Below are 142063 nucleotides of genomic sequence, written 5' to 3' on the forward strand. Positions count from 1 at the left end.
GACACCCTGTGGGGTGGGTGAGGCTGAAAGAGCCCTGATATCACTGCTCGGTCAGAACAGCTTTATCAGTGCCGTGGCGAGCCCAAGGTCACCCAGCTGGATGCATGTGGGGGAGTGCAGAATCGAACCCGGCATGCCAGATTAGAAGTCCGTACTCCTAACCACTACACCAAACTGGCTCTCTCTCTCTCTAATGTATGCATCCCCAATGTTAGCAATTTGAAACTCCTGATATAGAATCATAGAATCATAGAGTTGGAAGGGGCCATACAGGCCATCTAGTCCAACCCCCTGCTCAACACAGGATCAGCCCTAAGCATCCTAAAGCATCCAAGAAAAGTGTGTATCCAACCTTTGCTTGAAGACTGCCAGTGAGGGGGATTTCACCATATCATTTGGCAATATTTATGAATACATCAGTCTATAACCCTGGCTAACCCCAATCTCAGAAGCTAAGCAGGATTGGCCCTGATCAGTGTTTGGGAGACCACCAGGAAATACAGGAACAGGCAATGGCAAACTAACTCTGAACTTCTTTTTCCTTAAAAACCCTATGGGGTCACCAGAAGTTAGCTGTGACTTGATGGCCAAAAAGCAAAACAGAACTGAGTACTTAGATATGAACGGGCAGCTATTAGATAGGCTGGATGACAATGAAAATAGAGCCCCGTGGGATCAAACAAATGGTCCGTCTAGTCTAGCATCCTTTCTCACATAGTGGTCAACCAGTTCTGCTGGACAGCCAAAAGCAGGGCATAGAGAGGGAAACTTTCCCAGGTGTTACCTCCTGGTTCTGGGATTCAAAGGATTAATGCCTCTGATAGTTGAGGTTTCCCTCTGTCACCATGGCTGGTAGCCAGCCACTGATAGACCTATCCTCCATGAATCTATCAAATTCCCCTTTCTTTAAAGCTGTTTATTTATGTGGCCATCACTAGATCCTTTGGCAGCAAATTCCACATTTTAATCACTCTCTGGTTAAAGAACTATTTCCTTTTGTCCATCAGCCTTATTGGACACCCTCAGATTCTAGCAGGAGAAGGAGAAAAATGTCTCTGTCAACTTTCCTGACCTCATGCATATTTTTTTAAACCCCATCATGTCCGCTCTTGGTCATCCCTTTCCTAAACTGAAAAGCGCCAGACTGTTCAGCCTTTCCTCATAGAGAAGGTGCTCCAACCCCCCCAAATCATCTTAGTTGCCCTCTTCTGTGCTTTTTCCAGCTCTGCTTTGTCTTTTTAAGTTAATGGTGACCAGAATGGTACACAGTATTTCAAATCAGGCTATACCATAGATCAGTAGTTCTCAATCTGGGGGTTGGGACCCCTTTGGGGGTCGAACAACCCTTTCACAGGGGTCGCAGCAGGGCAAGCAGCTTGGCCTGGGGGGGGGCGCTATCCACACAACAGCCTTGCGGGGTAGATCGAGATATAGCGTTCGTCTGTCTGGAGCAGCAGAAAAGAGCGAGATTGGCGTGATGGGACAAGAGGCATAACTGAACTGAGAAACCCTGGGAAATAACCAATTTATATGCAATCATGAACAATGGATCTTCATGCCATTGGTCAGTTTCGGTTTAATTTCTGTGAAAGAACATTGGGATAATTTTATGGTTGGGGTCACCACCACATGAGGAGCTGTATTAAAGGGTCACGGCATTAGGAAGGTTGAGAACCACTGCCATAGATCTATATGCAGAGGCATTATAACACAGGCCATTTTATTTTCAATTCCTTTCCTAATCATCCCTAGCAAACTGAGCTGACACTGAGTCCAAGTATATAATTTCTCAAATTTCTTACCACTGAGAAACCTTTGAGAACCCCCAGAAGTGGTGCACTTATGTAAAATACAGTCCCTGGCTGTTTTAAATGGTTACCTGTAGCCATTTTAGGGTTAAGAAGGGGGCCGTCTATGAACAAAGACAGACCTACCACCCAGGGCTTGTGCAAAAGAAGCATCAGTATGATGCTCATGTAAGAAAAACAGTGTGTTACAATAGAAGATGGATTTAGACTGCAGTTCTCATCCCTAGTTGGTCATAAAAGATACTAGGTGACATTGAGATAGGCTGAAAAATAGTGATTTACTTAATCTCTATGGGGTTTTGCAATGAAAAAAAATAGGAAGAACAGTTCTGCTTTGAACTCCTTGGAGGAAGGGTGGAATAAAAATCTAATGCATCTTTTTTCGGTATTGGCATGATTCATTAAAACTGCCTGTGAAGGGATTTTAGCAAGCAGGTACATTCACTGATGTGGCTCTCTAGAAAAATTAGAATTGGGAAATGTTTGGATTCCTGAAATAAAGCATGATCTGATTTAGCATATTTAAAGCATCAGTATGTTAATTTGATGTCCCAATAGCAACACAAGAATAAACAACTGTTTGATTCGGGGAGGGGGGGAGGATCAATTGAAGCTTAAATGTATAAACAAAGAATGTGACGCTTTATGTGAAAGTATTTGTATTGGAAAGATACAACAATTTAAAGAAAATATAGCATATACTTCCCTTACATTGTGTAGTTTTAAGGAGAAAAAACAGGAGTGAAAGCTGTTGACAAGCTAATTTTAGCACACCCAAAGAACAGCATTGTGTACTATGGATGTGGTTGTCAAGTCAACTTCTACATTTCAATATAACTTAGTGCTCATTCATATTGGAGAAGATGTATAAACAAGAATATTAGTATTGGTTTTGATATGACCTGCACAGCCAATCAGATGAATTCACAACTTGATTTTTTAATTTGTAGTATTATATCTAACTAAGGGCAAAGCCTGTTTTATCTAGGAATACAATGGGTGCTAGAGCATGGGGGTGGGAAAAGTAAATGGAGAGGTGTCCAGTCTGGAAGGTCATGTGGCTGCAGGGGTGTGTTGTGTGCATTGTGGTGCTGTTGGCAGGGAACACCGCTCAAAAGGAAAGCACAAGTATGCCCCCAGATCCTATGGGTTGCTCTTGGAAATGTCTCCCTTGCCTCAGTTAGGGGCTATTAGGGGCTTCTTTCACAGCAGGCCTGAAGTGGGGGAGAGTTAACTGTCAGAGTGGCTAATTCACTGGATGATGGACTCCAATGAACTGAAAGAACTGTGAGGTGAAAGAGCTGTAAGGAGACAGTCAGGGGCGGGGCATGCACATTGATTAGGCAGCTGCTAGGCGATGGCCAATCAGTCTGTAGGGGGACACAGCCAGGAACCATACAGGTGACCTAATTGGCCAGTAAGGGGTGAACCCCAACTCCTCCCATCACCCTTTTACCCTTTTATTTATATGGTACAGATTCTGAACTGGCCCTAGAGTGTTGTTCTAAAAAATTATAGAGAGGGTAAATTTTTGAACAAACTAGAGGGACTCCCTAGATTGGCAGAAAATTCTGGAATACAAAAAGAAACAAAAATTGAGATGGGTGTAAAAATGTTAAGATAACACAAGCAAAGTCTGTAGCTTTCAAAGATGCATGTCCACTGAGATGATGCCAGAGAATTTTCTGAGATCTCGGTGGCCATGGTTGAGGTTGGTAGGGAACCATGTCAGTATTTTCCAGCTTTGCAAGTCTTGCTTTTTGTTAGTCAAAGATTTAAAAGGGTAAAAAATGGAAGGGAAAGAAGGAAGCAGGAAAAGGCAGAAGAGAAGCAGATAGGAGAGAATAGAAAAAAGATGAGAGGGCTGGAAGAGAAAGTGGAGAGGCTGCCAGAGAGGAGGGAAAGCTAAAGATTAGACAGCAGATAAAGACAGATTGTTCAGTGAATAGCGGATAAGGAAGCAGAGAAATGAGGAAAGCTATAGTGTTGCCAGTAAAGATAGTGTGAGGTTTTTTATTCCTGTTGTGTCATTAATCTGCTGTATTCTTCCCCACCAAGCAGAGAGATGACATTGCAGCATTTGTGATGACCCTTAATACCCACTCATGCTAATATATTAAGTATTGTTGAACAGTTCCTTGGAAGAGCAGAGTTTTCCCATTATAGAATTCCCCTTCTGATTAGTTCCTTGTCTTTAGGGAGAGGAGCTAGTTGATAGAACATCTTGTTGGCATACAGAAGGTCCCAGGTTCAATCTCTTAGTGGCTTCTACAATTTAATATCATTACTGACCTACCTACAGAGCAGTTCTAAGGACTGAAATAATAAATCTCACACTGTTTAGATGCGATAAATAAAGGTAGCTGATGATGATTCTTCTGGTCATGTTTTCTCCGAAACAACTGATTTTCTCTATTTTCTTCTCTGGAGGGCCTAGGATTGCCAGGTCCCCCTGGCCACAGAGGAGGGGGAGGTAGGGTTGCCAGTCCCAGGTTGGGAAACTCTTGGAGATTGGGGCAGGGGGAGCCTGGGGAGGACAGGGCTCTCAGTGGGGTACAATGCTGTAGAGTCCATCCTCTAATGCAGGGGTAGTCAAACTGCGGCCCTTCAGATGTCCATGGACTACAATTCCCATGAGCCCCTGCCAGTGAATGCTGGCAGGGGCTCATGGGAATTGCAGTCCATGGACATCTGGAGGGCCACAGTTTGACTACCCCTGCTCTAATTGATCCATTTTCTTTGGGGAAATTGATCTCTGTAGTCAGGAGGTGAGCTGTAGTTCTTGGGGATCCCAAGGTCCCACCTGGAGGCTGGCATCCCTAGCATGGCCTGTACCCTCTAGGTTATTATGTTTTATTTGGCTTGGGTTAGTTGACTGTCTAGCACAGCCTTTCCAACCTTTTGACCATGGAGGAATCCCTGAAATAATTTTTCAGGCTACAAGGGGCCCTGGAAGTGATTTCAGCCAGCCACGCCCTTCCCGCCATGCTCCCTGGAAGGGAACAGACATCATACCCACATTAACAGGGAGACTCGAGGACAGAGAGGGTGGGAAATGAGGCGGTTAAAAGTGGAAGCAGGCATACAGGTGCAGAAACCCCGAGAGAAGTCACTCATGTTCAGGATGGGGGGGAAAGGTGAGCAATGGAAGCGGCCAGTTCACTAGCTTGTGTGGCTCAGTCCATTAAGGCAGGAGGGGAGAAGACATGTACCCCTAGTCTAGCATGAGGTTTCGAGCTATGAACCTTGGAGATGGAGTAGCCGCTAGTTTCATGGTGGATGGTCGCGTTCCTTTCACCAGAAAGTAGAAACCTTCTTTCCCAGTCCAACATTCAGCATGGACAATTGCTTGGTGATGATACCACATTCCTTACTAAATGGTGACACTGAACCTGTGACTGGTGGGAGACCGGTGGCCTTACAATCCATAAAGCTTGACCATGGATGGAAGAATTTTATTAGTGAGACCTTCATTGCACTTTCCCCTTTTATATGCTTAAAAAAGATGCACAGTCTAATATCAGTGGGAAAGTGGGTGGTAATGGACCATATGGATGCTCATAATGCCTGCATACTGCTGCTTACCGGCACTTGAGAACATCTGCTCAATGCTTGATTTTTCCCCCCTTGTCATGGAGAAGCCTTTCTTTGAGCTCACCGTCTCATTGGGAAGCCTAACACAATAATTATCACACTTTGAAATGCATGCCATTATCTACTGCCCCTTAAAAACTGTAATTATAATCCCACATCACTGGTATTTAGTATCCTCTTTTTAAGAATTGGTTAATGTACCATGTGTAATGTATGTGCATACCCCAGCACATTTATACTCGCACACAATGCACATTCACGCCTTTGTTTTTACTCTCAACTTACTAATTCTCGTTTTTCAAAAGTAATTCAGATGTTTACAAAGTCTAGAAGCAAACCTAGATTCTAGAGAACACTTATCTGGGGAGCCGAAAAAGAAATATTTTGTGTTGCTATAGAACAAGATTTTGGGTTGCATCTGATTTCCTTTTGCCACTTGCAATACAAATATTTGTGCTGCTCGATGTAAACATCCTTCCTTGAAATGGAATTTAGGCTTTTAAAAACATTTATTTTCTCCTAAATCTACTGAATAATTTATACTGTTGTCTCATAAGACCCCCCCTCTCCAGAGTGGAGGTGGTTGAGATCAGACCATGCCTATTTTCACACTAGTATCGTTTATTTTTAAAGGGATAATTTTTCTGTCTATTTCTGCACTGAAATTTGCCTCTTCAGGCACAGACCTGAATTGCCCCCTCACTTGCCCCACAGCAAAGAACTCCCCAGAATACTGTTTTTCATATTTAAAATGGGACTAACAGGGTCTAATTCAGGGCTGTCAAATACGTGCAAACGGGTTTTTCCCTGCGTCTGCCATTTTGAGTTGCTTAGGAATGCCCATTCCCTGGTCGCTGACCCCCCTCCCTCCCTCAGTTCCAAAAAATCTTCTTTTTTTGCACCTTTGTTTTCATTGTGCCCCTTAATCCCACCATTCTGCGCCATCGATTACCTCCCCCCTTGTCCCCAAGTGTCCAGAATGTAATTTTTTTAGAAAACGGAGTTTTTAAACTCAGAAAAAGCGTTGTAACACAATCACCACCTTTAAAAAAAGGGGTGATTGCGTTACAACGCTGTTTCTGTTTTTTAAAAAGCAGCCTTGCAGTCTTACGCGGTAGTGTTGTTATAACGTAATAACTCAGGCTTTAAAAAAAGAGGGTGATTGCATTGAAGCGCAATTAAGGGGAATAATGAGAACAAATATGCAAGCAGCAAAGTATGATGGGAGGCTGCCTCCGATGGACTCAGTTCTGAAAGCATGTCACAAAATTCAGCCTGGGAATTAAGGGGAGGAAAGGCCCAAATGTGGAAATGTTGACTTGCAGCATCCAAAGGAAATCCAAAGCGAGGCTAAAACAAGGTATGTCTCCTATTGTGGAAATGATCCAGAGTACTTGAATTCTGGGCTGCTCAAATGGCCAGTTGTAGCACCTGTAGAATTAAATTAATTACAGAAATTGGGAGAATTGGCTATAAAGTACACCATAAAAACGAAACCTTTGTAATGAAGGAGGAGGTGATCCCAGCTGAGTCCAAGGTTTATCAGTTTTAGATACAAGATGGGTTTGAGGAAACTTTTGGGTCGGTCAGTTTGCATTTTGAAATTCACAGTATGTAGTGTGAGCACCCCCAAGGAATAGCTGGAGATGCAAATAAACTATTGAGAAATCTAGCCCCCCAAATCTTTGCTTCTGTCTTTATGGGCTCAGAAGGCAAGTTACCTCACCTCACTCCCTTTATGTGCTGCTCTGCAAATCTTAGAAGTCTGTGCCTCAGAGAAAACAATAAGCTCACTCAGTCTTTGGGATTCTTGGGGAGGTGTTTGGGTTTTTTAATTTACAAAATATCATCTACATATATTCATGAAGAAAATGTATCATCGGCCTCTCCAGACAGCCTTCTTAAGGCAGCTCACCAAGTAAAATGATAAATAATAAAACATTCCAAATATTAAAATTCGCAAACTTAAAACACCAGGACAAAGTATGACTCCAGTGGCACCTTTTGAGGACACAGTAAGGAAATGTCATGCTTCAAGCTTAAACCCACCAAAAAAGTTTGTCCGTCTTAAAAGTGCCACCGGACTCAAACTTTATTCTGTTGTTTCAGATCAACACAGCTACCCGGCTATTAAAAACTCAGGCATTTTTTAAAAAATATATATAGCAAGTTTGTATGCCATTTTTTCTCTTGGAATGCAGGACTCAAAATTACTTACAAAGGTTAAAGACATTAGTTTTAAACTCAAGGTAGGTATAATCACTTAAGACCCTATTACATCAAAACATAACTTGCTCACACCCATATTAGTACAAAATTAATCCTGGCATTAAAAACAGTATTACTCATTTAGCATTCTAAAAATGAATCTCATGCAGAGCTGCCAGCCTGTAACCCATTTCATCTAGGTGTCCTGTATCCACTTTGTGGATAAAATCGATATTCTGCCATGACCTTCCACCAACTATTGATACAGTCAGGGAACTAGAGCAGTGGTCCCCAACCCATGGGCCGCGGCCCAGCGTCGGGCTGCAAAAGCCTCAGCGCCAGGCCGCGGCTCCTTCTTCCCTCCCCCCCCGAAGCGAGAAGCTCGCCAGGCCGCGAGCAAAGCAGCCGCCAAAGCGGCCGATTAGCTTGCAGCCCGGCAAGCTTCTCGCTTCGGGAGGGGAGGGAAGAGAAGCTTGCCCGAACTGCTTTAGCGGCCGATTTGCTCGCGACCCGGAGGGGCCAGGAGGGGAAGCTGCGGCCGCCGGCATGGGCGCAAATGCACATGCGTGGCAGTCCGCACATGCGCGTTTGCGCTGGGGCTGCCGCGCGTGTGTGGGCCCCCAGGCCGCCCTCTCCACCCACTACGCCGCAGCGGTCCGCAGCAAGCGGAAGCTTGCGGACCGCTGAACTAGAGGGCCCCTTAGCTGCCTTTGGAGGGCATATTGATGGCTTCCGACAGCTCACACTGACTGAAGCAGATAGGTTGCTAGCACCTGTGAGGCTGCCCACATACCCACTAGATCCCTGCCCCTCATAACTCCTTAAAACGAGCAATGAAAGGATAGGAGATCATCAACCTTTCCTTTTCAACAGGACAATTTCCAGAAGGAAATTATTCCCACCAGATCTGCTTAAAATGTGGGCACATTCCATATGTTTCCCACATGTTGGGAAGTAGCCAAGCCAATCTACACATTACAATAAACGCATGATGCAGTAGCTACATAATAGCTGTTTCAAGCAGCTCCTAAGTAATGCTTTGAGCATGTGAATTGGCCTGAAAATTATCTTTTTGGAGCCTAATTCCATCAGTGGGCATGACCACCAACAGAGGAGGCTAAAGGAACAGAATTCAGTTAGCCCAAGTTAGTTGAAGGCCCTCAAAGACAGCCACATGCTTCAACCTGCCAAATGACTTTCCATTTATGTTAATGCACTCATGACGCCAGTCAATAGGGGCACAGGGAAGTCTGAGTTCAGTAATAGGCACTCTACTATAGGCTAGACTTTCCCAAAATTTAAGCAAACTTGCCTAACAGATCATCCTAAACCCATCAACCAAGCCAGCACTGAAGCAAGACACCAGTCTGATGGCTGATACAATAACTAACTGCCAGCCTGCAGGTCATTTACTCCAGCAGTCAAGCTTTTATCTCCTTTTTTCTGCACCCACCTCAGCCAGAACTTGCCAAATGGTATTTAGGGTGTTTCAGCAAGATCTGCCTGACAGTCTGACTCAGGTATGTGGAACACATACCTGCTCTAGGGGTCATTGGTCAGGGCCCCCTCCCTTGCAAATACACATACACAGAGACTCCCTTCCCCTCACTCCCTTACTTGTTCGTTTCCCAACCTCCTCCTTGGTTTGTCCTCCTCCCTCTCTCGCAAACACACAGACGCACACACAGAAAGACTCTCTCCCCTTTTCCTCTCCCCCTTCCCATTTCCTCCTTACTCTTGGGTTGGGGGTGGAGCAGCCACTGCCTCTGCATCTGGGGAGCTGCCTCAGCGGAGCAGACACTGCCTCGGCCGCCACAGGTGGTGCGGCTGCTTGCTAGGCCCCCGGATGTGTTGGGGCCACTGCCTTCACCCTTGCTGGTATCGTGGCTCCTGACTAGGCCCCTAGGGGTGGCCTTGGCCCCTGCGGAGGGCTCAGCTGCTGACTAAGAGACTGGGGATGGCATAGCTGCTGCCTTGGCCTCTGGCAGTGGGGGGGGGGTTCCTGGCTGGGCCCCCAGGCGTGACACAGCTGCTGCTTTGGCCCCCGGGGGTGGTTCGGCTGCTGGCTGGGCCTCTGGGGGCACCATGGCTGCTGCCTTGGCCTCCAGCTGGGCCAGTCTTTTCCACCGCCGGCACAATCCTGACTCTGTGGGTGGCGTCCCTGAGGCTGGGCTAGCCTCCTCAGCTGCCAGCACTACCGCTGGCTGCCTCCGTGGCGGCTTCCACTCATCTGGTGCGCTTGGTGGGTGGGACTTATGGACCTACTTCCATTTCACCAAACATGGCAGATATGTTCCACATCAACAATCACCAGATTGGAGGCGATTGGCTGGCCGCTGGACAGACAGGCAAGCTGGTTGGAGGAGGAGGCACTCAGGGGTGGGACAGCTGCCCTGAATGGGTATTAAGCGCTGAGTGGCACTTAAGCCATGATGAGACACACTCCTCCAAGGCCTTACCAGAAATACTAAGTGGAACGGATGTTTAATAATTTGGTTCTTTGTATTTATTCTTTTACATTTCTTTCTAGATATCTCCCGTGTCTTTCTCTTTGTCCTATTGCTTTTTTCTTTTTCCATTTCTCAGTCTCTTTTTTATGTATTCAAAACTTTCAATAAAAGATTTATTTTTTTAAAAAGAACATTAGAACAGCCCTGCGGGATCACAGCAGTGGTCCATCTAGTCCAACACTGCAAGCAGCTGCACACCCACAGCCAGCCTTAGTTGTCTCTCTTCTAAAATGAAAAGTTTATTTGTTTATTATATTTATTTACCCCCTGCGGATCAGGGTGGTTGACATTGCAATTTGTGATGCAGTACAAGGAACGTCATCATTTTGAACATCTAATAATTGAGAACACCTAATACTTCTGATGGTAGAGTACATAACGATAAAATGTTCAACATTCAGCATTCAACATTTAACTGTAACAATCTGATTTCACAGCTCGCTATCTGATGTTATTTCAGCACTGTGGCTTGGCACACCTGTCTGGGAGATGTAGTTGGTGGTGGGAGGGAAGCCATTCAGTTAATGGCTTAGAAAGGTTTAGGAATGCCCCATAAATTCTATAACTTGGAGTACACAGGACTATTTTACAAAAGAAACAGAACTGGATTGTCATGACTTTCACTAGCCACAGTTTGAGCAGAGTTCAGGGAGGGGTCAAGGTTTTGGTTTTTATCTTTAAGGCCCTAAATGGCTGGAGGCCAGGGACCCTCACTTCACACACTGTCCAGCCCGCCCCTTATAACCAGCCTCTCAAGCTCTGCTCTTTGTGCTGCCATGACTCACAAAAGGTCACGCCCTGCCACAAACGGTGTTAGTTACTGAACTCATGCTCTTTTCTGTTGCCATTTAACAAAAAGTAATCCCTGTAAACACTTTCTAATTGGAAATAGGACCACAAAATCACTGAAAATTACACACATACACGCACATCAATGCCAAATCTACACTGTTTGAAAAACCTTACAGTTTGTTGTAATAATTAGTAATAAGTTTCAAACCTTTTCTATTTCTGGTAATTTAATGCAGAGTATTGGCTCAGGACATAGTGGCATTCTCTCTATAATACGCCAACCAAACATGGGAGAGAGAAAAACGGAAAACCCCATATCCCAGGGGGCCCAGGTAAGTGTCCGAGTTATCTCTTAGACTAAATTTGCAAGGAAACTTGAAAGGTCCCTGAATGGAATTAAATTATACCTCGCACGAAGCACCCACAACAAAGCTGGTTGAATGCAGCACACACACAATCACATCTACTGAGACCTGGAAGGAAAACACCCACGACAGTGATGACACTAAACGACACAGGCCTGGGTCTCCATGGCAACACAGACACCACCTGCATCACCTGGGGCAAACTAGGATGTTGCACAAAAGGGGGGGGGGGACCAGCATGCGTACCTACACAGTCGACAACATCAGACACTAGAGAATAGGGTAGAGATGTGTCCACAAGTATTTATATATGTCAGCGGCAGTCATCACAGACAAGACAGGGCAGTAGGGAGTGTTGGCCATTGTCTTCAGTTGATATTCCTTTGATTATATTTTCCTTAAGCAGGAGAATCTTTCAGAGCCTTTTTGCAAACATCTGGTTAGCCCATTAGTCACATCAGTGGTAGATTATGATTTCATGAATGAATAATGCAGGGAGGATTATTAGTTTGTTGTTGTTGCCGTTGCCATCAAGGTTTTGGCCCCTACCTGGTGGAATGAGCTCCCGGAGGAACAGAGAGCCCTGTGGGAGCTTCCGGTGTTCCACAGGGCCTGCAAAACAGAGCTCTTCCACCAGGTATATGGTTGAGGCTGGCGCGGCAAGGAAGATCTGATCCCCCCCTCCAGGATAGAGTGATGTGGATGGTGGCTGTGGGTTCCATCTGCCCCCCTCTTCCCAACTCCCTCTATGAGATTTTTTAATTGGGGGAATGGATAGTGTTTTGAGTTGTTTTTCCACCGTACCTCTTTTTTGTATTGTGATTACTGGATCTATGTGGTTTTATGTCTGGGGTTTTATTGGGGATTTTATTTAGACTATTGTAACCCGCCATGAGCCACTTGGGAGTAGGGTTGGGCACTTTGGCTGCTGAAGTGCCCAACCCTACTTGGGAGTGGTGGGTAATAAATTGAAATAATACATCAATAATAAGGGTAGAGCCTCTTATAATAATAAGAGAAGAGCCTCTTATGGTGCAGAGTGGTAAGGCAGCAGGCATGCAGTACGGAAGCTCTTCCCATGAGGCTGGGAGTTTGATCCAAGCAGCCGGCTCAAGGTTGACTCAGCCTTCCATCCTTCCGAGGTGGGTAAAATGAGTACTCAGCTTGCTGGGGGGTAAACGGTAATGACTGGGGAAGGCACTGGCAAACCACCCTTATTGAGTCTGCCATGAAAACGCTGGAGGGCATCACCCCAAGGGTCAGACATGACCCAGTGCTTGCACAGGGGATACCTTTACCTTTAATAAGGGTAACCACATGAAGGTAACAGACATTTCAAGGTGGCTTGTCATTGCTTGCCTCTACGTCAGGACCCTGGTACTCTTTGGAGGTTTCCTATCCAAATATTTATCCTGCAGACCCCGTTTACCTTCTGGAAACTGATGAGATCCAGTTAGCCTGGGCTATCTAGGTCAGGGCAATGATCTTGTCTCCAGGCGAAGATGTTCTGATGGGCAAACCGGAGGACTGCAAATTGGATTTTTGAATGGGTAGGCAGATAGGGAACGGGTTAGAAAACCGCACCCAAAGAGTAGTTGTCAATCGTATTTCATCAGACTGGAGGGAGGTGAGCAGTGGGGTGCCACGGGGCTTGGTACTTGGTCTGCTCCTATTCAACCTTTTTATCAGTGATCTGAATGAGGGGGTGGAGGGACTACTCATAACATTTTAAGATAACACCAAATTGGGAGGAGTGGCAAACACCCAATAAGAGATATTCAACGAGATCTTCAAAATCACAAGATGTCATAGTCCCATTGTATACGGCAGTGGTCCCCAACCTTTATTAGGCTGGGGACCGGCAGGGCATCGGGCCGCGCCCGCAGGGACCGCGCGGGCCACGCCCACGAGCCGCGCCCGGCCGCACCCGCGAGCCGCACCCGCGAATCGGGCCGCGCCCGTGAGCCGCGCCCGGCCGCGCCCGCGGGCCGCACCCGCGAATCGGGCCGGGCCCGCGAGCCACGCCCGGCCGCGCCCGCGGGCCGCACCCGCGAATCGGGCCGCGCCCGCGAGCCGCGCCCGGCCGCGCCCGCGGGCCGCACCCGTGGATCCGGCCGCGCGGTGCGCGGCCCTGATTCCCTCTCCCCGCCCTCCCCGCAGTAAGAAGCTTCCCGGGCCGCAAGCTTGCGGCCTGGGAAGTTTTTTACTGCGGGGGGGGGGTGGGGAGAGGGAGCCGCGGCCCGGCGCCATGGCCTTTGCGGCCCGGCGCCGGGCCGCGGCCCGCAGGTTGGGGACCACTGGTATACGGCACTGGTCAGACCACACCTGGAGTACTGTGTGCAGTTCTGGAGGCCTCACTTCAAGAAGGACGTCGATAAAATTGAAAGGGTACAGAGGAGAGCGACGAAGATGATCTGGGGCCAAGGGACCAAGCCCTATGAAGATAGGTTGAGGGACTTGGGAATGTTCAGCCTGGAGAAAAGGAGGTTGAGAGGGGACATGATAGCCCTCTTTAAGTATTTGAAAGGTTGTCACTTGGAGGAGGGCAGGATGCTGTTTCTGCTGGCTGCAGAGGAGAGGAGAGAGTAATGGGTTTAAACTTCAAGTACAACGATATAGGCTAGATATCAGGAAAAAGTTTTTCACAGTCAGAGTAGTTCAGCAGTGGAATAGGCTGCCTAAGGAGGTGGTGAGCTCCCCCTCACTGGAAGTCTTCAAGCAAAGGTTGGATACACACTTTTCTTGGATGCTTAGGGCTAATCCTGCGTTGAGCAGGGGGTTGGACCAGATGGCCTGGACTAGATGGCAGGGGGTTGGACTAGATGGCCCCTTCCAACTCTATGATTCTATGATTCTATGATCTGAATATGGGGGGAAAGTGGGCACTTGAGAAGAAGATGCAATTCAACAAGGTTAAGTGCCGAGTTCTACAACTAGATCAGGTGTAGTCAACCTGTGGTCCTCCAGATGTCCATGGACTGCAATCCCCATGAGCAAATGTTGACTACCCCTGATCTAGATCACAAAACTGAGAAGCCTGCAGACTGGGTGGGATAAACAGTGCTGGATAGCAGGGTGTGCGAAGGAGATTTTGGGGGTACTGGTGGGCTTTAAGGTAAAGAGGAGCAGACAGTGCGATGCGCCAGTAAAGAAGGCGAATGCAGTTTTGGCATCACAAAATGTCATGGTCCTGGTGTTTACCGTGCCTGGAGTACTGTGCGCAGAGTTCGGGGCCTCAATTTAAGGACATGGACAGAATGGAGAGGGGGCAGAGGAGAGCAATGAGATTGACCCAGGGGGCCTGGGGACCAAACCCTGTGAGGAAAGGCTGAGTGACTTGGGAATGTTCAGCTTGGAGAAGAGGAGGCTGAGACAGGACATGATTGCTGTCTTGAAGTATATGAAAAGTTGTCACTTGGAGGAGGGCAGGGAAAGGTTTCTGTTGGCAGCAGAGGAGAGGACACATAGTAATGGGTTTAAACTACGTGGAGAATGGTATGGGCTAGATATCGGGGGGGGGGGGGAGATTTCACAGTCCAAGTAGTTCAGTAGTGGAATAGGTTGCCTAAGGAAGTGGTGAGCAGCCCCTCACTGGCCATCTTCCAGCTGTGGCTGGACAGATGCTTCTCATGAATGCTTTAGACCAGGGGTAGTCAACCTGTGGTCCTCCAGATGTCCATGGACTACAATTCCCATGAGCCCCTGCCAGCAAATGCTGGCAAGGGCTCAAGGGAATTGTAGTCCATGGACATCTGGAGGACCACAGGTTGACTACCCCTGCTTTAGACTGATAACGCATTGAGTAGGGTGTTGGATCAGATGGCCTATATAGACTTCCAAATCTGATTCTATTCTAAGATCACCCACAAGGAATGTGCCTGCAGCAGGCCAGGAAACAGGGCTTTCTACTATTTCGTTTCCAAATGCAAAACCAGTAGCTGGCCAACATCAAGAGTTTTATTTCTTGAGGGAGAGCCTAGCTATCACTGCTTTGGGAATCTTAGGGATCCTGTCTCCATAATCTGAACTCTGCAGTCGAATTAAGATCACCAGGACACACTTAAGAGCTGTTTTGGTCTGAGTCATACAATGGGCAGAAATCATTGCTGGTTCCAGGGAACGTCAGTTTGCATTTTTTAAGCTTTCCAAGACCTGAAGCAATTCTGTTTAAGTATTACTTGAAAGATGAAATTATGGTAGAGATGAACATTTTCTCGGCTGTCAGCGCAGTCATTTAACAACAAAGACCTATGCCACAGTCTGCTCTTTGATACAAATCACCTGTCCCCTGTTTCATCTCCCTGTCCTTTCCAGTTGAGCCTCCTCAGCTCCCCTGTAAGCCCCAGAAACCTGGAATGACACAGTGGATGGAGACGATACTCAGTTGCTATATTGAAAATGACTAAACTGACATGTTCTCTCATTTAAGCTCAATATATTTGATACTTTCCCTAAAGAAGTCTCTTTGTTTCTGTGGCCTATAAAAGCAGACTACCAACCTAACTTGTCCATTGCCTCAGTGGGGATGTAGGTGGACAGGAATCCAAAATCTCACAAGATGACTATCTGGCCATGGCAGTGTTTCCTTGATACTCCTAACAACCAAAGCCCTAGTAAAACAATCTCAGATGGCTTGAGCACTTTCTGTCCCTGTTAAAGCCACCCAGAAGAAATTATTGTGATGACTCTGAAAACAACTCCAAGGCTCCATGTCCATGTTTTTTTGTATAGAAAGACCACATTATGTACGTACCTAATACGCTTGCAGCCCAACAGAACTTACTTTCTCATGTGTATCACTTCTGTGATCCAAGAGCCTTCTCTGTCCTGGCCACCACCTGGTGGAATGAGCTCCCTGAAAAGATTGGGGCCGTACCCGAACTCCCAGAATTCCACAGGGCCTGCAAAGGGGAGCTCCTCTACCAGGCATTGGACTGAGGTTAATCTGACCTAGAAACATCCAGCGGTCCCCCTTCAAATCCTACCCTCCATAATTTGAATGTTTCTGACCTCCTTAGGCACTTCATTAAAGTTGTTCTATTAAAATTGTTCCTGAGTTAATTATGGTAACCTGTTAAACTTATATTTACTGTTGGAATTGTTATCGACATATTGTTGTTACTGTTATTAATGTATAACGTTCTGTGTATCCCACAATGTTCCCATGTAAACCGCCCTGGGCCATGTGGGAGGGCGGTATAAAAATCTAAGGAAATAAATAAAGTTTGCATTTAATAGAATCATACCAGTGAGCCATCCTGTTTCTTGTTGTTGTTTTGTTTTATTTTTGCTTGATAATACCCTGCCTTCCTCTTCAGTGGGAATAAACCAGGCAAACGGCAGCCCGGCATGAGTTCAACAGAAAAGGCTCAGAGTTGTTTAACATCCGCCATTGAAATGAATGGCATTGTTGGCAGGCACATCCCTACCCTTCTCTAGGAAGGTTATGATGTCCTCATCCCACAGCATTACTGTTGCCATATTTTATGTCCTTTTTTCTTCCTGTAGCACCAAGGCGGACACCAATGGGTCTTCAGCGGGACCCTCCGGGTTTGTCACCGGTTGCTTCAGGCGGCCCCTTCCTGACCAAACAGCTTTTTGCAACAGGGCTATAGTTCTTGCTGCAGGGAGACCCCCCCCTCCTCCTCCTCCCCCCCAAGTCTTGTCTTCTTGCGGAAACTAGTGATCCCTTAGAATGCAAAAGGAACAGGGGCCGGGGGTCCTGTTGCAATGAGGGGAGACGGCTACCGGGGGACCCCCGCTGGATCTCCCCCCAACGCTCTCTCCAGACGCCTTTTTATGCCATTAATTTATGGAGACGCCATTTAATTCAATGTGATTAGCAAGGCGGCGGCGGGTGGTTTGCGGATATATATATATACATACATGCACACATATAAAATACATGTTATCATATTAATAATCATAATAAATGTATAAATTGCATGCATGCGCGTGAGCCGCCACCGCCGCCTGGCGAAGCGCCTTTCTGCAAGCCGGACCCTGAAGGGCATCCCGCCCCTTCGCTGTCGCGCGGCCGAGCTGGCAGCCCGGGCGTCGCGTCACGTGACGGCCGTCCGCCCACGCGCCCGTCTGCCTCCAGGGCGTCCCCGCCCCTCCTTGTTTTCTTGCCGCCTTCCCTCACCCTGACCTCCTTCCCCCCTCCCGCGCGCCCGCTCCTTCTCTCTCTCTCTCTCTAGCGCGCGCCCTCTGGCGCGAACTCCGCCTGGCGCGCCTGCGCGGCTCCGCCCCCCGTCCCTTCCCCCGTCTCTTTCTCTCACGGCCCCCCTTTAACTTCCCCCTCCGACGCCGCCGCTCCCCCCCCCACCCCCGCCGTCTGCCTCCGGCCTATAAAAGGCGCGGCCGGCCGGGCTTTCCTCTCAGAGTCCGCGGCGGAGGCGAGCGTGGCGGTCTCTGCGCAGAGGGGAACCAAACAGCACGCGTGAGGGAGGCGGACGGACAGGCGGAGGCCAGGCCCAAAGCGGAGCGGAGCGGCCCTCGCCGTCGTCCTTCTCTCAGCCGTCGCCTCGACTCCCCCGGGAGGCGCCGCCTGCCGAGCGGCTCCTTCTTCTTCTCCTCCGCCGCCGCCGCGCCCCTCCCCGGCGGCGCCATGAGTTCGGGGACGCCGTACATCGGGAGCAAGATCAGCCTCATCTCCAAGGCGCAGATCCGCTACGAGGGCATCCTCTACACCATCGACACCGACAACTCCACCGTCGCGCTCGCCAAGGGTAAGGCCGCGCGGCCGGGGGGGGAGGGGCAGTAGGCCTCGAGGAGGGAGGGGGGGGCCTCCCTCCCTCCCTCCCTCCCTCCCTCGGGGGCGGCGAGGCAGAAAGGAGCCCCCCCCCTCCGCGTCTCTCCCTTTAATGACGGGGGCGTGCGAAGGGGAAGCCACACACACACACGCCCCCCTCCCCGCGCCGTAATGGCCGCCCTTAATAACGAGCCTCGGGGAGGGGTCGAATGAGCGAGCGCTGGAGGGAGGAGGAGGAGGGGGGCGTCCGAGGCTCCGACCCCCCCCGCACTCCACCCTCCCGCAGCCATTGCGTTCGCGCCCCCCCCTCTCTCACTCCCCCCCCCCCCAATTGAGCGGAGAATTCCCGCGGGGCTCCCTTGTTGCTTTCCTCCGCCGTGCACCGTCGCGGCGGACCAGGCAGCAGGTCTAGGCCCCGGGGAAGCCTCGCCAGCGACCCGCCCGCCCTGCAAGCCCCCCCCTTTTTTTGGGATTGGGGGGGGGGCTAAGTCGTCTGCGGCTCGGCTCCCTCGGGCACGCCCAGCGGGGTTTCAGGGCGTCGAAGCTGCCTTTCTCCGGGCTGTGAGCGGCGGAGGCTGAAGTCCTGCACATCTCGCTGGTCTCTCGGGGGGGGGGGGCTGTTGTTCCTCTAGAGTAGGGGTAGTCCAACTGCGGCCCTCCAGATGTCCATGGACTACAATTCCCAGGAGCCCCTGGCAGGGGCTCATGGGAATTGTAGCCCATGGACATCTGGGGGGCCGCAGTTTGTGACTACCCCTGCTCTAGACATTGTGGTTCCCTGTCCCTCCCCCCCCCCCCTTTTTTTTTTTTTTTTTTTACTCATGGCCTTTCCTGGTCATCTGTGACTGCTTGCAGAGGGAAGAAGCGCTCCTTTAAAAAGCCTTTGAAGATACAAGGGTGCCTGCAGGGGAGTTGCTGCCCCCAGCAGCCGTTCTGCTTCCTCCTTGCTTTTTGGAGGCTGCCTTGTGCCCTTTCTTTCCTTGAATGGGGGCGGGGCACCTGGCCCACCTCCCCTCCATTCCGTAGAGGTTTTTTTCCAGGGAAAAGATAATGGTAAAGTCCAGGTGTAACTTTTCTGCACGCTTCTGGCCTTCTAGAAATGCACCGTGACTCCTAATACCCCACTTCCTTGACCATTTCTGCATCTTTTCTGTCGTCGCAACGGAGAAGGGTTGCTTGAACTTGGATATCCAGGAAAGGGGTCGCACCAGAAAGAAGGAAGGGAACCCACAGCCTTGTTTCACCACTTTGTACATATTGTCCCTGCTGTTCATGTAACACTGCCCAATAAAGAGCTTCTGCCCATCATGCTGTGATTTGTTAGCAAAGGGCTGAAGTAAGAGAAGAGACCTCTCTGGCATCTCGCCCTTCACGCTGACCCTGTAAGAGCCCAAGACTGTAAGGATGCCGCTTCCTCCAGCATGCTCCCCTTTCAGCTGGAAGGAGGAGCCTCCCTACTCTAAAAACTTGGGAGGGAGAAATAAGTAGGTCATGTTCATTTAACTCGCGTTGCTTTGAAAGCCAGGAAGATGGCTGCTGTGCTTTCCTTCTAATGGAGAGGATAATAGGTGCCCTAGAGCTGTGTTATGCAGGCCTCACAAATAGGCCTAGTATACTTTAGTCTTGTTCAAGGCCTTTGCCTTGATCATAGCAACATGGCCTAGGTTTCTGCAAGTCCTGTGCAGGCTCTGGAAGGGCTTTGCGCTTCACCCTTAAGCTTTGTCCTCTGCAGCTCCCCCTTCCACTTAAGCTTTGTCCTCTGCAGGAGACCCTCATTTCTGACAGTTTTAACCACGGAAGGGGCACCGTAAAGCACCGCAGATCCCCTGCCTGTTTGATCAGTGGTCTTTGGCTGGTGAGCCAGTCATGTGTCAGCTTACGGTGGCTTTTCTTAGCACCAGCCACCTTGTTTTGGGCTCATGCGCAAGGGAAAGATGGCATATCTGCTGTGTTTTTTTCAGGTTTGCGGGATAAGGTTAAAGGCCTGTGTGTGTGTGGGGGGGGTGCCTATGCTCTGGCTTCGGGTACAGCTTGGAGGTGTGACTGGACTGCCACCTGCCCGAGCTTTGCACTGAGGAGGGGAGAACAAAGCCTGTCTTGTAAGTGGGCAGGACTGCTTCAGCTCTGCCGCCGTAGCCTGCTGCTTTCATGAGTCAGCTTTTGATGTCTGACAGTGTGGAGCCAGAAGGGGTGGTTAGTCGCTTAGCAAGCTCTGGATGTGGAGCGGTGGAAATCCAGAGTGTCTTGAGAGTTTAATTGCTGGATATTCTAGCCCTGCGAAGGGTGGGGACGGTAAGCTATCTTGACGCTGCGAAGCACTCTTCAGTTTTTCCACCGGCTCCAGGGCACAGCATAGCCTTTTCATTAAGAAAAGATGGCAGAACCGTACGTCGGCGTTGTGATTCCTGCATAAGAGTAGAGAAATGCTCAGATCAGGAATAAAGCGCAGTAGCCAGGCAACAGAATTGCACAGGGAGCGGGGAGTTGTTTGGTGCAGCCTGTTCTTGCTATCTTATCTTGTTCTCCCTGACCCAGAAGGGAGATAGTAGCAACCAGCAGTTCATTTGTATGGCTCTGTGTCTCCCTCAGTTGCTTTACCTTGTGGGCAGCTTCGATTCTGCCCCACCCACCCCACCCCTCTGCTGGCATTAGTGTCAAAGGGGTGCTGTCTCCTTGCCTCATAGCAGCTTACTGCAAGAAGTGCAGTTGTTTTCTTGTTTTGTCCGATGTGCAAGGCTAAAAAACAAGTTGCTGTTTTTGGGTTGTCAGCTTGCAGCCGACTAGCGGTGACCCTGTAGGGTTTGCAAGACAGGAGACCAGGCGTTAACCAAATAGGCAGTTTTCTAATTAATTGGGGGAAGCTAGCTTTAAAGGAGACAAAGCAAGAGAGAGTAACTGGGATTCCCCACCAATGCTCACAGGGATTTTTTTCCCTTGAGAGCTCTTGAAATAAATCTGAAAGGTTTTTTTAAAAATTAAATGATAATAAATGAATGAAACATGCATACAAACACACAAAGTACAGACAAGGCTAAGAGGAAATCAGGGAGCAAAGGGGAGAAATCAATTTGGGAAGGAAGGCTATAATTGCTAGTCTTGAAGCAAGAGGTCCGTAGAGGCAGCATCAAAATGACCAGCATTTCACAAGGAGGAAAAGGCTCAAGCAAATTTGGGGGTGTAATGCTTTGGATCTGATCAAGTTGGGCTAGCCTCTCCTATCCTGGTGAGAGTGAGTTTGTTCTACTTAGCTAGGATTTCTCATAAAATGCTAGTTGTAAGTAGATTTCTCCGAGTATTCCAGGAGTGCCCGGTCCCTTTTCCTAAACTAAACAGGACCTCAATTTATCTCTAATCTCTCAAGTTCAGTTTCCAAAACAGCCTTGTTAATGAAGTGGTGAAGGGGTGGTTGACGCTACACCAGGACAGAAGGCCATGTGATGCCTGATCTCAGCGTTCAGAAGCTCTGGCCTCCTTTCTGTTCAGCAGGTTTTGAACCCTAGATATCTACGGAAAACCTTGACCATCCCATGAGCATTATTTTGAACAAAACATGGAATGAAGCTATTTGACCCCCATCTGAATATTCAGTCCTGCGTAAATAAAAGCAAAGTCTTCATTCCCAGTGTGAATGGTGACAGAGACTGACGTAAGGGGAAGAGGGTCTGTTGCTCTTTCACAAGCCAACGAGGAAGGATAGCTAAAGTAGATTAGGGAGGACTTGGCTATAGCTTCTAGTTTCTGTGGTAGTAGCAAAGGAAGGCTATGGTGGGAAAGTGACTAAAGCATTCGCTTGGCAGGGGCTCAAGGGAATTGTAGTCCATGGACATCTGGAGGGCCACAGTTTGACTACCTCTGCTTTAGAGGCAGTGTGATGCAACAGTTAGAGCAGGGGTAATCAAAATGCAGCCCTCCAGATGTCCATGGGCTACAGTAGTCCGTGGACATCTGGAGGGCCACAGTTTAACTACCCCTGAGTTAGAGCATTGGACTAGAGACTGGGAAGCACAGGTTCAAATCCTTGCTGTGCCATGGAAGCTTGCTGGGCGACCTTGGGACAGTTGCACACTCAGCCTAACCTACCTTACAGGACAATAAAACAAAGTCAGAGCCCAGTAGCATCTTTAAGACCAACAACAATTTATTCAAGGCATGAACTTTTGAGTGAGGAAGAGTGCTTGCACTCGAAAGCTCACGCCTTGAATAAATCTTGTTGGTCTTAAAGTTGCCACTGGACTCTGATTGTGTTTTGTTGTGCTGCTTCAGACCTACACAGCTACCCACTTGAATCTACTTTACAGGGTTGTTGTGAGGATAAAATGGAGGAAAGGAGAACTATGTAAGCCACTTTGGGTCCCCATGGGAGAGAAAGGTGGTATATTGATACAGTAAATAAGTAATGGAGGAGAGGGACTAGGTATGAACATAGTGATATCTCAATCTTCATCAATCCTTAACTTATTACTTTAAGCAGATGTTGGGCAAGAAATATTCTTGCACACAGCAGGGGATACCATCCTCTTGAGTGGCATTCAGAGGGAGCAGTTTTTGGTCTTCTTCCTCTGATGTTGCCTGTTTTGCAGCCTAGCCATCCCAAAACTAAGGCATTTGTCCCTTTCAGATTCCATAAATATGCCAGATATTTTTATAGGCTGACTAGGATATGAGTGATGTACTCTTCTTAAAGAGGCAAGGCTGGATAAGAAGATAGAAGTTTCAGATACCGGCATTTTGGGGGGGAATCGGAAGCATTCCAGCCAATAGGCTACACTGGTTCTTTGTTGCCCATTTCAGAACCTCCTTAGATCGACACAGCAGAGATTATTCCTTGGTTCAGTCCCTGGCAAAGGTATCCCCTGTGTAAGCACTGAGTAATGTCTGACGTTTGGGGTGACGCCCTCCAGCGTTTTCATGGCAGACTCAATACAGGGTGGTTTTGCCATTCCCTTCCCCAGTCATTACTGTTTACCCCCCAGCAAGCTGGGTACTCATTTTACCGACCTCGGAAGGATGGGAGGCTGAGTCAACCATGAGCCGGCTGCTGGGATCGAACTCCCAGCCTCATGGGCAGAACTTCAGACAGCATGTCAGTTGCCTTACCCCCCTGCGCCACAAGAGGCTCTATCAGTCCCTGGTACCTCCAGTTAAAAAAATCAGTCAGTAGGTGATGTTGAACAGGGGTAGTCAAGCTGTGGTCCTCCAGATGTCCATGAACTACAATTCCCGTGAACTCCTGCCAATGTTTTCTGGCAGGGGCTCATGGGAATTGTAGTCCATGGACATCTGGAGGACTACACGTTGTCTACCCCTGATGTCAGAGACGTGTATCTGAGACCTTGGAGAACTGCTGCCAGTCTGAATAGACAATACTGCCTTGGATGGACCAAGGGTCTGATTCAGTATAAAGCAGTTCCATGGGCTGCAGGCAGTGAAATTTCTGTCTGGGAACGTATCGAGTAGCAGAGACACTCTTCAGTGTTCATATCAGTCAGAAAACTGCTTCTGTTTTGGAAGTGGTGGGGGTATGAGCATGTCCCAAACCTGCTGCTGGGACTTGGGAAGATTTTTTGTTTTGCAATCCACTTGCAGCATTCTGTTTTTGTTATCAGAATCCCAGTTTATGCAACAGTCTCTGTGGCACAATAAAGAGAACAAGCAAAGCGCAGGTGGCTGCCCTGCAATGCTGGTGCTTGCCCTGGTTTTTCTGCTTTCCTGACTGTTTGCCGAACTCCGTTTTCACCCCCAGCTTAACAGTTGCATGGGCTGAAGTCAAGATACTGTAAAAATGCTGGTCCTGTGACTATCCTGGATAGGAAATCTGCATATTTGAGGCAGCTATGGGCAAAGTTTGGCTCCCTGGTTCTGCAAAGCATATTGAGCCGTAGTTCAGACCCTGCTCCTTCCCTCTCCTTTTCTCCAATAGAACTTGTAGTGGAGAACATCAGCCACGGATGGCTCTGCATTCAAAAAGGTGCCTTGTCCATATTTCCCAAAGAGATGTAGTAGAATAGGAGGAGAAAAGAAAGTTTGCCGTGTCAGATTGTCACAAACAAATGGCTACCTATGTTGCATTTATTGGGGGCGAATAGGTTTGGTATCCCTGCTTGGCCCAGTCAAGATGTAGCGGTCTGGCTGGCTAGTAATCCAGGCCGACTAGTTCATTTGGAGAATTGAGATGGGTGTATTTCAGTGAGGAAAGTAGCCTGGTGGTTGCCCGAGGCATAAAGGCAATGTGGTGCAGCTTGCTAGGCCAAGTGCTAACACCTGGTTTGTTTTCACACACTGAAGTGCGCTCCTTTGGAACGGAAGATCGTCCCACGGATCGTCCTGCCCCCCCGAGGGAGGAAGTTTACGAATACATCATCTTCCGTGGCAGCGACATCAAGGATATCACTGTATGTGAGCCTCCAAAAGCGCAGCATAATCTTCCTCAGGATCCTGCTATTGTCCAAGTAAGTGATTTTTTCTCCCCACCCGGAATGCCAGCAGCGACCTCGTCCTGCAAATCGCATCTCCTCAAAGAGCTTCCAGCAATATGACAACGGGCCCTAAATATTCCTCGGAATAGAAGCCCACTTTGTCTTGGATAGTTTGGTACTCCAATTTAGCTCTAGCTCAGGGTGGCTTAATTATTAATTAGAAACAGTAGTTGGTTTTTATAGCTCTCCAGTTAGAAGTGGGGCTCTATAAATCCACATGCTGCTTGCTAGTACCGGGCAGCCTTGCCTTCTCTGGCACAAAGCCCTGCTCTGTCTAGCACAGAGATCCTTTTAGGTGGGTTTCTGCAGAAGGCCTGTGAAAGTCCAGTGTGAGGAAGGGAACCAAAGGGGGAGCAGGCTTGATAGCAGACATGAATGCATGCTAGTAATCCTGACTGGGAGTCAGAGGTTTAGCACCTAGAATCATAGAGTTGGAAGTGACCTCCAGGGTCATCTAGTCCAACCCTTGCTCAGTGCAAGAGCTCACTACTACCTATCCACCCATGGTGACCCCAATTTCATGCCCAAGTAATCTCGCCACCAGAAATCTCAAGAATCCAGCCAGGCCTGGAGGAAATTCACCTATCCCACAGTGGCGATCAGCAAGGAAGGGCCACAAGAGACACTGGCACGTCCCTTCCTGCACACCCACTCACATTCTGTCTAGGTTAATAAAATCAGTATTTATGTCAGAGGGCTATCTAGCCTCTGCTTAAAAACTTCCAAAGGAGAACTCACCATCTCTCGAGGAAGCCTGTTGCACTGAGGAACCACTCTAATTGTCAGAACTTCTTCCGGGCAAGAGAAAAGAACTCTGTTCCATCCAGCCCTTCAAGCATTCGAAGATGGCTATCATATCACCTATTAGTCGTTTTCTCTCCAGGATAAACAGACAAAGTTCTCTCAACCTTTCCTCATGGGAATTTTATTTATGTTGGGATTTATATCCCGCCCCTCTCAGTAAACTGGCTCGCAGCAGGTCACGCTAAAAACCCCAATAAAAGGCCCTGGCCCTAGTCAAGGCCAGCTTCATCTCCCTTGGGCCAGGGATTCTCAGCAGGTTCTGGTCAGAAGATAATGCTCTCGGGGGGCGTAGTGGAAAAGAAGGGCCCGTAGATATGCTCCATGTGGAAATGACCATGCTTGATTAACTCCACTCTCTTTCTTTGCAGTCGTCCTTGAGCTCTGCCTCGGCCTCCTCCTTCCAGCCCCACATGCCTTACAGTCCCTTCAGAGGCATGCCTCCCTACAGCCAGCTTGCCGCCAGCTCTTTAATTAGTCAGCAGTATGCAGCTTCCCTTGGTCTAGGTAAGTTAACACAGGCCTAACTCTTGCCGAAACCCGACAGCTTGTGTTCGGGGAGTAGCTTTTCCGCTCAAACCGAATGCTTCGCTATACAAAAATTTCCTTGCATGTAGAAAACGGATATGGGAGAAAATCTCTGGTCTAGAGTTCTCCTGGACGCGATGCATAGGAATGCTCCATTCTCTGTCCTTGAGAACCGCTCTGTAATGTGATCCTGCTCCTGCTGTTTGGCCATCTTGGTGAGCAGCAGGTGCCAGGCACACAAGGTTTCTTGGTGGTGAATGCTTAGGTTTCGTAGCAGCCAGTGCCCTATCAGGATTAAGTTTATTCTCCTTCCTCAACGGCTTGGCAAATCTCCTTCAGCTGCTGACAGGGTATAAATGAGCTTTATGAACAGAAGCTTGTAAAAAGTCATGGGTCTTTAGCGCGGCCACTCAAGATGTGTGAGAGGTGGAGAGGCTGGAGGTGGGACAATGGTGTTAATTCCTGCACCATCATAAACTCTGTGTGTGGTCTTGAGTAATTGCCACTTCTCAGCCTTGGCTCTTCAGCTGTGAAAACTGTCATTGGTTTCAGAACCTTAGTGTGAATTGGCAGAATTGTACAATTTGTCCATTTGTGGTACATGTTAGAGGTCTTTGTCCGGCTGCAGGAAGTTGCTCTTTGGAGGATCGAGATGAGAAGAGGGAGAAACCCTACTGTCTGTGGGAGTGTTGCACCCCCTTTCACTTTTTTTTTTTTTGTTCCAGTTTGTTTGCTACAGTGTCTCTTGTTAGCATTGGCTATTGAGCTAGTGACTTGACCTGGATGTTGCTGGCTAGCCTGCGGTTGGAAGTTAAGCAGAGTTTACCCTGGGTGCTGCTTGGATGAGTGGTCCAGGGTTGCTACGCAGAGGCAGGCAACGGGAAAGCACCTGTATTGTCTCTTGACCTTTAAAACCCTATGACAGGGGTAGCCAGTTTAGTGTAGTGGTTAGCAGTGCGGACTTCTAATCTGGCATGCCGGGTTCGATTCTACACTCCCCCACATGCAGCCAGCTGGGTGACTTTGGGCTTGCTACGGCACTGATAAAACTGTTCTGACCGAGCAGTGATATCTGGGCTCTCTCAGCCTCACCCACCCCACAGGGTGTCTGTTGTGGGGAAAGGGAAGGCGACTGTAAGCCGCTTTGAGCCTCCTTCGGGTAGGGAAAAGCGGCATATAAGAACCAACTCTTCTTCTTCTAGCCGAGCTGTGGCTGTCCAAAGGTCCCTGGACTGCAGTTCCCATGAGCCCCTGTCAGGCACATGGGAAAGGTAATCCACAGACATCTGGAAAGCCATAGTTTGGCCACTGCTGCGCCTATGGGGGTACCAAAAGTTAGCTACAACTTAATGGCGCCTCTCACCACTGTTGAGCCCGATGCGGAATGTTCTTCTAATAACGACTCAACCTTCCTTGTTCCAGGTCAAATTCTCTAGTGTCACCAGCTCTTAAAAGGTCTCTTCTTTCCCCAGTCTCTCAAATGTCTTCACCGCCCCATGTCTTACTGGTATCCTTCTTTGCTTTGTCTTCCCCCCTTCTATCTTTCTAGAGAAACTGGTAAGCCCTCCAGCGTCAGCCGCCGCTTCCAGCCCTAGCACTTCTTCGTCTCCTCAGCCAGTCTCAGAGCCTGACTTGTCATCAGAGCCACACCTGCTGTCTTCTAAGGGTAACAGCAGCTTGAGGATTTCCAAGTATTTTGAAGAACTGCATGGTGTTTGCAAAGCATATTGTCTTAACCCCTCTCTTGCTCCTGAACAGAGTAACTCGGGCCAGGATTGCGTCAGAGTTCCATTTCCGAAACCTTCCGCTCCAGGTATTGGATCAGTGGATGAAGAAGAGACTGAGTTCCGGACAGGGGTTATGGGGTTGCGCAGTCCTGATTAGGGGGAATGTGACTGCGAGGCGTAGTGTAGGAGAAATCTAGAGCAACTTGAAACCACAAAGAAGGCAGTGAGCTGTAGTGGAGCCTTTGCGGAAGACTTATCTCAGCTGCACGGCTTCCAGAAGATGTTGCCTGCATAGCCACGAGGCCTAGAAACCATAAAATAGGTACTGGTTGAGATTGTTCCATATAGCCTATCAGCTGGCAGTTGTCACTGTCATGATCTCCTAAACAGGATGGCAATCTCCAAGTGTCTTACTTGTGGGCGACTCATTCTGAGAATAGAGCCAGCTGATATTTTTCTTGTCCATGGTAAATCTATTCCCTCCAAGAGAGACCCAAAGAGCAGATCTGAGCTGGGCCTGTAGCTGAGCATGCTGGCTGCTTCTTGGTAGCTGTCCCATTTCAAAGGCTCCCTCCCAATAGCTGGAGCTCTGAATTGGATAAAAGTAGTGAAGGAGAAAGAAATAAGGGTGGGAGGTCTCCTTAACACCTTATCAAATGGAATCATCTTGAGCAGGGCTCAAGGTTTATGTGGCTGCTTTGCTATTTGTTTGTTTTTAAGTTCTGTCTTGCAGAGCCTCGATTCTCTAGGCCCATGTGGGAGAACATTAGTGCATGCATACCTTGAGTGTCAAAGCTTGTGCTTCCTTTTGTGTACTCGCCTTTTCAGATCGCTGGTCCGAGTTCTCTTTGTCGTCATAAATGTCCTAATCAGTTGTGCCATTTCTTCCCCTCTCCCACCTGGAAAAGAGCCTTAAGCAGCCTCAAGGTTGGCTGGAGACCATGAATGAAACAGCTCCAAAAGGTTTAAAGCTATGATGGTGGTGGGGGAACAGCTTCAGGGAGAGAAACTACTTCCAATTGTTACACAACTTCGAGGCCGCCAGGTTTCCATTCGTGATTTTTTTTCAGAAACCTTCTAATGTCTTCTTGTAGCAAAGATTCAGGGATGAATGTGGCCACTTGCCTAACTTGTAATACAGTTTCACACAAGAGAGGTAAGTTGCGAATGGTGTAAGCCAGTTCTTCCTTCAAGACTTCCTTCAAGCTCAGATGCAGCGGATCCAAAGTACCGCTCACACAACGGCCTCTGTACTGTCCCCAGGGCTCAGGCGACCGAAAGGAACAACACTAATGACAGCGTAGGAGTCAGCAGTGGGAGGACAGAATTAATCACACTGCTGGGAAATGCACTCTAGTGATGGGAGGGATGAATCCAACCCAGTATACTCAGCTGTTTGGTTGCTTTGCCAGGGCAGTTTGTTGTGACAGATCCAGTTTTCATCCTGCCAACTGTAGTAAGGCGGTATGAACACTTTGAAGGTGCGTCCATGACAAATTCACTCAGCTGTGCATGGTGGAGTGTGATCTCCATGTATTTTTGTCTGTGAAGCAGCTCTAAAAGGGTGTTGTAATGTCACTTAATGAAAAGCATAAACCAGGCTTTACGCCATAGTCCATAACTCAAACTCCTTGGACCGAAGGAATAATTTATTTCACAGCGATGCGTGCCTAAGCTGTGCATTCAGCAAAGAGAAGGATACTTCCTCAAAACAGTTAAAGAAATGGGTGCTTTTGCATAGTTGCTTTGTTCTGCTTCCAAAATGAATGTTTTTAAACTTGTTAATATGTCAGATCCTTTAACTGCTAATGGAACACAGCAGAAAGTAGAATAACCTATGGATGAGTGGCTGGAATATGAGCACTAGGTCCCTGGTACGTAGCTGCCCACTGTATGGGATGGGAAGCCTTGATACTTGGGAGTCCTGCTGACAGTTGTGTCTAGTGGAAACCAACCTACCTGTGACAGTTGCAGGCAATGCGCCATTCGCCTGGGTTTGAGACAGTGTTGCCTAATATTCAGAGACAGGAACGTAATCACACTTTAAATTTCTGACAAAGGCACACGCTGATTGGTGCTGCCTACGTTCTAGGAAATATCAAAATCTGTCCCCCAAGCCACACCAGAGTTCCATTTCTTTCAGCAATTCCATTTGTGTGCTTTGTCAGTCTCAGTGTTGTGTGTGCATGTGTGTTTAGTGCAAAATTGAGGCACAAGATCGGTAGTTTGCAAGAGGTAAAATGCAAAGTGTGGTGCTCTTGTCTTACCATGGATGGTCAGTTGTTACTTGCCTGGTTTGAAGCATGGCATGCTTAGGAATTTACTGCAGCGTTGATATAACCAGAACTATGAGGGGGGTCAAAACCTTTCAGAACTTTGAACAGGCAGAAAAACAGAAGATAAATCCTCTTTTTGGAATGGCACACATATTTAAAGCCGCTTAATGCTCATGCTTAGCCCCAAATCATGCCTATTTTTCTTTGAGAACTGAAAGGGTTCTTGGATCCTTAACCCCTTCACAAAATCTACAGCTCCCAATAATACTATACTGGCAAACCGAAGGATAAGACTTCAAACTGAAGTTAGAACATTTGTGGAAACTTTGAAGTCATAGATGCCGTTCTGCTTTTCCAACAAAAAAAGAAACATTTGGGGGAAATTGAAGTATCAAGCTTAAACTTGTTTTACTGCTTCAACAGCCTAAAATCTATCATTTGTAACTTAACCATTTGGCATTTTTATAGAACTTTAATAATATAAATAACTTTAGTTTTCTACAAGCAAAATGGAAATATGCAGCTGTAAACTGCTGTACCATATGTTGGCTTTGCATATGTTTTTAAATTTTTGTCAAAGAGAAGAGCAAAAATAAAAGCTGAACAAGATAAAAATTGAAGGCAAAGGCCATATTTGCAGTGGTCTCTTACAGTTGCTGTAAGACTAATGCAGTGGAGAAAACGCTGAATGTCTCCTTGGTCACATTTAAGCAGACTTCCTTAAAAATTGTGTAGTGTCTTCAGGGTTTTTGTGTTGCAAATTGAGTAAAACCTTGTTGTCAAAAGAGAATATTTCGTTGGAATTCCTCAGTGTTTCTCTAGCCCTGACCTGCCTAGCCTGAATCTTATATCTTTGAAATGAAGCAGGGTCAGCCCTGGATATTATTTGGATGGGAGGCTACTCAGGAAGCTACTCAGGCAACCACCTCTGAATGTCTCTTGCCTTGAAACCAGCCACAAATACTTGTCCACGTCTCTAATTTTCAATGGTCAAGCAACTGAGAAGTGCTAAGGGGCCATTGGCTGGTTTTTCGGGGTTTTGCATGACTACATGGTAGCTTAGTCTGTTGTGCTTTAACAAAGAGCAGATTCATGCCTTTGCATAGAGCTGTATGCGGCCCTGTTCAGATTTCTCTGGCCAAATCTGTTGGGATAACTCTTTGAAACATTTTACGCAGTGTCAACGAAGATTAAATTAACGATTAAGAATGCTTGATCTCTCTTCAGCAAACTGAAGTAAATCCAAACTTGCTCATTCTTCCGATGTCTCAACCTCCTAGAAATTGTTTTCTTATGTTATTTTTTTCTGGAGAGCTTTCTGGTCTGGTCGGGGGGAGGGGGGGGGGTTAAGGGTTCTGAACCTGATTGGCCCTTCAACCAGGAAAGCGGTTCTCTAAATCAGGAGTCACAGAACCTTTTGACACCCCTTGGCTTCCCCCCCCTCCCCCAGGCGCTGCTTTTTCATCTGTTCATTCCGTGCGGAAAAGTCCAATGGTGGAGCAGGCGGTTCAGACAGGTCCAGTTGACAGCTTGAATCCCAAGAAGGCTCTTCCGATCAAAGCGGCCCCCGGCATCCAGCGCAGCACACGGCCAATTCCCCCAAGCAGCAAGACCACTGGTACAAAACTCCCTTTGGAAAAACTCCCCCCCCCCTTTATTTTTTTTTGTAATTTGAGTCCGTTTCAATTTCTCTCTGCCCATTGCCTTTTCAGCACAGTGGTTACATGGTTGTGTGAACACGCTTTCCTATTTTGCCTTAGATACAGTTGAGTCGGCGCCTGTGCAATCGCAAGGGCAGGTGAACGATGAGAATAGAAGGCCCCAGAGGAGGAGATCAGGTATGTTAACCTGACAGGTAGATTTGGGGAATTTGTAGAACTCTGTTCCCGTATGTTGCTTTGGCACTGTAAAAGATTGGACCAGATAACATGGTAATGGTAACATGGTAATGATTTCACCAAGGGGCTAGAAGAAAAAGGCATGACAATCCGTTCTGCATTTTGAAATATAACTGCATAAGCACCTCTTCATGATCTATAAATTAGAGGGATCTGTTAGCTTAGCTTTGCGCTGTGGGTGGACATACCTTCTTTCAGTAGATTTCAAGGGAATGACTGTTCCAGTTAATGGTGTGAAAACTTTGTGGGGGTACGTGAAGGCTTTTCATTGCAGGTAGCAATGTCATACCCCACAGTTGGATGGGGAAGAGGTTATTACTTGACAGCCCCCCCCCCCCAGCTTAACAGAGCTTCTAGTACAGGGGTAGTCAAACTGCGGCCCTCCAGATGTCCATGGACTACAATTCCCATGAGCCCCTGCCAGCAAATGCTGGCAGGGGCTTATGGGAATTGTAGTCCATGGACATCTGGAGGGCCGCAGTTTGACTACCCCTGTACTAGTACATGAGTTTCACAAGTAAGGTTTCATGACACTTTTATTTATTTTATTTTGGAAATTTTTAAACAGATGCTGGAGAGCCATCTGATGGAGAGGCTGATTCTGTGAAGGCAAAGGGGTGGCAGGTGACAGTGGATGAACGAGAGGGTCGTGAGCGTCCTGCATAGTGCTGGGGGTTGGACTAGATGACCCATGAGGTCCCTTCCAACTCTATTATTCTATGATTCTATGACATAGTGCCAGTTCAGAATTCAAAGGGTCCCAAGATCTCTGAGCAAAGAGTTTGCTACCTCTTCAGTGGCGTTAAAATGACCTTTAAGAAGCGTAATTAGATGCACAGGCCCAGCTTGCTTAGGGGCTCCAAAGCCTTCTTTCTGTTCAAAAGTTGTGTGTGTTTCTTCTTCCCCATCAGGAAACAGGAGAACCAGGAATCGTTCCAGGGGGCAAAACAGGCCAGCTGCCGTGAAGGATAACACAATCAAGTTTGAAAGTGACTTTGACTTTGAAAGCGCAAATGCACAGTTCAACCGGGAGGAGCTGGATAAGGAATTCAAGAAGAAACTGAACTTTAAAGGTCTGCTCGATGTCTTGGGACGCGGACGCTGGGTGCGGTCTTTTTTTTTTTTTGGAGCAGAAGAAAGAAGCCTTCAACGGGAAAAGTAACTGCTTGCCTCCTCCTTTTTCAGATGACAAAGTCGAGACGGGCGAAGAGAAGGGGGAACCTACCGTGGCTGCCGAAAACTGGGACGGCAACGCAGACGAAGACCTCCTTGGACCCAACTGCTATTACGACAAATCAAAGTCCTTCTTCGACAACATCTCATCCGAACTGAAATCCAGGTAACCCGGCCGTGACTCTCTGACTCGGCCTTTTTTTTCAGCTTTAGGGTTTTAAAACAGTCAGAACCTCCCTTCTCTTCATTATTCTTGCAGGCATGACTAGTTCTCTTTAGAAGGGCCTTAACAGGAATATAGAACTATGTCTTTGTGGATTAGACTAAGCATATAAAGCAGAGATTAGTGTTCAGCACAGCAGCCTTGACTACAGCTCCATCTTCCTTGGGACAAAAGTTTATAGCATAATCTCGGGGGGCGGGGGGGGATACATCCATGGCGGCATTAACTGTTCTTGTTTTGTTTAGTTAAGAACCAGCATGGTTCAGACTAGGGTTGCGCGCTCCCGTGCACCTCGGCCGCTTTAGCGAGCACTGCAGCCCAAGGCGGCCAAGCGGCTCAGAGGTGAGGGGTTGTGCCAGCGGCAGGGCGCCAGCTGGCACCCGCACACAGGCACAGAGCTCTGGTCCTGCGTGCGGGCGCCGGTTGGTGTGCCAGTGCTGGCTTTCCGGGCTGCCGCACTCTCCGAAGTGGCCGGAGTGCGCAACCCCAGTTCAGAGCAGTGAGCTGTACTCTGGAGAACAGAGTTTTGATTCTCCACTCCTCCACATGAAGCCTGCTGGGTGAATGAGTAACCTTGGGCCAGTCACAGTTCTTTCAGAGTTTCCTCAGCCCCACCTGCCTCACAGGGTGCTCCTTGTGAGAAGGGAAGGCAATTATAAGCTACTGATCTCTTGTTTAGTTAAAAGTGGTGACCTCTAATTTGGCGAACCCGTTTTGATTTCCCGCTCCTCCACATGCAAGCCCACTGGGTGACCTTGGGCTAGTCACAGTCTTGTCAGAATTGTTTGCACAGAGCAGTTCTCTCGAAAGCTCTCTCCGCCCCACCTCCCTCACGTTGAAGAGTAAGGGAAGCCGATCGGAAGCCACCTCGAGACTCCTTCACATAGTGAAAAAGTGAGGCGTAAAGACCAACTCTTCTTCTAGTTCCAGGCGAACCACATGGGCTGAAGAACGGAAGCTGAACACGGAGACGTTTGGCGTGTCTGGCCGGTTCCTTCGTGGCCGTAGCTTCCGAGGGGGGTTTCGCGGCGGAAGGGGATCCGGGGCCGTGCGGCGAACTCAAGCAACGTCCAGAGTGGGGACGGGAAGGGTATGAACCTTTTCAGGCAAGGAATCAAGCAGCAGACGACTCCGGAGGCCCAGGGCCCCTGAGTCGCTGAGCAACGTTGACTGTAGCAGGGGCTCCTCAAGTTATGCCCTTTGGGCTGTTACTTTTAACCAGTCAAGGCAACTCTTTTTGTGCTCTTGTTTCTATTAAGAATGCACGAACTGCATGTTATTCGGTGGGTTCTGCTTTTTCACACGCAGATGAATGACTTCCAAGGCAGGTTTTCAGGGTCTCTTCCCCCTTGTGTCTTGCTATTCTGTTCTGCTTCCAGTGAGCTCTTGGTGGAATTTGCAGAAGAGCTCTGCTTCTAGACTCATCTGCTGGTTCTGGATCACGCCTTTGTGAACAGCAGGCAGTTTGTCCTGGTGCTAAAATGATAGCCTAAGGCAGCTATCTTCAACCTTTTAACCATGGAGGAACCCCTGAAAATAATTTTTCAGGCTTTGAGGAACTCCCAGAAGTGGCTACATTTCCCTGGCACTGTAATTTCCCCACCTTGGAAGTAACATCACCACCTGTGTTAACAGGCAGGTTGGAGGAGGATGGGGGGTGGGGAAGAGACAGGCAGGTTCTTCTCCCTCACCATGTGAGAACTCACTCATGCTCTGGAGGGGAGAGGGGGGACCACAGGAAGTGGCCAGTACCCTAGCTTGTGGCCACATACCCCTGGTTTATTTATTATTTATTTTATTTATTTATCATACTTATATACTGCCCTCCCCGGAGGCTCAAGGCGCTTTACATATAACAAGGAACAATACATAAAACGGTCTCTAAAAATATGTGAATAACCTTATAACAACTAATAGTTGTAACCAGATAGCAGTGTAACAGTACAATATAACAATATAACAGTAGCACTATAACAACACAACAATGTAACAGTACAAACAGGTCCAGGGCTTATTGGTGGAATTCTGAGGGGGGCGGGAGCAGGGGCCCTTCGGTCACTGTTGATTACATCTGGTCTCACCCGAATGCCTGGTGGAGGAGCTCCTTTTTGCAGGCCCTGTGGAACTGTTTAAGCTCCGGCAGGGCCCTGATCTCTTCAGGAGCTCGTTCCACCAGGTGGGGGCCAGAACAGAGAATGTTCTGGCCCTGGTTGAGACCAGACGGACTTCTTTAGGGCCAGGGATCCTTAGCTGGTTGGTGGCGGTGGAGCGCAGAGCTCTTTTAGGGGCATAGGTGGGGAGGCGATCCCTCAGGTACACTGGGCCCTGACCGCGAATGGCCTTGAAGCTAATTACCAGAACCTTTAGTCTGATCCGGAACTGGTAACCATTGCAGCTGGTGGAGAATAGGCCGGATATGAGACCTCCACGGTGTTGCCGTGAGGATCCTGGCCGCTGCATTTTGAACCAGCTGTAGTTTCCGGGTCAGGGCTAAGGGCAGGCCTGCGTAGAGCGAGAAGTTAGAAGTTCCTGGCCTAAGGAGAAACTATCAAGGGGGGGAGGGAGGCTCGTCTGTGCTTAAAACTTAGACATTTGTGTTCTTCCTGCAGGTTCTCATGCAGACTGCAAAAACAATGTGTACATAGGGAGGCGGGAACAGCCCGAAGAGCTCCACAAAAGCGTTGGGGGTGAATGGAGCACCGTGTTTGTATGCTTATGCTCTGAAGGCACTATCGCTTCTGTGTCGAAACCGCGATCGAAGCACGGGAGCGATCTTGAAAGAGTGCGGAATCACCACCTCTTCAAGGGAATATTTTTTTTTCTTTTTCCTTTTTAAAAAAAAAGTGCAAGGAATTTAAACATGTTGCTTTTGAGGTTCCGAAGGCTGCTGCAAGTGGAACCGCCACACCCGTTCTCCTCTTCCGAAGAGAGAATCCCCAGATCTTCGAGAAGAACCAAAGCTCACTTGAAACCAGCAAACTCCTGTGTTTTGTTTCTGTTTTTTGAGCGTGTGATTTTCTTTTTCTTTTTTTTTTAAGTTGTCGTTTTTGAGGAACCCGAGATCTCGCCGGTCTCCTCCTGTTGTTGTTTCTGCCACCACCCCACACCAGGTCAAGCAGATTCCTTTTGGTGTCTAGAAACGAAATTCTGGTGCGTGGGGAGGGTGGGGGGGGGGGAGTCGTGTGCAGTGAAGTGATGGGGAAGTTGCTGATCATGTAATTCCAGGTTCACCACTCGAGAAGTAGGACTTCTCCGGGGAGCTTGGCGACAAACTCACGTGGAGTGCTGGTCACCCCTTGCAAGGAACTCTCTCGCGATTACTCTGAACGGCCCTCGGTAAGAGGCCGATTCTGCTGGCCACGCGCAAGTTGGAACAACACAAACTGAATCTGAGCGAAGCCTTCCGCTTAAAGGACGGCGCAAATTACAGGATGCCCACGAACACTTTGAGGAGATACACTTACCACCACCCCTTCTCCCTTCAGGGACCGAGTCTGCCTTTGGCCTTGGACTCCCATAACAAAGTCCTGGGGAGGATATGCATTTTTTATGCTGGGTTTCCAACTCGGGGCATTTGGGGGGGGGGGGGGGCGACGACAGAGAATGAAACCAGCATGTTCAGCTCTTGTACTTCTCTCCCCAAACTGTAAATAGCTTGATATTTTTGGGGTTTTTTTTTAAAGATGGTTGAGGGAGGGGGTGCTTAAAGGGTGTGTGCTGGGATTGTAAACCTTTGCATGAAAATGTTCAGCCTTTAGTACTAGGCACCTGTCCTTTATTAGCTTAGAGGAGTTTTTTTTTGTTGAAAAGCTTCTGGTGGATCCCATAACCCCCCTACCCCCAATGGCTAGCCTTATTTTTCCTGCTCACCCCCCCCTTGGTATTAAGTTGCTGTAAAAGTGTGGGGGGAGGGGCTTTTTCTTTTTTGTAGGCCTGCATCACTAAGGATTGAAATGTTATGGGTCTGCTCCTGGAATCATCATTCTCAATAAAACATGTCAATGTTTGAAGCTTCCCAGCTTTGTGGTCTTTGACTCCCAGGTGTTTCTAAGTAATCCCACTGGATCTAAAATTTTTATTTATTTAGATTTCTATACTGCCCATTCCAGGAGAGAAGGTGCGGAACCATAGATGAGAGTCCAAGCCCAACTTTCCAACTGTGGAACCTAGTTGAGAAATTGAGAAAATGTGCATGTTATGTGCCTAGTTACTTGGCCTTCCTTGTGGACCTCCAGATGGCGCCTGCATTTTGGCCACTCAGGGGGTTGGATTTTTTCTCAATACAGTCCTTAGTTTATTAGGAGTTTTGAAGACAGAAGCTACTGTTGGAAGCAGAAGCTTGAAAAACAGGCTTTACCGAGGACTATGGAGCCGGAGTAAATTTTTCTGTCACTAGAAAACATATGCAGGCTTTCCTGCAAGCAAAATGAAAAGCCACGTAGAAGAGCAGAAACCTTGCAAGCCAAGTATGTCAAGCTGCAATGAATTGGAGGCCTTGTCTAAGTTAGCATGCAGCTACCTTCTTCCCAAGCACCTATAGCACCCTGTATGACAGAAAAAGCACTGGCACTTGTATCAGAGGAACTGTGCCCATTGAGAAGTTTGGGGACAGCCATTCAAGGGGTTGGTTGAAATGGAATTATGCACCTTAAAACCCCCAATTGTTACCTGCCTGTGGAAGTAGAATAGTCAGGTGATCTAAGCAGGCAAGCTACCGGAAGGGCACTGAACGATCTGTAAGGTGGGAGTGTCAGGGTGCTGAAGGACAGCAACCAACCAAGGGGTTTAAAATCCTTGAACAGAGTTTCCAATTCTGTCGGGCCTTTGCCCCTGGCTATCAAAATCAGTATACAATATTGTATTTAGACAATATTCCTTAATAGGATATTAAATCCAACGTCAAAATGTGTCTTGTCTCTATTTTAATAATTAATGAAGCAACCAGGACGGACTCTTTATCGATTTGTGCCGTTTTCAGTGTTGAACTTTCATCAGTGGTTGCTTCCTCCTATGATGTGTAACTTATCCTAACAAGTTTCCAATATTTCAATATTCTTCCAACTCAAAGTTGTAGTATAAACTCTACTGATATAGCATCGGCCTTCAGCTCGCAGGTATGGGAGAGCTTTGTCTCTTGACATAGAAAACAGCACAGATCTAGAGTCCGTCCTGGTTGCTTCATTAATTATTAAAATATAAAGGCAAGACCCATTTTGATGTTGGATTTAATATCTTAAGGAGTATTGTATAAATATTATATTGTATGCTGGTTTTGATAACCTGGGATAGGTTCTCTTTTCTGTTCCTGCATTGAGCAGGGGAGTTGGAATAGATGGCCCTAGTGACTCCAGATGCTGCTGAAGGTCATAAGCCCAATTTTGCCTGAACACAAAATCTTTTTCAGATAGTTGTGAAAAGGTTGCATTTCAAGGAGCCAGAAACTATCCTCTAAGCCTGGATTTCTCAACCAGGGTTTCATGAAACCACCAGTGTCTTTTTTGACAGCTCCCCCTTTTGTCTTCAGAGTTGTTGACCTGGGAGGCCCCTCCTCCAATCTCTCTGACCTACAAGACTCAGGCTCCATCTGTGACTGCCCAGTTTTTCTCTCATGAATGATCAAAATTGGCTCTTGCCTACATCAATAAGGCACCTACATTGCAGCTTATCTGTTGCTTTGGTGCTTCCTGCCCTAAGCATGAAGGTTGCATTAATCTAACAGGCACCATAATTGGGGGAAAGGTTTAGGCTGGTAAATATGGATTATTGGCCAGTGCAGCTCTTCCCTGTTTTACAATGTGCAAAACCTTTGTTGTTAGTAGTACGGGATTTGGGCTTTTAAAAAAAGATTATATCCAACAGACTGGGAATGGTAAAGCAAAGGGCGCCGTTCTAAGGGGGCTTCATATGTAAGCCAGGGCAGGCTCAATTCAGGCATCAAATTCCATTCCCAATGGTGTATCAGTACAGTAGCAGCCTCTAATCTGAGGAACAGAGTTTAATTCTCTTCAGCATGCAGCTAGCTGAGTGACCTGGGGCCAGCCAGTTTTGTTAGTTGTTCACAGAGCAGTCTTGGCAGAGCTCTCTCAGCCTCACCTCCCTCCCAGGGTGCAGGGAGAGGAAGGGAAGCTGCTTTGAGACTCCTTTGGTCAGTAAAAAGCAAGGTGTAAAAACCAACTCTTCTTCAATTGGGCTGGTTTGTTCTCCCCCTTCCAAAAATAACTTGCTTGGTTCTGGGAGTGACTCAACTCTGCAGCCAGCTGTGCAGTCAGGTATATTCGATCTTGAGTTTGCATTTTTAAAAAGTAACGTGCAGACTTTGAACACACCTTTCCAGTTTTAAACTGCAATACTCAGTCAAGGGAAAGGCCTTAACTGGCAAATAAGAGTCTTTCCTAAGCTTATGTTTGAATTGTCTTGTATAACTGAAAGGGAGAAGAATTAACCAGTGTAGGACTCTAACATTATGCTAGGTCAGGCTCTCACAAAACAACATACAAGACAGAAGGAGGCCATGAGCTACAAAAGATCACCAACTGTGAAGCAGCATTGATGTCACCGGTTATGCAAACAGCTTTCCCTCTACTACAGAAAACCACAGCATTCTGAGCACTGCAGTCTAGGCTGAAGCAAGGAACACATTACAGGAACAAGCTTTAAAAAACCGGGTGGTTTATTGTAAGCCTTTTTACGAGAGGCACAGAGCAAGAAAATGGAATGCCTACGTATCTATACAGAGTTAACTCATGATTGATTTCAAAACCAAAAAGAACCCAACAACTTGGGAATTGGATTTTCATTCATCACGATGTTTTCTTCTGTTTTCTCTTCTCGTTTTCTTCCTTTTCCTTTTCAATTTCTGCCACGTATTTCTCAATCTCTTCGGGGCTCAGGATCTGTAGTGCAGAAGTGACACAATCAGAGTCCTGCGACCTCGGCGCTTTAACAACAACTCCCCACACACAGAGGGACTCCCCATTCTCTTTTCAAAGGACTTTGGGTAGGCAGGAAGTTGTGAATTTTCTGCATTCTGCAGGGGGTTGCACTAGATGACTCTCACAGGGTCTCTATGATTCTAAGCATCTAGGAAACTTAGAGTGCTCATAATGCAGCTGAGGAGGAGAATGGTTGACAGAAATTGCCGACAGCCCTACAAGCATTTGGAAGTGCTTTCTATAGGATTATATAACTGGAAGAAGCCACACAGGCCATCAAGTGTGACCCCCTGCTCAATGCAGGATGAGCCAGCAGCATCCCTGTCCAATGTTCATCCAGCCGCTGCTTGAAGACCACCAGTGAGGGGGAGCTCCCCATCTCCTGAGACAGCCAATTCCACTGCTGAACTAGACTCACAGAATCCTAGAGTGGGTAGGGCCATCCAGGCCATGTAGTCCCACCCCCTGCTCATGCAGGATCAGCCTCAAGCATCCAGGAGAAGGATCTGTCCAGCTGCTGCTTGAGGACCACCAGTGAGAGGGAGCTCACCAACTGAGGCAGCCCATTCCACTGCTAAACTACATTGTAGAAAGGAGGGTGAAGGAATGAACAATTGTGCCTTTCTTTCTCCCTCTGGGCTTACGAACAGCCAAGGACATGGTTTCCAAAGCACCGGGCCAAAAAACGCCCTGGGGTTTCTAGAGGGGAGAATCAAGGTCATGATTGCCAGACTGCTAGATGGACAGTTACCTCGAATAAGTGGGAAAACACCACTGGGATAGGTCAGACTGGTGCTGCAGAGGTTAGGAAACAAGCTGAAGGGGTGGAATGTGTATCCTCTGCGAAAGCAACCTCTTTCTGGTTACAGAGTCATTGTGTAAATGCCAACGAGCTAGCTGCAATGCAGATTCTCTGACTGCTGGGAACTGACCATACAAAAAGAGCAGTATTAACAATACCTTACCTTGAGAGGCTGATTTCTTCTCATAACAGCTAGCTCAATATTTTTCCCACCAGATTGTACAACCTTAAACCAAGGAAATAGTAAGACAACATTAGATTCAGGAGGGTAGTGTTGGTCTGAAGCAACAGAATTCAGTTTTCTTCCAAAGGCCCCTTTAAGACCAACAAAGCTCAATTCTCAATATAAACTTGCATGAGCAGGTGTTGATGTTAATCATTGTGAGAAGTTTTCAATTTCAACCCTAGCTACAAGCAATACCATGCATACTACCAATACACACTGAGTGCCTTTTCCATAAGCACAGGACCTAGATCAGGGGTAGTCAAACTGCGGCCCTTCAGATGTCCATGGACTACAATTCCCAGAAGCCCCTGCCAGCATTCGCTGGGAGGGGCTCCTGGGAATTGTAGTCCATGGACATCTGGAGGGCCGCTGTTTGACTACCCCTGGCCTAGATGGATCAGATTAATGCTTACTCAATGACATCAACATATTGAAACTGATTAGATGCAACATGTTAAGCTATTTCTACGCCCTTGCAATAGAGGGCATAAAAATTCAATGACCAGCTGGTGATACTCAGATTTCATACTTACTTCAAGAAGGGCTTTGATGACAAGTTTAATGGTCAGATCATCGGTCTCAATTGCTTCATCAGTGTAGTTCTTCTCCAAAAATTCGCGCACTGACTTGGCTCCTCTGCCAATGGCATTAGCCTAGAGGAGTTTTAAAAAAATAGATTAAGAGGTAATGGAAAACAGAAGCTATGCGATTTATTTTTCATCTTTGCATTTTGATTTTTTTTTGCCTCAGTCTTTCTATTGCTCAGAGCTGGCAATGTCTACAAAAGGCAAGGCATGAAGAAGAGTTGGTTCATATATGCCGCTTTTCTCTACCCAGAGGAGTCTCAAAGCGGCTTACACTCACCATCCCCTTTCCTCTCCCCACAGCAGACACCCAGTGAGGTGGGTGAGGCTGAGAGAGCCCTGATATTCCTGCTTGGTCAGAACAGCTTTATCAGAGCCATAGTGAGCCCAAGGGCACCTTGCTGGCTGCATGTGGGGGAGTGCAGAATCAAACCCGGCATGCCAGATTAGAAGTCCACACTCCTAACCACTACACAAAACTGGCTCTCAATGAGAGAAAGACATCCGACTATATGGTAGTATCTGGAAAAGGGAGAACTAAAACTCGGCACGCCTAGTGGGTCAGGTGACTATTTCTTTTCTCAGGCAATTCCTAAAGTTAGTCCGCCAACTAGCACTAGGTTGTTTCCAGAGCCCAGCTACTGCTGTTTCTGGAGGAGAATGGTACAGCGTTCTCCAGTAGTCATGCTAAAGTACCTGAGTTCTGAAGTTGCGATCAATTTGTGATCATCATGCTGTTTACATTTTTTGGCTCAAATGAGAGTGATAATGTCTTAATCAGCCCAGAACGAGACCCCAACAGAGCGTGAGAGGAAATAACACTAGCCTTTCCCTAATGAAGTTAAACAGACTTCTATTTTTTTTGGGGGGGGGGGGCAGAGCCCAGTAGTCCTCACCTTCCAAGCGTGATAGGTCCCAGAGGGATCAGTTTGATACAGCCTCGGAGTTCCATCGAAGTCAAATCCCACAATCAGGGCAGAAATCCCGAAAGGCCTGCGGCCATTGCTCTGGGTGTACCGCTGAGGAGTGAGAGATGTTGTACTTTTAGCAGGACTGTATGTTACAACCTGTAACGATTTCTCATCTAGTACTTCAGTATTTAAGGCAATCCAGTACTTTTTCTTCTCTTGTTCGATGCACAGAGGGAAACAGCCTTGACTTGCCACTGCCTGCTAAACCCTTTCCTTAGGTTTGGAAAGGCAGCCAAGGGCTTGAGCTGAACAAGATGGAAAGTTCCTTTTTAACAAAGTGATGCGCACAACTGACTGGCAATACTAGATTTACTGATACCCAAAGTGTACTTTTAGTCATCAGTACATTAACATGCAGGTTTTAAGGGACTTCACCAGGCCTTCTGATTTGCTGAATCATGTGGGAGCAGACAGGAAGATATCCAAGCCTAGAAGCTGGATATGAATAGTTCTTAAAATATATAAAGCCTTTTTGCAGGCTTTGAAAATGGCCTACTCCGGGGGTGACCAAACTGTGGCTCTCCAGATGTCCATGGACTACAATTCCCACAAACCCCTGCCAGCTCATGGGAACTGTAGTCCATGGACATATGGAGAGCCACAGTTTGGCCACCCCTGGTCTACTCAAACAGCATTACTGTACAACTAAATTGGAGAGCACCATTATAGGGAAGGGCACAAACCAGGATATGACAGTTCAGTGTGTTCTTGGAACCAAACCTAGGGACCCAATTTGAACTGTCCGTTTCGCTCCCCGCCAAAAAACCTGGGGGAAGTGAAACGGATCACTGAAATGGCTGCCAGCCATTTACACTGTCCATTTCACTCCACCCGCTTCAAAGCAGTGAGAAGCAAAATCAATTGGTAAAATGAACAGACCCACCAAGTTGTTAGGTTGCCACAGGCAAAGGCGACTTCACATTTGTTTTCACTGCCTTTTGGAACAAACCAGCAAGACATCTAGCCACGTTCTTTTAGAGCAAATGCTTTGTGTTCAGTTTGTCTGGAGTTCACAGGCACAAGAGAAGAGTGTGTGTCTCAAAATCAGGCTCCAAATAACAGAGGCCGCCCTTGTCATCTTTTGTACATACCTGCTTCAGGCTAGCAATGTAACGTGTAATATATTCCACAGTGACAGGATCCTCCACTGTAAGTCTGTGGCTTTGACACTCCACCCGAGCTCTGTTTATAACTATCCTGGCATCTGCCGTGAGCCCTACAAACAACAAAAAATCATTAAGGAAATGCAGCACAGTGTACACGCAGGATCTCCGCCCTGCAATTTATTATTGAAGGGAGAGGAGGAGGAAAATAGGGTAAATAAAAAGATCACAAATACATGTCTGTGTCTACAGGAATTTCTCAAACATGTTATTGACTTGCATTTTTAATTTACTCCATGTCTTGGGGTGGGGAGCTGAGCAGTAGTAGAGGGAGCACCCAGTGTTTATCTTCTAAGATACCAGAAAATGATTTTTAACTTTATGACAAAAGTAGACAGGAACCAAAGTCCCACCTCTTTCTTCTTTTTAAAAAGACACCACTTCAGAATTTGGAACTAGAACTAGAAAGGACAGTGTAAGTGTTCTAGCCTTTTCTGTATGTTATAGACCCCCTATCTCACAGGGAATTCAGGCAGATTACACATAGCGAGTCAGTACAATCCACAAAATGGGATAAACATAAACCAGCCAATTACGACTGTAGAGGTCTGGGACCAACAAATCTAGAAAACAAAACTGGAACAAGGCATAAATATTAACGTGATACATGATGCAAATATTACATGGCAGGTGCCTCGTTTTGGCAAGCTATTTATATTAATACAGACCGTATTTAGTAATGTATCAAGCTAATGTTGTGAATTGTTTAATGCTAACCCCTAATTTAAGGTGAATTAGTTACTGCTAACCCCTTCCTGCTGTTTGTCACCAGCATTGAGCCACTTCCCAATCAGAGATATAAATATACAGGGGCTTTTCCCCTGCAGAGAGATAAGCAACTTGCAGAGATTGATCTTGAAAGGGATAAAAGGGGGGGAAAGGGGGTGTTTAAAATAGTCTTTCTCCACCCCCACTCAACCCAGCAATTCACAGAGGTTTCTTTTGATTGACAGAGAATACACAGAGCTCCATTGCAGCATATAAGAAACATCGGCATGTTATCCTGCTGGTTAACAACATCCATGGCAGCTGTCCATGAAATACGGGCTGTGAACACTTACGCCATCCAGACAAGCTTGCCTAACCTAAAGCATGAATAGCCAAAGCTATCATTCAAGAAAATGATTTTCTACCAAAACAGGCGGGGGGGGGGGGGACTCATACATGATCACTGACATTCATACTAGATGGCCTGGACTTTAGAAACTAACCAAGATAATGATTTTAGAGTATAAGGATGCATTTTCTCCAAGTTGTATAATGTAATGCAGACATGTACCGAGGGGAGGGGGAGGATGGATGGACAGCAATATTTAAAGTAGCAACTAAGAAAGAAACATTATCATCCGTACATTTCCTGATCTGCAATCTGAAATATTTGTTTTTCATCCTTGGGAACAATAAAGCTATTCAAGAAAACCAGCTAAAAAAAAGACATTGTATTTATTTGGACCCCACAGAACATTTCTGTTTCCACGGCATGACTTCCAAAATGCTTCTCCTGGGGGGCAGGAATGAGGAAGCAAGCAAGTCAAACTCCATTGGGAAAAATCCACCCAGAAACCCTCCAGAAATTCAGCCTCCACCCAGAAACCTTCCAGCAGAAATTCGCCACAGAAACCCTCCAGCAGACCCAAGTTTATGGAAGGTAAAAAGAAATAGGACTTAGTGTCCTTTTGTTGTGATTTAGCTGCATTCCAAGCAAGTTGGTTCTGTTCCCATCTCCCTCGTATTTACTCCATTACTCCACCTGCAAAAGCCATGCAAACATTGTCATCGAGGGCACAGATCTTTCGGACAGTCCTTTCATCCTGGAGCTTTGCCACAGATTTCTTCTCCACGCCAAGGACCACAATGTCTTTGCCTCGTACGCCAACCTTTAAGAGTAGACAATTAGAGACCACATTACGAAAAGTCACCAGTCACTAGAAAAGACAATAATGCAAGGAAAATTTAAAGGCATCAGGAAAAAAGGGAGACCCTTCATGAGATGGTTGGATTGAATCAAGGAAGGCAAGGGCCTCAGCCAGCAAGACCTGAGCAAGGCTGGTAGCGAAAGGATGTTTTAGAGGTCACTGAGGTCATTAAATCATAATAAATTAAAATTTATTTTGACCCAACCCTCCCTGAAGGCTTCAGACAGGTAACAACATATATAGAAACAATATATATCATCTGTCACATTAAAACATCAATTTAAAAATTTACTAGAATCATAGAATCATAGAGTTGGAAGGGGCCATACACGCCATCTAGCCCAACCCCCTGCTCAACCCCCTACTACAATTGATTAATTTAAAAACACCCTAATTGCCCAGAGGGGCAGTGCAGGTATCAAGTTCATTGATAATTTATATACCACCCCTTTCAGAATTTACAATTCAGAATGGTTCACAATCATATATAAATTACAATTAAAACATTCCATAAGAACCAGTTAAAATATTCCATAATTGACCCAGCTGTGGGCCTTAGCTTCTGCTTCTACATCTCCCGCTCTGGGGGTGGGTTACTTTAGGGAAGGCCCCATATGATAGTGTCTATTTCCATCATTCAGTGATCTCAACCAAAAGCCTGGCAGAAAAGCTCCATTTTGCAGGTGCTATGAAACTGTATAACTGTTGTGAGCCGTTTTATTGTATGCAGAAACAAAGTTCACTGTATTGTTTATGTTCCACGTGAACCGCCCTGAGCCTCAGGGGAGGACGGTATACAAATGTAATTAATGAGAAAGATCTCTTGGCCCCCTATAGTTGGACAGAGGGAGAGGGTGGGGAGTTAGAACTCTGTATCGCCATCTTTTAATGTCCATTGTTTAATGTCCATCTTTTAATGGTGCGGGCCTGCATCTGATCCGGAAATTACAGCTGGTACAAAATGTGGCTGCTAGTGTCCTCACAGGAACAGCTTGGAGGGCCCATGTCCAGCCTGTGCTGAGGCAGCTGCATTGGCTACCGATTGCTAGATGGATCAGGTTCAAGGTTTTGGTTTTAACCTTTAAGGCCTTCTGCGGCCTGGGACCCACATACTTGAGGGACCACCTGGTGTCTTATGGCCCCCGCAGGGCGTTGCAGGGCGTTACATTCAGCGGGGACTAATTTATTGGTGGTTCCTGGCCCCTGGGAGGCACATCTGGCCAGGGCCAGGGCCTTTTCGGTCCTGGCCCCCGCCTGGTGGAATGAGCTCCTGGAGGAGCTGCGGGGGCCCTGCGGGATTTGCCATCCTTCCACAGGGCCTGTAAAACAGAGCTCTTCCGCCAGACTTATGGTTGAGGCTGGCGCCTCCCCCCTTTTTAGATCGCCCCCCCCCCTACATCTACAACAGCAGTGACCCCTGGTTTCCCGGATAGTTCTGCCGCCATCAGGTGGGGTGGGTTGGGTGGGCTGTGGATTGTTTTTAGGGGTTTTATGTATTAGGGGTTTTATGGGTGTTTTACATGCTGTTACCCGCCGCGAGCTTCAGGGGAGCAGCGGGCTAGAAATCCAACAACAACAATAATAATAATGTTAATTTTTAACAGATTTTAATGGGGTTATACTTGTTTTTATCATTTTATTGTGAACCACCCTGAGTTTGAATAGAATGTGGAGGTATATAAATACAAAAATAAATAAATAAAATTAATAAAACACTGCACACCACTCTGAGCCTTTTAAGGAGAGACAGTTTATGAAGAAGAGTTGAGTTTTTATACCCCACTTTCCACTGCCTGAATGAGCCTCAAAGCAGCTTAAAATCACCTTGATATTGCTGAAGAATAAGAAGGGTTGGTTCTTATATGCCGCTTTTCTCTACCTTCCCTCCCTCTCCCCACTGCAGACATCCTGTGAGGAAGATGGAGCTGAGAGCACCCTGAGAAAACTTTCAGTGCCCCAAGGTCACCCAGCTGGCTGCATGCGGAGGAGGCGCGGGGAATCAAACGCTGTTCTCCGGATTAGAGGCCGCCACTCTGAATCCCCCACACCAAGCTGCCTCCACCACCATCATCATCATCATCATCACAACAACCACCCCCTTCTCCCCCTCAAAACCTCCAGGAATCCTCCTCCCCACCCTGAAAATGGCATCCCTAAAAGAGCTCTCTCTCCTCTTTTGCTAAGCCATGTTAAAAGTCAGAGTATTACCTAGACATCTAGGGAACAGTGGGATATGCCATACGTAACAAAGAATAGAGGCTTTAAAAGGGGCGGCGGGACTGTGGCTGTCCAGATATCCATGGACTACAATTCCCATGAGCCCCTGCCAGCAGGGGCTCATGGGAATTGTAGTCCATGGATATCTGGACAGCCACGAGCCGGCCGCCCCTATGCAAAATCAAAGCTCGGCTGGGAGAAAACGGGAAAGGCATTGTTTATCCACCCAGCTTCGGGCGCGAGCGCGGAGAATGAATCGAACTTGACCTTCCCGGCCTCCGTAGGCCCCGCTAAGCCCCCCTCCCCCCCCTTAACCGTCATTCAACCGCCTCGTTCTCTCACTTTCGGTCGCTCTCCGGCTTCCCTCCCCCTCCTCCCCGGCCGGCCTCCAGGGCCTCTCCCTGACCGTACCGCGGTGGAGCCTTTCTTGACGGCCTCCTGGGCGTATTCGACTTGGAAGAGGTGCCCGTCCGGGGAGAAGACGGTAATGGCCCGGTCGTAGCTCATGGCCGCGGCCAGACGAAGCGGGAAGGGGCGGCCGAAAGAGTCCTCCTCGCTCCCCTCAGGAAAAAAAGAAACAGCCCCGTCACTGTCGCTCAGCGCGCATGCGCCGCGCTTTCCCTCCGCCCATATTCACGCCACGCCCTACCGCTGGCCCGGCCGTCGACCCTACGTAGGAGCCTACGCCGAAAGGCGCCCACACCTGCGCTCTTAGCGCAACGCCGCGGCGGCGCCGATTGGTCCGCTCGCCCGGGCCGGCCACGCCCACTCCCCCACCCGTGTAGGGAAGCGGTCGGGCATCTCCGTACGCCAACAGCGCCCCGGCGGCCGCCGCTCCGACGCTAGCGTGCGCTCCCCTGGCCCCGCCGCCCTCCCCTCCACCTGCTGCTCCCACGCACTTGGCGTACGACCGCCTTTCCCTACGCACTTGGCGCAGCGAGATGCTCTCTCGCGGAGCGAGAGCGAGAGACCCAGGAAACCCAGCCGCGGCGGCGGCGGCAGCAGGGATGCACCATGTGCAATGCGAAGGGGGAGGAGAGGAGAGGAGAGGGGAGGGGGGCTCGGCGCGGGGAGGCGGGGTGGGGGGAGGGAGGGAGCGCCCGCCCAGCGGCTCAGGTGGCTCCGCTGCCTCCCCTCCCTCCCCAAAGCTCGCCAGCCGGCTTCTCCGCCTTGCACGGGGGGAAGCAGACCCGTCCAGGTAAAAAGAAAGGGGGGTGCGCGGCGGCGTCTTGCTGCAATGCCCCCGGCTCCTTGCAAGGCGCAGCGCGTACCATCTGCCGGGCCTCCCCTCCCCGTGCACTGCGGCGAAGGCGCTGCCGATTGCACCGCCGAGAGCAGCCAGCGATAATCACAAGATCAGCCCGGGCTGCGAAGCCGCGCCGCTCTTGACATCGCCGGGGAAGGGGACCGAGGAGAGCCAGCCAGCGAGGGCGGACCATTCCATCGCGTCCCATTGCAATCGCCTCGCAGCCCACCATGTCGGTCGCCTTCGCCTCGGCTCGCCCGCGAGCCAAAGGAGAGGTCACCCAGCAAACTATCCAGAAGGTAAGGGCCGGCGGGCGGGCAGCAGCAGCAGCAGCAGCAGCAGCCAGAGCCGCCTCCCTGCCAGGCGAGCCGGGCGGGATGGCATCCGCGGCTCGGGCCGAGTCGAGCTTGTGGCCGATCGGGGGTGGAGATGGGGGGGGGGGAGGAGGGAGAAACAAAGCGAGGGGGGTCCCAGAGCGAGCCGGCGGCAGGGAGCCCCCGCGCGACCCCCACGCGCTTGACATTTGGCCGGCCACGCTCGGTCGCCCCGGGGGAAGAGAGGGGGAGAGAAGGAGACCCCGGGCAAAGCCCCCCGGGGCGGGCAGGCGGGCGGCGGAGCGGCAGCCTGCGATCTGCGCATCATTTGGGGGAGAAAAAGGACGGCCGGGCCGAGGTGAGAAAGTGAGGCCCGCGGGAATCGCTGCTTTCCCTATGCAAGCCCCCCCCCCCTCCAACCCCATTGATTAATCTGGGTTTTTAAAAATCAAAGGGCGAAGGGGGGGCGCCTTTGGAACGCCCCCCCCTCCCACCCACCCTCTGACCCGCTTTTCATTGCGGGCCTTATTCCCCAAGCGCCCGTGGGCTTTATTATTATGCTGCTAGGCATCGAGGGGAAAGGCAACCTGACCAGGGGAGAACCAGGCAGGGGTTTCCCTGGAGGGCAAGTTGGCAGGGCCGCTCTGGGAAGAAGGACGCCCTCTCCCCCCCCCCAACCCGGAATGAAATCACCTCCCCAAATAACACACACACACACACCCCTCCTCCCATTCCTGGAGAAGGAACTGCAAATAAGGGGAGAGGTGCGGAGGTGTCCGTCACGAGGAACCGATTTGTTGGAATGCCTAGACAATGCCAGGCGGGTGTCCCCTCCCTCCGTTGCCAAGGCAGGGCGCTAGCAAGAGGAAGGGGGTGGGGGGAAGACCCGGTTGGTCCTCCTGGAGTTTGGCGTTCAGAGCTAGAGCCTGGAGGCCTCCCCATCAGTCGGGATGGCTGGCGCTGGAAGGAGACGGTGGAGGAGAAATCTGCAGCGTTCTTCCTCCTAGGCAGACAGGTTGGCGTTTGCAAAAGGCCAGGGGGTAGCTTGAGGGTGGCGGCAGAGAGGGGGCTTGCTCCGGAATGCTCTTGTCAGTCTCTGTGGCTTGTTCCAGATGGGAGTGAAAGCTTACTGTCCCCCGGCTTGCGTGATCTCAACGGATCTCAGGAACGCAGCAGGGCCGGGCCGGGTCAGTACGTGGATGGGAGGGACCCCCAAGGGGTTCCACGGTCGCTGCATGGAGGCAGGCAATTGAAAAGGCCTTGAAAAGGAGCTGGGGCGGGGGGGGGGGTGTGCCCTGCTTTTTACTGCCTGCCCACCCACAGTGACCCCGATTCCATCCCCAGATGATTCCCCCCTCCCCCCCCCAAAAAAAAGACTCCTTGGCCAGTCTGGCCTGGAAGAAATTCGACTGAAACACCTTCTGCCAAGTGACCCGGAAGAGTGGCTGGTGTGATTTTGGTAGCCCCAAGGGCCTTCCTCTGATCAAGGCAACTTGTGTGTCAAGCCAAGGAACACATCCTCACACTCTTCAGCTTCTACAGAAGTGTTACAGTTCTCACAGTGTTTAGTATGTCCGATGACAAAGATGGCCTCACTCGTGATACGAATCTCTGTGCAGGGTGGAGCCATCCTCCATCTGGCCCGCAGGGTTGGTGTTATGTGCCAACAGAGGAAGGGGGGGGGGGAATGATGTTAAACTGCCCTAATCTCATCCATAAGCCTGGTGGGAAAGTGCCAATTTTACAGGCCCGGTGGTACTGTGATAGCTCCATCAGGACCCTGATCTTAGAATGTTATTATTGTTGTTATTAATAACTATTTGAGTGTCCATAAAGCACCAAGGGAGGGGGCTTACATTATTCCCCTCTGCTCCATTTAATCCCCACAACAGGTAGGACAGGCTGAGAGTGTGTAACTGTCTCGAAATCACCCAGTAGGCTTCCATGACATAGCGAGGCTTGAGTTCTGGGTCCCTCAGATGGTGACCTCTCACCATCATGCTATAGTCAGTACTGAACAGGATGTTGAGAAACCCCTGAGACATTCTTCAGGCTTCGAGAAACCCCAGAAGTGGCACAATCAGGCAGAAGATGGTTGGGAAGCAGAGCTGTGGACATGCCCACCCAGGGCCTCTCCCCTTCCCACCCCCTCCAGGCCATTTTGGGAGGGGGTGGGTTGGATCAACACGACTGTTTATGGTCATATCCCCCAATAAATGTTTAACAAATTAATATATATATATATTTTAAAATGAATGAACTCCCACTCATTTGGGAAACCCTTCCAGGGCCGTCAAGAAACCCCAGAGCTTCACAAACCCCTGGTTGAGAAAGCCTGGGTCTAACATTCATGGATGTTTTAGGCTGATCCTGCATCGAGCAGGGGGTTGGACTAGATGGCCTGTATGGTCCCTTCCAACCCGATACTTCTATAAGGCCTTTTCCCGAGTTACAACACACATGACCAAGGTTTTGGGGGCTCTGAGCCATGCAAGCGCAGCCCACGTGTTTAGGTGATTCTTAGCAACTGTTCTAATCAGCGATAACAAGATTATAATTGCTTAGAGGGGGCATGACCCAGCCAAAGTTAAACCCTTTTAAGTCCCGCTGATATGGAGAGTTAAGAATACAGCCTGACCTTGCCCATGCTAAATGACTCTGGACCATGGCCATTTATCCCTGGGTGAAAAGGAGACACGTGAGAAAGCCCGGGGACACCCTATCCTCTCACCTGAACTTCTGATTCACTTGTTGGGCATGCAACATAAGACTTCTAGAGTTGCGATTCCAGGATACAGGAGTGTCTAAAGCAGGACTCTGCATTTCAGCATCCTTCAGTCTCTGATTCGACCCATAAATGTGCAAACAGCTCAGGAGTAATGCTTGTAGAGGGCTAATAGCACTTCAAAGCACTTCAGGTATATTATAACCATGATGCATATGGTTACTCGATAGCTTGTCTGTTGTTTGGGTCCCTGCTTAGCGGGAGTATAGGGACGCGAGCATGCAACTCACCAACTAACGAGCCCATGGTGGAGGGAAGAATTGAAGCCGGGTAGGGCGCTCCGGGTCACAGATCAGTCCCAGATATTTCACAACACCTGTTGTCACAATAGGAGGGGCCGTGGCTCAGTTATAGAGCATCTGCTTGGCATGCAGAAGGTCCCAAGTTCAATCCCTGGCATCTCCAGTAGAACAAGAAGACAGGGTGGTTTTTATACCCTGCAGGGTAGGTGGGACTGAGAGAGCTCTGACAGGACTAGGCCAAGGTCACCCAGCTGGCTGCATGTGGAGGAGTGGGGAATCAAACTGCGTTCTCCATATTAGAATCCACTGCTCTTTTCCTACTCCACCACGCTGAAGGACCTCAGTGCGAAACCCTGGAAAGCCGCTGTCTGCCTGAGCAGGCAATACCTTGATAGTCAGAGGGTCTGCTTCGGTACGCTAGCTTCATGTGTTTTTGTGTGTTCATACTATGGGGAACCCGGGGGCTTACACCTTCCCTTCCTCCTGTGCTGTTCCCGTAACCTGAATCCATATTTTCTTCACTGTGCAGCTCTACCCATCTCTCTTCATTGCCCATCGATGCCTAAGAATCTAGGCTCCAGCTTGGAGCTGTCAGCGCGCCTCTGCCTGACAGCTCCACAGCGTTTGCTGGCAGGGGCTCATGGGAATTGTAGTCCATGGACATCTGGAGGGCCACAGGTTGACTACCCCTGGATTAGAGCCGGCTCTCTCAACTAGGGTTTCGTGAAACCCTGGGGTTTCTTGATGGCCCTGGAAGGGTTTCCCGAATGGGTGGGAGTTAATTATTTATTTTTTATATTTATGAAACATGTTTCGGGTCATAACACCATATATGGACATGTTGACTCACCCGCCCCACCCAAAATAGCCACTGATGGGCCTGGAAGATGTGGGGAGGGGAGGGGCCCCAGGTAGGCATGTCCACAGCTCTGCTTCCCAACTTCCCAACAGTGGATGAGTGATAGGGTTGTGAGTGCCCTGCCTAGTGCAGGGGGTTGGACTAGATGACCCAGGAGGTCCCTTCCAACTCTAGGATTCTAGAGCCAGGTTCCATCAGACCGAAGGCCCATCAAGTCCAGCAGTTTGGTGTAGTGGTTAGGAGTGCGGACTTCTAATCTGGCGAGCCGGGTTCGATTCTACGCTCCCCCACATGCATCCAGCTGGGTGACCTTGGGCTCGCCACGGCACTGATAAAATTGTTCTGACCGAGCAGTGATATCAGGGCTCTCTCAACTTCACCCACCCCACAGGGTGTCTGTTGTGGGGAGAGGAATGTGAAGGCGACTGTAAGCCGCTTTGAGCCTCCTTCGGGTAGGGAAAAGCGGCATATAAGAACCAACTCTTCTTCTTCTTCTTCTATATTCTGCACGATCATGCCACTTCTGGGGTTTGTTGAATCTGAAAAAATGTTTCAGGGCTTTCTCAATGGTAAAAAAGTTGGAAAAGGCTGGATTAGAGAGATTCCTGGAGGATGTCTATCAAGTGGGTAGTAGCCACGGTGACATGGGACCCTCCACATTCAGAGGCACTGAACCGCTGAATCCCAGATCCAGGAGGCAACCTCAGAGGAAGGCCTCGGGGGAGGATGGTATATAAATATCGCAAAAATAAATAAATACACCCCTGGTGTTGCCTTTCCAGAAGAACTGGCTGGCTATTATATGAGGCAGGATGCTGGACTACATGGACTGTTGGTCTGATACAGCTGGGCTCTTCTGATGTTCTTAAGAAGCCGTCAGCATCCCTTCCCTGTTGCTGGCTCTGCAGAGGAACTGGTTAGCTGCTGTGTGAGGCAGGATGCTGGATTGGATGGACCCTCACAGATCTGACCCATCAGGGCTCTTCCTATGTCCTTATGAAGGCCTCAGCCTCTATGCCCTGTTCCTGGCCCTCCAGAGGAACTGGCTGGCCACTGTATGAGACAGGATGCTGGACTAGATGGACCACTGGTCAGATCCAGCAGGGCTCTTCTAATGTACTTAATGGTTTTATGACCTAGGTTGAATCCCCACCAGTTTCAAATTCCCAGTTCTATTATGGAAGCTTGCAGGGTTGCCGTGGGGCAGCCTGGCCTGCCTCACAGAGGGGGATGAGAAAATGAAGGGGTGTGTGTGACCTTTTAAGCCGCTTCAAGTCTCCACTGGGGAGAAAAGTTATAAATGCAACGGCAAAATCCATCATGTTCCCTCAGATTATGGGGGAAGACCAGAGACCCTGGATGTTTGGGGTTCCCAGTGGAGGTTACAAATATGTGGTTGACCAATAGGGCTGATTTGAAATCTGACCAAACTGCAGACACTTTGAAGTTTAGTTTGGTGTCCCGTGGCAGGGGATAAGAGAGTCAGTTTTAATGTATTCCTAGCGTATTTCATGTATCTTGATAGTACTTTAGAAAATATGGCCGCGGGACCATTGCACGTTTTGCCAAGAGGGAAGACAAATGACGGAGGTACATCTTGGCTGTTTTAAAATATTTTTAAGGGGATGGAGGAGAAAAATTGCTCACTGCCTCCACGGGGGATAGGACTAGATTCAGTTTATTTGAATTACGGAAGGGTGGATTGACTTTCAGTATTAGGAAAGTATTTGCAATTGATGAGCGGCAGGATGGAAGGATCCCTAGGGATTGATCCCCTGTGATGCAGAAAAATTGGATGTTAACTGCTTAGGAATTTGGAAGGATATTCTTTTCCTGGCGATGAATAGAGAGAGCTCTTGCTTAAAAATCTGATACTTGTAGGTGAAGAGTTAGAAGTTTTTTCCTGCTCATGTACCAAAAAGAACCATTCAGGCACTGAGGTACATCCGGAAGAAGTTCCTGTCCATTAGAGTGGTTCCTCAGTGGAACAGGCTTCCTCGGGAGGTGGTGGGTTCTCCTCCTTTGGAAGTTTTTAAACAGAGGCTAGACAGGAATGCTCAATTCAAGCAGTTAGCCGTGTTGGTCTGAAGGCGCAGAACAAATTGAGAGTCCAGTGGCACCTTTAAGAACAACAAAGTTTTATTCAAGGTACTAGGGGCCAAGCCCGTTGCATTCAGGAATACAACGGGGGTTAGATTGGGGGGTGGGGTGGAAGAACTCTGAGTACAGCCTCTCCCTCCCCCCAGGACATGGAAAGGCTGCAGGCAGCTGTCATGGAACTCACCAGCAGGGGCAGCTCTCACATGGCAAGGATCTGCAGCCTCCGAGCCTCGGAGGGAAGTAGAAGCAGGAGGGGGTGGTCAGGATGGGAGACGGAAGGCGATTGGCTGGCCGCTGGACAGACAGGGAAGCTGGTTGGAGGAGGAGGCACTCAGGGGTGGGACAGCCACCCTGCATGGGTGTTAAGTGCTGAGTGGCACTTAAGCCATGAGACACACTCCTTCTCCAAGGCCGTACCAGAAATATATAGTGCATGCACACTTCCCGAGATGCAATATCATGGAATGGAAATAATCAGTTCAAACTTATAGGTAGAGTTACTTTACTCTCACACTCTACCTAGCTCATGTGTGGCCAAACTGTGGCTCTCCAGATGTCTATGGACTACAATTCCCATGAGCCCTTGCCAGCACTTGCTGAATAGAGGCTGAATAGCCATCTAATAGAGAGGCTGATTCTGTGAAGGCTCAAGGGGGTGACAGGTGACAGTGGATGAGTGATAGGGTTGTGAGTGTCCTGCATAGTGCAGGGGGTTGGACTAGATGACCCAGGAGATCCCTTCCAACTCCATTATTCTATGATTCTATGATTCAGTCCTTCAAAAAAGCCATCTTTTCCATGGGGACTCATCTTTCTAATCTGGAGAGCAGTTGCAGAACCAAGAAATCTCCAGGCACCACCAGGAGCTTGGCAACCTTACCTGAGGCCCCTCTGGTCTAGCATATTATTTCACACAGTGACCAACTGGATGCCTCAGAAAGCCTTTAAGCAGGACATGGAGACCAAGGCTTCCCCCACTGCTGTCTTCCAGCCAATTCGGAGTGTGGACTTCTAATCTGGCAAGCTGGGTTCAATTTTGCACTCCCCCACATGCAGCCAGCTGAGTAACCTTGGGCTCCTTGCAGCACTGTTAAACCTGTTCTGACCAAGCAGAAATTTCAGGGCTCTCTCAGCCTCACCTCCCTCACACAGGGCGTCTGTTGTCGGGAGAGGAAAGGGAAGGCAACTGTAAGCCTTTCTGAGCCTCCTTCGGGTAGAGAACGGCATATAAGAACCAACTCTTCTTCATCTTTGTAATATACTGGTATATTGCCTCTGAACATAAAGGCTCCATTTACCCATCATGGCTAATATACGTTCCCATGTGCCCCTGCCAGCACTATCCCTGCTGTAAAGGATGACTCCCTTGTGCTTGTTCTGAATCTTCCGCCCACCAAATCCATAGTGTGCCTGCACATTTTCTTATTAAGAAAGTGGGAGAAAAAAGTTTCCTTTGTCTGCTATAAATCTCTTATCATTCCCTCCCCCCTTTGGTCATCTTTTTAATGGGGGGAACCCCCACAACCAATCTCTTTAGGGAAAAGAATTCTAAGTGTTCTGCCCCCTTGGTGAATACGTCCCTATATGACACGATTTAGTTATGAGATCGCTTGTTCCACTGAATTGTTCCATTTATGTTTTCTTGGCATAGCAGAAGGATCCAGATCCCCTCTCTGGCATCTCCAGTTAAAAGGAACTGGTTGAAGAAGAAGAAGAGTTGGTTCTTATATGCCACTTTTCCCTACTCGAAGGAGGCTCAAAGCGGCTTACGGTCGCCTTCCCATTCCTTTCCCCACAACAGACACTCTGTGGGGTGGGTGAAGCTGAGAGAGCCCTGATATCACTGCTCAGTCAGAACAGTTTTATCAGTGCCGTGGCGAGCCCAAGGTCACCCAGCTGGCTGCATGTGGGGGAGTGCAGAATCGAACCCGGCATGCCAGATTAGAAGTCCGCACTCTTAACCACTACACCAAACTGGCTCTCAGAGACCAGTGTGAGGAGATGATCCTGACCTTGATGGACAGATGCTCAGGCTGAGAGCCAGCCTGGCATGGCAGTTAAGATGGAGAGGCTGATTCTGTGAAGGTTCAAGGGGGTGGCAGGTAACAGTGGATGAGTGATACGGTTGTGAGTGTCCTGCATAGTGCTGGGGGTTGGATTAGATGACCCAGGAGATCCCTTCCAACTCTAGGATTCTATGATTCTAAGAGTGGCTGCCTGTGATCTGGAGAGCCGGGTTTGATTTCCCATTCCTCCACCTGCAGCCAGCTGGGTGACCCTGGGCCAGTCACAGTTCTCTTAGGACTGTTCTCAGAGAGCAGTTCTGTTAGAGCTCTCTCAGTCCCACCAGGGTGTCTGTTGAGGGGTGAGAAACGGAAGCCGTTGGGTAGTAAAAATGTGTTGTACAAATAACTAGCTTCTTCAGTGTGACACAGCTTCATGTATTCAGTATTCTCAAGTATTTTAACAGTGATTAAAACACATGCCTGAAGGTCAGGTGAAAAACAAAGATTGCAGAAAGTTTTGCATAATAAAAGGAGAATGACCTCTGTGTTTTGTTTTGATCATATTTTTCTGCCTTTGATCTTTGGATCTTTTTCTTTCTTCTTCCTTTTAAATGCAGATGTTGGATGAGAACCACCATCTAATACAGTGTATTATGGACTATCAAAGCAAGGGCAAAACAGCAGAATGTACTCAGTGAGTATTGATGCTTGTTGAACCGCTATTTGGGCTACTCTGTGTGTGTGTGAGAAAGAGAGAGAGAGAGAGAGAAACCTGTTATTTTGAGAACACCTGAATCAGTTTCTATTTTTAAAGGCAGACTCTTTGACCTGCTGATTTTGAAATAAACCTTTCAGAGACATAACCATATCCCTGTTTAGGTTCTTGAGAAACAAAGCACATGTTTTATTTCTTTTAAAAGAGTGCCATATAGAGTATGGAGCAGAGTTGTTCTCTATTGCCCCGGAGGTACGGACCAGAACCAATGGGATGAAATTAATTCAAAAGAAATTCCGTCTAAACATCCGGAAGAAGTTCCTGACAGTTAGAGCGGTTCTTCAGTGGAACAGGCTTCCTCAGGAGGTGGTGGGTTCTCCATCTTTGGAAATTTTTAAACAGAGGCTGGATAGCCATCTGACGGAGAGGCTGATTCTGTGAAAGCCTAAGGGGGTGGAAGCTTACAGTGGATGAGCGATAGGGTTGTAAGTTCCTGCATAGTGCAGGGGGTTGGACTAGATGACCCATGAGTTCCCTTCCAACTCTGTGATTCTATGATTCTATGAACTGGTCTCCTTGAGGATGCATACACAAACCAGATTACACTAGCCCTGTTATTAAGTTAGTGAACAACCTCAAAATCTGTGCTATCCTTGGTTTTCTTTGAGTACATGTGTTGATTCTCATGTGAAATTCAAGGTAGAGGCAATTCAAGGTAGAGGCAACTCAAGTAGAGGCAACTCAAGTAGAGGCAAGCAAGTTGATTTAAGCTCCCATTTATCCAGGTACCGGTCTTTGGTTTCACTTGCAGATGGAACATATGTTGGCAATTTTTTACAAACTGATATGTGCATGTACATGCATGATGTACAAGCATTCGCTGTGAGGTGAAGACAGGATGAGTATCCATGTAACACAGCCATCATTTGCAACTGGTTTGTCTCAAATGCTGTAGCTAAGGGACCTGCCCCCCCCCACCCCAGAATTACAACTCATCTCCAGAGATCAGTTCCTCTCGGATTCTTTGAGGACCCTGTCTTCCCCAGGTTCCACCCTGCAATCGCCAGGGGTTTCCCAACCTGGAGCTGGCACCCCTTCATCCCCACCCCTTCCACCAGGGTCTGGGAAGAACATGGCAGCCCAATGTTCACCCTGACATGAATGCAGCCCATTTAGGGCAGAATTGACAGAGGTCATATCACGGCATTGGGTTCATCTGTTGGGGAAAGGCTGCCATGGGCTGGGACTGCCTGTGCTTGGGGGTGCTGTTTGGGTCTGGTGACATTCTGCACCTTGAATGAGAGAGCCATTGTCATTCAGCTCTATGATTCTATGATTCTAAGGCCCAGGTCTTCTCCGGGAGCTCATTCCACCAGGTCGGGGCCTGGATGGAAAAATGTCCTGGCCCTGGTTGAGGCCAGATATCACCAACTGGTTGGTATTTGCAGAGCGCCGTGCTCTTTGGGTGGTGTAGATAGAAAGGCGGTCTCTCGATACACATGTCCCAGACTGCGAATGGCCTTATGGGTAAGAACCAATCCCTTAAACTTGATCCTGAACTCAACCAGTAACCAGTTCAGCTGTTGGAGCACAGGTTGAATGTGTGCCCTCCGGGGCGTTCCAGTAAGGACCTTGGCTGCTGCGTTCTGGACCAGTTGCAGTTTCCAGAGCCAGGTTAAGAGCGAGTTGCAGAAGTACAGTCTAGAGGTGACTTGCATGGATGACTGTGACTAGCTGTTCTGGGGCCTAAGGAGGTGGTGAGCTCCCCCGCACTGGCAGTCTTCAAGCAAAGGTTGGATGCACACTTTTCTTGGATGCTTTAGGATGCTTTGGGCTGATCCCACGTTGAGCAGGGGGTTGGACTAGATGGCCTGTATGGCCCCTTTCTAACTCTATGATTCTAAGTATGGTGCTAGTCGTTTGGCTTCGGGGAGGTGGAAGAATGCCAGCTGTGCTACTCTCATGACCTGTGCCTCCATGAACACAAATTTTTGACTGACAGTTGCGCCCCATCCATACCTGGCAAGCACGATTCCTTGCTTGGACCTTTCTTACTCAGCCAGAGGATAAGTTAAAATCCAAATTGTCATAAGCTTAAATTGAGAATTCGCCTAGGCTGTCTCCCGCTCAGAGCGGAGTCGAAGGGGTGCCAGATAATAATTAGTTCAACATAATTAGGTAAGGAGGTCAACGGAACTTTAGATGTTCATTTTCGGGGCCGGAAGCATAGGCCCGGTGAAACAGCTCTTGCTTATAAGCCCTGTGGAACTGTTCACAGAATACCAAAGGCAAGTTAAATTAGATATCAACTGAAGTCCTGTGGAAGCAAAAGAGAGATAATAAGTTAGGAAAGGATGGAGAAGCTTTCTAATGTGGCTCATCTTTTCCAAATGTAAGTTATTATTATTTTTTTGCCTACAGATATCAACAAATCTTGCACAGAAACCTGGTTTACTTGGCAACGATAGCAGATTCTAACCAGAATATGCAGTCCCTGCTTCCAGCGGTAAGGACAACCCACCAAATGTAATTTGATGAGAGCTCCTGTGTTGGTTTGGTTGGTTAAAGTGTGAGATTAGGAATGAAGGCGAACCCCCACTCCACCCTGAGGCTCAGCTGATTGACTTTGGCCAGACATTTACTCTTAGTCTGTTTTAACCTACCTCACAGGGTTGTTGTGAGGTGAGATGGCATGGAGAGAAACCTGTCAGCCACCCTGAGTTTCTTTATTTATTCCTTGGGAAAAGGGTGGGATAAAAGTTAGATAAATTGGTGGTGTTTAAAGATGCTAATAACTTGGAGCTTTTGAATGGGAAAAATGAATAAATTCCTGGATTCACCCTCTCTCAGGCAGCCCAGAAGAGCATCTTTCTTCTCTTTTTTCTAGCCTAGCCCCAGCCTGGTGAAATGCTCTCCCAAATGAGATCGAAGCTCCGTGGGCCCATGAATGGTTCTGCAGGCCTTGTAAAGCTGAGCTGTTCCACCAGGCCTGTGGCTGAGGCCTAAAAACATAGCTGAACTATGTTGGCCTCCCTGTCAGAGCTCCAGTTATAGACCATCATGGGCTGGGAGAACTTCCTGACACCGCTCTCCTTCTTTTCCAATAGCAATAATGATTTAATTGTTTTATTATTTGTTTATTTAATTTATATACTGCCTTATCCAGCAAACCAGCTGAGGGTGGTATGTGTAAGTTGTTTTTAAGCTGTTTAGAAGATGATGTTGGTTTTAATACCCTGCTTTTCACTGCCCGAAGGTGTCTCAAAGCAGCTTACAATCGCCTTCCCTTCTTCTCCCCACAACAGGCACCCTGTGAGGGAAGTGAGGCTTAGAGAGCTCTGACCGGACTGCTCTGTGAGAACAGTAGTATCAGGACTGTGATGAGCTCAGGTCACCCAGCTGGCTGCATGTGTAGGAGCAGGGAATCAAACCCAGCTCTCCAAATTAGAAACTGCCGCTCTAACCACTAAATCACACTGGCTTTTTAAACTATATTTATTGTTTATTGCTTTATATATACTTTATTTTTGTATGTCCACTATGATGCCTTGAGCCTAAAGAGAAAGGGCGGATAATAAACTGAATTGTAAATAAATAAATGAATGAATCTCCGCAACTGCCCTGTGAGGTAGGCTAGGCTGTTAGAGAGTCACCCAGTGGTATATTCTTGGCAGAATAGGGATTTGAATAGGGATCTAAACCTTTCCAGGCCTAAGCTGATCACTGCATCACACAGACTTGGGGGAAAATGCTGCTCTTAAGGTCTTTATATCAAGGACATGCAAAGTTCTTTCCTTCAACCATCATTTGAATGTACCTAGAAGAGTGAAGGAGATGTGATTTTGGGGTGGTTTGAGCCCCAAACACTGCTCATTTTGGAAACCAGGCATATCTTTCCCTCGAGTTAGGACTTGTTGCTTATCTCAAAGAATTCTGGGTCAGGAGCCACCACTGGGATGCAGCCAGCTCCCTGCTGCTCTTGCAGCTGGCCAGTTTATTTCCTGCTGATGTGGTAGATGAGATGGTGGCCACGCTCTGTAGCAAGTAGCAAAGGAGAGTAAGTAGGCCATCCCCTGCTCTGGAGTTATTAAAAATAGATATTGTCTATATTCTCGCATGTCATCTGCCAAGGTTTATAAGACACTGTTGCTTGATTGAGCTATTTACTTGTCAGTGAAGTTAAGAATGTATTATTGCTATTATTATTTGTTAAATTTCTATACTAACTTCCCAGTATGGCTCAGGGTCGTGTACAAAGTGGGTTAAAGTTAACGGTAAATTAGAAACCAACACAATACATTGACGTTAACAGTGTAAAACAAAATGAAAACAGAAACTGGCAGCGTTAAGCAGTAGCAGCCTCCAGATATTCACGGTCCATAAGCCTCCGGACTAGGGCCAAATTCCACACACATTGGATAATGCACTTTCAGTGTGCTTTGGCAGCTGGATTCTCCTGTGCAGAACAGGACAATGTACTTCTAAAGTGCATTGAAAGTGCATTATCTATTGCAGTGGTCCCCAACCCCCGGAGACCGGTACTGGTTCGTGGATCAGTCGACACCAGGCCACAGCTCCTCTTCGTCCTCCTCCCTGACTGCTGCCTCAGGGGCTGCCCTGCCACTCTGCTGCCAGCTCACCTTTGGTGCTCTCCAGCGGCCGCCATGACTGGGGCTCCCCCTCAGCATGGCACTGCACAGCTGCTGCTGGAAGCGCCCCCCAGTGGGCAGCGGGAAGTCAGGGGCGCCGGCAGGAAAGCTCAGGTGGCGGTGTCCCTCGGCAAAAGAATACCTCCCTCACGGGCCTCAGTAAAATTGTCAAGCATTGATCATTCCCCAGTGATAAAAAGGTTGGGGACCACTGATCTGTTGTGTGTAGAATAAGCCCGGGTGTCACTCAGTATGGGTGTTTTGCAGAGGAGGGCCATAGATTTTATTAAGTCATTGGCCCAACCAAAAGCTTTGTGGAAGAGCTCCATCTCTCAGGCCCTGTGGACAGGGCCTGGATCTCCTCCAGGAGCTTATTCCCCGACTGAAAATGTCCTGGCTCTGGTTAAGGCCAAACGTACTTCCTTGGAGCGGTTAGAATTGGCAAAGCAGAGTATTTTTCAGGGGACATTGGAAAGGATGATTGGGGTGGGAGAGGGGGATCTGGTAACTGTGGGCCAAACTGACACAATTCGTTTTTTGAGCTGGGTTGAGAGGTCAAACACCAGGTTGAGAGGTCAAATACCTCTTGCTATGGTTAAAATGTCGGAATACCATCTGGGAAACCCAGCTTCAGATCCCTGCTGTGCCAGAAAGGTGCCCCTCTTTCAGCCTAACCTACCTCGCCTGGTTGTTGTGAGGATAAGACGGAGGCGAGGAGAGCATTGTCAACCGCTTTGGAGGAGAAAGGCAGGACATACAGTAAGCAAAGAAATCATAGAACACGGAAGCTTTCTTCACCGTTTGTGAAATGCTTCATTGAATTCCAGCGAGTAAAAAAAAAAAACTATTGACTCGTGGCATTGTTTGTGCACAACTGTGTCCCACAACAAAATTCCTTCTATATATTTAAAATAGGCTATAAAACGGCACAGCCACCTTCATCCCCCCCCCCTCTGGACTTCCCGTTCTGTTGTCTTGAATTCTAAAACTCCTATAGTACGTTTCCTCCCAGCCTTGGGTTCTGCCTGCTCTGCTTGAGCAAAAGGTGGTCGTATGTGCTGGACTGCCAACTGGAATTTGTGAGCGGATGCGTTCTGATTCACTCCCGAATCAATAAGGCCCACAGCAACAACAGCCGGGGTCCTGCCAGACTGCAAACGCTCGCCCTTTCCCTCCGTGTCGCACACGACATCCCAGCCCGTCCCCCGCTTGAGAACCCTCTCTCCGAAAACCCCTGCTTCCTTGTTTCCCATCTGCAGCCGCCGACGCAGAACATGAACCTGGGCCCGGGAGGGATGAATCAGAGCGCGTCCAACCCATCGCTCCATTCGCAGAGCAACCTCAGCGATGCCATCGGCACGGGCCTTCCGCCGTCCTCCCTCATGCAGAGCCAGATTAGCAACGGTGAGCTTTGGGCGGTTGCCTGGCAACAGCGGCCTCGCGGAAACGCCGCTTTCGGATGCTGCGTTTGATGGCTGTCGATGATGGGGCCGCTAGAGCCAGTGGAGAGCCTTGGCCGGGGGTGGTGGTGGTGGTGGTGGTTCACCGTGCACACATGGGTTCCCGCTGGCACAGTTGCTGCTGTTTATTTTGTTTATTTACTTCTCATATGGTGTGTGTAGGATAGCAAGGAGATCCAAGGGTTGTATGGCAGCTGGGCGAGGGAACAGGCTTCCTCGGGAGGTGGTGGGTTCTTCATCTTTGGAAATGTTTAAACAGAGGCTGGAGAGCCATCTGACGGAGAGGCTGATTCTGTGTAGGCTCAAGAGAGTGGCAGGTTAGAGTGGATGAGCGATTGGGATGTGAGTGTCCTGCATAGTGCAGGGGGTTGGACTAGATGACCTATGAGGTCCCGTCCAACTCTATGATTCTATGATGTTTGGAGATGGTTCGCCAGGGCCTGCCTCCTTGTCATGACCCCTAGTGTTCTCTGGAGCAGGGGTAGTCAACCTGGCAGGGGCTCCTGGGAATTGTAGTCCATGAACATCTGGAGGACCACAGGTGGACTACCCCTGGTCTTGGCTATCCAGCTCAGGGCTTGCAGGTGCTGCTTGTATCCTGCAGTGGGGTGTTGTCTCTTGGAGGAAGGATTGCCAACTCTCGGATGGCCCCTGGAGATCTCCCGCTATTACAGGCAAATCAATTCCCCTGGAGAAAATGGCTCCTTCTGAGGCTCCACCTCCCCAAATCTACCAGTATTTCCCAACCGATATCTGGCAATTCTGTAAGGAGGGGTAAATTACAGGGTGGCCAACTCCTGGAGATTTGGGGGTGGAGCTTAGGATGGAGATGGAACCTCAGCAGGATATAACACCACAGAATTCTACTTCAAAGCAGCCATTTTCTCCTGGAGAATTCATCTCTGTACCCTGGGTATCTGTTGCCATTCCAGATTTTTCTGTGGAATTCATCCCTTTGCATGAAATTGGGGTCACTGTGGGTGGGCAGGATCATCTAGTCCAACCCCCTGCTCATATTCACAACTACATGCCCACCTACAGTGACCCTGATTTCATGGCCAAGTGAATCCCCACCACCACCAAAAATCTCCAGAATGCTTCCTGGTTTGGAAGGAATTCACTTAATGTCCCACAGTGGCAACCAGCAATTCCCTGGGCATGCAAGGAAGGGCCACAAGAGACAAACCCTGGCACATCCCTTCCTGCCCACCCACTCAAAATCTGCCTAAGTTCATAAAATCATCATTTCTGTCAGATGACTATCTAGCCTCTGCTTTAAAACATCCAAGGAAGGAAAACTAACCACCTCCCGAGGAAGCCTGTTCCACCGAGGAACTGCTCTAACTGTCAGGAACTTCTTCCGGATGTTTAGCTGAGAATTCTTTTGAATTAATTTCATCCCGTTGGTTCTGGTCCGACTCCCTGGAGACTGAAACAGCTTTGTGTGTGTTTGGCCTTTGGCTTCTGTGTTTGGCCTTTGCTCAGAAATAAGTACATGAAATCCATAGATTCTTCATAACCTGTGTTCCCTGCATCCAAACAACCCGTGAGTAGGGAGGGGCCGTGGCTCAATAGCAGAGCCTCTGCATTCAGAACACCCAGGTTCAATCCCTGGCATCTTCATTTTAAGAAATACGAAATTTCATGAGTTTGATCCCAGCAGCCAGCTCAAGGTTGACTCAGCCTTCCATCCTTCCGAGGTTGGTAAAATGAGTACCCAGCTTGCTGGGGGGCAAACGGTAATGACTGGGGAAGGCACTGGCAAACCACCCTGTATTGAGTCTGCCATGAAAACACTAGAGGGCGTCACCCCAAGGGTCAGACATGACTCGGTGCTTGCACAGGGGATACCTTTACCTTTATCATGTGATAAACCTTCCACCAGAGACCCTGGAGAGCTGCTGCCATAGACCATACTGCCCTTGATGGGCCATCTGTCTGGGACATCGTAAGGTGCACATGATTTCTCTTGTTTCCCTCCTTACTTCCTGCTAGGTCCCAATCATGTGTCTATGCAACAGTCAGGACAGAGCACCATGCCCACGACCTCCCTGAGCATGACCGTCAGCAGCCACGGAAGCGGACCCGGCTACAGCCACGCGGTGCCTGCGTCTCAGAATGTACCAATGCAAAACCAGGGCACCATAGGCAACTATGTCTCGCGGACAAACATCAACATGCAGTCCAATCCCGGTAGGACAGTTGTGCTGTCAGCTTGTCACTGGGAAAGGTTGCGGGGATTGAGGGATGGGGGCAAGCTAGGGCACCAGCGCTGTTCACGGGACTAGGGGGAGGGGCAGGGAGTCTCGTTCAGGGCAGAAGCATGAAAATTCTTTGCTTCAGTTTCAGCAGACCCCTAGGCCCAGGAATTATGCAAGGGGTACAAAATTATGCATGGGATAGAGAAGGCAGAGAAAGAAGAACTTATCTCACCATACAAGAACTCATGGGCACTCCAATGAAATTAATGAGCTGTAGGTTTAGAACAGGGAGAAGGAAGTCCTTCTACACCCAGATAGCATGTGGAATTCTCTGGCGCAGGAAGTAGTGGTGGCTTCAAGCATCGACAGCTTCAAGAGGGTATCGGAGAAGCATACGGGACAGATGTCCACCAGTGGCTGTTAGCCACAAGGTCTATATGGAACACTCTTTTTGGTGCCTGGGGGGCAACAGTGGGAGGGTTTCTGGAGTTGTGGGCCTCCTGATGGCACCTGGGTTTCGGCCACTGTGTGACTTAGAATGTTGGTGGGCCACTGGCCTGATCCAACTGGCTTCTCTTATGTCTGGGGCAGTGATGCTCTGTATTCTTGGTGCCTGGGGGGCAAGAGTGGGAGGGCTTCTGGAGTTGTGGGCCTCCTGATGGCACCTGGGTTTCGGCCACTGTGTGACTCAGAATGTTGGTGGGCCACTGGCCTGATCCAACTGGCTTCTCTTATGTCTGGGGCAGTGATGCTCTGTATTCTTGGTGCCTCGGGGGGCAAGAGTGGGAGGGCTTCTGGAATTCTGACCCTGCTGGGACCTCCTGATGGTTTTGGCCACGATGTGACACAGAGTGTTGGACTGGACGGGCCATTGGCTTCATCCAACACGGCTTCTCTTGTGTTCTTATGACCTGTATATTCGCAATGGGAAATATATCAGCTCCCCAGGAACATGTTGGATTAGGAAAAGGGGAGGCCCAAACACACAATCCCCGGGTGTTCCCAGTCAGAATTAGAGCCCATATACCTGCTTTTTGAAGGAAACATCCACAGGAGTTCAGTTACAAAACTACCTGCAGGGTTTGCTAAAAGGACAATTTGAAACTGCAACAATATAGAGCTGCTGGGAACGCCAAGCTTTGTCTGACCTTCTTACAATCATGCAAAGGGCACAATTGTGTCCATTGGAACCCCAGTGATTTCAGAGGAAATCTGAGCCTGTGCTTCTCTTTTCCTCAATGAATCGCTTGTCCCGATCCTAGGTGTGTTTGTTCCAGAGATAAATAGGGGTTTCAAGTAGTCATGTTCATTCAGAGGAACATCTCCTTAAAACCCAGGGTCAGTTTGAACACTCTCAGGAGCGTAGCAGTGATGCTTGGTTATAATTTTGCCTTCAGTAGATCCTTCTTCTGAAACCCAGTTGGAGGTTTGGGGCTTTCTGAGGCTGAGTGGTGGTAGTTTGTGAAGGGGGGGTTATGTCCATGGACTACAATTTACCACAAGCCCCTGCCAGCATGGCTATATAGGGCAGGGACATTGCTCATTGGTAGGACATCTGCTTGGCATGCAGAAGGTCGAATCCCTGGCATCTCCAGTTAGGTTCTGGCAACAGAGGATGTGAAAGACCAATGACCCTGGAGAGCGCCTGCCAGCCTGAGCTGACAATACTGACTTTGATAGACTGATGGCTTGATTCAGTACAAAGGCATCTTCTCGTGTTTGGATTCGTCTATTTGAGAATATACCCAAGTTTATGTGTGTCTTGCAGTTTCCATGATGCACCAGCAGGCAGCCACATCGCATTACAACTCGGCACAAGGAGGGGGCCAGCACTACCAAGGCCAGTCTTCCATCGCCATGATGAGCCAGAGTAACCAAGGCAACAGCATGATGGGCCAGCGGCCAATGGGCCCCTACCGACCCTCACAGCAAGGTATGGATTGACACTGCGGGCTTGGGCCTTGCTTTTGCACATGGGCTGAGCCAAGAAAACGGCAAGATTTCCATGGATCCAGAAAGGCAATGTTGGTCGGTATGCTTCCTTCGTTTAGTTGTGCTTTTGTCAGAAGTGCCAGGAGGTGAGGCCTTTTGCTTTTGCTTTTAAATGACTTTTGGGAAAGGGTTTCAACTGAGTCTCCCTGAAGCTCAGAAGTAGACTCATCCCATTCTGCCCCCCCCCTTTCTGTTTCCCCAAAGGCGGCTGCAGTCCCAACCCCTTCTGCAAAGGAAGGGTGGCAGTGAATGGGCCTACTTGACACAGAAAGCGATTAAAATGAGGAATTGGCTCCCAGAGGATGGAGTGATGGCCTATCTATGGCTCCTAGCCATGGTGACTGAGGGGAACCTTTACAGTCAGAGGCACTAAGCCTCGGAATCCCAGAGCCAAGAGGCAACTTCAGGAGAAGTCCTTGGCCTCTCTGCCCTGTTGCTGGCCCTCCAGAAGAATTGGTTGGCCACTGTGTGAGAGAGGATGCTGGACTAGATGGACCACTGGTCTGATCCAGCAGGGCTGTTCTGATGTTCTTATGAAGGCCTCGGTCTCATGCTTTATCATTGGACCACCGGTCTGATCCAGAAGGGCTTTTCTTCTGCTTTTAGGAAACAATGAAAATGTCCCTTCTTGGAACATTTATGGTGGCTAGCAAAACTAGCTTTTTGTAAATGGTGTTTTTAATACTATATGTAGTATTTTGTAACAATATGAATATCTCTGAGTAGCCTGATCTCATTAGATCTCGGAAGCTAAGCAGGGTCAGCCATGAGTACCCATCAAGGAAAATGGGGTTGCTGTGTACAGGTGAACAGTGGCAAAGCACCTCTGCTTATCACCTGCCTTGAAAACCCCATGGTCCTCATGTCCCCAGGAATCAGTTGCAACATGATGGTATTTAATTAATAACATAGTGTATAATTGTCTATCATTGATACTAGTTGTTTGGGGGCATAGTTAATTAGATTTACCTGTCCAATCCCAACATTTCTCAAAGGAGCTTGGATCAGCATAACCGGTCATAGAATCCTATAGTTGGTACCCTACAGGCCATCTAGTCCAACCCTCTGCTCAATGCAAGATAGGCATAAAGCATCCATGATCATCCTTTCTTCCAGTTTATCTTCACAACAACCTTGTGAGGCAGGTTAGGCTGAGTGACAAAGAGAAAGTGGGCCAGGAATGGACTTCCTAGCTGGCTCCTGTGAGGATAACACAAGCCGCACAATGGGGCCACTCACAAACAAGATAGGGTCATTTATCCATGGTGGGTCACCCAGTATTCCTCCCAAAAAAAGCCTTTGAATATTAACCAAAAGAAAATGGGGTGGGGGGTGGGTTTCAAAACTGATATGTTTAACACTTAACATGCTCAAGATAGTATAAAAAGGTGAGAACAGCTCTGAGTCAATTCAGTGTTCCCCAACCCCCGGGCCGCACCCCGGTACTGGGCCATGAAGCCCTCGGTACCGGGCCGTGGCGGGGGGGGGGGAGGCGCCGGCACACCAATGGGCATGCCTCCCCCACCCCGCAGCGTGGCGCTCGCTGCGCTGGGAGCGATCGGCTGCTTTGGCGGCCGAATCGCTCAAGCCAAGGGGAGGCATGGGTGCAAATGAGCCGGTGTGGCAGCTCTGCGCCTGCGCCTTTGCGCCCGTCGGTCAGCACTGCTCTCCCTCCCCCCCACCTCTGGTCCTTAGCCTGAAAAAGGTTGGGGAGCACTGAAAAACTGGGGAAGCGGTGAGAAGTGAGTTTTCGTAAGTTTCCAAGAGCAAAGGAGATTGGGGTGTACCCTGGAGATTGGGGAGTGCATTTCCAAGTAGTCCATCCCACCCAAGATTTCTCACAGGGCCCCACGCTGTGTTCAATAATTGGGCTTGTGATGGTGTGTAGATGGACTATAAGCCATCTGAAGAGGTCCATCGCCTGCTACCCAATGCATTCTTCCTCCACCTCCTTCTTCCGCTTGGGTAGGCCAGGCCTCGCGTCCCTTTTTCTGCGAGAAACCTGTGTTTCATTCCCGCTCCCCCTGTCCAAATAGACAGACTGCTGTTTTCTCCAGAGTGTTTTCTTTTTAATTGATGTGCAGATTTGTGAAGATGTTAATCAGTGAACAGTCGTACGATTAATCAACACCTGCTTCTTTAACGAAGATACTGCTGTTCCGCTTCTCAGGTTCCTCTCAGCAATACATGGGGCAGGAAGAATACTACAGCGAACAATACAGTCACGGGCAGAGTTCATCAGAGCCCATGAATCAGCAATACTATCCCGACGGTAATTTTGCTGGGCTTTGGTCACCTTTTTCCTCATGCTGTTGTAGAACCGACATCCTCTGGTTGGTGCCCAGAGATCTCCTGGATTTGCAACTGAGCTCAGATTCCCTGGCAGCTTTGGAGGGTGTATTCTATGGCATGATACTCTACTGAAGTTCTCCCCTCCCCAAATCTCACCTTTCCCAGGCTCCACCCCCAAAATCTCCAGGTATTTCCCAATCCAGAGCTGGCAAACCAGTGCTGTCGAAGTCCCACAAGCTTTTCCCATCTAGGAGAGAATGAAAAAGTGGTTTTTGTCCTAAGTCTTTACTCCAAAGTATGCATTTCCAATGGGGTTTAGTTTCAAGCCAAGATCTGAATCCCACCAGTTCCCTGGCTTCTTTGAGGGAACCCATGATGGCCCTCCTGATATTGAGCCAATATATTTATCAAAAATATATCTCATGTCATTTTCTATTGTCCTTTTTTACGCAATTTTAAATATTAAAATCCCCTTTCAGTCAACAAGAACGGACTTTCAGACACCTAAGATCTTGTTTCTTCTGAATATTCCTGATACCTGTTCCACAAAATATATTTCTGGTAAGGCCTTGGAGGAGGAGCATGTCTCATGGCTTAAGTGCCACTCAGTGCTTAACACCCACTTAGGGCAGTTGTCCCACCCCTGAGTGCCTCCTCCTCCAACCGGCTTGCCTGTCTGCCCAGTGGCCAGCCTTCCGTCCTCCACCCCTGAATACCCCCTCCTCCTTCCACTTCCATCTGAGGCTCGGAGGCTGCAGATCCCTGCCGCGCAAGAGCTGCCCCTGCTGGTGAGTTCTCTAACAGCAACCTGCAGCCTTTCCAAGTCCTGGGAGGATGGGAGGCCATCCGCAGAGTTCTTCCACCCCACCCATCCCAATCTAGCACCCGTTGTATTCCTGAACGCAACAGGCTTGTCCCCTAGTTATTGATAATGTACGAATGATGTCTGGATTGTCTCTCACTTTCAGGGTAACCACTTTCTTCAGTAGCTCCCAGCACTCATTTCATATCTATGAAAATAATCTTTCATGTATCTTTCCACATTAGTATGCAACGTTTTCATGTATCCATACGACCTTTGATTCCAATGGCCAATGGAGGATCCCACAAAACACAGAGGTGGTTGGTACTTGGGATCCTCCATTTGCCATTGGAACCGACGGTCATATTGATACAGGAAAGCATTGCATACTAATGTGGAAGGACACATTGTGAGATACAAAGGCATAGATTAGAAATAAGTGCTGGGGGCTACCAAGGGAAGTGGTTCCCCTGAAAAAGAGAGACAATCCGGACTTTGTTTGTGCTTCTAGTGGCTGACAGGTCTTCTGTTTCTGTTTTCACCTCTTCGACCATTATTGATAATTAGGGCCCACGTCTGTGGCATTCAAGAATTCAGTGGGCGTTATATTAGGGGATGGAGTAGAAGAATTCTGTGGCCGGCCTCCCCTTCCCCCAGGACCTGGAAAGGCTGCGGGCAGCTGTTAGGGACCTCACCGGCAGGGGCAGCTCTCACGTGGCAGGGATCTGCAGCCTCCGAGCCTCAGAGGGAAGTGGAAGGAGGAGGGGGGGCCAGGGGTGGGGGACGGAAGGCGATTGGCTGGCCACTGGACAGACAGGCAAGCCGGTTGGAGAAGGAGGCACTCAGGGGTGGGACACTGCACTGAGTGGCACTTAAGCCATGAGACATGCTCCTCCTCCAAGGCCTTACCAGAAATATTAAGTGGAACAGATGTGGCAGTATTTTTGCAGCATGCCATAACAAAAGATCACAACATTAATTTTTAAATATGATTACGATTTATTTATCAGTTATATTTATTATTTTTAGAGATAGAGAAGTTTTATTGCATTAGACATTGGCTGTCACAATCCTATCAAATCTAAAGAGTATACAAAATGACATAAAGTAAAATGAAAACATATATCCTAATATCGACGACTAGACTTGACTAATAGATACAGCATCATAGCTGAAATGATTAGGACAACACAATACATTTACAGAGTTAGATCTAACTTTCTTAGCAGCAAGAGCAAATAGGGCAACTCTGTTGGAAAGATACAAATCGGTATCTGAGAACAAGATCAGATTCTCAGCTTTCACTATACCCCAAGCGGTGAGCCATTGATACTTTTCATATTTTACCTGATGCATATTTTAATCTATGCCAGGGGTAGTGAAACTGCGGCCCTCCAGATGTCCATGGACTACAATTCCCAGGAGCCCCTGCCAGCATTTGCTGGCAGGGGCTCCTGGGAATTGTAGTCCACGGACATCTGGAGGGCCGCAGTTTCACTACCCCTGATCTATGCCATTAAAGGATTGATTTTTTTTTAATGTATGTTTTTGTAATATCAACCTTTCCTTTTGGTTTCAAGTTAACTGCTCTGTTGTTTTAAGCCCCCATGTAACCGTTCGTTTGCCATTTTGGACCTCCTTTACATGCATAGGCCACAGCGATTACGCGTATCAACAGTCCTCGTACTCGGAACAAAGCTACGACAGGTCGTTTGAGGATTCTACACAGCACTACTACGAGGGAGGTAAGGAGGCATCAAGGGAGCATTTTTTGCAGATTGGGTCATACTTGGGTCATACTTTGCAGATTTGGGTCATACCCACACCATTAGGGATGCCGTGCTGCCTTCCCTCCTGTACATAACACTCTGAATGGTAAAATCAATAGGTATAGGAATAGGCATGTACACATTGGCCTTACCGCTATACCAGTGGTCCCCAACCTTTCCGAGGCTGGGGACCGGCAGGGCATTGGGCCGCGCCCCCGCGGGCCGCGCCCGCGCGGGCCATGCCCGCGGATCGGGCCGCGCCCGCGGATCGGGCCGAGCGGGCGTGGCCCGGCCCGGCCCTGATTCCCTCTCCCCGCCTCCCGCAGTAAGAAGCTTCCCGGGCCGCAAGCTTGCGGCCTGGGAAGTTTTTTACTGCGGGAGGGGGCGGGGAGAGGGAGCCGCGGCCCGGTGCAATGGCCTTTGCGGCCCGGCACCGGGCCGCGGCCCGCAGGTTGGGGACCACTGCGCTATACTGATTACCAGCTTCTGAGCATAAAATTAGATGTTTGCCTTTTTCAAGAGTTGGATCCAGGCTCCTTTGACCAAGCTCAGGTTCCTCAGAAGTTGAGCTGTACAATAAAATATAAAAACAGTAATTATTTATTGTTGTGCACAATTTAAAAACAGAATAAAAACTACATAAAAACTATATAGAACTGCACATAAGACCAAATGTTTCGACCCTACTGGGTCTTCTTCAGTGGTCAGAATTATAACAATACACTATATACAAAGTCTGAACTAATTATAAAGTGTAGCTGAGTGGGATCCTGGAAAGTAATGAAAAATATGTCTGGGGAAGTGATGTTCTGTATTCTTGTTGCTTGAGTGACAACAGTGGAAGGGCTTCTGGAATTCTGGCCAAAGTGTGTCATCTATGCTCATAAGCCTTTGAACAGTGCATGTGGATCTCCTCCTGTCTCTTTTAACCCTCACAACAACCCTGTGAGGTAGATAATCTGCAAGGAACTAGCCCAAGGTCACCAGTGGTGTTCATGGCCGAGAGGGAACTTGTAGCTGAGTTTCCCTCTTGCGCGAAGGGGAGCCTCTAGCGCCAAGTAAAAGTGCCCCTACCAGCTGAACAGATCTGCTGGATCCAACCCAATCTCTCTCCCTCCTTGTATAACTACAACAATGACTAAGCTTTTATATCTGAAGGAGGAAAGAGGAAACGAGGGAGCACATGTGAAGGATTATCGAGATGCGTTAGGGATTTGTATTATGGATTTGTTTTATGTATTTTTGATGACAACCAAGATTTTTTTTTTTTGTATTGAAATATTTTTTTTTCATTCTACCTTTTAAAGCTTTGCCTGTTCTTTTCCTCCAGACTTTGCTGCTATTTCCTCTGTTATGCAGATAAAAACACAGTGGTTTAATTTTGGGAGAAGACTGTGAATTTGGTTGGAGAATGCTGGGGGCGTAGAATGTGACACATGAAAGCTCTTCCCCGGCCATAAATTTTGTTAGCCTTTAAGGTGCTGTTGGACTCCTGCTGTTTTCTGCTGCTACAGACAGACTAACAAAGCATGATCTGAACCAGGCCTTTGTGGATCTTTTTAAAATCCTGACTTTTCTGCAAGGCCCTCCAAGCCAATAGCAGGGTGGTTCTTCCACCATTTTGTCTTTGGTTGAGGCAGAGGCAATAGCTGAAGCCTCCACCCCCCAGCAAGCTTTCTGAGTGGATGGAGATTTGAACTCGAGTCCCCCAGATTCTAATTCTGATGACAGCCCACCGGCTCTCATGGATCCTGCTGAGCTGATCGATAACGACTGTCCATCTTCTCTCTTTAGGGAATTCCCAGTACAGCCAGCAGCAAGCGGGATACCAACAGGGAGCTGCGCAACAGCAGACGTATTCCCAGCAGCAGTACCCAAATCAACAAAGCTACCCTGGACAACAGCAAGCATACGGTGAGGGGATTGGTGGCCGGAGGGGCTGAGTGAACGAGTGGGAAGTGGGCCATGGTTAGCTTGGTTGCAAAAGGGGAAAAAATGCTAAAAGATCAGGGAATTGCCTGCGGCCCCTGGAAATACAGGTCATCTCTAGACTACAGAGATCAGCCCCCCTGGAGAAAAGGGCTGCTTTGGAGTGTGGACTCTATGGTCCCTGCCCACCCCAGGCTCCATCCCCTGAATCTCCAGGAGTTTCCGAACCTGGATCTGGCAACATAAACTCCCTCATCCCCTGTTGGTGGCCTGGCTGGGAGAGGCCAGGGGTGGTGGGTGTGTATACAACTATGCTTCCTAACCATATTCTGTACCATTGTGCCTCTTCTGCGGTTTCTCGAAGCCTGAAGAAGGTTTCAGGGGTTTCTCAGTGGCAAAAACATGGAGAGAGATTGCTCTAGAACCGGGGTAGTCAACTTGTGGTCCATGAACATCTGGAGGACCCACAGGTTGACTACCCCTGCTCTAGAACATTGCCTCATCATTTCCCTCCTCCTATCCTGTAGGCCACAGGTTCTCCTGATGACCCAATTATCCCGTTCCTAATTCTGGCCTTGAAGATAAGGGCCAGGTAGGCAGAGACACACAATTGACACCACCTGCAAGACAGAATGAGCCAGTTCCTATATATATTAACCCTTGAAAGGAATCCGGTTTGCTTTGCCTCACACAAACCCAGCCAAACTTGTGGCACACTTTCAAGTCACCAGGCAAGATACCCATGGCCTCTGCCTGTAAAGGAGGAGGCCCAATCTGCCCCCTTTCTCGGTGTTGAGCCTTCTAGCTGTGCTGGCTACTCCCTCAGGCAGGCTGATGTCTGGTTGCAGCAATCAGCTGGAGTCCAAACTGGGCAAGGAGCGGAGTCAAAGCTGAAAAGTTCCAGTCCAGCAGGAAGGGCAAATCCAGAGGCATAGTCCAATAATCCCATTTGGGTCCAGCATTTCAGAGGGACTTGCAAAGCAGGAGACAGGCAGTATTTGGGAAAGGCGGGTACCATTTCCATGGGGCCTGCAAGACGGAGCTCTTCTGCCAAGCTTTTTGGTTGGGGCCCGTGATCCTGTAAATGCTTTATTCATAGAATTATAGAGTTGGAAGGGGCCATACAGGCCATCTAGTCCAATCCCCTGCTCAACGCAGGATCAGCCCTAAGCATCCTAAAGCATCCAAGAAAAGTGTGTATCCAACCTTTGCTTAAAGACTGCCAGTGAGGGGGAGCTCACCACCTCCTTAGGCAGCCTATTCCACTGCTGAACTACTCTGACTGTGAACATTTTTTTCCTGATATCTAGCCTATATCGTTGTAGTTTAAACCCATTACTATGTGTCCTCTCCTCTGCAGCCGAAACAGCATCCTTCCCTCCTCCAAGTGACAACCTTTCAAATACTTAAAGAGGGCTATCATGTCCCCTCTCAACCTCCTTTTCTCCAGGCTGAACATTCCCAAGTCCCTCAACCTATCTTCATAGAGCTTGGTCCCTTGGTCCCTTATTCCCTCACGGTTTTATCTGTATTTGTTTTTACTGTATTGTTTTATTTTATTTTATTGGAAACGTGAGGGTTTCATAATATAATATAATATAATATAATATAATATAATATAATATAATATAATATAATATAATATAATATAATATAATATAATATAATATAATATAATATAATATAATATAATATAATATAATATAATATAATATAATATAATATAATATAATATAATATAATATAATATAATATAATATAATATAATATAATATAATATAATATAATATAATATAATATAATATAATATAATATAATATAATATATTTCTGGTAAGGCCTTGGAGGAGGAGCGTGTCTCATGGCTTAAATGCCACTCAGTGCTTAACACCCACTCAGGGTGCCTGTCCCGCCCCTGAGTGCCTTCTCCTCCAACCGGCTTGCTTGTCTGTCCAGCGGCCAGCCAACCGCCTTCCCTTGTTTCAAAGTCTGTCTGAAAGGGGCTTATACATTTACAAAAAGACAAGCAGCTCACAATGGGAGCAGACTGTACAGCAGGCAGCATAGTATCCTGAACCAGGATTAGTATCCTGAATCAGATTCCCCAAAACATCCCCCCCCCCCCATTCCCTTCTCCTTGGATGCTTCTCTTTCAGTCATCTCTTAGCTAAAAACTCCTTCCTCTCCGTTTCCATGTGACACTAAATTACAGTTGTTTCTTTTATGTCCCTCTGACCTTCTTTGAAACTCTCATCTGGGCCTGGAATTGGGGTCATTGTGGGTGGGCAGGTCGCTGTGAATTTCCTGCATTGTGCAGGAGGTTGGACCCTGGAGGTCCTTCCAACTCTATTATTCTACTGAGTGTGGCATTACAGGGCCTGAAGAAAGAGAGAGACTCTGCTATGAAGAGCCATTGAGCTCCTTGACATAATCCCCTGATCGCCTATTAGCTGCAAGGTGGAGAGGAACGCTGGTGATAGGAACTGTCCACAGTAATCCTGAAGGCTCTGTCTCTTGAACTATTGCCAAGGGTTTTCTGGTTGTCTCCACAGGCCCTACCCAAGGAGCCTCGTCACAATACTCCAGCTACCAACAGGGCCAAGGGCAACAGTACGGAAGTTACAGAGCAGCGCAGACTGGGCCATCTGCACAGCAACAGAGGCCTTACGGCTATGAACAGGTAAATGGGGCAGGTGGCCATGGGGAGGCGCCATGGCTCGGTGGTCGATAGGATGCCACCTCTAGGCTGGGAAATACCTGGAGGTTTTGGGGATGGAGTCCATGAAGGGTTTGGGGGTTTGGGGAGGGAAGGGACCTCAGCAGGGTGTGACCCCATAGAGTTCACCCTCCGAGCCTGCCTGCCGCTTTCTCCAGGGGAACTAACAGATCTTGATCATCGGGCGATCAATTGCACTAGGGGAAGTCTCCTGGAGCCACCTGGAATCTGGCATCCGTAGAAGCAGAGCATCTGCTTTGGTGTGCGGAAGGCCCCCAGGTTCAGTCTCCAGTTAAGGATCAGGTAGTAGGTGATGGGAGGAACCACCTGAAAACCTGGAAAGCCATTGTCCATCTGCATAGTCAGTACCAATAGTTCTCAACCTACCTGATGGCATGACCCATGTGGGTTGCTGAGGCCGCCGCCCAAAGGGGGGTTGTAGAGTTGCGCGCTCCGGCGCACTTGCAATCATGGAAGCCCGAAGCAGCCAGCTCTGTGGAGGGGAGGGGCGACGCCAGCACCCCTCCACACCATGACGCTTGCTGCCTTGGGCTCCCGTGATTGCCAAAGCAGCACCGTGCAACCCTCACACCATTAGGAAGGTGACCACAGCATCGGGCATCGGGCCGCGCCCACAGGGACCGCGCGGGCCACGCCCACGAGCCGCGCCCGGCCGCGCCCGCTCTGGCCAAGAAATAATTCTCAGCTCCTTTGTCAAACTAGGGTGTAGTCTGCACGGGGTTTTTTACTCACTCCTGGATCGACTAAATCCCTGCAGTCTGCACTGAATTTGATTTCCATTTTGATTTTGGGCGTTTAAAATTTTTCCTCTGCAATATGCATGATTGATTTGTGGTGACCCTACCTTTTCCCTGCGATATCCTGGAGTGGATATAAGCCTCGATATTTCAAAAACTGCCATGAATAAATCTGCAGATCTCTGCTTTTTGCGAATTAACTTGCTGCCTCGTGCCTCCAATGCTGTAGCAGAGCAGTCTTCCCTGATTGGCCAGGGTGTCAGTTCAAAGACTTCCTGGTTGCAAGGCTTCCCTTAAAGTGACTGCGCTCCAGAAGCCCTAACTTCTCTCAGCAGAGATTTGCCTCTTGGATTATTCTACCCCCTTGGTTGTCTCCAGTTCTGGACCATTCGACCTACTCAGCAAGCAGCTGTGTTTGAATCGTCATGGTACTCCAAATATCTGCAGAAATTATTTCACTGTTCCTCACCCCCCCTAACATCTCCTTTTCTGTTGTCTAACAGGGCCAATACGGAAACTATCAGCAATAAAAGGCAACCCCCCCACCCAACCTGTGTTGGATTTGTCCTAATATTGATGTCCGTCTTTTGAACTTTGGATGTACAGACAGTTTTTGATTCCTCGTAATATGTTGGTTACCCTTTAGCACAAAGGACCATCTGTATGTGAACCTAGTACTCATTTCACGCTGGATATGAAACCGTCCTCTTCTGGTACCAAGGCAACGCTTTACTGGTTCGCTATATTTTTGGTGCTGTGTATAGTATCGTACGTTGATACAGTGCAGAGGCTCTCCCCCCCCCCCCCCGTTTGGTGTTTTAAAATAGCTTCAGAGGTCATCGGAGTGAGCTGCCTAGCCCCCTGCCCCTTTCCAGAAAAAGGCTGCAATATTGTGCAATGCATCAGACATGGGATACGGTGTCATCTTCGTTCTTCAGTGGTCCAGGCATCAGTTCCGAGCGTGAAACATCAGCCCAGATGCATTATGCTGCATTTTGTTGATGCTCGGCCTCTGAAACCCACTGAGAATAGGGTCCTCTCTCTCTTTTAGTTTGGGGTTTATATTCTGTAGAAGAAGAGTTGGCTTTTCTGCCCTGCTTTTTTTCTTCCAGGAGGACACTCAAAGTGGCTTACAATTGCCTTCCCTTGCTCATCTGGAGACTGTAATACCAAGAGATCTCCAGGTGCTACCTGGAGATTGGCAACCCTATGCTCTGGTTCTGTGTTAGATCGTTTCATGCATTCATGGATATGTTGTAAGCCTCTTTGGTTCACCATTGGGGAGAAAAGGTGAGATATAAATGACAGTTAGATAAATAAATCACATGGAACAATGAAATACGATTAGGTGGGGGGTAGGGGTGGGGTTCCCATCCCTGCTGACCATTCCTGAGAATTTCAGTGTACAACTACAGTCTTTTTCTGCAGTAATTGGAGCTTTTATTCTTTTTAAGGAGCTATGTTTTCATGAATTGTCTTCCTTTAGGGTTTATTGGCAATTTAACCTGGAAACGGACCCTGCTATGGATAAGATGGATGTGTTTCCCATGAGAGGTCAGAAATAAAAGGTTAAACTGCAAAAAGGGTAGCAACAGCTCCAGGGAGCTTACTTTGAACTGCCAGGGAGGAAAGACTGTTCTATTTTAGCTGGTCTGGGAATGTGGCAGTGTGCATCTGGACATGGGCAAAGACCCCTGGAGCTGCGGAGGGGAAGGACTGACCCTTCATACCCAGAATGCACCTGCTGCGGTGGGAAAACGCCAGTTTGGTGTAGTGGTTAGGAGTGCGGACTTCTAATCTGGCATGCCGGGTTCGATTCTGCGCTCCCCCACATGCAACCAGCTGGGTGACCTTGGGCTCGCCATAGCACTGATAAAACTGTTCTGACTGGGCAGTGATATCAGCACTCTCTCAGCCTCACCTACCCCACAGGGTGTCTGTTGTGGGGAGAGGAATGGGAAGGCGACTGTAAGCCGCTTTGAGCCTCCTTCGGGTAGGGAAAAGCGGCATATAAGAACCAACTCTTCTTCTTCATCTTTCCGGAGAGAAAGGGCCACCCTATAAAGTAGTACATTATGTAGGTCAGGAAACTTGTGCTTGTTGAGTCCAGCCATGTACCTTTGAATATTAACGGAAGAAATTCGTGAGGCTTGTCTGAGTTGAGTAGGCCCCACTAAAGTAGTAGGAAGAAAACTGAAGAAAAGAAATGCGTGTAACATTCTACGGAGAACCTCTAACTGTATCCCCCTGCGGTTTCACAAATATTTATGACTTTTCCCTAAAAGCCCCAACTGCTTTTTTTCTGTTTCCTTTGTTGGATTTGGTGCGACCCTTTTCTTCTTTCTTCTCACTAAAGTTGTGCCAGATGTTGAGTCCCAAGGGGCATTCTGCCAGTGCAATAGCTGTTCCTCTGATGGAACGGCATTTCCATTCGGAAATTCCATTTCTCCCATCCCAGTGTAGACTTTCACTTTGTCCCCGCACTGTGCTGGGCACCCCCTGATTCACAGGAGCAGGGAGGAGGGCACGGAAGGCAAGAGTATTTATTTATTTTTAATTTTTATTTTATTATTAAATTTATAGACCGCTCTTCCCTGCGAAACAGGCTTGTGTAAGGGGGTAAAATTGCTTTCCTTGTGTGTAACTGTGTTGGTGCTGCTTAGGATCCAAGCCAGACTTGATATTTTATTTATTTATTTACAAAATTTGTATTCTGTATCTGTATTCTGCCTTTCTGCCCTTACAGGGCCACCCAAGTGGCTAATAATTTTAAATAGACACAATAAAATCACATTGAAAAACTATTAAAACCGTTCCCAGCCCAAACATATCATTGAAATGATTAAAATTAGAGTTAAAATTAGAGATGCCAGACCCCCCCCCTCCCCATGGGGCCAGGGGTCCCCCGGTGCTGGGCCCTATTTCTCTGCTGCCAATCAGCTGGCCAGTGGGGAGGGCGAATTACACACCCTCCCCAATAAGGGAAGAACACTCAGCACTCCAGCAACAGGACTTTGTGACTTTAATGTGACCCAGAGGTTTTGGGGCAAAAACTCTATGGTGGAAGTAGATTCGACCACAGTGTTTGTGCTCCAAAACCAGAGAATCACTCCAACACCCCCCATGTGCCTAAATCAGTTCCGAATCATGTTGGAAGTCAAATAACTAATGTTTTAAATTGCTGTTTTTGTGTGTGTTGTGTATATTTTAATTGCTGTTTTTTATGATTTCTGTGTATTTTAACTAGATTGCCAGGTCCCTTCAGGCAGCTGCTGGGGGGGGGGGCTTTCTAAGAGAAGGGGAGCTTAATTGCACATCCCTGCTCTGAGTAAGCCCACTGCCTCCGGCAACGCTTGTTAAAATACACACAAAACCTTAAAAACAGCAATTAAAACATTGGTTAAGATTGAAACAAAAAAGTCTTCCTCCATTGGGGGATAATGGCAAACCCAGGGGGAAACAACCTTCCAGAGCTCTGGGTCATACTTTGTACACAAAGATTTCCAAGATTGAACCAAGTGCATTAGGATGTTCAGGCAAACTACATTGGGGATGCCTTACAAACGCCCCCGAGTAGCTTCATAAGTATAAGTACAGCCATAGATAAAAATCAGGGGACAGGGCTCTATAGATCTTCCTGGATATTTTGGCAATAGTTCAGAAACGCCGCCCTTAGTTTCTGATATTCAGATATCATTCTGGATTTATGTTATTTTTAACAAAAGAGTGGCTGTGACAAGAGGCTACGTCCAGATTTTGTGTGCCCTGGGTGGAGAGAGTGATCCCCCTCCCCTGCCCCCCTCTGCCCCCCTCGTCTCACCCACTTGCCAGTGCGCGCCCTTCTGCAACTGCTTACCCTGCCAGCTCACTCACTTGCAAGCTCTCCCACCATCATGCGCTCTCCCAGCCACATGAACCACATGCATGCACTTATCCTGACGGTGCCAAATGGTAGGAGGCGCTCAAGTGAAGGCAGTGGTAAGGGGCCCTCCTGGAATATCTAGATCCTGGCTGCTACCCCACTGTGGTGTATGCTGATGCCGGACCTGATAGAAATCCTGCAAGAGAGCAGAGAAATATGGGGAATTAAACATTCCCCATCCAATCCTAGCCAATATAATTGCAGGTCTATTGCATTTTTCTTGATCTTTCCGACAGCACAAGGACTGCTTGTGTACAAGTACAATGATATAGGCTAGATATCAGGAAAAAAATTTTCACAGAGTAGTTCAGCAGTGGAATAGGCTGCCTAAGGAGGTGGTGAGCTCCCCCTCACTGGCAGTCTTCAAGCAAAGGTTGGATACACACTTTTCTTGGATGCTTTAGGATGCTTAGGGCTGATCCTGCGTTGAGCAGGGGGTTGGACTAGATGGCCTGTATGGTCCCTTCCAACTCTATGATTCTATGACTTGCCTGCCTTTCCATCTTCCCTTTCTATCAGACATTACCTGACTCCAAAAGTATGCACATTCCATCTTCCTAATTACAAAGAAATAATGCTGTGCTTCATTTTGTTGCATGTAATTATACGTTGAATGGTAGGCAAGGTTCTTAAGACCTCCTGTGACTGCAAGAGATTAAAAACAACCAGATTTGTCAAGACGTTAAACGATCAGTACAATCAGGAGGGTTGTGGGGACAGCTGATGACCACGTACAAGATGCTGTGCACGGAGGTAAACGGGGCCATGGGCTGTACTTGGCAAACGATGCATGTGATTTGTGCGTGCAATACCGAGTGCAACAGTTCATTGCACAAGGAGCTCTTGCACACTTAGTACAGTAGATGGCATCCAGGAACCTCTTTCTACAGGCTGACCATGCTTAATGGGAGTGGGAGAATGTAGAATATTGTACACTTTATAAGATCTTTTCATTGTATTTTTGTCCTAGTTTCTGAATGCCAAAAAAAATCCCATTATAAAATCCAATCTGTCTGCCGGGAAGAACGACAGAGGCAAAATTAGATGTATAAATTCAGGAGTCAGGTTTTTTTTGTCGGAGCAGTTCCGAGGAGAGCTGCATCCTTTTAAGTCCATGGAAATCTGTGGGGTTTGAAAAGTATATATCTGTTCAGACTGCTTATCACAGGGGTAGTCAAACTGTGGCCCTCCAGATGTCCATGGACTACAATTCCCAGGAGCCCCTGCCAGAATTCGCTGGACATCTGGAGGGCCGCAGTTTGGCACATGAGAATTGTGGTCCATGGACATCTGGAGGGCCGCAGTTTGACTACCCCTGGCCTATCATGTTGGGTTGCAAGACGGCAGCCAGAAACCCACAGGAAAAACTGGAGGCAGGATCTGGGGCAATGGGGTCACACCAGTGTGCTGATGTCACTTCCAAGAAAAAAAACAGAAAAAACAGAAGTGGCATTTTTAGATCCTCTAGCATTTACAAAAAGCTTGTGGTTTTACCATAGAGTTTTTATAACGGCGTCCACCACGTCACTTTTGATATTTACCAGAAGTGATGCCGACACGAGATTCATTTCTTCCCACCGGTGCCTCAGAACTATAGCGGGAGGTCTGGCATCCCCCTTTATTATGCAGTCGAATCCTTCTTCCTCGCTGTCTTCTGTCCGACTTCCTTTTTCTAAAACTTTCATCCATCGAAGTAGAACGAAAGCCTTGCCCCATCTACAACTCTGAGCTGGTTGCGCCTGTTCGGCTGCCAACTCGGAGTCGGAAAATTCCAATAGATCTGGGGGTGGAGCCTAAAGGTGTCAGAGTTTAGGGAGGGGGGATCTCAGTGGAGTAAAACGATGTAGGCCCTGCCCCTCAAGGCAGCCATTTTCAACGGGAGCTGATCTCTGGAGATCAGCTGAAATTCTGGGAGATCCTCAGGCTTATCTGGAGGCTGGCAACTCTACCTGTTTCGGGAAATTGTGTAGCCAAATGATAGGCAGCTGTCAGACTGTTCTTGTTGTAAGCCCCATGGCAACCTATTTCAAGTCCAGCAGCACCTTTAGGACCAACAAAGTTTTATTCAAGGTATAAGCTTTTGTGTGTATGCACACTTCGTCAGATATCTGAAGAAACTGCAATGAACTGTCTCTCGCATGAAGAGTTTTTGCACACTGTAGGAACCTGTGTCTACAAGTAGATTTGGGGGTGCAACCTGGGGAAGGCTCTGAGAGAAGAGTCCTGTCTGTTGGGGTATAATGCCTGGTCAATTGCCAGGGGCTCATGGGAATTGTAGTTCATGAACAGCTGGAGAGCCAAAGTTTGGCCACCCCTGCTATGGAGTCCACCCTCCAAAGCAGCCATATTCTCCAGGGGAACTGACCTTGGGAGAGCTGCTGTAATTCCAGGTATCTGAAGAAGCCAGCTAGCGCACAAAAGCTTACACCTTGAAATAAAATGTTTTTGGTCTTAAAGGTGCCCCCGGACTCAAACTTTGTTCTGCTGCCCGATTTAAATTCTGTCATTTGTGCAGAGCTGCACCAGGGAAGAGGTTCTCATTCTGCACTCGTTGGGTAATGCAGATCCTGCATTGAGCAGGGGGTTGGACTAGCTAGCCTGGATGGCCCCTTCCAATTCTAGGATTTTGTGCAGTTCCCCTGTGATTTTGCAGCTGGTTTTTCCTCTGTGAGAGAGGGAAATCTACCTCTACAGTTCATTATCCAATGTGTGTGGAATCTCTAACATATGTTGGAGGACCAGATCCCACAAGCTCGCTGGAGAACTACTTTAAAGCATTAGAAGAAATGCAGCCATCATTACACTGAAGTTAACAGATAGCTAAGAATGTTTTTACCTGAGCCCTGCATTGCTCTTAACCAGCTTTGATTTATATTTTCATGTGTGTTTTTTTAGCAGTGCTGAAAATAACTCCAAAAGACCCCCAAACATTTTTAATAAAGCAAAACAGCCACCTTGCATCTGTTGGAAATGTCTTACATTAAGAATTTCTTGAATGTTGTGTATATACTGTATTTGAAAAGACGCTTTGGGAAATAGTTTGTACATTACTTCCTAATTTATACATGATTTTTAGTGTTAATATTTCTAACTGTTAATAATGAAATATTTAACGGTGTTGTCCATTTTTATGTATTGATGTGGAAAAAAAGGTGATGCCAGCATCTTTAGGACTCTTTTCATTCCCTGTATCATATTTTCTGTTTTGTAATTCAGGATGTCCGGAAAAAAATGTCTTTAGGTTAAAATGAATGGATTGTGAAGCCAAGTAATGAGACTTTTTTCGTACGATGAAAAAAAAAACTTTTAAAAGGCCTGGTGTAATCATGTTTAAAGTTTTTGGGTTTTTTTACATTTTATTGCAAATTTAATGAAGCGAGACATAATCATTCAGTTTATAATCTGAAATATTTCAAGTAAAGTTCATTGCATGAGAAAAAAAAACAATGTGAATCTCAGATTTCAAAACATTGATTCTTATTTTATTTCAAGACCAAGTTCGTTTGTTTCTGATGGCTACTTCGCCAGGTGGAGAAATTCTTGGAGATTTTGGAAGGGGAGGAAGAAGAAGAAGAAGAAGAAGAGTTGGTTCTTATATGCCGCTTTTTCCTACCCGAAGGAGGCTCAAAGCGGCTTACAGTCGCCTTCCCATTCCTCTCCCCACAACAGACACCCTGTGAGGTGGGTGAGGCTGAGAGAGCCCTGATATCACTGCTCGGTCAGAACAGTTTTATCAGTGCCATGGCGAGCCAAAGGTCACCCAGCTTGCTGCATGTGGGGGAGCGCAGAATCGAACCTGGCATGCCAGATTAGAAGTCCGCACTCCTAACCACTAGACCAAGCTGGAGAGAGCAGGACTCTGATTTCTGGACATCTGCGGTAATTCCAGGAGATCTCCAGGCCCCACCTGGAGGCTGGCAACCATGTGATCAGAGTACACAAATGTCAAAATAATCCATAAAAACCTCCATATAGTTCAAGTTTCGTATAAAACAGTGTTATGAAGTGGGGATCATTTCCGAGAATGCAATAATGAACTATTAGCCTACTCAACCACCTGAGAATCTAGAAGTAGTAAGGGAGTTTGGGGGGAAAGGCAGGGTCCACACATTGCTGTTCCTTGCTATACATCACCCCCCCCCCTCGCTATCCCTTTGTTGTTGTTGTTGTTAGGTATGAAGTCGTGTCCGACCCATCATGACCCCATGGACAATGATCCTCCAGGCCTTACTGTCCTCTACCATTCCCCGGAATCCATTTAAGTTTGCACCGACTGCTTCAGTGACTCCATCCAGCCACCTCATTCTCTGTCGTCCCCTTCTTCTTTTGCCCTCAATCGCTCCCAACAGTAGGCAGGGAGTCCTTCCTTCTCATGAGGTGGCCAAAGTATTTGAGTTTCATCTTCAGGATCTGGCTTTCTAAAGAGCAGGCAGGGCTGATCTCCTCTAGGAATGACCGGTTTGTTCGCCTTGCAGTCCAAGGGACTTGCAAGAGTCTTCTCCAGCACCAGAGTTCAAAAGCCTCAATTCTTTGACGCTCGGCCTTCCTTATGGTCCAACTTTCGCAGCCATACATTGCAGCTGGGAAGACCATAGCCTTGACTAGACGCACTTTAGTTGGCAGGGTGATGTCTCTGCTTTTTAGGATGCTGTCTAGATTTGCCATAGCTTTCCTCCCCAGGAGCAAGCGTCTTTTAATTTCTTTGCTGCAGTCCCCATCTGCAGTGATCTTGGAACCCAGGAAAATGCCAGCCCTTGCAGGCCTTCGATTTGTAATGATAAATGTCCAACCAGGTAAGAATCTAAAGGTAGGTAAGCGTGACCTTAATGCATATAAACATATTAGTAGAGCAAAGTTTGAATCCAATTGCACCCTTAAGACCAAGTTTTATTCAAGGGGTAAGCTTTCGAGTGCATGGCACATTCTGTGAGACAATGAAAATGGGAGTTACACGACCCACATATATAAGTAGAAAGTGGATCATGGATTAGTACAAAGAATAATGAGGATGTTTACCAGATATAAGGGCCTTACAGAAGTAACAAGCTAAGTTTATCGGGTCTTCGGTCATTTGGGTTCAACTGTGGTGTTTGTGGGGGGGAGAGAACCAAAGTAAAGGAAATAAAAAGATTAAAGATCGATAAATGCACTTCTAATTGCGGAACCTGAGAATGATGAAAAGAGAACCTGTCACTATGCTTCCCTATACTGTTTTTTGTTCTTTATTTCAATATTAATACTCTGCATTTCACCTGTCACCTGGAGATCAGTTATCTTCAGACATCACTTGGTTAGCAACCCACAGGCGAGAGGTTATAAAAATCCCAGTATTGAAAATAAATCTGTATAAAGGGTCTATGAATCAGCGGTCAGGCATAAGGACTATTCACGGGTTTACCGCCTCTGAATAAGGAGGCTCCTTTTAATCATCATGGCCAATAACCTCCAGGAATCTGTCAATCCCCCTTTCAAAGCTATGGACACTCACGACTATCACTACCTTCACCGGCAATAAATTCTCCAAGATAGTTAGTCCACAGTTCATTACTTAGCTAATGGATTCATTGAGTAAAGATTTGTCTGTTTGTCTGTCCTGAATCTATTGTCTAACTCAATTTCAGTGGCTTCTTGGACAATGACCAGACGGGACATGACAGTTCTCATTAGCCACTTCCTTTGCTCCGTGTGACATTTTATAAGCCTCTAGTGTGCATGTGTGTTAAATGCCGTCAAGTTGCAGGGTCATCTAGTCCAACCCCCTTCAGAATGCAAGAAATGGCCACTAGAGCCACGCCCCTACGCAATCCCCTCTCGTCACCCACTTACAATCTGCCTAAATTCACAGAATAAGCATTTCTGTCAGACGGCTCTCTAGCCTTTGCGGGAACTCTTGACTTCTCTTAATGGGATCCAAGTTCAAAAGCCTCCGTTAAGTGTTCTTTTCTTTCAAAACAAGCTGCCTTTCTTCATGGGGGAAGGTAGGTAGAGAATCCAAGAGGCGTGTTACACAGGAGCAGCATGAGGCAATTTCAATTTGTCTTCTGATTGCAGTAAGAATGGTTTCTTCTAATTTGGAGAGCTAGGTTTGATTCTCACTCCACCACCACATGCCACTATCTGGGTGACCTTGAGCTATTCAGAGTCCTATAAGAGCTGTTCTAACTGAGCAGTTCTCTCAGAGCTCTCTCAGTCCCAAGTACCTCACAGGGTGTCTGTTGTGAGAAGGATTTCGAAGGTTTGTGGGTGACCTTTGAGGGAGACTTGTGAAATAGTGATTTAGGCTTACAGAACTGCAAGAAGGAGAAGGCTGTTTGGCACAAGAGCCCAGATAGAATAAACAGTTGCATTAACCTAAATATTATCATTTTATTTTAATGGCTGGACCTTCTGAACATACCATTTCTGCCCCTTCCATTCTTTCTCCCGCCTCCAGTGCTTTCTCAGCCAATCAGAATCTTGTCACTTTCTTTCGTCACCAATCTCGAGGAGGAGGAGAAACAACGCTTTGGCCAAACCACGCACAAACGACGCAGCTCCGCCAAGCAGTCGTTAGTCGACGCGCATGCGTGCTTGACACACGCTAAGCTGCCCCCCACTTAGAACTGCACAACTGAGTCTGCGCAGCGACCTGGAAGCGAGCGAGCGGAGGCGGTGACGTCATTGAAGCGCCGCTTGCAGAGGGAGAGAGAAACCTGCGGCGCGCAGCTTTTACGTTAGGTCACGCGATTCTAATTCCTCCAATGGCGAAACCCGTCAGAAAATGGCTGTTGTAGGCTGAAGCGCGGGTGAGATTTTATTTTAAAGTAAAGTTTGCTTATTCTTCGCTTCGGGGAAGTTTATTTTATAGAATCGAAGTGAGATAAAATAATTTCCATTCAGTCACTGGAAGTGGAAGGCGCTGCTGAAGGGATTTTGGAGGGGCCGCCTCAGTTGCTCAGCAGGCGAGGGGAGACGTTTGTTAAGACTTCATTTTCGTCTAGTCCAGGCTTCAGCCTCATTTTAGCTGATATATATGTGTGTGCGTATTTATTTCTATATTTGATTTCTATACTGCCTTTCTATATGGCTGAGGGCGGTTTACATACAACAACATGGGGGGATACATGGGACGAATTACTATATAACATAAACAAATACAACAACAACAACAATCTAAATAACACAACTTCAGTGATCTTAAACAATATAACAGGAACAGCTAAGGCCCTTAGAGAGGTCAGACTGGTTCAGGCCATGGAGGGGATGTCTGAGGGGGACCTATGGTTTATGTATGTGTGTGTATGTATATGTATATATGTATATATATGTATTTATTTATTATTTGGACTTATTTCCCTCCACACTCATGACTGACTCGTGGCAGGTTACAGTTTGTCCGAATTGAAACCCTATTAAAACATTGGACATATATGTGTATGTATATATATGTATGTGCTTATATAAATTTGTGTGTGTGTTTGTGTGTGTGTATATATATATGTATGTATACAACTTTTGTGTAGGAAATGTGTGACCCCTGTGGTTGGGAGAACAGGGTCCTGTTCTTGAATTGCCTTATTTTTTAATTTTTATTTTATGGCACAGTCAAATGCAGTGCAGTATTCCAGCCAAGCACACAGTTTAGATTGCAACAACAAATCCACTCCCTTTCAGCTTTTGTAAATTCTGGGTGATAGTTCCAGAAATGCACAAATGTAAGGCATTTCAACCACAAGGAGCTGATGAATAAAGTCACTCCTGAGCCTGGAGAAAAATGTCCTGGTCCCTTGATAAAGGCTTGAGGTGGGAAAGGACAAGTAGCCGGCTCAAGGTTGATTCAGCCTTCCATCCTTCCGAGGTCGGTAAAATGAGTTCCCAGCTTGCTGGGGAGTAAACGGTAATGACTGGGGAAGGCACTGGCAAACCATCCCGTATTGAGTCTGCCATGAAAACGCTGGAGGGCGTCACCCCAAGGGTCAGATATGACCCGGCGCTTGCACAGGGGATACCTTTACCTTTTTAACTAGGCTTCAGCCTAGGGCCTCAAGATCAAGAGGGGCCTATATTCAAATTGTTAGCAAAATTAAAATTACACTATTATACCAATCACATGTTTCATTTAACATATTTATATATATCATAGTAATTATGTATTTTATTATCTCTCATGTAATTTACAAACTTAAAAATGGGAGGTGAAAGGGCCACATAAGTGGAATAGCCTAGGGCCTCTTTTCATGTAAATGAGTAGCAGCTTAAAATCTGTGGCAAATTCAGTGAGTTGCTGAAATGAGCAGTGACTCACAAAATATCACACCCTCCCACAAATTTTGTTAAGTGACAGAGAAATTAATGTGAAAGGTCTCCATTTTGTGAGCCTTAAAACTAAAACTTTGTATGTCTTGAATTCCTGAGTTCTGCTAATGTCACAAATGCTGCTAACATTAAGAATATACTGCTTCATATCTGGTACCTTACTCAAGAAGATAAACTGGCTGATGCCAATCCCGAGCCTAGCCTAAGATAAGATACAGAAGGAAGATGAAGACATAAACTAAAACAGTTGCCTGCCATGAGTAAATGCCTGTGATTTATAGGTTAGGCTGCTGAAATGTGCTTTATTTTATTTATTATTTATTATATTTATATACCACCCTCCCCGGCGGCTCAATACATGGAACAGTCTATAAAACATTTGAATAACCGTGCAATAATAACTGATAATTGTAAACATATAACATTATAATTGTATAACCAATAAACAGTACAACGTTGAAATATACAAACAGGTCCAGAGTGTATAGGTGGTGTTCTGAGGGGGGGAGCAGGGGCACTTCGGTCGCTGTTGGTTATGTCTGGTCTCAACCAAATGCCTGGCGGAAGAGCTCCTCCTTGCAGGCCCTGCGGAACTGTTTAAGCTCCGTCATGGCCCCGATCTTCTCCAAGAGCTCATTCCACCAGAAGGGAGCCAGAACAGAGAATGCTCTGGCCCTGGTTCTTTAAAGAAATGTAATTGGTAAACATAGTAAATAGTAATGAAAACATAGTAAATGCATATTGAATAGGTCACAGGGTAACTGGAGATAAAAGATGATGCTGTATAATGCATGGTGTGGCTTTTAGAACTCCAGAGAACTTCCTTTCAGTGTTTGGGTAAAGATCCCTCTGTAGTTCAAACTACTAAAATAAATTATTTTCTGCTAAAGTCCACTGTCTCTCTTTGAATCTCTTGTGGGACCCTTGAGAATTTCATCATTAGTCTTTAAGACACGGGTAGTCAACCTGTGGTCCTCCAGATGTTAATGGACTACAATTCCCATGAGCCCCTGCCAGCGTTTGCTGGCAGGGGCTCTTGGGAATTGTAGTCCTTGAACATCTGGAGGACCACAGGTTGATTACCCCTGCTTTAAGGCACTACTTGGACTCTTGCTTTTTTCTGCTGCTACAGACAGACTAACATGGCTACTTCTCTTGATCTGTGCCAAAAGAGAGTAACTGTCATGTGGTCACACACTTTCTCCCCACTACCCTTCTCTCTCCCTCTCTTTCATTTTCTTTTCATGGTTGTATTTCCAATTTGTCAAAATACAGATTGGAGCTTCCGTCACTCTCATTTTGCACTGCAGTATTTTGGCTCCCCCCCCCCCCCCTCCGTTAGCTATGGTTTAGCTGTTATATTTGGACAAGTACTGACAAACATTTAAGGATGATCGAGCAAGTACTTCTAACTTCAAAACAGCATTTAAAATAAAGTATATATTTTAATAGAGCATCTTGTGGCGCAGAGTGGTAAGGCAGCAGACATGCAGTCTGAAGCTCTGCCCATGAGACTAGGAGTTCAATCCCAGCAGCCAGCTCAAGGTTCTCAGCCTTCCATCCTTCCGGGGTCAGTAAAATAAGTATCCAGCTTGCTGCGGGGTAAACGGTAATGATTGGTGAAGGCACTGGCAAACCACCCCGTATTGAGTCTGCCATGAAAATGCCAGAGGGCGTCATCCCAAGGTCAGACTACTTGCACAGGGGATACCTTTACATTTTATATATTTTAATAAAACATATAGCCCAACAAAAACAAATAACATAATAAGCTAGGAACAACAGTAACACTTATTGGGTGTGCCAAACCTAATGGTGGGAAACACAACCTTTCTCAACTTTTTTACCATTGACAAACCCCTGAGACATTCTTCAGGCTTCAAGAAATCCCTGAAGCACCGCAATTGTGCAGAATATGATTAGGAAGCAGAGCTGTGTAAACACCCACCTGGGACCCCTTCCCTTCCCACCCCCTCCAGGCCCATCATTGGCAATTTTGGGAGGGGGGGGTGCAAATCAACATAACCATATATGGTCGTATCACCCGATAAATGTTTAACAAAAATTTAAAATATATTAAAAATAAACTCTCTGCCTGCTTCAGCAGCACATATGCTAAAATTGGAAGAATTCAGAGAAGTTTAGCATGGCCCCTGTGTAAGGGTGGAGGCAAAAATTGAACTCCCACCCATTCAGGAAACCCTTCCATGACCGTCAGGAAACCCCAGGATTTCATGAACCCCTGGTTGAGAAAGCCTGAGCTGAACAAACACTTGTCAGGGATGCTTTCGGCTGATCCTACATTGATCCCTTCTAACTGTACGATTCTTAAATGTTGGTGTGATGGACATCACTTTAAAAGTAAACCTCAAAATGCTAAAGAATCAGTCCCAGGAGGTGAAGAGTTAAGCATCCACACAGCTAGAGAGTTTGAGTAACAGGCTAGTCCAAGCACTCCGACTGGTCAGCAACAGCTAAGAGAGCTGAGGGAATTTGTATTCTGACAGAGACCTGCATTGAGAGAAGACTATTCTGTACCTTAATAATTGAATACTCTGAAATTTTAATCAGAAAACACAACTTTGACTTAAGAGTCTGGGCTCAGCCTAAGCTGAAAGCAATTTTATGCAGACAGGAGAATGCAGAATAATATTTGGCAGGGTGATTTGGCTAGTGGACAGAGACTCCCTGTTAGGCTAAAGGAAAGATCATCTAAGGAAAGAAGAAAAATTCCTGCCCAGTTTAACAAGGAAATTGGCTCTGAGGGTTTTTTACTGGTCTGGTGTGACAGGATACTTCTTTAGACACTACAGGAGTTCAAGGGAAACTGGTGTTTTAGAAAAGGAGATTGGGCACCAGCCTTCTAGAAGACCAGCGTAATTTAAGGAAACTCAACGAGGAATACTATACTGTTTGGGAAATCACAGATATAAAGCCACTCACTATTAAGAATCTAAGGAAATAAGTTTCTATAGGTCTCAGTAACCTGAATTTAAGAACCAAAGACTGTACTGATTTTTGCCTTCAGATTTTCAACTGCTTTTCCCACCTGACCTTTTTGCGTATGTTAAATTAAATCCTTTATTCCGTTTGACTTTTACAACATCTCAAGAGCCATTCTAGAGGGGTTTTGGTAAAGAGGGCTCCCACACCTTCCCTTGATGTTCCAGGGCTGAGATAAAAGCCAAATTAACATTCACTGACAGGGTGGAACAGCCAGGTGTGTTGATCTCAGTAAAGAAGCCACGTTACTTGGGTGGCCCATCAGTGAGGGAACAATTTTCTTTTTGAGGAAATGAGTTTCTGCAGGCCCTGCAAGATGGAGATCTTCCACCAGGCATTTGGTCGAATCTTGGGCAGGAAGATCTTTGGGTCCCACCCCCAACCCTCTTTTGATGTCTTGACATCTTAGACGTCTTCCATCTTCCACCCACTTGTCTGAGTCATTGGGTCTGGCGAGGAGGAGGTTTGCGGAGCCAGAGTTGGCTGTTAGGAAGCGAAGAACAAAAGCATTTGGAAGTAACAAGACCTCTTTTTAGCTTTCACAGTTTAGACGTCCAACAGGAGGCAGGAGCATCACATTTTCCAAAGGGAGTTCTTAGTCCGAGGAAGAGTGCTCGCACTTGAAAGCTCATGCCTTGAATAAATCTTTGTTGGTGCTACTGGGCTCGGATTTTATTATGCTACTTCAGATCAACACAGCTACCCGCTTGAATCTATCCCTGGGAAGGAGAATGATAAGGGTTATTTCACCGCTGGTATAATGTATTGTATTATTATGGGGCTTTATTGTTTCATAGTATTGTTTCATTGTATTGGAATCCATGTATTTTGATGCTTCCATTGCATGCACGCACAAACAAATAAATAATCTTCCTCCAAGGGAAGGAAGTGGCTGTGGCCATCATCGTTGGTAACTAGCTTCAATATAGAATCATAGAATCATAGAGTTGGAAGGGACTATACAGGCCATCTATTCCAACCCCCTGCTCAATGCAGGATCAGCCCTAAGCATCCTAAAGCATCCAAGAAAAAGTGTGTATCCAACCTTTGCTTGAAGACTGCCAGTGAGGGGGAGCTCACCACCTCCTTAGGCAGCCTATTCCACTGCTGGACTACCCTGAGTGTGAACATTTTTTTCCTGATATCTAGCCTATATCGTTGTACTTGTAGTTTAAACCCATTACTGCGCGTCCTTTCCTCTGCAGCCAACGGAAACAGCATCCTGCCCTCCTCCAAGTGACAACCTTTCAGATACTTAAAGAGGGCTATCATGTCCCCTCTCAACCTCCTTTTCTCCAGACTGAACATTCCCAAGTCCCTCAACCTATCTTCATAGGGCTTGGTCCCTTGGCCCCAGATCATCCTCGTCGCTCTCCTCTGTACCCTTTCAATTTTATCTACGTCCTTCTTGAAGTGAGGCCTCCAGAACTGCACACAGTACTCCAGGTGTGGTCTGACCAGTGCTGTATACAATGGGACTATAACATCTTGTGATTTTGATGTGATGCCCCTGTTGATACAGCCCAAAATGGCATTTGCCTTTTTTACCGCTGCATTACACTACCTATATATACACAACATGAAATCTCTACACAGCTGTTTTTCGCCTCTTGCCAAAGTCCTGCTGCTCTCAGCCTACATTCTCAGCATGCCAGTTTGATCTGGTGAATAGTTTCTGAGCGGGATATATAAGATTAGTGCTTGGATGAGAGAAAGAGAGAGAGAGAGACAGAAAGCGGTATCTTTCTTCTGCATAGCAAATGCTGGGTCTAATTTGAGGGAGCTCTGCGGTAACCAAGGATGCGTTTGTGAGGATGCTTTTGGAAGGGCAGCAATTCATCAAAGTTAAGTGTGGTTGATTTCCTTGCCCTTTGGCCGTTGCCGCATATCAGAAACGAGAGCAGCTGTGCATGATTTCTCTTTTCAAGAAGGAATTTGCGCTGGGTTTTTTGGTGTGTTGTTTACAACTGCTCTGGACCTCATTTCTTTTGTTGTTGTTCCAGACAAATATGCTGCAAGCAAAAATCCTTGGGACCTGGTTGGGAAGGAGATGGAGACCCACATATGCATACATGCTCCGGTGCTTGCTGCCAAAACAGAGCTGGCACCAGGATGTCAGCACAAGTTGCGCAAAATGCTCCAAGTCTCGGCGGTTGGGACATAAAAAAAACGTTTCCGAAAAGAAGCTGGTAAATTCTGAACAAAATGCTCGTATTACAGCCAGATTAGAATCAGTTTGGTGTAGTGGTTAGGAGTGCAGACTTCTAATCTGGCGAGCCGGGTTCGATTCCGCGCTCCCCCCACATGCAGCCAGCTAGATGATCTTGGGCTCGCCACGGCACTGATAAAACTGTTCTGACTGAGCAGTGATATCAGGGCTCTCTCAGACTCACCTCCCTCACAGGGTGTCTGTTGTGGGGAGAGGAAGATAAGGCAACTGTAAGCCACTTCGAGCCTCCTTTGTGTAGAGAAAAGCATCATATAAGAACCAACTCTTCTTCAGCAATATCAGGGCTCTCTCAGCCTCACCCAGCTCACAGGGTGTCTGTTGTGGGGAGAGGAATGGAAAGACAATTGTAAGCTGCTTTGAGCCTCCTTTGGGTCGGTCTGGCCTTGATGTAGTTGTTAGGAGTGCGGACTTCTAATCTGGCATGTCGGGTTTGATTCTGTACTCGCCCACATGCAGCCAGCTGGGTGTCCTTGGGCTCGCCACGGCGCTGATAAAGTTGTTATGACTGAGCAGTGATATCAAGGCTCTCTCAGCCTCACCTCCCTCACAGGGTGTCTGTTGTGGGGAGAGGAAAGGGAGGGTGACTTTGAGACTTTGAGAGGAAAGGGAGGGTGGCTTTGAGACTTGTAGAGTTGGATGGCTTTTCCGGAATCATCTACTCCAATCCCCTGCAGAATGCAGGAAATTCAAAACTACTTGCTCACGCACATGGCCAGATGATGCCCCTACCCAAACCAGAATCTCTGGTCGGTCTGGCCTGGGAGAAATTTGCCTCCCGATCCCAAAGTGGCAATTGGCATTTCCCTGAGCATGCAGGAAAGGGCATTTCCCTGGGCATGCAAGAAAGGGCCATAAGAGCCAAGCACTGACACAATCCCTTCTGCTCACCCACTCACAATCTGCCTAAGTTCACAGCATCAGCAGTTCTGCCACATGGCTACCTATCCTCTGCTTTCAAACTTCCAAAGAAGGAGAACTATCCGTTGGAGTTTCCTGGCTCAGAGTTTCTGCAACATAATGTCTAAACCTTTGTATATATAAGGAACATAACAGGAGGGAAGCCTAGTTAAAATTGTAATTAAGCATTTGGCAAGGGCCCCGATGGTTGTATAAAAGTGTGGTAACCAGAATCCCCGAGGAAGAAGCTGTGCACACAGCATGGGATATTCACACCTCCTCCTCTGGCTGCATCCCACTAAAATGCTTCCCCTGTGCATCTCCCCAGGAACAGCATTGATTCTGGTGTGGGAGTCTGCAGCAGGAAGGGGAAATTGGCGCAAACTACCCCGGCCCTTCAGGAAATAAGCACTGCATCAAACCCACAGATTTAAAAATATATTTTAAAAAAATCAGGATCTTTTATGAGTTGTACTGCTCAGAAATGTTTTCAATAGGTGACTTACCTGAGTTCTGTAAATTTGCTGCTGGAGTTTATCCTGTATAGTGGTAAACCTATGGAAACTTATTGGAACTCAATGAGACAAGCTTCTGAATGGTTTAGAGCAGTGGTCCCCAACCCCCGGTCCTGGGACAGGTACCGGTCCGTAGATCAGTCGGTACCGGGCCGTGTCTCCTCCTCGTCCTCCTCCCAAGCTGCTGCCTTGGGGGCTGCTCTGCCACTCTGCCTCCCGTTCACCTTTGGTGCTCTCCAGCAGCCACCATGGCTGGGGCTCTCCCTTGGTGTGGCATTGCACAGCTGCTGCTGGTGGCTGGAAGTCAGGGGTACCAGCAGGAAAGCAAACGGAGCAGGGGCTCAGCGGCGGCAGCAACATCCCTCGGCAAAAGACTACCCCCCCCCTCGGGCCTCAGCAAAATTGTCAATTGTTGACCGGTCCCCGGTGATAAAAAGGTTGGGGACCACTGGTTTAGAGGGCTGCCATGTTGGTCTGCAGCAGAAGAACTAGATTCAAGTCTAGAAGCTCCTTAGAGACCCCAGCAGTCTTTTCAGCTTTTCTCAACTTTTTGTACTGTTGAGAAACCACTGAAACACTCTTCAAGCTTTGAGAAACCCCCAAAGTGGCACGATTGTGCAGAATATGGTTGCGAAGCATAACTGTGTGCACACTCAGCCTGGGCTCCTTCTCTCTGCAGGCCCATGATTGGCCATTTTGGGAGGGGAGAGTGAGTCGATATGACTATATATGGTTATAGCACCCGATAAATATCTGACAAATTTAAATATATATAGTTCAAGTATTTAAAAGGGTGCCATATAGAGGATGGAGCAGAATTGTTCTCTCCTGCCCCAGAGGGACGGACCAGAACGAATGGGATGAAATTAATGCAAAAGAAATTCCGTCTCAACCTCCGGAAGAAGTTCCTGACAGTTAGAGCAGTTCCTCAGTGGAACAGGCTTCCTCGGGAGCTGGTGGGTTCTCCATCTTTGGAAATTTTTAAACAGAGGCTAGATAGCCATCGTTATGCCTATTGGAACTGTCCATAGAGTTTTCATGGCAAAGATACTGGAGTGGTTTGCCATTTCCTTCTCCAGTGGCTGGAGAAAATGGCTGTCTGAGGAAGCTTTACAAATAGCTAAGGAGAGAAGGGAAGTGAAAGGCAAGGGAGAAAGAGAAAGATACACCCAACTGAATGCAGAATTCCAGAGAAAAGCTAGAAGAGATAAGAATGCCTTCTTAAATGAACAGTGCAAACAAATAGAAGAAAACAATAGAATCGGGAGGACCAGAGATCTTTTCAAGAAAATTGGAGATATGAAGAGAACGTTTCATGCAAAGATGGGTATGATAAGGGACCAAAATGGTAGGGACCTCACAGAAGCAGAAGAGATTAAACAAAGGTGGCAAAATTATACAGAAGAACTATACAAGAGCGAGCTTAACATCCCTGATAACCACAATGGGGTAGTTACTGACCTGGAGCCAGACATCCTGGAATGTGAAATCAAATGGGCCTTAGGAAGTCTGAGCAACAATAAAGCTAGTGGTGGTGACAGCATTCCAGTTGAACTATTCAAAATCTTAAAGGACGATGCAGTAAAAGTGCTACACTCAATATGCCAGCAAATTTGGAAAACTCAACAATGGCCACAGGATTGGAAAAGGTCAGTTTACATTCCAATCCCAAAGAAGGGCAATGCCAAAGAATGTTCAAACTACCGCACCATTGTACTAATTTCTCATGCTAGCAAAGTTATGCTCAAAATCCTACAAGCTAGGCTCCAGCAATATGTGGACCGAGAACTTCCAGAAGTACAGGCAGGATTTCAAAGAGGCAGAGGAACTAGAGATCAAATTGCCAACATACGCTGGATCATGGAGAAAGCTAGGGAGTACCAGAAGAACGTCTACTTCTGCTTCATTGACTATGCTAAAGCCTTTGATTGTGTGGAACACAACAAATTGTGGCAAGTTCTTAAAGAGATGGGAATACCAGAGCATCTTATTTGTCTCTTGAGAAATTTATATGCAGGTCAAGAAGCAACAGTGAGAACTGAACATGGAATCACTGACTGGTTCAAAATTGAGAAAGGAGTTCGGCAAGGCTGTATACTGTCGCCTTGCCTATTTAACTTGTATGCAGAGCACATCATGAGAAATGCGGGATTAGAGGAGTCACAAATTGGGATCAAGATTGCAGGGAGAAATATCAACAACCTCAGATATGCAGATGATACCACTCTAATGGCAGAAAGTGAAGAGGAACTAAAGAGCCTGTTGATGCGGGTGAAGGAGGAGAGTGCAAAAGTTGGCTTGAAACTCAACATCAAGAAAACAAAGATCATGGCATCTGGCCCTCTCAATTCCTGGCAAATAGAAGGGGAAGAAATGGAGATAGTGACAGATTTTATTTTCCTGGGCTCCAAGATCACTGCAGATGGGGACTGCAGCAAAGAAATTAAAAGACGCTTGCTCCTGGGGAGGAAAGCTATGGCAAATCTAGACAGCATCCTAAAAAGTAGAGACATCACCCTGCCAACAAAAGTGCGTTTAGTCAAGGCTATGGTCTTCCCAGTTGCAATGTATGGCTGCGAAAGTTGGACCATAAGGAAGGCCGAGCGTCAAAGAATTGAGGCTTTTGAACTCTGGTGCTGGAGAAGACTCTTGCGAGTCCCTTGGACTGCAAGGCGAACAAACCGGTCAGTCCTAGAGGAGATCAGCCCTGACTGCTCTTTAGAAGGCCAGATCCTGAAGATGAAACTCAAATACTTTGGCCACCTCATGAGAAGGAAGGATTCCCTGGAGAAGAGCCTAATGCTGGGAGCGATCGAGGGCAAAAGAAGAAGGGGACGACAGAGAATGAGGTGGCTGGATGGAGTCACTGAAGCAGTAGGTGCTAACTTAAATGGACTCCGGGGAGTGGTAGAGGACAGGAAGGCCTGGAGGATCATTGTCCATGGGGTCGCGATGGGTCGGACACGACTTCGCACATAACAACAACAACAAGATAGCCATCTGACAGAGAGGCTGATTCTGTGAAGGCAATGGGGTGGCAGGTGACAGTGGATGAGCGAGGGGGTTGTGAGTGTCCTGTATAGTGCAGGGGGTTGGACTAGATGACTCATGAGGTACCTTCCAACTCTATGATTCTATATTTTAAAAATCAGCAACCCATTGGGGAAACCCTTCCAGGCCTGTCAAGAAACCCCAGGGTTTTACGAAACCCTAGTTGAGAAAGCCTGTCCTACAGTGTAAATTAGCTGCAGCTTGAGAGCAAAAGGATCATGCAGTGGTTGAGTTGATCCCAATATAGTATCCCACTCCATGCCCGTCTGCAGGAAATGCCATTTTGCAAAGGAATGCCACCTCACAGGATGAGGCTGGCGTTGGAACCTCCCAACATTCTGGGATTGGCTGCAGTCTTCATGGCTGCCACTTGCTCAGACCTTCCACTTCCATGACTTCCATTTTGAGTTGATGCTCACTACCTGTTCTCAAAACCCCCAAACAATGTTGAGCCAGCATGGTGTACTGGTTAAGAGCAGCAGCTTCTAATCTGGCGAGCCGGGTTTGACTCCCCGCTCCTCCGCGTGCAGCCAGCTGGGTGACCTTGGGCTAGTCGCAGTCCTGATAGTACTGTTCTCACAGAGCAGCTCTCTCAGCCCTACCTACCCTTGTTGAGAAAGCCTGATTTAAGTTTTCAGTAGTCAAAAGTATCTGGCCAAGTCAGCTTGGACCCTTGAAAGCTTATACTCTTAAAAATCTCGTTGGTCTCTAAGTTCCCATTGGATCTGAATCTTTGCTTCGGAATAAATGCAAAAGGATTGGACCATACATTATGGTTATGAGTGTACTGTTTGAATCCCACCCTCCCTTCTTCCTAGAAACTCAAGGTGCCGTATGTGGGTTTTCTCCCAATTTATTCTCATAGCAATCGCGTGAGACACGTTAGATTGGGAGAATGTGGCCGGTGCCTAAGGACATTCAGCGAGCCGCATAGCTCAACGGGGATTTGAACCTAATTCCCCCATCCCAAAGCCCATAATTGTATTCAGTGCGTCGCACCGGCTATTCCATATAAATGTAAAAATAATAGGATCCCTCTAAATTGCTTGACTTTACCGCATTATTAAACCCACTGATTGAATTTTCAGCCACTTGAATATGTGCTTGGTTTCCCTGGTTCACCGGGAATTCACGAGGCTCCGTCACTTCACAATTTTCTAATCATTATTGTTCCACTGTGATCATTAGCGATTAATAGTCAGTGTTGCTCTCGTTAATCCTGTTTCTTGTTTCTGTTTTGCGGGTGCCAATATTAAGCAAAGCTCTAAAAAAAATCACTTCAGTTTTTAATGAGTCAGATAAAAGTTGCTTCCCTTCCTTCATAGTGGCTGCTGCCTGAAATCCTTTTTAATGTGGAGATACCAGCGGGTGAACATTATACCATGCCATGGCTCTTTCCTATGTGTTTTAAAGCTTTAGCCCTGTTTTGGGGGAACAAATGAATTCATGCCCAAATCATAGCCCATCCCGGGGCTGGAAATTATAGGTTTATCTGGTACTGATTGGCCATTAATTTGAACAAGATGGTGAGTGATTCAGAATATCAATATCGGAAGGGCCTGTAGGTCCATGGGAGAGCATTGGTGTAGTGGTTAAGAGCGGCAGCTTCTAATCTAGCAAGCCAAGTTTAATTCCCCATTCCTCCGTAGGCAGCCAGCTGGGTGACCGTGTGCTAATCACAGTCCTGTTATAGCTGTTCTCACAGAGCAGCTCCGCCCCACCTACCTCACCAGGTACCTGTTGCGGGGTAAGGAAGGAAAGGTGATTGAAGGCAACCTTGAGGTTCCTTCAGGTAGCGAAAAGCTCCTCTTCTTCATCTGCCTGTTTTGCAGAAGGTCCCAGTTTCAGTCCATGGCATCTCCAGTTTAAAAGGACCAGGAATTAGAGGATGTGAAAGAATCTGCTTGAAACCATGAAGAAACATTGTCAGTCTGAGTGGCAGTGCTTGCCTTGATGGATCCAGCATTCATTCATTCATTCATTCATTCATTCATTCATTCATTCATTTTTTTATACCACCCTTCCATATGGCTCTGGACAGTTTACATATAACATCATGTGAGTGTCCTGCATAGTGCAGGGGGTTGGACTAGATGACCCATGAGGTCGCTTCCAACTCTGTGATTCTCTGACTCTATGATTCTATCGTGGGGCAAATACATAGAACATTGCAACAAATATAACAATCATAACATGTCAACCAGAATAATATTTAAACAGTAACATAAACTCTGTCACAGCTTTGAGTTGTTCAGATTCTTCAGTCATGGGAAGGGGCGTTTGGGGGGGGGGCACTGGTTTTTTTTGGGCTGGTAGACCTCGAGCAGATGCCTGGTGCAGGAGCTCCCTTTTGCAGGACCTGCGGAATTGTGGGAGTTCAGACAGGGCTACAGGGCTTCCTATGTGCACGGCAGGAGTTCCCTTTGCAGTGAACAATGTGGTCCTGAGTCCTGCCTGATTGAGAGAGAGGCATGTTACAGAATTTTGTTCTTTGTGTGGCATGAAAGACTTCAAGCAATCAACTCAATACGCAAAGGCGTTCTTGTGCCATTCCTAAGTAATTTAAAGCAGCAGTTTTCCGTTCTAACCACTGGGTGATGCTACATAAATTGGGGAAAAGGTGGTATTGGAAATGCTGTCGACACTTCCGTGCACAGCTGGTCATCTGCATTTTGCTTGCATCCTCTGAGCCTGCTTTACTTTCCTCATCAAAAAAGTGAACATTTATTGGCCGCGTTTGTCTAACTCAGGGGTAGTCAAACTGCGGCCCTCCAGATGCCCATGGACTACAATTCCCACAAGCCCCTGCCAGCATTTGCTGGCAGGGGCTTGTGGGAATTGTAGTCCGTGGACATCTGGAGGGCCGCAGTTTGACTACCCCTGGTCTATCTGATCGTATGATAAACAATCCCATCCCAGATGTTTCATTCTTTTTAAAGCAAGCATTCTTTGCTCTTATGGCAAGACTACCATTCTCAATAGATTTCAGAATTGGGGGAGAATTCCAGAGAAGACCGCAATTATTTGTCTGTATGAAAGCAAGCAGAAGAGCTCAAAGAAAAGTCAAGAGCTAATTAGATACAGTCTCCTCTTATCGCTACTGGGCCATATCCTTCTGGGGGATCATTAGTGAACTTTTGTTCCATCCCTCATTCAGGAGAGACACAATATTAGATCGGTTTTTAATGAAAATGCTAGTTATTATTTAGTTCAAGAGCTGGCTTGTTATGGAGAACCCTGCTTCAGTGTTCTCTCAACCATTTCCTATTTGTCTCCTTTTCATGGCTCTGATATATTGGTGGTGGAAGGTGCCGTTGACTCATAGCTGTCTTAACTTGGTAGGGATTTCAAGATGAAAAATTCAGAGTTGGCTAGCCATTGCCTGCCCTAAAATTCCTCGGGTGATCTCCCATTGAAATACTAATTAGAGCTAACCCTACTTAGCTTCTGAGATCCAGTGGTGAGATGGCTAGCCTGTGCCATTTATGTCAGTGGTCCCCAACCTTTTTATCACCGGGGACCGGTCAACGCTTGCTGAGGGATGTTGCTGCCGCCTGAGCCCCTGCTCTGCTTGCTTTTCCGCCGGCGCCCCTGACTTCCTGCTGCCTGCTGGGGGGTGCTGCCAGCAGCAGCTGCACAGTGCCACGCTGATGGGGAGCCCCAGCCATGGCAGGTGCTGGAGAACACCAAAGGTGAGCCAGCGGCAGAGTGGCAGGGCAGCCCCCAAGGCATCAGCCGGGGAGGAGAACGAGGAGGAGCTGTGGCCCAGTACCGACTGATCTACGGACCGGTCCCCGGACCGGGCGTTGAGGACCACTGATTTATGTTATTGCATTGTAGAGGTTTTTAAACATCCTGTCTTGAAGAAGAAGAGTTGGTTTTTATACCCTGCTTTTCACTGCCCAAAGGAGTCTCAAAGCGGCTTACGATCGCCTTCCCTTCCTTGCCCTTACAACAGACACCCTGTGAGGTGGGTGAGGATGAGAGAGCTCACTGGACTGCTTGGTCACAGAATAGCGCTATCAGAGCTATTAAGAGCCCAAGGTCACCCAGCTAGCTGCATGTGGAGGAGTGGGGAATCAAGCCCAGCTCACCAGATTAGAAACTGCCACTCTTAACCACTAAACCACGCTGGCTCTCTACTCTTTTAATATATAACCTTGTCTATTGAGGAATGGTTACATATCTGCTGTGGACCCCCAGTTCTGAAGTGTGTTCTCAGTGCAGTCTGGTCACTGGCCTGGCTGTTAGGCCTCAGTGACATTCCCAGAGACCCCCAAAAGTGCATGCTACACATAACCTGTGTTCTACAGCAATGCTTCACTGGCGAAGATCACTTGTTCAATCAGCCTCCTTACTGGCCTCTCTGCCTATTTTTTTCCTCTCCGGCAGACCCGGTACTTTGTAGACCACCGAAAAGTGCGGGTGACAGGAGGTAAAGGCGGTGACGGTATGAGCTGTTTTCTTAGTGAACCCAGAAAAGAATTTGGAGGTCCTGACGGTGGAGATGGAGGAAACGGAGGGCATATTATCTTGAAAGGTAAGAGAGAATTATTCTCGGTGCCAGACTCCTTCTGCTTTCAAAGCAACGGTTTTCATGAAGTTGTCTTGAATGCTTTGCTTGCTTTTTCTCAAAGCTGAATTGTGTTTTTGTGTAACTTGTGGGCCATAATAGACAGATATTGTCGATACCTGTGGAACACGTTTAGTTTTATTTATTTATTGCCCATCGGGTTCCTATCGTTCCTCTGGGGGGCGGCTTTCCATTAAGAACAATTACAATGAATAGCGGTTCCTTTTGCCCAATAAAAAGCTCTATGATGCATCGATCTTGAGCAGTGGCTAGTTGTTAGTCACTGATTCCCCAGTAGACAAAAAGAGTAAACATTTTTTGCAACCAGCACAGTACTTCTTGGATTCCTGTCAGAAAGTTAAAATTTAACAAATTAATCGAAATACATATCCAGATGAACGTGCAAACATGGTAAAATATCATGTCTCTTGAGATTAGCACACTCCAGAAGGATATGTGTATTCATGGCAACCTTACCTAAGGGTTCCCAGCCTTTTTGGTCCTGGCCCCGACCTGGTGGAATGAGCTCCCGGGTGAGCTGCGGGACCTTCCAGTGTTCCGCAGGGCTTGTAAAACAGGTCTATGGTTGAGGCTGGGGCAGCAGGTAGAAGATCAGTGGGCTCCCCTGGTGTCTAGGTACAACTTTTGGGTATCTTGTCTCTCCTGCCTCTTTCCTCTGGAGATAGTAGTAGGAGTTGGGGATGGTGGTTTTCCGCCATGTTGCTATTGCTGGGTTGTCAGTTTTGTGTCGGTATTTCTTGTCCATCTTAATAGGATTTTAATGGGAGTTTTAAGTGGACACCTGTAACCCTCCACAAGCCTGCTTGGGAGTGGCGGGTAACAAAATGGCTTTTCCAGGGGAAAGCACACAAATTGGGCCAACACCCAAACGCACATTACATCCCTTGTACTTGGTCAATCCAAGGCCAGTCCCAGTCCCAGCTCCCCTCTCCCACTGTTCCCTATTTTGAAGTAAAAATCGCCAATTAAGACTAGGCAAAAGAACAAGAGAGATGCGGCGGAGGCAAAGCAATGAAGGCCGTTGAAAAACAATTTGACTTGCCCAGGCCTCCTCTCCATTTTACGGTTAATAGGCTTCCCTGCCCCGCCCCCTCCCAAAGTATAATTAACAATACGGTTGGTATTGACACATCATAGATAGCTGGCAAATAACCACGGCAGGAGGCTGGCAAACCGTCAGATCCCGGCCCAAATTCAGTGACAAAGTGGCCGATTAGAAAGCTGCAAATCTGAACATTCTATTTTACTCTGATAACTGGGGTGGGGGGGGGGGAATCTTCTGCTTCAAAGAAAGCACAGTCAAGTTCAATAACTCCTTCCTCGGGTCAAACTGACTACTTTGAGAGGCTGCTTACAGCCGTGAAGATCCCAAGGAGAGAACACAAGGTTTACTCGGCGGAATTAATATAAAGCGTATCGCGGTGACCTTGCTTTTGTTCACGAAAGTCAATGGCATTTTGTTCCCCCTTGAAGGCTAACATTATCACATCTTTCATTATATTTCTAGAACGCACTTCAGCACTGTGGCAAAGAGAGCGTCACAAGAGCCTTAGTGGGATAGAATAGTTTCCTTGAGAGTCCGTGTAGAAGGCCCTTCAAAAGAGCCCTGAATGTGCTTGTTGGTTTAAGAGCCGACTCTCACAAGCCAGGGAAGAAGAAGAGGCGGGCTTATTATGAAGGCTTTCTCAGGATAAACACAGAAGGCCTGGAGCCAAGCTATCAAGATTGATCTTTCCATACAGAGGTCTCTGATATGGTCCACACACAGTCCTTGTATCATATGTTGCATGGAAACATGTTTGGTGCAGGGAGCTCAAAACGGATGGTGGGAGCTGAATCTCCACTGAAATCTGTGGGAAGAACGTGTACAGTTAATTGGTTAGGCCAGTGAGAAACCCTGAAAATATATTTACCATTAAGAAACTCCTAAAATATTCTCCAGGCATTGAGAACCCCCAGAAATGACACAATCATGCAGAATATGGCTGGGAAGCATAGCTATGTACATGCCAACCTGGGGCCCCTCCTCTTCCCTCCCCCTCCAGGCCCATCATTGGATATTTTGGTATTGGGGGGGGCAGATATACATGACCATATATGGTCATATGAAGCAATAAATGTTTAACAGATACAAAGTTAATTCAGTCCCACCCATTTGGGAAACCCTCCCAGGGCTGTCAAGAAAACCCAGGGTTTCACTTCTTCATCCAGAAGAAGTTTCTTACTGTTAGAGTGGTTCTTCAAAGGAACAGGCGGTGGGTTCCCCTTCTTTGGCAGTTTTTAAGCAGAGGCTAGGTAGCCATCTGACAGAAATACTGATTTTTATGAACGTAGGCAGATTGAGAGTGGGTGGGCAGGAAGGGATGTGCCAGGGTTTGTCTCTTGTGGCCCTTCCTTGCATGCCCAGGGAATTGCTAATCGCCACTTTAGGTTGGTAGGTGAATTTCTTCCAGGACAAACTGGATTCTGGAGATTTTTGGTGGAGGGATCGCTTGGGCATGAAATTGGGGTCACTGTGAGGTAGGTAGGCAGGTAGGTAGTTGTGAGTTCCTGCATAGAATCATAGATCCATAGATCCAGGGTCAGGGTAGGGCAGTATATAACTAGATAGATAGCTAGATAGCCATAGATGGATAGAGATAGATGGATGGATGGATGGATGGATAGAGATGGATAGATGGATGGATAGAGATGGATGAATGGATGGATAAAGATGGGTGGATGGATGAATGGATGGATAGAGATGGTTGGATGGATGGATAGAGATGGATGGATGGATAGATGGATGGATGGATAAATGGATAGAGATGGTTGGATGGATGGATGGATGGATAGATGGATAGAGATGGTTGGATGGATTGATGGATGGATGGATAGAGATGGATAGAGATGGATGGATGGATAGATGGATAGAGATGGTTGGATGGATGGATGGATAGAGATGGATAGAGATGGATGGATGGATAGATGGATAGAGATGGATAGATGGATGGATAGAGATGGATGAATGGATGGATAAAGATGGGTGGATGGATGAATGGATGGATAGAGATGGTTGGATGGATGGATAGAGATGGATGGATGGATAGATGGATAGATGAATAGAGATGGTTGGATGGATGGATAGAGATGGATAGATGGATGGATGGATGGATGGATGGTTGGATGGATGGATAGAGATGGATGGATGGACGGAGATGGATGGATGGATACAGATGGATGGATAGAGATGGTTGGATGGATGGATAGAGATGGATATGGATGGATGGATGGATAGATACAGATGGTTGGATGGATGGATAGAGATGGATGGACAGAGATGGATAGAGATGGATGGATGGATAGATGGATAGAGATAGATAGATGGATGGATGGATAAATGGATAGAGATGGTTGGATGGATGGATGGATGGATAGATGGATAGAGATGGTTGGATGGATTGATGGATGGATGGATAGAGATGGATAGAGATGGATGGATGGATAGATGGATAGAGATGGTTGGATGGATGGATGGATAGAGATGGATAGAGATGGATGGATGGATAGATGGATAGAGATGGTTGGATGGATGGATAGATGAATAGAGATGGTTGGATGGATGGATAGAGATGGATAGATGGATAGAGATGGATGGATGGATGGATGGATAGAGATGGTTGGATGGATAGATGGATAGAGATGGATGGACAGATGGATAGAGATGGATGGATGGATGGATAGAGATGGATGGACAGAGATGGATAGAGATGGATGGATGGATAGATGGATAGAGATGGATGGATAGAGATGGATAGAGATGGTTGGATGGATTGATGGATGGATGGATAGAGATGGTTGGATGGATGGATGGATGGATAGAGATGGATGGATGGATAGATGGATAGAGATGGTTGGATGGATGGATGGATGGATAGAGATGGATGGATGGATAGATGGATAGAGATGGTTGGATGGATGGATAGAGGTGATGGATGGCTGGATAGATGGATAGATGAATAGAGATGGTTGGATGGATGGATAGAGATGGATAGATGGATAGAGATGGATGGATGGATGGATAGAGATGGTTGGATGGATAGATGGATAGAGATGGATGGACGGATGGATAGAGATGGATGGATGGATGGATGGATAGAGATGGACAGACGGATGGACGGACAGACAGAGTGGCTGATAGCCACTGATGGGCCTCTAATCCATATGTTCTTCCAGCCCACTCTTGATGCACTCACATTTAGCTTGCCTCTTATTCGGCATAGTTTCCCTTGTGTTCGGTGAAGTGTTACTTCCATGTTGGTGTTCATAGGCTTGCATCACGGGCTTTCTGAGCGGGCTTTCTGCTGATGCTTCAGACTCCTGTGCCCGTAGCCATGCCTCAATTAAGTTAATGGCGCCAGCATTGGCTTTAAAGTGTGCTGGAGTTTGGGCAGTAACTCTTCCTCGGATCAGCTTGGTTTCTCGATTTACTTAACTCGCTGTCGGAAGATAATTGCATAACTCAGACACTTGAACTCCAACATGCCTGTATAGTTTTTGCTCAGCAATTACGTGGAAATTGCAGCTTTGGAAAGGCAGTTTCTACACAAATGAAAAGCAAGGCCATTATCGTCGAGACATCCTTCCCTGTAAGCAGCCACGAGCCGTTCTTTCAAAAGTCAAACGCCGAGCCGTGTGCGAAACGCCGCAAAATGTTTAGCGGCTACTTTCCCGACGGCGTTTGTCATTTGTACATTTTAATTTGCATTCCAGAAAGTTTCTTAAGCTTCTTATGTACTTATCTGTGTTGTAATCTCAGTTCTGTTTTGTTGCGAAGCGCCGTCTTAAGGAGCTTAGCTGTGCTATCTGTCTAATAACGGCAATAATATTTGTTAAGCGCCCAAACCACCAGGCACGATCCAGAGCACATAAGAAAGGGGGACGTTCCCCGGGGAACCTCGGAATCTAATACAGATAACAAAAACAAAATAATTAAAACTTGGAGGAAGGAAAGGAGAAATAAAACCATAACAACTGGGCCACTGGGTAGCTGAAATAGATGGATTCTGAGACAGACGGAAGAACATAACTGCACTGAATATCAATTGGCAGTCATTTAATTTAAAAAAAACAAAACAGCAGTATGGATGAAAGTTCAGAGATGAAACTGGGCAGACGTTTCTGGGCAAATTTATCGATCCTGAGCCGATATAACAAGAAGATTACCAGTGTAACTACCATAGGGCAGCTTATTTTGTGCATTATTCCTCCCCACAGTGAAATCCCCTATATACTCTTGTATAAGCCTAGTTTTCCAGCACCTTTTTTCACACTGAAAAGGCCCTCCTCGGCTTATACGCGGGTATATATGGTAATTGAAATAAAAGCCTGCTCCAGCCAGCCAATCGTTGCTCTGGCAGCTTGTAGGACCTCAACGGTTCCACCCAGGGACTCTGATCTCCCCCCCCCCTTTTGTCTTCACTTCTTCCTCTTCTTAATCACTCCTTCCAAACTATTCTTTTGGTTTCTGTGGGTGAAAAGCGGGGTACAAAACCCAGCAGCTATTCACCCTCGTGACTTTTCTGTATTTGTTGGGGGAGGAGGCTGGATAGGAGAGCATGTAATGATGGGGCATTTCCCACCCTCGGCTTATATGTGAGTCAGTAAGTTTGCTTAGCTTTTGTGGTGAAATTACCGTATTTGCTGGCGTATAAGACGACCCCCCAACATTTCCACTCAAAATATAGAGTTTGTTACATTAGATTACAGTACTATGGGCCATTATGGGCAGCTATGTCTATCCCAACTGAAATGCACCCGGCGTATAGGACGACCCCCCCCACTTGGAGGCATGTTTTTCAGGGGGGGAAAGTAGTCTTATACGCCAGCAAATACTGTAGGTGCCTCGGCTTATATGCGGGTCGGCTTATATGCAAGTATATACGGTAAGCTCAGTGGAGAGCCAGTGACTGGCCCCAGGTCATTCAGCGTAATGGCAGAATAGAGGGTTAAAGCTGAGTCTTCCACGACTCACTCTGATATTCTAACCCAGAGGCCCCAAACGGGTCCAGTTTTGTTTACAAGGTTCCGTCTTGTTTTGCAGTGGACCAGCAAACCAAGTCCTTGTCTTCAGTTCTCCCGATCTATAGAGGCTTCGATGGACAAAGGGGCGGGAGCAAAAACTGCTTTGGTTCTGCTGGGAAGTGCATTTACATTAAGGTAGGCAACTATAGGGGTCTTGGGTGATACATGTATTGAATTGGATCCTTTTCTTCATGCCGAACTTCCTACATGTGAACAACCAAATCAGAGTCCAGTAGCACCTTGAAGACCAACCAAGATTCATTCAAGGCGTGAGCTTTCGAGGGCAAGCCCTCTTCCTCAGGCTAATGAGCAGCCGTCATAACATTGGACATATAAAGCAAAAGCTAATTGGTAAATCTTACTAATTAGTAAATGTTAAATTACTAGTGAATGTGAGAGCCTCTTGTGGCGCAGAATGGTAAGGCAGCAGACATGCAGCCTGAAAGCTCTGCCCATGAGGTTGGGAGTTCAGCCTTCCATCCTTCCGAGGTCGGTAAAATGAGGACCCAGCTTGCTGGGGGGTAAACGGTGATGACTGGGGAAGGCACTGGCAAACCACCCCGTATTGAGTCTGCCATGAAAACGCTGGAGGGCGTCACCCCATGGGTCACATGACCCGGTGCTTGCGCTGGGGATACCTTTACCTTTACTAGTAAATGTTAAATTAGTAAATTGTGTCACAGCATCCAGATTCAGTCGTATGATACCATATGCTAATCCTTTGCTAAAACAGCCAGTCACTCCCCTTGAATTCAGTTGTAGTTCACACAGAAAATTGGAGAAATAAAACCGTCTACGTTAGTGATCGACGGCTGTCACTTTACCATTTATTGCTGGCCCCATCGGCCCCCGTCCGTCTCCACCCAAGTGTGAAAGCATTCCTGCAAGCGAAAAACTGTGCTGGCAGCTATATTGTCCTGAGACCAGAGAGTTAAATTCAAAACGTGAGAGGGCCCGTTGAACTTAGTAGTGCAGCATCCCAGGTTCCTGCTGACGTGCAGGCTAAAGTGAACGGCCATTCTTCTTTTTTGCTTGGGTCTCTCTCACGTTTTCAAGGTTCCCATCGGCACTGTGGTGAAGGAGGATAGCAAGGTCGTGGCTGACCTGAACCAGCACGGGGAAGAATATGTCGCCGTCTACGGGGGTGCTGGAGGGAAAGGCAACCGTTTCTTTCTGGACAATTTCACCCGCGCACCCGTCACAGCTACCGAAGGAGAACTGGGCCAAGAGCGAGTTCTGCATCTCGAACTCAAGACGATGGCCCACGCAGGCATGGTGAGTGCCTTTTGTCTCAGGAGGTCCGAAGAAATCAGAACTTCAAGTCCGGAAAGGATCTGTGTAATTTCTCCGGGGAACGCAGATTGTGTTAATATTTGACACGCGGAGCGATCGGTTTTCTTCCCATCCTTTTTGGCTCTCAGGTGTCTTAATTAGACCTATTTGTTCAATTGCCAATAATGGCCAACAGCCTAAAAATCTCTCCTCACCATTATTGACTCGAACTGCAGTGCTGAGGTGAGAGGGGAGTCTTCTTTTAGACATTGGCTTGATGTAGAGACATTTCTCTCAGCCTGGAGAAAAGGAGGTTGAGAGGGGACATGATAGCCCTTTTTAAGTATTTGAAAGGTTGTCACTTGGATTAGGGCAGGATGCTGTTTCTGCTGGCTGCAGAGGAGAGGACACGCAGTAATGGGTTTAAACTTCAAGTACAACGATATGGGCTAGATATCAGGAAAACAATTTCATAGTCAGAGTAGTTCAGCAGTGGAATAGGCTGCCTAAGGAGGTGGTGAGCTCCCCCTCACTGGCAGTCTTCAAGCAAAGGTTGGATACACACTTTTCTTGGATGCTTTAGGATGCTCTGGGCTGATCCTGCGTAGAGCAGGGGGTTGGACCAGATGGCCTGTATGGGCCCTTCCAACTCTATGATTCTATGATTCTGTGTACATTTTTGCAGGCTATCAACACAGGGCTCTCTCCCTCCGCCCCACGGCTCTGCATAAAAGTGGGAGAATGCTTTCTTTGTCACAACCAGTCTGTGCAATCTGATACTTGACGGCAACTCGTAAGGAAAGCAGAGCGTCGTTGTCAGGGACGGTCGCCTTGTAAATAACCCAGGTCGGCCCATTGATTCTGAGCCTTCTCATTCCAGGTGGGGTTCCCTAATGCCGGGAAGTCTTCATTGCTACGAGCCATCTCCAATGCCAAGCCAGCCGTGGCCGCTTACCCGTTCACCACCTTGAATCCTCACGTGGGCATCGTCCATTACGAAAACTATGAGCAAATTGCCGGTAAGGCGCCGCAAGACGTCCGCAATGCCACTGAATGCTTTCGACTGAGCTTGTCATCCTTGCTTCTCGAAAGACTATAAGCCACGGGTGGCCAAAGTGTGGGTCTCCAGATGTCCGTGAACTATAATCACCATGAGCCCCTGCCAGCCATAGTTTGGCCAGTCCTGGTCTAAGCCAGTGGTGCGATATCTCTAAAGCAGTGGTCCCCGCGGGCCTCGGCCCAGTGCCGGGCCACGAAGGCCTTGGCATCGGGCCGTGGCTCCCTCTCCCCGCCCCCCCCCCCCCGCAGTGAAGAACTTTCTAGGCCGCAAGCTTGCGGCCCGGGAAGCTTCTTTCTGCGGGAGGGGGGGAGAGGGAATCAGGGCCGCGCCTGTGCATTGCGCAAGCGCGCCCGGAATCGTGCATGCGCGCAAGTGCCGCACATGCGCGATTTCGGCCGCACATGTTGCATGTGCGCATGCACAGCTAGGCTGCGCATGCGCAATGCGCGGGCGCGCATGCGTGGCGGGCGCGGGCGGACAGTTGCCCTGCCAGTCCCCAGCCTCAAAAAAGTTGGGGACCACTGCTCTAAAGGAACTGAATATTGTACTATGTCCCGTGTGTTACTTGGATAACCTAGGCCCATTCCGCACACGTAGGAAAATGCACTTTCAGTGTGCTTTGACAGCTGGATTTTCCTGTGCGGAAAATCTACTTCTACAGTGCATTGAAAGCATTGTAGAAGCATTATCTGTTGTATGCAGAAAAGGCCCTATATCAGTGGTCTTCAGCCCTCAGCCTACAGCCCTCAAGTGAGCTGTAAGTCTCTGAAGCAGGGGTTCCCAACCAGGGGTCTGTGGAACCCCAGGGGGTCTGCAACATTCTCCTTCCAGCCTTAATGGACTTGGCCACATGCTAGGAAAACAGCTGCTTCCATTGATCCCTCTCCTCATTGTGAGTTCTCTTTTTTCGGTGCCTGGCAGGGGGGTGAAGACAACAAATGGGGAAAACCCATGGCTCAGGGGCAGAGCATCTGGATTGCATGGGGAAGGTCCCAGGTCCAATCTCCGGCATTTCCCCATCAGATAGCAGGCAATGTGAAAGACCTCAGCCTGAGACGAGCCACTGCATCCACAGGTACGGGCTGCAAGACGTAGGCTTGCCCCCAAATTCCGTGCATCTGGCTACGACCTAGTATTATGGCGGGATGGGGAAAAGGATCAGCTCAGCAAAGATGGCCAGCTTGCATCACTGGAATGAAAGAGTGGTTTCATATAATCGTAGAGTTGGAAGGCACCTCCAGGGTCATCTACTCCAACCCCCTGGAGGAAATTTGCCTTCTTCCGTGTTATTCTCTCCACGGTTACTGCCCTGTGGTGGTCCCAGAGGCATCTTAGAATCATAGTGTTGGAAGGGACCACATGGGTCATCTAGTCCAACCCCCTGCAGAATGCAGGGAATTCACAACTACCTGCCCATCTATAGTGACCTCAGTTCCATGCCCAGATGATGCCTCCCCACCCCCCAAAAAAATCCATTGTCCGTCTGGCCTGGAGGGAATTCACCTTCCCTGTTATTCTCTCCACGGTTACTGCCCTGTGCTGGTCCCAGAGGCATCTTAGAATCATAGAATCGTAGAGTTGGAAGGGACCTCCTGGGTCATCTAGTCCAACCTCCTGCACTATGCAGGACACTCACAACCCTATTACTCATCCATTGTAACCTGCCAACCCCTTGAGCCTTCACAGAATCAGCCTCTCCGTCAGATGGCTATCTAGCCTCTGTTTAAAAATTTCCAAAATTTCCATCTGTGTATTCCTACATTGAAGGAGACTCAGAGAAAACCTATTCACACTCCAGCTCCATGGCTGAAGGGGCAGTATCCGTTATCAACTATGGCCATATTTTGATTCATAAATGTAGATACGTTCACACCAGAGAGCTCTCATTCATTCTAACCTGACTTTCAGAGATATTTGGACCATAAACAACAACCTGAAAAATTATCTTTGATCACCCCAATTTATCCCAATAGCTAAGTGGGACTTATCTAACCCATGAACTGGCTTGCTTCTTGTGTGTGTGGTGTGGCAGTTAAGAGTGCGTGGCCTCTGATCTGGGGAACCAGGTTTGATTCCCCACTCCTCCACATGCAGCCGTCTCGGTGACCTTGGCCTAATCACAATGCTTGCAAAGCAGTTCTCTTAGAGCTTTCTCGACCCTGCCTACCTCAGAGGGTGTGTGTTGTGGGGAGAACAAGGGAAAGGTGTTTGTAAGATACTTTGAGACTCTTTGGGGTAGTGGCATATAAAGCGGCATATAAAAAACCAGCTCTTAAAGTTTAGGTCAGAAATGTTGGGATTTGCATTTTTAATAATTTTATTTCATGGTTTGTATTTTAACAATTTGTACCACTAAGCAAGTGGAAAAATTGTTCACAGTCAGAGTAGTTCAGCAGTGGGATGAGCTGCCTAAGGAGGTGGAGAGCTCCCCCTCCCTGGCCGTCTTCAAGCAGTGGCTGGACAGATCCTTCTCCTGGATGCTTGAGGCTGATCCTGCATTGAGCAGAGGGTGGGAATAGACGGCCATTATGACGCCTTCCAACTCTAAGATTCTAAAACCCATTTGGTTTTAAAGGTTTTTTAAATTAGAATTATTCATGATTTGTAACGCAGTAAAGCTTTGTAAATCTGCCATGCCCTCTGTTAGTATTCTGTTATTAGGCGTTTTTGTCAATTTTTTTCCATTACGTCATCACGTCCCTGACTGCCAAACCCTTGCATGATAAATTACGTTCATTCACCTCTTGTCTTCCGCACTCACCCCTAGTGCACAAGCTTTACAAGCTCTTGTGACCCCTCTCCCACTACCAGAACGGTCCCGCTCACCTAGCTGTCTTCCGTCTTCAACCTTTTTGCAGTCGCTGATATCCCCGGCGTCATCAAAGGAGCTCATCTGAACAGGGGCTTGGGAATCGCCTTCCTGAGACACGTCGAACGCTGCCGTTTCCTTCTGTACGTGCTGGACCTCTCCGTGCCCGAGCCGTGGACTCAGCTCCAAGACTTAAAACACGAACTGGAGCAGTATGAAGCGGGCTTGTCAAAGAGGCCTCACGCCATCGTTGGGAACAAGCTCGATCTTCCCCAGTCGAAGACCAATTTATCTCTGCTTAGGGAGAGAGTACCCCACCGAGTCATCCCCCTCTCTGCTCTGACGGGGGACAACCTAGAGGAGCTGATCTCGCACCTGAAAGAACTGTATGACGATTATGTAAAAGCCGAAGAAATGTCGAAGCAGAAGCCGCTAAAATGGTAGAGGAGACGTGGAAGCTTTGCAGTCTTGCTTCAATTGAGCTCTTGACCCAAGGGTTTTCCTTTCCTCTCCAAGCCTCGGGGTACACAGAGCTATAAGTTGCTCCTTCTAATTCAGAAGGAAGAGAGAAGAGAATTCCTGAACCATTCGGTTTATCTGGCTGGCAGTCTGTTTCAGGGAACGTGGGGCACTGGGTAAAAGAAGGAAATATCTCCACGTTACGATCCTCACTGTAGATAAACCCAGCTCAGGAGACTGTGTCGCTGTGCAGACTGAGGGCCAGACGATGCGCAGGTTTTTAAAGCGACAAGTTTGCTTCAGTAAAGGAGAGCACGTATTGAGCTCAGAATACCATGGTGGGGAGGAATGGCACACCGAACAGCCCAAGGCAGGGGTAGTCAAACTGCGGCCCTCCAGATGTCCATGGACTACAATTCCCAGAAGCCCCTGCCAGCATTTGCTGGCAGGGGCTTCTGGGAATTGTAGTCCATGGGCATCTGGAGGGCCGCAGTTTGACTACCCCTGGCCCAAGGGGAGGGAATATGGAGTTCTTTCCCCTCTTTTGCGGCTCCATGTTAGTATTCTGTGCATGCGGAGCAGCAAAAACAGAAAAATAATCCAACACACACCCCACCACCACTATTCCAGTGCGCAGGCTTCAGGTGGCCAGGAGGAATTTTCTCTCTTTCTACAGTCCAATCAGGCCTCCCCCTCCTTAAAAGAAAAAGCCATCCCCCCACAACTGTGGAGGGAAATATTAGCTGGGAATCCTGGACCCAACTCTGGGTCTGCACATCTAGTTTGACACTGAAGTACAGAATATGTAATTTCTGTACCTCTCTGCAATTTAATACGTACCCCTCAGTGATCCGGATTTACCACAGACCCCTCCAGATCCTAAACCTTACGGTGTCCACTGCTCCATTCCTCCAAATTCTTCAGGTGAGTGGAACCGAGTTGACGTTCGTAGTGGAATAATCAAGACCTCGCAGAAGCACAATAAAGAAGCGTGCCGTTAAAAAAATACCGCTGGGCAAAATTGCTTCTCTCGCGCCCCCCCCCCCCCCACTCTTACTCACTTCAATTAGAAATGTAAATGATAATTACGGTCTCGCTTTCTTCCAGGAAGCGCTGGATAAAAATGTTAAAATGAATCCTCTGAGCCCTTGAGCTCCTGTGGAGTATAAATTTAAATAAATGTTCTGTGGATTAGGTGGTTTTTAAGAAAGATCCATCACTATACAGGTGTGCTTATTTGTGTAAGAGCTAATATTTTCCCCATTTTGATACGTGAGATTCCAGTTGGTGTCCTGATGCTACTTACCAAGCTGCTGGGCTAACCGGAGCTACTAGAGACCTAGCGTGGTGTGTTGCAGGGATGGCCAACCTGTGGCTGTCCACATTTCAGTGGACTACAATCCCCATGAGCCCCTATCAGTGTAGGAGTTAAGAGCAGCAGGCTCTCAACTGGGGAACTGGGGTGGTGCTTAAGAACGGTATTCTCTAACCCAGAGAAACGAGTTTGATTCTTCACTCCTCCACCCAGAGCCTGCTGAATGACCTTGGGCCAGCCACAGTTCTCTCAGAGCTCTCTCAGCTCCACCTACCTCACAAGATTGCCTGTCAGGGAGAGGAAGAAAAGGTCGATTGTAAGCCATTCTGAGACACTTTCCTCTAAGCAGCTGATCTTCTTCCTCCTTTTTGATGTTGGTGGTGTTCATTCCAGTCACTGATACACAGGATCAAGGAGGCTGTGGGGAATCTCTGCCCGGATGCTCCCCCCAAAAAACCTTTTTTTTGGGGGGGGAGAGTCTAAAGCAGGGGTAGTCAACCTGTGATCCTCCAGATGTCCATGGATTACAATTCCCATGAGCCCCTGCCAGCATTTGCTGGCAGAGGCTCATGGGAATTGTAGTCCATGGACATCTAGAGGACCACAGGTTGACTACCCCTGGTCTAAAGGACATGACGATAGATTTCAGTGCCTGCATACCCCCCCCCCCCACCATTGCTTTCCTCCTGAGAAGTGGGACCAGTTTGCCGTGACGTCACCCGTACGTCCAAACCAGTTCTAGGCAAAACAGCCGAATCTGCTCAGCCTGTTGGCAAGACCACCATTTCTCTCACACACACCCCCACCCCCAAAATGCATGTTCCAGATTTGGTTTGACGGAAGCAAGTGACATCATGAAGTTCTGATTTCATCAGTGAAACAGACAAGGCCACTGTGTTTCCTGTCTGCAGATTTGGCTTTGGGACACTTATATGTATGTATGTGTGTATGTATAAGTGTGGGTGGGTGTGTATGTATTATATGTGATGTGTGTGTGTTTATTTATTTGGAGGGATACAAAGAAGAAAAATACTGCGTATTATGTACTGCAAAACTGCTATTTAGAAAACTAGAAACAGAATCATAGAGTTGGAAGGGGCCACACAGGTTGCCAGGTTAGCTTGCTAACCGATAATGTTATATTGTAATTGTTGTTGAGGGATTTTAATGGATTTTATTGGGGTTTTTAAAATGTTGTTACCCGCCACGAGCCGAAAGGGAGTGGCGGGCAATAAATCGAAAGATAATAATAATAATAACAGGCCATCTAGTCCAACCCCCTGCTCAACGCAGGATCAGCCCTAAACATCCTAAAGCATCCAAGAAAAGTGTGTATCCAACCTTTGCTTGAAGACTGCCAGTGAGGGGGAGCTCACCACCTCCTTAGGCAGCCTATTCTGATACAGGCCTTACATTTAGCAATACACATCTTGTTCTTTTACATTGCCCTAATGTTACAGGCCATCTGTTGCATTTTCCCTTCAATTAGCATAGTTTAGTTTCTCAGCCAGGGTTTCGTGAGGTCTATACAATTATTTATTATATATGTATATACCGCCCTCCCCAAAGGCTAAGGACGGTGCACATAAAACAATACAAATAGCTTAGATTAACAATAAAAGTGATAACAAGCAACAATAGAACAGTAGAAAAATATTACATTAACACATACTGATAGCTCAGTGGGTTGGGCGGAACTGCAGTGGGTGCCCTAGGAGGGAGGCTCAGGGGGAGGGCCCTTGGGAAGTGGTGGTATAGGTCGGCCTCAACCAAATGCCTGGTGGAGGAGCTCCCTTTTGCAGGCCCTGTGGAACTGTTCAAGTTCCATCAGGGCCCTGATGTCCTCTGGGAGCTCGTTCCACCAGGTGGGGTCCAGGATGGAGAAAGCTCTGGCCTTGGTTGAGGTCTGGTATGGCTCTGCCGGTTAAATCCATAGTGCTGAAACAAAGTGCTGATAGTGGATGAGGGGGGTAGACAGACCACTCATTAAATTTGCAGAGGACACCAAATTGGGAGGGCAGAAGATAGATCTGAACATGCTGGAAAAGTGGGCAAATGAGAACAAGATGCCATCCAATGAGGATAAATACAGAGTTCAATATCCGAGTCACAAAAATGAGAAGGGTGCCTACTAGATGGGAGATACACTTCCAGATATAGCGTGTGCGAACGTGATCTTGGGGTACTTGTGGATTGTAAGCTAAAGACGGACAGTGTGATGCAGCAATAAAGAAGGCAAATACAGTCTTGGGCTGGATTGACACAGGCAGCACCTCGTAAACACAAGATGTCATAGTCCTGCTGTATCCCACGTTGGTTAGGCCCCACATGGAGTCCTGTGTACAGTTTTGGAGGCCTCACTTCAAAAAGGACGTGGACAAAATGGAGAGGGGGCAGAGGAGAGTGACGAGAATGGTCTGGGGCCAGGGGACCAAGCCCTGTGAGGAAAGGCTGAGGGACTTGGGAATGTTCAACCTGGAGAAGAGGAAGCTAAGAGTGGACAGGATGGCTCACTTGAAGGCATTGAAAGGTGAGCATTTAGAGAAGGGCAGGGAAAGGTCCCTGTTGGCAGCAGAGGACGGGACATGCAGTAATGGGTATGAACTACACGTAGAACGGGACAAGCTAGATATTAGGGTCAAAGCAGAATAGTTCAGCAGTGGAATCAGCTACCTGAGGAGGTGTTAAGCTCCCCCTCACTGGTGGACTTCAAGCAGCGGCTGGACAAGAACTTATAGATGCTCGAGGCTGATCCTGTATTGAACAGGGGGTTGGACTAGATGGCCCCTTCATGGCCCCTTCCCACTGTATGATCCTATATGCGTCTTCCTGGCTCAGAGCATGCTGAAAGGCCTCCAGGACTGCCACAGAACCGTAAGGCAGTAAGAAGCAGCCCAAAGTTCCAGCAGGTGCCGTTGAGAAAGACTTCTGGAATTAGAAACAGGTGTGTGTGTGGGGGGGGAGATATTTGGAATCTGAATTTGCTTGCTGCCTGTTACCACACGTCCTCTGTTGCCTAGTGGGATCTTGGCTGTTTGCCGTTTCATCCTTTCCTCGTTCCTCCTTTTTCTGTGATGGGGGAAGGAGGGGGGGGGTAGAAACATTTCTCATCAGCAAATGAAATAAGCTGCCTGCAGGGAAGCAAAATCTTCTCACAATTGTTTTTGGGTTTTTTTAAAAATTCACTCTGAGCTAGGTTCACATCTAGTCTTGTTTCCCCTGTGCTTGGAAGAAACTTTGGAGATAAAATGCCAGCGATTTACTCTTGGAGCGGTTGCTGGGGGAAGCAGAACAAAAGGACGTTCAGGTTGTATTCAGTTGGTTATGTAGAATACTTAACAGCCTTTCGGACTATTAGTAGCAATGCAGAGGCAGCATACTTGTAGCGGTTAGAGCAGGGGTAGTCAAACTGCGGCCCTCCAGATGTCCATGGACTACAATTCCCAGGAGCCCCTGCCAGCGAATGCTGGCAGGGGCTTCTGGGAATTGTAGTCCATGGACATCTGGAGGGCCGCAGTTTGACTACCCCTGGATTAGAGTGTTGGACTGTGAGATCTGGGTTCAAATCCCCACACAGCTATGAAGCTCATTGCTGACGTTGCGCCAGTCCTCTGGTGGCCAGACTGTGGCTCTATGGATGGACTCTAATTCCCATGAGCCCCTGCCAGCCTCCTAGCAGGGGATCGTGCTAATTGTAGTCCACAGACCTGGGCTAGCCTCTCTCAGATTGGCCCACTTTACAGGGTTGCTGTGAGAGGAATCAGGGGAAGGGAGCAATGTGAATGCTGCCCTGCAATTACTGATTCGTCCACCAAGGCAGGAGCTATAATCTCTGAGCAGAGGCTGCAATTCCAAGGGTGCTTTCTTGGGGGTAAGCCCCATAGACTGTCATGGGGCTTAGTTGTGAGAGGACCTGCTGAAGGTTGCTCCCTAAGGGGCCTTGACTGTCTTTTGAATCAGGGCCACGAGCAAACCTTAAGGCACATGAAGAAATAGAGGCGGCCACATTTCCTATTAGATCGGCGGTTCTCAACCTTCCTAATGCCGCGACCCTTTAATTTAGTTCCTCATGTTGTGGTGACCCCCAGCCATAAAATTAGGCAAGTGTTCTTTCACAGAAATTAAACCAAAACTGACCAATGGCGTGAAGATCCAGTGTTCATGATTGTTGGGTTTTTCCTGGGGTTTAGAATCATAGAATCATAGAATCATAGAGTTGGAAGGGACCTCATGGGTCATCTAGCCCAACCCCCTGCACTATGCAGGACATTCACATCCCAATCACTCATCCATTGTAACCTGCCACCCCTTTGCCTTCACAGAATCAGCGTCTCTGTCAGATGGCTCTCCAGCCTCTGTTTAAAAATTTCCCAAGATGGAGAACCCACCACCTCCCGAGGAAGCCTGTTCCACTAAGAAACCGCTCTGACTGTCAGGAAATTCTTCTGGATGTTTAGATGGAATTTCTTTTGAATTAATTTTATCCCATTCGTTCTGGTCTGTCTCTCTGGGGCAAGAGAGAACAACTCTGCTCCATCCTCCATATGGCAGCCTTTTAAATAATTGAAGATGGTGATCAGATCCCCTCTCAGTCATCTCCTCTCCAGTCTAAACAGACCAAGCTCCCCCCACCTTTCTTCATAAGTCTTGGTCTCCAAACCCCTCACCATCTTTGTTGCCGTCCTCTGGACACGTTCTACATTTCTCAGTTCAGTTCTGCCTCTTGTCCCACCATGCTGATCTCGCTCTTTTCCGCTGCTCCAGACAGACAAACGCTCTATCTCGATCTACCCCGCAAGGCTGTTGTGTGGATGGCACGCCCTTCCCCCTCAGCCAAGCTGCTTGCCCTGCCGTGACCCCTGTGAAAGGATCATTCGCCCCCCAAAGGGCTCCTGACCCCCAGGTTGAGAACTACTCCATGGTCCAGGGACTTGTTTCAGTAAAACTTCCTAATCCTTTTTTTTCTTTTTTAAGCTCACGGCTTTGAACATACTCCTTAGTTCAGGAGTAGTCAAACTGCGGCCCTCCAGATGTCCATGGACTACATTTCCCACGAGCCCCTGCCAGCAAATGCTGGCAGGGGCTTGTGGGAATTGTAGTCCATGGACATCTGGAGGGCCGCAGTTTGACTACCCCTGCCTTAGTTACTCATTTGAATATAAAAGGCTGGATAACTCTCGGAAGGAGCCAGAAGGTGCTCTTGGCCATTCAGGCATTCCTTTGTCCCGCAAGGAAAATCTTCTTTTGTTTCTTTCTGGCTTCCCTGTCTTAAGGTGATGGTGGAAGGGAGAATGACAGGGAGGGAGAGCTGATTAACGCTCCTAATTAGCATGAGCCAGTGTGGGTGCAAAGGAACCCATAACCTCTCCTCTTCCCGGTGGAGCCCTGGCTTTGTCTCCGGCTTGTTTACTTAACCACTGGCGCCCCTGGCAGCAGCGAATCTTTCTTGAGTCCAGCGTCTGACTTCCTCGGTCATGCTAAAAGCTCACGGCCGGACGCCATGCGCGGAACAGGGCATGGATTATCTTTCGGCGCTCACCGGTTTTTGAGAGGTGGTCCTGCGCCCACCCTGATCCACGGAGCATTCTGATAAAGCTTTTTTCTGACACACATGGGAAGGCACTGTTGATTTAGAGCCCCCCTATTAGTTGCCAGAGCTAGATGGCACAGGAGAGAGTGTTTCGAGTGGTTAGGGGGGAGTGTTTTGAGATGTTCCTGGTGGTAGAAGGTATCCCCTGTGCAAGCGCCGGGTCAAGTCTGACCCTTGGGGTGACGCCCTCCAGCGTTTTCATGGCAGACTCAATACGGGGCAGTTTGCCAGTGCCTTCCCCAAATACCCAGTGGAAGAGCTCCGTTTGACAGGCCTTGTTGATCTGAGTAAGCTCTGACAGGGCCCGTGTCTCCTGGAGCTCAGTCCACCAGGTAGGGTCCAGGAGCCAAAAGGCCCTGGTGCTGGTTGAGGCCAGACACACCTCTTGTGGGCCAGGGACAACTGGCATGTTGGAACCGGCAGAGTACAATGCTCTTCAGGGAACACGCTGAGAAGCGGTCCCTCAGATACGCCGGGCCCAGACCGTGAATAGCCTTAAGCTGTTGTTGGATTGTCAGTAGCAGAAGTTCACATTGTAGTAGCTCCTTTCGTGGGCAGCCTGCCCTGTGTGGCTATTGCGTGTGGGTTTTGCACTTGAGGAGATATGGTGCAACCTCTGTTTTGCACCCAGAAGGCCCGATCCGTGACATCTCCGGTTGAGAGGCTCAAGAGATAGGTGATCTTTGGAGAGCAGCCGCCTGTCAGAGTAAACAATACTGGCCTTGACAGAGGAGCAGTTCTCTTTCACAGTAGGAGGATTAGAAAGAAAGACTGCTGATGCACAACTGATAATGAAGCTCAAGACAACACACCCTCCTGGACTGAATAAAGATCTAGGTTTCCTGTCACCATCGTGGCTGATTTCTCCATGCCTACTGCCCCTCTGCATATCACACCTAATCTAGTCACGCCCACTATTGTTGTTCAATTGTTGTCATTCCGCATCTGAAATGATTCCACTCTCCAAGACATAAGGACAGATGGACACCGTGTCTTGCTTTATCTGGTGAAGTGAGCAGTTACTCAGGAAAGCTCCTACTCTGCCACCAATTGTCCTAGCCTTTAAGGCAGGGGTAGTCAACCTGCGGTCCTCCAGATGTTCCTGGACTACAATTCCCATGAACCCCTGCCAGCAAACGCTGGCAGGGGCTCATGGGAATTGTAGTCCAGGAACATCTGGAGGACAGCAGGTTGACTACCCCTGCTTTACGGCACTCCTGGGCTGTTGTTCTTTTCAAATGCCGATGAAGACTGACTTTAACACCAGCCAGGACACAGAGGAGGGCTCAGTAGAAGAGCTGCTTCTCCTTTATGTGCCTGGTTCAGTCCCTGGAATCTCCAGCTGAAAGCACTAGGAAGTAATTGACATACCTCTGCCTGAGGCCTTGAAGAAGCCCTGCCAGTCTGAGTGGACAATAACTGTCTTCATGGAACAGTGGTCAGACCCAGGATAAAGCAGATTTGTGCACTCTTACGCGTCCTGACAACATTCTCAAACTAGAGTCTACCACGGAAGCAAGGGGTGATAGGACTGCGGTGCTTAACTACGTAAAAGGTAGGCATGTTCAAAAGGGGGCCAGTTTGTTCACTGCAGCTTTAGAGGTGAGGACTAGGAACAATGGGATAAAATTATAGGAAAGGAGGTTCCACTTAAATATTAGAAAGCATTTTTGGAGGGTGAAGGCTGTTGGTAGATTGATCTGTTTGTTTGTGTATTTGCTTGTTTCTTTTTGCAATTCTATACCACAGTGGTCCCCAACCTTTTTATCACCAGGGACCACGCAGCGCTTGACAATTTTACTGAGGCCCGGTGTGTGTGTGTGTGTGTGTGTGCGGGGGGGGGTAGTTTACTCCTCTACTCTCAACCACTGCCCTAACGCTCTCTGATCGCTATGGTAATGTTTAAACATCCCTTCAAAATAAGATACAGACACGCCACAACAATGAACATAAGGAACATTTTATTTCCATGGAAATTTTAACTCATGACAATGACAAATCAATGGGAACCCTGAGCTTGTTTCTCTGCAACGAGATAGTCCCATCTGGGAGTGATGGGAGACAAGGACACCCAAAGTGGGTTGTAAAGGGTCGGGGGGGGGGGGAGAAGGCATCAGGGGGAGAAGGCGTCCTTCGCAGCCCACCTCCAATTAGTTGACGGGCCACACGTGGTCCGCAGCCCACAGGTTGGGGATCGCTAATATACCACTCTCCCATGCTGCTCAGAGCGGTTTACAGGGAACGTGCATTGTGTAAAGTGCAATATAAATCTACATTAACCATGAAGTATCATCACAATAGCATAACCATTCCAACTGAGGATCTCTTAGTGGTGGTTAGTTTGCTCTCGCTCCTGATGAGAGAGCTCATTCGACCGCATGCTGAACTGAGGGATGGAGTTAGAACTCGGATTATAGCGCCATCTTCTAACGTTTAATGTTTTATATGTTAAGGGGTTTTAAGGGTTATTGTGTTTTATTGTTTGATTGCAAACGGCTGTGAGACTGTGGTAAGCGGCAGTATATGAATGAATGAATGAATGAATGAATGAATGAATGAATGAATGAATGAATGAATGAATGAATGAATGAATGAATGAATGAATGAATGAATGATATTAGCAGCAGCAAAACATTTTTCACAGTTAGCATTACATCTGCAACCTTGCAGGGTGGGCTTGTCTAAATGGGAGGGGGTTCTGGGGCCCTGTTTTGCAGGCCCTGTGGAACTGTGCTAGTCCCGACAGGGCCCAGATGGAATGGGCTGCCTTGGAGGGTGGTGGAGTCCCCTTTGTGGGAAGTTTTTAGGAGGAGATTGGATGAGCCCCTGTCAGGAGGGTGTGATTTTCAAGTCCCCAAGAAGGTGGAGGGGAGGGGGGCAGGACTGGAGGGCCCTCGGTGGTCTCTTCCGGCTCTGTGATTCTGATTTACTTTATTTGTACTCCTCATTTATTTCCCAGTGGGGACCCTGAGAGGCTTACATCACTTTCCGTTTTATCCCCACAACAACCCTGTGAGGTAGGTTAGGCTGAGAGCATGTGACTGGTCCAAGGTTACTCCAGCAAGCTTCCATAGCATTCAAACCCAGCCTTCCCAGATCTTGGTCTACGTGGCACTAACTCTTATAGGATGGGAAGTTGCCAGGGAGAAAGGTAAGATATAACTAAGCAGATAAATAAATCATAGAATCATAAAGTTGGAAGGGGCCATACAGGCCATCCAGTCCTAAGGTAAAAGGTAAAGGTATCCCCTGTGCAAGCACCGAGTCATATCTGATCCTTAAGGGTGACGCCCTCCAGCGTTTTCATGGCAGATTCAATACGGGGTGGTTTGCCAGTGCCTTCTCCAGTCATTACCATTTTACCCCCCAGCAAGCTGGGTACTCATTTTACCAACCTCGGAAGGATGGAAGGCTGAGTCAACCTCGAGCCGGCTGCTGGGATCGAACTCCCAGCCTCATGGGCAGACAGCTTCAGACAGCATTTCTCCTGCCTTACCACCCTGCGCCACAAGCGGCTGCATCCAGTCCCACCCCCTGCTCTGTGCAGGATCAGCCTCAAGCATCCTGGAGGAGGATCTGTTCAGCCACTGCTTGAAGACAGCCAGTGAGGGGGAGCTCACCACCTCCTTAGGCAGCCCATTCCACTGCTGAACTAGACTCCTAGAATAAGTCCATCTACCTGGGGGCCCTTATAGTCTTCTTTAAGTCCCCCAGCACTACTGTGCAACCTGTGGGGGGGGGGAGAGCATGAGAGAGGTGGGAATTGCTAGGGTATTTAACTTTTTATCTGTTGTTAGCCGCCTTGAACCAGCTGGCCAGGTGCGGTGACCTAGATATGACAAATGAATAAAACAAGGGGAGGGGATACCCATATAATGGTGTTTTATATATCCTTGAGATGCTAGCAGAATGCTCATGGGTGAGATTAACTTTGGAGCAGCCATGCTTGGAAGCGTGCACGCATCCATTTATCTTCAGGAGACAGCGCTAATTAGCCCTAGTTCCCCAAATCCTTTTACTTGGATGCCTGATTAAGTGTTGAGATTAAAAGAGGGGGAAAGGGGAAATGGCCACAGATTAAGGAGGAGGATTAAGGTAGCTGGCTAAAAATAATGTCCCAGAGAAGCACGCAAAATTGGTTCTGCGGAAACAAGTGGACATCCTCAAAATGTTGGAGGTAGCAGATGTTTGCTCTCCAGGTTCCCATGGACTACAATTACCACGATCACCTACAGAGAGAGAAAGAACGAGAGAGACAGAGAGAGACAGAGAGAGACAGAGACGGACAGAGAGAGACAGAGAGAGAGAGCTTCTGAGCAGAGTCTGAGTAGAGAGGGCAGTCCCAGAGATATGACGGTGCTAGCCCATATTCTTCACAACAACCCTGTGAAGTAGGTTAGGCTGAGAGCATGTGCCTGGCCCTAGGCCACCCTGCAAACTTCCACAGCAGGGAGATGAACTGAATCTTGTTTTCCCAAATCCTAGTTTGACACTACAGCCTGCTCCCGCAGTATCTGCTGGCAAGAAAAGAGATTGCAGTGGGTGCCAGTCATCTGTTCTCCATTCCGTCAGGGGCTCCGCCAATGCATCTCGCCTGTCCCTTTTGATTTCAATATCTATTTAGAGCCATCCTTCACTATGGGCAGCCGGGGCCGAGGCCCATGCCGGTTCCCTGCTCCCTGCTTCGATCGACTCTAAAAACTACGGACACTTGACAGTTTCGATCACGGTCGGACTGCAAAGAGCGAGACGATGGGAGGTAGTCAGGAAATGAAATCTGTGAGGATATTGATTTCGAGTGGGCGTGATTTATTGCTGGCAAAATGTGTTTGTCCAGTCCACCAGAATTTGCCACGTTAGACCCTCTACAATAGGGGTAGTCAACCTGTGGTCCTCCAGATGTCCATGGACTACAATTCCCATGAGCCCCTGCCAGCGTTTGCTGGCAGGGGCTCATGGGAATTGTAGTCCATGGACATCTGGAGGACCACAGATTTGATCACCCCTGCTCTACAACACCTGCTTCTAAGCAGACGGTGGGTGCAAAATTTCCAATGATTCCTGTTTTTCATAATTTATTTAGGACTATGTACAAATGTTATTGATGGATTTTGGGGTGGGAAGGATTGCTGTATTATACCCAACGACCCCCGGCACTGAATTTTGCCAAGTGTGATGCTAACCTTGGTGTGAAAGCCAGCTCAGTGCGGTGGTTGAGAGCGGCAGTTTCGTATCTGGCAAGGTGGGTTCGATTCCCTGCTTCTCCCCCACATGCAGCCCGTTGGGTGACCTCAGGCGAGTCACAGCCCTAATAAAGCTGTTCTCACAGAGCAGAAATAACAGGGTTCTCTCAGCGTCAGCTCCCTCACAGGGCGTCTGTTGTGGGGAGAGGAAAGGGAAGGCGAATGTAAGCCACTTTGAGACTCCTTTGGGTAGAGAAAAGTGGCCTCTAAGAACCAACCCTTCTTCTGTCTTTTGAACATAGGCAGATTGAGAGTGGGTGGGCAAGAAGAGATGTGCCAGTGTTTGTCTCTTGTGGCCTTTCCTTGCATCCCCAGGGAATTGCTGATCAGCACTGTGGGAAGGTAGGTGAATTTCCTCCAGGCCAGGTTGGATTCTGGAGATTTTTGGTGGAGGGGGACGACTTGGGCAGGAAATTGTGCTCACTGTGAGTTAGCAGGTAGTTAGAATCATAGAGTTGGAAGGGACTTCCTGGGTCATCTACTCCAACCCCTTGCACTATGCAGGACACTCACATCCCAATCACTGTCACCTGCCACCCCCTTGAACCTTCACCCCTTTGAGTTGTGACTTCCTGCATTATGGACTAGATAACGCTGGAAGCCCCTTCCAACTCTTTGATTCTATGATTCCCCCTCACCAAATAGCTCAAGATTGGGGATGCAGTCAGCATCAAACCTGCAAAAAGACAATTTGACATGCCTTTGAGTTCCCAAATGGGATTCAATAACTTTTCGACACCCTTGTTCATTGAATGGTCCCACCACAACCAAGTGGAAATGGCTGTTCATTTCTACTCAACCCAAGACAGATTGTGTATTCTAGAGCAGTGGTCCCCAACCTTTTTATCACCGGGGACCACTCAACGCTGGGACCACTCACCGGGGACCACTCAATGCCTTTTACTGAGGTCCGGTGGGGGGGGGGTATTTTACTCCTCTACTCTCAACCACTGCCCTAACGCTCTCTGATCGCTATGGTAACGTTTAAACCAGGGGTAGTCAAACTGCGGCCCTCCAGATGTCCATGGACTACAATTCCCAGGAGCCCCCTGCCAGCATTCGCTGGCAGGGGGCTGCTGGGAATTGTAGTCCATGGACATCTGGAGGGCCGCAGTTTGACTACCCCTGGTTTAAACCTCCCTTCAAAATAAGATGCAGACACGCCACAACAATGAACATAAGGAGCATTTTATTTTCACGGAAATTTTAACTCATGACAATGACAAATCCATGGGAACCCTGAGCTTGTTTCTCTGCAACGAGATAGTCCCATCTGGGAGTGATGGGAGACAATGACACCCAAAGTGTGTTGTAAAGGGCCGGGGGGGATGAAGTAAAGGGCCGGGGGGGGGGAGAAGGCGTCCTTCGGGGCCCACCTCCAATTAGTCGAAGGACCACATGTGGTCCGCCGCCCACAGGTTGGAGATCGCTATGCTAGAGGACCTTCCTCTGAAAAACCACTGATTGGCAAATGCAGCAAACTCTGTCATTACCTCCCATCAGCTTGAAGGTTGAGTCACAATGACCAAGGCGCCCAGGAAGACCATTAAGCTTGGTATTTCCATCCCTCTTGACCTCCCAGCCATACAATCAAACAGTTTACAGAATGGAGACAAAGGGAAGTCACATCACCGCAGAACCTCCACAAGGGACAGTCGAGCAATCTATTTTAAAACAGAGCCGTGATTACAGAGTGCTGGTGTGCTTATTGTGGGCTGTTTCCAGTGCGTTCCGCGGACAGCTTTTGCTACAGTGATTGCCAAGGAGGTCGAAATGATCCACACAAGCTCTTCTTTTGTAGCCTTCAGGGCCGGAAGGGCATTATTTGCTAAAACACATGTCAACAAGGCCGTATTATGAGGAGCCTTGTTGACATGTTTACTTTCTCCCTGAGTTCTTTGTGTGGCGACCTGATGGTTGCAGGTGTCCCGACGAAAGAAGACGAAAGCCACCTTCCGGTTAGAAGAACAAGAGTCAGTTTTGGTATGCTGCTTTTCTCTGCCAGGAGTCTCAAAGCGGCTTACGTTCGCCTTCCCTTCCTCTCCCCACCACAGACACCCTGTGAGGGAGGTGAGGCTGAGAGAGCCTTGATATTACTGAAGAAGAAGAGTTGGTTCATATATGCAACTTTTCTCTACCCGAAGGAGTCTCAAAGCAGCTTCCAATTGCCTTCCCTTCCCTCTCCCCACAACAGACACCCTGTGGGGTAGGTGAGGCTGAGAGAGCTCTGATATTACTGCCTGGTCAGAACAGTTTTATCAGTGCCGTGGCGAGCCCAAGGTCACCCAGCTGGCTGTATGTGGGGGAGCGGGGAATCAAACCCGGCTCGCCAGATTAGAAGTCCACACTCCTAACCACTACACCAAGTTAGCTCTCTTATAAAGGTTTTAACTTTTCTATGTTTTAATATATTAACCTAATGTTAAATTGCATATGACAAATCTTTATTTATTATATTTTTAGACCACCCTTTTGGCAAGTTGGCTCAGGGCAGTATACACAGTATCAAATACAGGGGTTAAAACAATAAAATATAAAGTTAGATTAGTTTTAAGACAACACAGGTTAAAACTGCAGTGAGTCTCCTGCTGAAGGTTGTTAAAAATTCTACAAAACTTTGTCTACGTATCTCCATATTTTGGATGTCAACTCATTCAAAAGACCGTACCTCTAGTCTTAGCCCATTTAAGTATCTTTCCATCAAATTTAGCCCGGGGCAGATTCTAATGAATTCCTCCCTCTGAGAGACTATGCTTCCATGGGTACAAAGTCCCAGGCACACTAGCTCATTAAAATGGCCAAAATTTGCTCATTACCCCCCCTCGCTAGCCAACCATCTGAAGAAATTAAATGTCTTTTGTGTAGATGAGAAACATCAGATAAAGGTTATTTCAAGCGAGACTGATCTTATATCTATTTATACCGGTTGCCTCGATCCTGCCAGCCACTCTAAGAGACCATCTTGCGGTTACAAGCTCTGAAATTGCATAAAAATGTTAATGTTATTGTTTTCGTTCTGTCAATTCTTTATGCCGATAAAGGTATTCTGATTCTCCTGAAAGTCAGGCTGGATTGGGAGCAAGTGGAGAAATAACTAGATGGTTAACTTTTTAGCCCCAACCAAAAGTCTGGCGGAAGAGCTGAGTTTTGCAGGCCCTGCAGAATTGTGCCAACTCCAGCAGGGCTTGGATGTGTTCCAGGAACAAATTCCACCAGGTAGGGGCCAGGATGGAAAATGGTTGGTTGAGGCCAGACATAGGTCCTTGGGGCCAGGGACAACCCATGGCTTGGTATTTGAAGAACAAATTTTAAAATGACGGAAGCCACCCTGAGCTGGCTTGCCAGGAGGGGCAGAGTTGTTGTTAGGTGCGAAGTTATGTCCGACCCATCATGACCCCATGGACAATGATCCTCCAGACCTTCCTGTCCTCTACCATTCCCCGGAGTCCATTTAAGTTCACAACCACTGCTCCAGTGACTCCATCCAGCCACCTCATTCTCTGTCGTCCCCTTCTTCTTTTGCCCTCAACCGCTCACAGCATTAGGCTCTTCTCCAGGGAGTCCTTCCTTCTCATGAGGTGGCCAAAGTATTTGAGTTTCATCTTGAGGATCTGGCCTTCTAAAGAGCAGGCAGGGCTGATCTCCTCTAGGACTGACCAGTTTGTTCACCTTACAGTCTAAGGGACTCGCAAGAGTCTTCTCCAGCACCAGAGTTCAAAAGCCTCAATTCTTTGACGCTCGGCCTTCCTTATGGTCCAACTTTTGCAGCCATACATTGCAACTGGGAATACCATAGCCTTGACTAGACGCACTTTTGTTGGCAGGGTGATGTCTCTGCTTTTTAGGATGCTGTCTAGATTTGCCATAACTTTCCTCCCCTGGAGCGTCTTTTAATTTCTTTGCTGCAGTCCCCATCTGCAGTTATCTTGGAGCCCAGGAAAATAAAATCTGTCACTAACTCCATTTCTTCCCCATCTATTTACCAGGAACTGAGAGGACCGGATGTCATGATCTTTGTTTTCTTGATGTTGAGTTTCAAGCCAACTTTTGCACTCTCCTCCTTCACCCGCATCAACAGGCTCTTTAGTTCCTCTTCACTTTCTGCCATTAGAGTGGTATCATCTCCATATCTGAGATTGTTGATATTTCTCCCTGCAATCTTGATCCCAATTTGTGACTCCTCTAATCCCGCCTTTCTCATGATGTGCTCCGCATACAAGTTAAATAGTCAAGGCGACAGTATACAGCCTTGCTGAACTCCTTTCTCAGTTTTGAACCAATCAGTGATTCCATGCCCGGTTCTCACTGTTGCTTCTTGACCTGCCGGGGGAGGGTACAAATCTCAAAATGAATGAATGAATGAATGAATGAATGAATGAATGAATGAATGAATGAATGAATGAATGAATGATAGCTCACTGGATGACCTTGGTCAGGTCATTTTCTCTCAGCCTGACCTACATTCCAGGGTGGTTGTCATGAGGCTAAAACTGAGGCAGGGTAAATTGTTACATGATGTTTAGGGTCTCCACTGTGCAGAAATGTGGGGAACAATCAATCTAAACCATTTCTTTCTTGGTTATGTTCAAATAGAAGAGCTCTTGAGAGCTGCTGATCTTTCAAGAAAATAGCATCTCTATAACCCGCTCTCTATTTTCTTCCCTCCCCTGAGGTAAATGTCACAGTTACTTCCCAGTATCTGTCGTGATTTGCTATTCTCAGAATCTCCTGAGCTTCGAATAAAGGAGACACTTTGAGCCACAGAGCTCAAAACCCTTGCTGCCTTTTATTGGGTTATTAAAACCCATATCCTGATAGAAATACCAACTCAGATCAGGTTTTCATTCAAAATACAGCCTGTTCATCGAGGTGGTGGTTTTGTTCATTCTGAATCCAAGTGATTTGTGGCCGCAGAGGAAAATCTTCCGGGTTCTTCAAACTGCAAAGTCATTTTCTCCTCGTCTCCTCAGCGGCTTGCCAAGCTGATATCACCACCAACCACTAATCTCCGAGTGTAAAAATAGATAACTTCTATTCCTGACTTGCACAAGGTCGGAAGAAATAAAAAAAAAAAGAACCCAGGATCTTCAGTAGTTTGTTTACAGGCAAGTCGGCTTTATCAGCGTGGTGTGGTGGTTAAGAGCGGCAGCTTTTAATCCGGAGAGCCGGGTTTGATTCCCTGCTCCTCCTCCACATACTGGGTGGTCCTCAGCTCCTCCTCAGCTCCTCCTCCTCAGCTGGGTGGTCACAATTCGGTTAGAGCTGTTCTCACAGAGCAGCTCTGTCAGAGTTCTTTCAGGCCCTACCTACCTCACAGGGTCTGTTGTGGAAGGGAAGGAAATTGAGGAAGGGAAGGAAATTGTCAGCCGCTTCAAAACTATTTAGGGTAGAGAAAAGTGGAAGGCTCTGATCTAGAGAGCAGGGTTTGATTTCCTACCCCTCCTCTACATGCAGCCAGCTAGGTGACCTTGGGGCTAGTCACAGTTCTCTCAGAGCTCTTTCAGCCCCACCTACCTCATATGGTGTCTGTTGCGGGGAGAGGAAGGAAAGGTGATTGTAAGGCTCTTTGGGGCACCTTAGGATACAGAAAAGTTGAAAACGCTAATCTGGAGAGCCGGGTTTGATTTCCTACCCCTCCTGTAAACGCAGACAGCTAGGTGACCTTGGACTTGTCACAGTTCTCTAAGAGCTCTCTCAGCCTCCCCTCCCTCACAGGGCGTCTGTTGTGGGGAGAGGAAGGGAAGGCAATTAGAAGCTGCTTTGAGACTCCCTTGGGGAGTGAAAAACTGGGTATAAAACCCAACTCTTCTTCTCTACTAAGTAAACTCAGATGCTATATTACAGGTGCGGGTTAATTGTTACTGTGCTTGCCTGCTTCTATTCTTCCATGCTGTTTTCTTTTGCCAGCCTCCCATCTAGTCAACCTCTGCCTGGGAGCCAGATTCGACTATCCGTTTTGCCCTCTCTTTCCGTACAGCGTACAATGTCTGCAAACATGGGACCAACACCAAATCTAGAAGGAGAAGAGCTGTTTTTTATACCCTGCTTTCAGCACTCAAAGGAATCTTCACAGCAGCTTACAATCACCTTCCCTAACTCTCCCCACAACAGAGACCCAGCAAGGAGTAGCGACCAGTCTTGGGAAGCTACTTTCCCTTGCAAAATGCACAGCTGGGTGCATGCATGTATGTGATGTTTTCAGTGTTTGCTGCAAATAGACACCTACAGATGTTTTGTGTGAATCAAACCAGCTGGTCTAAGGAAGAAGCTGTTATCCAATCCCCCTTTCAAAAAGCATTTTAACTCTGTATTCAACCACCCTGTCCCAGTCGAATGGTATTACCGCACAATTCAAAAGGTGTTGGGTCTAGGCAACACATTTTGCCATTCCCCTGTCATTTTTCTTTGGCGGCCACGACAGAACTTGTTCCGGTCTTCTTTCTCTCCGCCACATCAGAAATCCACCTCTTGGGTGTGAAACGAAATGGCCCAAGTGACTGATATTATCAGCCGATCTTTTCTCATCTGATGAGTTCCTTTTTTGCTTTGGCGGATACCTTTCTGCAGTTGCTCTTCCTTTCCCCATTCGGGGTAGACTTTCGGATCTGTGCTATAAGATCTGATCTGCAGAAGGCATTGAGCTTACAATTGTAGCCACGCAATTTAATTACAGCTCATTAAGTTGCCAGCAGGCATAGACAGGAGAAGGAGAAGAAAAAGAGTTTTATACCCTGCTTTTCATTGTCCGAAGGAATCTCAAAGGGGCTCACAATCACCTGCCTCTCCCCACAACAGGCACCCTGTGAGGTGGGTGAAGCCGAGAGAGCTCTGACAGAGCTGCTCAGTCAGAACAGCTCTATCAGGGCTGTGATGAGCCCAAGGTCACCCAGCTGGCTGCATGTGGAGGAGCGGGGAATCAAACTGGGCTTTCCAGATGAGAAGCTGCCGCTCTTAACCATGACACCACGCTGGATACAGGATGCCACGCTAGTTAAGTTCCATTTTCGTAAAGGACATGCTCTTGTCTTGATTGACATAATTCCCAGAACAAAGTTCGAGTCTAGTGGCACGTTGAAGACCAACTAAGCTTTATTCAAGGTCTAAGCTTTGCTGCCAGGAGATCAGTTGACATCCCAGAAGATGTCCAGCCACTACCTGGGGTTGGCAAACTTAAGCTCCCTGTTGTTGCACGAGCTCTTGCATTTCAGCAAGATCAGGGGATTTCTATGAGCTCTTGTGCAGACGGAAGTGCTGGCAACAGAGGAAGTGTGTTCTGCAGCAGATGTGTTCTGATGTGCATAGAACTGCCAGCACTGGGTGGGAAAACTCCTGGAGACTTTGCAGGTGGAGCCAGGTATGGGAGGGATTTGGGACAGGGAGGGTCCTTAACGCTGTGGAGCCCACCCTCCCAAGCAGCCATCTCCTCCAGGGGAACTGTTCTTTTCAGTCTGGGGAGGAGCTATATTTCCAGGGGATCCTCAGGTCCCACCTGGGGACCGGCATCCCTGCCTCCCCTGCCACAAATTTAGTTAGTCTTTAATAGGCTCTTTTCTGCTGCTACCAGGCAGACTGGCATGGCTGCCCATCCTGATCCCGTTTCCTGAATTAGCGGAATTTGATTTGCTTTCCAAAGTCACTCAGGCCACGTTAAAAAAAAAACCAACCAAAATGATTTAAGTCATTATGAGCGTAACGAACCAACTGAGATCTAGGGCAGCCTTTCTCCACTAGTTCACAATTGAGGAACCCCTGAAACATTCGTCCGGCTGCTTGAAACCCCGGAAGTGGCGCGATCGTGCAGAATACGGCTGGGAAGCCGAGCTGTGAACACGCCCACTTGAGGCCCCTCCCCTCCCCACTCCCTCCAGGCCCACCATTGGCCATTTGGGAAGGTAGGGGGTGTGGTTCAACATGACCATTTATGGTCATATCACCCAATAAATGTTTAACATTTTTTTTTTTAATATATAAAAATTAATTCACGCCCACCCATTCAGGAAACCCTTCCCAGAAAGCCTGGACTAGGGAAAATCATTCATTCATTCATTCATTCATTCATTCATTCATTCATTCATTCATTCATTCATATCCCTCCACTCCCATACAAGGGCTTGTGGCAGGTCACAAGGTCCTCATTAAAAATCCCGTTAAAACCCTCATTAAAAGGACATACTAATGCAATATAAAAATACACAGTGAACAGGCGATAAATAACACAAGTACGGTGGAAGAGCGGGCGATACATAACAGGCGACAAATAACACAAGCCCAAGACTAATACCCACTATGGGAAGGGGAGGGGTCCTAGCTGGCAATGCCCAGGTGATAGCACCAGCCCTGGGAAGGCAGGGGGCGTAATCTTCCTCACTGCCCCGGGCTCAACCAAAGACCTGGCGGAAGAGCTCCATTTTGCAAGGGGAAAGGGGTCTGTTTGGTGGAATTATATTAATCTGTAGAACTTCCTAGGTGGCTGTCACAAAGCTTGCTGGATTCTGAGGGGTTCCCACTGGCATGGAGTGCCTGGGATGCGGGCGTGGGAGGGGGCAATGCTATTGTCTTGGTCTACCTCTGCTGTCTTCTCGGTATACAGAAGTGAGAACAAACTAATTTTCGAACAGGCGTAGAATGCTGTTTCAACACCCTCCTCCGGGAAAGAAATCAATTTGGCCCGCCTTCTCCAGTGCAACGTCTGAAACTCATCTCGTGCTGGATTTCGATTTCTCTTTTCGGAAACGAAGGGAGCGAGGGGGAAAGAAGGCCTATGATGCCTTCTTTCAGTGGATGCTGATGCAAGACTCACAGCTTTCGAGATCCAATTTCTAAAAAGCAGGTGTGGGGCAAGAAAGAAATATCAGGTGTGTCGTTAGGAAGGATGACCTCCTACACCCCAGCAATGTTTACTGTGCTCTGATTTCAGATGTGCCAGAGCAAATGTTTCACCGTGCTCCCTGGTGTGGTATTGGTGGAAATGCGTGCTCTAGAATCAGATTTGTGGCATATGGATGTAACACCTATTAAGAACATCAGAAGAGCCCTGCTGGATCAGACCAGTGGCCCATCTAGTCCAGCATCCTGTCTCACACAGGGGCCAGCCAGTTCCTCTGGAGGGCCAGCAACAGGGCAGAGAGGCCGAGGCCTTCCTAAGGACATCAGAAGAGCCCTGCTGGATCAGACCAGGGGTCCATCCAGTCCAGCATCTTGTCTCACACAGTGGCCAACCAGTTCCTCTGGAGGGCCAGCAACAGGGCAGAGAGGCCGAGGCCTTCCTAAGGACATCAGAAGAGCCCTGCTGGATCAGACCAGGGGTCCATCCAGTCCAGCATCTTGTCTCACACAGTGGCCAACCAGTTCCTCTGGAGGGCCAACAACAGGGCAGAGAGGCTGAGGCCTTCCTAAGGACATCAGAAGAGCCCTGCTGGATCAGACCAGGGGTCCATCCAGTCCAGCATTGTGTCTCACACAGGGGCCAACCAGCTCCTCTGGAGGGCCAACAGCAGGGCATAGAGGCTGAGGCCTTCATAAGAACATCAGAAGAGCCCTGCTGGATCAGACCAGTGGTTCATCTTGTCTAGCATCCTGTCTCACACAGTGGCCAACCAGTTCCTTTGGAGGGACAGCAACAGGGCAGAGAGGCTGAGGCCTTCATAAGAATATCAGAAGAGCTTTACTGGATCAGACCAGGGGTCCATCTAGTCCAGCATCCTGTCTCACCCAATGGCCAACCAGTTCCATTGGTGGGCCAACAAAAGGGCATTCTTCTTCATCATCACCATCATCATCATCATCATCTCCTAGGATTTTGAAAACTAAGCAGAGTTGACCCTGGTTGGTATTTGGATGGGAATACCAGGGTTGTGATGCAGACCAGGCCATGGCAAACCACCTCTGTCCATCTCTTGTTGGGAAAACCTCATGGGGGCTCACCATACATTTGTTGCACCTCACCTGTACTTTCCACCACTGCTCCTAATATAACTGCAATGCAGAAGGGGTGAGGATAGAAGCATAAAATGATGCCAAGAGGGTTGGATCCAAAGGACTTCCGGGCTATATCAAATGGATTATCATGTCCAGATCATGGGAGGTGATGGTATCGCTGTATTCTGCTCTGGTTCGGCCTCACTTGGAGTCCTGTGTTCAGTTTTGGTGGTGGGTTCTCCATCTTTGGAGATTTTTAAACAGAGGCTGGAGAGCCATCTGACGGAGAGGCTGATTCTGTGAAGGTTCAAGGGGGTGGCAGGTGACAGTGGCAGAGCGATAGGGTTGTGAGTGTCCTGCGTAGTACAGGGGGTTGGACTAGATGACCCAGGAGGTCCCTTCCAACTCTATGATTCTATGACTTGCGTATGGGTGTGTATGTGTATCAGGAGGATCCATGCTGGCATCTGCATCCTGCCATATTTTTATTGTATGCATGCTTTGTATTTCTGCGTTCTCTGCAGGAAGGGGATGGTGAGTTTGGGCTTGTTTTGAAATATGGCATTATTTATAGTTGCACTTTGATATCTATGGGTGATGAGAGAAAAGTTATCTACATAACACTCTCCTTGGAGGCTTGGAGTCCATCAGCTGGGCTTCACACCTGGGTGTTGCAAATGTGCCAGGGAAAGTGGGGAGGTCACCCTCCACATTGGGGTGGCGTGACATGATCTGAAGGTGAAGCCAATGGGGAATATATCAATCTGTATGTGTATTGCCAATCGGCTTTAACAAAAAGCTTCATAATCTTAGTTTACTTATTTTCAATAACTCACTTTTGCTGAACACGCCAATCCAGTTTATTTGAGAAGTCACCTGGGAACCTGACAGCGAGATACACAGACAGACAGGCAGCCAAAATTTATTGCACTAGGCCATAGGCCATTGCAAGATCAGACGCACAATAAAATTGTTCAAAGGGAGATACACAACTTTCACAGATTCCCAACTCCAGCTGCAGCCCTCCTTCCATGCACTGTAGCCCATAATCTCCTTGGGGGGGGGGGGCTTCCCCCTGACCCTGAGCACTAGCTTTTATGTGGAACAGGGGGGTGATTGCAGAATTTATTTGAAATATTTATGTCCCATATTTCCTAATAAGCCAAAAGTCATGTGATTGAAAGGTGGGACTCATGGGTGGACTGGCCGTTTAACTTACAGGGAAATTTCCCTGTCGGCCACTGCCTGGTGGCCTGGGGCAAGCAGAATCAGGCCCTAATAATGACACCAGTGCCTCAGGGGATACTGGGTTCAGATCCACCATTGGTAACCACCGCAACAACAAAAATAATGTTTATTTTTGTATCCCGCCCTTCCAAATATTTATTTATTATTATATTTTATTATATTATATTATTATAAATATCTTGGGGTGGGTAACACCATAAGTTAAAACAATCAATTTCTTAAGAAAAAAGTATTAAAACATCTTGAGCCTTTGGGGAGGGCGGTATAGAAATAAAATAAATAAATAAAAATACATTTTTACATCTGAGCCATAGGATCACCAAGAGCTGGACACAACTCAACGGCTAACATCACTATCATATTGAGAGCCAGTTTGGTGTAGTGGTTAGGAGTGCGGACTCCTAATCTGGCATGCCGGGTTCGATTCTGCGCTCCCCCACATGCAGCCAGCTGGGTGACCTTGGGCTTGCCACGGCACTGATAAAACTGTTCTGACCGAGCAGTGATATCAGGGCTCTCTCAGCCTCACCCACCTCACAGGGCGTCTGTTGTGGGGAGAGGAAAGGGAAGGCGACTGTAAGCCACGATGAGACTTCTTCAGGTAGAGAAAAGCGGCATATAAGAACCAACTCTTCTTCTTCTTCAGTAATATCAGGGCTCTCTCAGCCTCCCCTCCCTCAACACCCTTGGGGGGGACGTGGTAGAAGAAATGAGTGAGCTAATGTCTGTCGCTTCTGCCAACAATTTGAGTGATTCCTAAAGTGCCTCTGTAGGATCTAGTCAGCTTGGCTTGCTCCAGGGCTCATTTCCACTCATTCGTGGTGGGAAGAAGGGAGATGCTGTAGCTCTGTGGTAGAGCTCCCGCTTGGCACACAGAAGGTCGCAGGTTTGATTCCCAACATCTCCGATTATAGGATTAGGCAATAGGGGATGTGAAAGACCTTAGCCTGAGCCCCTAGAGAGCTGATGTCACTCTGAGTGGTCATGTTGACCTTGATGGACCAGTGGTCTGATACAGGATAAAGCAGCTTCGTGCATTCACGTGTTCAAAGAGAGAACCAACTTTTGAGCCAGTCCTATGTCCCTAGGCTCCTGTTATCAACTGGTGGCATTTGTAGGGAGAGAAAAAGAAACCAAAGGGAGCCTAAAGACCAGGATGAGAGCAGAAGAAGAGTGCGTAGGCAACAAGACATCCACCTCAACAATAGGAAGTGAAGCTGTCTGTCACAAGCCGAAACGCAACCCCAAGGGACACCCAAAACAAGCTGAGGCATCTCTTAAAGAAAAAGTCCAATTGGTGTTTATTCACGGAGAGCACTGGTAGGAATCTACATGATAGATAGACATTGTCGAAAGCAGGGATCTCAGGTACAGCTAGGATTCATATAGGCAATCTCCCATTCCCCTTCACACACAAATCGCGTGCCAAAATCCGTTCCTACCGCGGCTAGGCTTTTATCACCAAAGCGAGAACTGAACAGAACATTTGCACCCCTGTGCCAATAAGCCAGTGAGGACCCCTGGCACTTTAGACACAACACAGGAAGAACACAGAGAACACCCCAGAATTACAAGCAGAAAACAACCTGGGAGTCAAACGGGGAACAGGAAGGGGGAAGAAAAAGAATTGTTTTTTTAGTATCCTGTTTTTCCCAGGCCAAAGGAGACTCAAAGTGGCTTACTATTGCCTTCCTCTCCCCATAACAGACACCCTGGGAGGTAGGTGAGGCTGAGAGAGTTTCTGTCAGGACTGCTCGGTCAGAAGCGCACTATCCTGGCTGTGACTAGCCCCGAGACACTC

At 47.8% G+C, this 142063-nt stretch overlaps 4 protein-coding genes and 1 pseudogene across 7 annotated transcripts; 4 read left to right on the top strand and 1 right to left on the bottom strand.

Moving 5' to 3' along the window:
• The first annotated feature begins 17546 nt into the window (after window positions 1-17546).
• On the top strand, window positions 17547-37148 carry LSM14B (LSM family member 14B). Of its 4 annotated transcripts, none has more exons than XM_077335771.1 (10): window positions 17547-18008; window positions 24317-24480; window positions 25680-25815; window positions 27386-27502; window positions 31290-31457; window positions 31600-31677; window positions 32649-32810; window positions 32923-33076; window positions 34058-34223; window positions 35743-37148. In XM_077335771.1, the coding sequence occupies exons 1-10, from the start codon at window positions 17888-17890 to the stop codon at window positions 35776-35778; spliced, it is 1302 nt and encodes a 433-aa protein (XP_077191886.1). In that variant the 5' UTR covers window positions 17547-17887; the 3' UTR covers window positions 35779-37148. The 4 variants fall into 4 exon arrangements, with proteins under 4 accessions (XP_077191886.1, XP_077191890.1, XP_077191888.1 ...); XM_077335772.1 differs by having other exon boundaries at window positions 17548-18008; window positions 34058-34239; XM_077335775.1 differs by lacking the exon at window positions 27386-27502 and having other exon boundaries at window positions 34058-34239.
• Window positions 37149-39785: 2637 nt separating this feature from the next.
• PSMA7 (proteasome 20S subunit alpha 7) lies at window positions 39786-48565 on the bottom strand. Its single transcript, XM_077335778.1, has 7 exons — window positions 48356-48565; window positions 45562-45688; window positions 43740-43864; window positions 42574-42696; window positions 41627-41746; window positions 41031-41093; window positions 39786-40026 (listed from the first exon to the last, which is right to left on the bottom strand). The coding sequence occupies exons 1-7, from the start codon at window positions 48449-48451 to the stop codon at window positions 39934-39936; spliced, it is 747 nt and encodes a 248-aa protein (XP_077191893.1). The 5' UTR covers window positions 48452-48565; the 3' UTR covers window positions 39786-39933.
• Window positions 48566-48668: 103 nt separating this feature from the next.
• Window positions 48669-86153, top strand: SS18L1 (SS18L1 subunit of BAF chromatin remodeling complex). The gene is made up of 11 exons (XM_077335776.1): window positions 48669-49489; window positions 58114-58190; window positions 60633-60717; window positions 64120-64264; window positions 66316-66513; window positions 68290-68454; window positions 70684-70785; window positions 73260-73352; window positions 75171-75290; window positions 77857-77984; window positions 79282-86153. Exons 1-11 carry the CDS (start codon window positions 49421-49423, stop codon window positions 79306-79308), a joined length of 1209 nt encoding a protein of 402 aa, XP_077191891.1. The 5' UTR covers window positions 48669-49420; the 3' UTR covers window positions 79309-86153.
• Window positions 86154-89335: 3182 nt separating this feature from the next.
• MTG2 (mitochondrial ribosome associated GTPase 2) lies at window positions 89336-117336 on the top strand. Its single transcript, XM_077335777.1, has 7 exons — window positions 89336-89485; window positions 96002-96187; window positions 105084-105231; window positions 111368-111483; window positions 112405-112623; window positions 113501-113639; window positions 116539-117336. The coding sequence occupies exons 2-7, from the start codon at window positions 96008-96010 to the stop codon at window positions 116931-116933; spliced, it is 1197 nt and encodes a 398-aa protein (XP_077191892.1). The 5' UTR covers window positions 89336-89485; window positions 96002-96007; the 3' UTR covers window positions 116934-117336.
• On the top strand, window positions 93091-93191 carry LOC143836938 (U6 spliceosomal RNA; annotated as a pseudogene).
• Window positions 117337-142063: the final 24727 nt, after the last annotated feature.

The sequence above is a fragment of the Paroedura picta genome, chromosome 4 (assembly GCF_049243985.1).
Source record: "Paroedura picta isolate Pp20150507F chromosome 4, Ppicta_v3.0, whole genome shotgun sequence".
NCBI lineage: Eukaryota > Metazoa > Chordata > Lepidosauria > Squamata > Gekkonidae > Paroedura > Paroedura picta.

What these genes read in the sequence shown, in the direction of transcription:
- LSM14B (XM_077335771.1), top strand. Translation starts at nt 17,888, where the DNA reads ATGAGTTCGGGGACGCCGTACATCGGGAGCAAGATCAGCCTCATCTCC. An exon ending in CCCAAGCAGCAAGACCACTG is followed by an intron (nt 31,458 to 31,599) that starts GTACAAAACTCC and finishes ATTTTGCCTTAG; the next exon opens with ATACAGTTGAGTCGGCGCCT. An exon ending in TCATCCGAACTGAAATCCAG is followed by an intron (nt 33,077 to 34,057) that starts GTAACCCGGCCG and finishes CTCTTCTTCTAG; the next exon opens with TTCCAGGCGAACCACATGGG.
- PSMA7 (XM_077335778.1), bottom strand. Translation starts at nt 48,451, where the DNA reads ATGAGCTACGACCGGGCCATTACCGTCTTCTCCCCGGACGGGCACCTC. An exon ending in TGTTTGCATGGCTTTTGCAG is followed by an intron (nt 43,865 to 45,561) that starts GTGGAGTAATGG and finishes TGTTGTTTGTAG; the next exon opens with GGCTCACGGCAGATGCCAGG. An exon ending in TCATCAAAGCCCTTCTTGAA is followed by an intron (nt 41,094 to 41,626) that starts GTAAGTATGAAA and finishes CCTTGGTTTAAG; the next exon opens with GTTGTACAATCTGGTGGGAA.
- MTG2 (XM_077335777.1), top strand. Translation starts at nt 96,008, where the DNA reads ATGCTGCAAGCAAAAATCCTTGGGACCTGGTTGGGAAGGAGATGGAGA. An exon ending in ACGTTTCCGAAAAGAAGCTG is followed by an intron (nt 96,188 to 105,083) that starts GTAAATTCTGAA and finishes CCTCTCCGGCAG; the next exon opens with ACCCGGTACTTTGTAGACCA. An exon ending in GGAAGTGCATTTACATTAAG is followed by an intron (nt 111,484 to 112,404) that starts GTAGGCAACTAT and finishes CACGTTTTCAAG; the next exon opens with GTTCCCATCGGCACTGTGGT.
- SS18L1 (XM_077335776.1), top strand. Translation starts at nt 49,421, where the DNA reads ATGTCGGTCGCCTTCGCCTCGGCTCGCCCGCGAGCCAAAGGAGAGGTC. An exon ending in AAAACAGCAGAATGTACTCA is followed by an intron (nt 58,191 to 60,632) that starts GTGAGTATTGAT and finishes TTTTGCCTACAG; the next exon opens with ATATCAACAAATCTTGCACA. An exon ending in ACAGCACTACTACGAGGGAG is followed by an intron (nt 73,353 to 75,170) that starts GTAAGGAGGCAT and finishes TTCTCTCTTTAG; the next exon opens with GGAATTCCCAGTACAGCCAG.